Source organism: Sander lucioperca, chromosome 9 (assembly GCF_008315115.2).
Source record: "Sander lucioperca isolate FBNREF2018 chromosome 9, SLUC_FBN_1.2, whole genome shotgun sequence".
NCBI lineage: Eukaryota > Metazoa > Chordata > Actinopteri > Perciformes > Percidae > Sander > Sander lucioperca.
This window is the reverse complement of record NC_050181.1, coordinates 23,071,691-23,215,869: the sequence shown is the minus strand read 5'-3', so window position 1 is coordinate 23,215,869 and position 144,179 is coordinate 23,071,691. Positions and strand designations below refer to the sequence as shown.

At 40.9% G+C, this 144,179-nt stretch overlaps 8 protein-coding genes and 1 long non-coding RNA gene across 12 annotated transcripts; 3 read left to right on the top strand and 6 right to left on the bottom strand.

Moving 5' to 3' along the window:
* The first annotated feature begins 3,623 nt into the window (after window positions 1–3,623).
* cdc14aa (cell division cycle 14Aa) lies at window positions 3,624–20,099 on the top strand. The gene is made up of 14 exons (XM_031290966.2): window positions 3,624–4,096; window positions 5,079–5,169; window positions 9,409–9,484; window positions 9,928–10,020; window positions 10,131–10,210; window positions 10,370–10,436; window positions 10,762–10,824; window positions 12,598–12,685; window positions 12,887–13,117; window positions 13,929–14,067; window positions 15,885–16,113; window positions 16,577–16,668; window positions 18,236–18,376; window positions 19,808–20,099. Exons 1-14 carry the CDS (start codon window positions 4,051–4,053, stop codon window positions 19,854–19,856), a joined length of 1,485 nt encoding a protein of 494 aa, XP_031146826.1. The 5' UTR covers window positions 3,624–4,050; the 3' UTR covers window positions 19,857–20,099.
* A 3,360-nt stretch (window positions 20,100–23,459) lies between these two features.
* tmem70 (transmembrane protein 70) lies at window positions 23,460–28,635 on the bottom strand. Its single transcript, XM_031290967.2, has 3 exons — window positions 28,332–28,635; window positions 26,134–26,233; window positions 23,460–24,100 (listed from the first exon to the last, which is right to left on the bottom strand). Exons 1-3 carry the CDS (start codon window positions 28,512–28,514, stop codon window positions 23,661–23,663), a joined length of 723 nt encoding a protein of 240 aa, XP_031146827.1. The 5' UTR covers window positions 28,515–28,635; the 3' UTR covers window positions 23,460–23,660.
* Window positions 28,636–37,708: 9,073 nt separating this feature from the next.
* On the bottom strand, window positions 37,709–44,911 carry LOC116043932 (cytochrome P450 7A1). Its single transcript, XM_031290965.2, has 8 exons — window positions 44,525–44,911; window positions 42,824–43,064; window positions 42,477–42,686; window positions 41,832–42,026; window positions 41,468–41,667; window positions 40,180–40,310; window positions 39,477–39,655; window positions 37,709–39,246 (listed from the first exon to the last, which is right to left on the bottom strand). The coding sequence occupies exons 1-8, from the start codon at window positions 44,605–44,607 to the stop codon at window positions 38,944–38,946; spliced, it is 1,542 nt and encodes a 513-aa protein (XP_031146825.1). The 5' UTR covers window positions 44,608–44,911; the 3' UTR covers window positions 37,709–38,943.
* Window positions 44,912–58,759: 13,848 nt separating this feature from the next.
* Window positions 58,760–89,764, bottom strand: cntnap2b (contactin associated protein 2b). Its single transcript, XM_031291007.2, has 25 exons — window positions 89,312–89,764; window positions 81,985–82,095; window positions 79,398–79,591; window positions 78,078–78,225; window positions 76,949–77,152; window positions 76,613–76,797; window positions 75,534–75,677; window positions 74,843–75,101; window positions 74,154–74,303; window positions 73,510–73,672; window positions 71,913–72,019; window positions 70,893–71,012; window positions 70,402–70,517; window positions 69,016–69,100; window positions 68,072–68,228; window positions 67,552–67,679; window positions 67,207–67,377; window positions 66,455–66,673; window positions 64,949–65,185; window positions 64,571–64,804; window positions 64,234–64,367; window positions 63,855–63,948; window positions 62,342–62,572; window positions 62,152–62,226; window positions 58,760–60,863 (listed from the first exon to the last, which is right to left on the bottom strand). Exons 1-25 carry the CDS (start codon window positions 89,391–89,393, stop codon window positions 60,664–60,666), a joined length of 3,948 nt encoding a protein of 1,315 aa, XP_031146867.1. The 5' UTR covers window positions 89,394–89,764; the 3' UTR covers window positions 58,760–60,663.
* Window positions 89,765–93,778: 4,014 nt separating this feature from the next.
* Window positions 93,779–99,657, bottom strand: ccr12a (chemokine (C-C motif) receptor 12a). 2 transcript variants are annotated; one of them, XM_031291054.2, is made up of 3 exons: window positions 99,404–99,657; window positions 96,843–96,912; window positions 93,779–94,994 (listed from the first exon to the last, which is right to left on the bottom strand). In XM_031291054.2, the coding sequence occupies exons 2-3, from the start codon at window positions 96,853–96,855 to the stop codon at window positions 93,898–93,900; spliced, it is 1,110 nt and encodes a 369-aa protein (XP_031146914.1). In that variant the 5' UTR covers window positions 96,856–96,912; window positions 99,404–99,657; the 3' UTR covers window positions 93,779–93,897. The 2 variants fall into 2 exon arrangements, with proteins under 2 accessions (XP_031146914.1, XP_031146916.1); XM_031291056.2 differs by lacking the exon at window positions 96,843–96,912.
* A 3,199-nt stretch (window positions 99,658–102,856) lies between these two features.
* On the bottom strand, window positions 102,857–110,499 carry LOC116043928 (cytochrome c oxidase assembly factor 1 homolog). Its single transcript, XM_031290959.2, has 5 exons — window positions 110,280–110,499; window positions 108,127–108,234; window positions 107,021–107,172; window positions 105,923–105,999; window positions 102,857–103,243 (listed from the first exon to the last, which is right to left on the bottom strand). Exons 1-5 carry the CDS (start codon window positions 110,374–110,376, stop codon window positions 103,108–103,110), a joined length of 570 nt encoding a protein of 189 aa, XP_031146819.1. The 5' UTR covers window positions 110,377–110,499; the 3' UTR covers window positions 102,857–103,107.
* Window positions 110,500–116,021: 5,522 nt separating this feature from the next.
* blvra (biliverdin reductase A) lies at window positions 116,022–131,557 on the top strand. 2 transcript variants are annotated; one of them, XM_031290957.2, is made up of 7 exons: window positions 116,022–116,225; window positions 124,147–124,270; window positions 125,981–126,100; window positions 127,358–127,455; window positions 129,084–129,191; window positions 130,465–130,633; window positions 131,108–131,557. In XM_031290957.2, the coding sequence occupies exons 1-7, from the start codon at window positions 116,072–116,074 to the stop codon at window positions 131,361–131,363; spliced, it is 1,029 nt and encodes a 342-aa protein (XP_031146817.1). In that variant the 5' UTR covers window positions 116,022–116,071; the 3' UTR covers window positions 131,364–131,557. The 2 variants fall into 2 exon arrangements, with proteins under 2 accessions (XP_031146817.1, XP_031146818.1); XM_031290958.2 differs by lacking the exon at window positions 116,022–116,225 and adding an exon at window positions 120,626–120,750 and having other exon boundaries at window positions 131,108–131,555.
* A 1,168-nt stretch (window positions 131,558–132,725) lies between these two features.
* On the top strand, window positions 132,726–133,034 carry LOC116043929. Its single transcript, XR_004103577.1, has 2 exons — window positions 132,726–132,920; window positions 132,961–133,034. It is a non-coding gene; the product is annotated as an uncharacterized LOC116043929 (long non-coding RNA).
* Window positions 133,035–135,275: 2,241 nt separating this feature from the next.
* LOC116043926 lies at window positions 135,276–143,867 on the bottom strand. 2 transcript variants are annotated; one of them, XM_031290955.2, is made up of 6 exons: window positions 143,569–143,860; window positions 141,793–142,793; window positions 139,024–139,179; window positions 138,737–138,835; window positions 136,102–136,589; window positions 135,284–135,482 (listed from the first exon to the last, which is right to left on the bottom strand). In XM_031290955.2, the coding sequence occupies exons 1-5, from the start codon at window positions 143,741–143,743 to the stop codon at window positions 136,290–136,292; spliced, it is 1,731 nt and encodes a 576-aa protein (XP_031146815.1). In that variant the 5' UTR covers window positions 143,744–143,860; the 3' UTR covers window positions 135,284–135,482; window positions 136,102–136,289. The 2 variants fall into 2 exon arrangements, with proteins under 2 accessions (XP_031146816.1, XP_031146815.1); XM_031290956.2 differs by lacking the exons at window positions 138,737–138,835; window positions 139,024–139,179 and having other exon boundaries at window positions 135,276–135,482; window positions 143,569–143,867.
* Between the last annotated feature and the right edge of the window lie 312 nt (window positions 143,868–144,179).

Below are 144,179 nucleotides of genomic sequence, written 5' to 3'. Positions count from 1 at the left end.
AAGTTCAATGACACTTCAATGTACCATCACTTCTCTGATGTGTCACCAAACACATCCATCAAATGGAGGCTGGAGCAGCAATTCTGACCACATGCATTTTCTCTCTCATTCCTTCTCACTCTAAGAAAGAATACACTGATCGCTGGGCTATTTTTCTGCAGAAAATTACACTAAGTTGTCATTTTGATACAGTACATTTAATACTCCTTTACTTTTACATACAGTAATTAGGATTTTAAATACATGACTTTACTTGTACCAGAGTATTTCAACATTGTTGAATTGGTACTTTTTCTTAAAAGTATAATATGCAGGATTTTTATTAACAGTAAAAACAATGGACAGGGCTCCCAGAACCGTTGCCTTGGAGAGAATATTTGTGATAACATTATTAGACCATGAAATATTAAGAAAAAATAATTAACATGTGAATAGTGCTGGACTTCATATCTAATTTGCAAACAGCATCTAGCAGTTACAGCAGATGTAATTATGTACATGAACATTAGAGGGCAGTCTTTCATTCGTGGAATGACAAAACATGAGAAGCACCAATCTTTATATTATCACAACATCTCTTCTAATTATGCTAATTCCAACAGAAGTGTGACTATCAACAGCGTTACATTTCACATATACATTTTAAAATAAATAAATGATAGGCTAAATATCACCCAGGTGAAAAAATACGTTTTGAGACATTACATTGTCCATATATTGTTTCACTCATTAAGTGTTGATTATAAACCGTCATCAGAATCATCAGGTGCTCTGTTTCATCTTGTACTTCAGTTTGTGTTCATGGTGCAGGTGTCCTCGGTCATGACCCTGCTCGCTCCCTTCCTTCTGTTAATCTGATGTCTAATTGGCTAAATAGAGCAGATGAAGCTAAGACCAGGAATAGGACTACATCCCACACACACACAGACATGTGTGTGGGGGTGTCCAAGTTAAAGGTTTGACAAAGTGTAAGGTTAGTACATCATGACCGAGTTAAGGAAATATTATATTATATTACATAGCCTGTAGTGGCAGTCTGACCACAAAAAATGCCACTGGAGGGAATCTGAAACCATTGCCAACGCTTGCTGCTGCAAATAATGAGGTCCGCCATCGTCTTAAGGTTTAATCCTTTATTTTATAAATGCATTTCAAAACACCTACAAAAAGACTGACTGTGAAAGATTAACGACGAGCAGACGAGATCTAAAAACATCACTCGCACACAGCTGAGGTTGAAAAACTGTGTGGTTTCCCAGATCCTAATTCCTCAATCCCCTTCTCACCTGTGATTCCCTTTCTAACCTCTGATAAGCACACATACAAACAGGTGCGCAGGTGACGTAGCGTACAAACCATTCACACAAACATACCACACACACACACACACACACACACACACACACACACACACACACACATATAAACGTTTTAGACAATCAGTGTCAATTTAAATGACAAAAACATAATTTCCAGTACACTGGCAACTTTTATTTTTGTGTGAAAGAGACTTATAAGTCCTTACAAAACATACATCTCATCTTACTTGCATTGCCTTACAGCCTAAATTTGCTGTGTAGCTCAACTTAAAAACCATAGGAATCTCTCAGGTGACAATGAGAGAGAAATCATATCTTAAGACCTACAATTAAATGTATGAAAGCTGTATAAGGGTGGGTTTCTGTTTATAGAAGCTCTCTAAATGTCTATTGGCCCTTTGTTCTGCCATTTAAATGTTACAGTGATCGACCAAATGAGGTGTTGTAATTGAACACATCTAAGAATACTAACCCGACAGCCATGATATCACCTCTGTGAGGCTGTACTGATGCACAGTGATGCTTTGAGCTAAATGCTAACACCAAAATGCTAACATTCTCACATACTAACATGTTGTTGTTAAGTAGGTATACTGTTCACAAAGTTGGCCATCATTATTGTGTTAACATGCTGAATAATTTGTAGCAGTACACCAAAGTTAATTTTGACCTGATGATGGCATTAGATGACAAGTCAGAGATTACCAAAGTGATTACATTTTTTCCTGAGGGGAACATGAATGTCTGTACTTAATTTCATTGCAATTCATCAAATAGTTTAGATCAGAGATCTTCAACAGGGTGTCCGGGAGTCACTGCAGGGGGGGCCTCCAAATTTTTGTAAAGTTTTTTCATAAATTAAAATGTCAGCATAATTCTAATATATTATGGATGTTAAGGATTCACAGTGCCACATGTATGTTTAAAATTAAAACATGATTATTAAAATCATGCCAACAATTACTATTAAGCTATTTTAATAGGTCAGTATTCTATGCAAAAAGTGTATGTATAAACCTTTAGGCCACCCTGGATGTTATTGTAGGCCCAGTTTAATATGCAACATAATTTTATACAATATATGTAGTAGGGGGTCCCTGCTCTATCCCTCTTTCAGTTATGGGGTCCTTGGCTTAAAAAACATTGAAGGCTCCTGGTTTAGATAGTTCACTTAAAGACACAAATGTCACCCTCATGGTGAGAGAAAAAGTCAGGGGATCACCAAAGTCATTAGGATTCATCCTCTGAGGACCAGGAATGCCTGTACCGAATGTTGTGCCAATCCAATCTGTAAATGTTATTTTTTATAATTCATAGAATAAGTGAAACGTTAACCTGATGGTGCTGCTACAGAAAACGTTAGGGCATCGTCATCTCCTTAGAATTCATCTTCTGTGCACCATGAATGCCTGTACGACATGTAATTTTCTTGTAGGTTGTTAGTTATATTGTATAATACATGTTTCCTTTTTTTATCCAAACAGTATGATAGTATCTATAATGTGTATTATTGTTTGTCAGAGCCCCTTTACACAAGCTATAAATTGATTACCAGGGTGTCCCATTGCACATATCTGCATTATGTCTCACGACTGTTCTTTTAACTTCCGTGAATAAATTGAACTGAATGGTACTTTTCCAAATGTAATGGTAATCCATGTAATAGCTGTTGTAGATTGTAGTTGTAGGAGGATAAGCCATTCTACAAACAAGTGAGTTTTTATTCAACATCTACTGTACCATCGCCATCTCAAACACTTGTCCAACTGTGTGATGTAAGTACCCATTTAGTTGGCCCCATGTGAAACTCACAGCTCAGCCGGGAAATCAGGGAGCTCAGACATTTGGCACCTGGGCTTTGGCTCCGCACCCTTGGGTGACAGGAGCAAACTACATTCCTCAGGCCAGGCAAGTCATTCTGCAGTGTTTGCTGTTAGAAATAAGTTATTATAATGTGACTTTATTTACACTGTAGAACACGTCTACAGTTTAGTAGGCCTGAATCTAAATTGAAAATATAAAACATCATAAAATATGATGTGAGTTCAACAGGCAGACTGGAGGGAATAAACATAATTACAATATGGAAATAAAATACTGTTTATGTAAATTGACATTGCAGTTAATCAGGAATTACAACAATATAGCCTCATCCATGGATGAGTCAGCCTTTACCAGGCTTTCACAACGCGCTTATGACTTGTGCTTGTGTGTGTGTATGTGTGTGTGTGTGTGTGTGTGTGTGTGTGTGTGTGTGTGTGTGTGTGTGTGTGTGTGTGACCGAGCATGTTCAGAGCAGCAGGGAGATTAGCACTCACTCTGACTCTGAACAGCTTGGTGCGTGTCCTCAGCTTTTCTGACCGTTTGCTCGAATATTCCCGGAAAAACATTGAAATTAAGACATGGAGGGGCTTACCAATTCATGTGGGGGAAACTATTCAATTCAAACAAAGTCAAAAGGCATCTGACGAGCAGGAGGAGAGGAATGGTCGGGGTTTTTTTATTCAACTTTGGAGGCTTTTTTACACGTGTGGATGAAGTAATGACAGGTTCATTGAAGCTGAATAAGGGACCTGCTATTGTGATATTTACAGAACTCGTGATTTTCTGGACACATCTCAAGCAGCCTTATAACAGATAACCCAGAAAAAAAAAACATTATAGACTGGAACAGAAGACTTTTTATATTTGACAGTCATCCAAAAACGGAGATTAGGAATCACAGAGTCAGATGGCAGAGGAATATGAACAGTCTGGGGCGTCAGAATTCATTAAAGGTAAGTAACATATGATTTGATGGCATTTTATAATAAGTACTAGTCATATATAATTAACTGTAAACCTCATTGTTCACAAATATCACTGATATACCTACATCAATCCTGTGAGGTTAGGATGATGTTAGGTGTAATTGGGTAGCTATAATGAATAGAGCTGCATTGATTCAAAGTTCAAAATTCAAAATCCTTTATTAATCCCACAATGGGGAAATTCACACTGTTGCAGCAGCAAGGGATGGGGGGGGGGAAGCTCGACAGAAAAAATCATCGCCAACTATTTTGATAACCGATTAATCGTTAAAGTAATTTCTCACAAGAAAAATGGCAGGACATCCTGTTTTTAGCCTCTCAAATATGGAGGTTTCACAAGGTGCTATTCATCACCTCAATTAAATTAAAACATTCTCACTTTCGGTTGATGATATTATATGTAATATTTAGCATCAAAATGTTAAAATCAACTATACCTATGTTATATTATTTTGTTAGGGTTAGGTCATTTTAATCAACGATACGGAGCGTGTCATTTGGTCGCCTGTCTGTGGCGACATGTGACCTTTGACCCCCTCTAGGCAAAACACAGGAAACGCCTGGGAACGCATGTTCAATCTCAATCTGGCGTGCACCGTTTTGCTACGGTTTCCTGGTTGAAGGACGTGTTTCCTCGGAACAGCGTGAAACGGTGTGCATCTGCTTTGACATATGTTTTTCTCTCGCTTATTGGCTGTGTCCTCACAGGTGATACCCAATCAGCAGAGGCATGTCTGTAAACTCGTGGTAATAAAAAGGGCAAAGTGCTTGCACACACAACAGGGTGTTCAATACACCCGTTTTAAGGGTTCCTAAACTGTCAGTGCGCCATGACAGAGACCAATGAGCTGCCGAACGCCCCCCACTGTAGGACTAACTGTCTGTCTGTCTGTCTGTCTGTCTGTCTGTCTGTCTGTCCGTCTGTCTGTCTGTGTGCTGTACACAACAGACCGGCTGTACTTTACCACTCTGCGTGTCAAACCAAAGAATACAGCCAACACACACTACTTCAGCGTGGATGAGGAATTCATATATGAGAGGTAAGGCAGTGAAACAGAAATACATTTTTTGCTTTTGGCAGGTGCTCTTAATCAGGTCTGGTGACACAGCAGTGCACCAAAACAGTAAAGAATTTATGATAAATCAACACTTTATTTAGAGATGCCTGATAGAGGATCAGCAGGTATCATCCAAGCGCTCTGGAATATTCTGATAACTAAGTATTTTGGAAATCAAATCATGTTGTATGGTCTGTATTCCCTGTGTCGTGTGCAAATTCATATCAGCTGTCATTTGGGTGTGAGCAGTGCTGTTATTTTTATCAATGACGTTGAGTTCATGTAAATTAGTCTCGCATTGCCAGACCTATCTCCGTATGGAGGAAATATTTATTCATAATTCAAATTGAAAGTCCAAAGAGAAAACGAAGCGAGATCAAATTAAAAATATTATTATTTTTTTTAATTTTCCATTTGGCTTTTCCATTTGGATTAAATATTTGGCTTTTGAATTTCAATTTAACATTGGCTTTTAATTTTGATTTTTCGATTTCAATTTAACATTGGATTTTAATTTTGATTTTTCGATTTCAATTTAACATTGGATTTTCATTTGGATTTAATATTTGGCTTTTGAATTTACATTTAACATTGGCTTTTCATTTGGACTTGACACATGTCAATGTAAATGAGGAGGCATGGCCCAAAGGCTGGTGGGAGGGTCTGAAACGAAAGGGGTGCAGAGGCACCTTATGGACAGCAGGGGGAGCTGACTGCTGGGGAGCACACTGTTAAGGAGCATCTGTCTGCAGCTTGGCCACCAGGCTGGCTTATCCTCTTATTTCACATGATAGAAACTGATGATGTAGGCTAAACACAAACCACATTTCATGCAACAACAGTGAAGTTTTCATGTAGTTACTATAATTGGGCCCGTGTTAGTGAGGACTAGATTAGGACTGTATTTAAAGCTGATTCTGGTTTCCAACTTCGCCCCAGGTGTGTCTGTTTAAAACACGGACGGAGACAACTTCTCTCTTCTGATGTTTTATTTAATTAAGCAACAGTACAAACATGGGTGTGGGTAGCTCTGCTACGTGTGTTTGTGTGTGGTCAGATCTCGAGGACACACACACACACACACACACACACACACACACACACACACACACACACACACACACACAATCTCAACCGGGTAGTCATCGTCCGAACTGCGACCTCTCCTTTTTCTTTCTCTCACTTTTTTCTCCGGGTGGTGCGTCAGTGTGAGGTGCGTGTCCGTGCTATTCTCCGACACGTACTCACAACAATCACTCCTGATTGACGGCCTTTTGTACAGCCTGTGTACTTTTTCGTTCATTTGATTTCCGATTTTGAAACGATATCCAAATTTGAAAAATGGGTCATTTCAAACCTTGTTAATATTGATGACAATTTGTTCAAACGGAAAACGTGTGTGAAACAGCAGATGGAAATTATAAAAAAGCAATCGATTCTATAATCTAAATCGGGAGTTTGCCGTAGCAGCAGCAGCAAACAACTGGAAACTTTTTACAATTTTTGTCTGCTATTTCACCACTAAATTCACTATTGAGACTTTTTTATGCGAGCAATTAACTGTGTAGAGTTTGAATATGGGCAGTTTTACAAACATTGATGGCCAACTGCACATTTTCTCCAATGTTGTCAGAAGCTTCAGTCTGACGGGACAGCCAGCTGGTGGCGGCCGGGATCGCCTCTCTGCTGGCCGGCCAGTGATGCTCACAGACACCGCTGTCAGCTGGAAGTCTCTCAATAGAATCATGGACAAGTTTATTTCCTGAAATATGGCTCGTTTTATGTTTGAACACATTGTCATCAATATTAACAAGGTTTAAAATGACCCATTTTTCAAATTTGGATATCGTTCAAAAGCCAAATATTAAATCCAAATGGAAAAGCCAAATAATAATATTTTTAATTTGATCAATGGAAAATTAAAAAAAATAATAATATTTTTAATGTGATCTTGCTTCGTTTTCTCTTTGGACTTTCAATTTCTCTTTGGACTTTCAATTTGAATTATGAATAAATATTTCCTCCATACACAGCAATCCCATCAATCTCTCCCAAAACGTCCCAGTTAGAGAGTAAATGCCGTAAACATGTTCTTTGCAAATCTTTATTTTTAAATTATTCCCCAAAAGAACCAAGCAGGCCTGCCTTGTTGCACCATCCAAATGTTTTTCAAAACTTGCTATTTTCAGCGTGTAGCTTGCTAGCTCGAAGGCTGTTGTTTCCCATAGTTAAGGGATTTTGAGAATGACAACACACAGAGTGGAAGGTGATGTCAGGCTTTATCCTGAAAATATCCTGCCATGAAGATGTGAAATGACGGGATGAAGAGCTTACAGGTTATTTATTATTCAGAGGAGTTGACCATCTGCAAAACAGGTTGTTGCAATAATCTAATCTGGCAATGATGATAATCATAACTCCTCGATGATGATTGAAGCTGTCAGTCTCTTTAGTGTCCTAGACGTGATATTTAACAGACTATTGCTAATTAGCATCTCTGCCGTATCCAAAAATCGGTTAGAATTGCCTTGCTTGCAAAAAGATTAAAAAAAACACTCATTCACTCCTGACACATTCAAGTACACTGGGCCAAGATGGAAGTCTTAATTCATTCAATTTAATTTACTTAATCACACCCCTGTCATCCTTTCCCTCTTTCCTTCTTGCCTTCCTTTATGATTGGCCCAAATAATGCATTTAATAGGAAAATCTTTTCAGTTAGAAAAAAAGAAATAAAAAATCCTGTATGCAGGGCCGGGGTTAGAAGGGGGGCACAGGTTGGCACCGTACCGCCCCTGAAATATGATTGCTTCCTCCCCTATGGTGCCCCACTGCACCCCAATCCATTGGGCTAGAGTGCTGTCAATCTGACAATTGTGATTTCCATTGGATCAGAGTACTGTCAATTGGCTGCATGTTCTGCCAATTTTCCCAGTCCTTGTCACATGACAATAAGCCTAAAACATGTGTATTGTATTCAGATATACAATTTGTTTAGAATGAAAACAAGTGAAAAATAATAATGAATGTGATGTTTTATTTAGCATAATAATGATGTCCTATCCTATCCAATATTTCCTCTATTTCTAATCAGATTTTCTATGCTGTCATCTGATAAAATTGATGAGGAAATACTCATTCAGCCGCTTGAATTCCAGTCTGTAACTGCAGCCCGTGCATTCCCTTATATGTTCAGCCAGTGGTTTTGATCCCAGTGTAAGATATAGGTCAAGATGAGATCAGTGGTTGTGCCCTCGTGATGGAAAGAGATTTAGGACAAACACTGGATGACGCCATTCAAACTGGATTCGCAGTCATTCCAATCTACCATTTTTACCATTTTTTTTTTACACTTGATGAACACAGTAAACAGTGTTTGACACTCCACGTTCCCCAGAATATTACAGAGGTGAACTCAGTGTGAGCCTGATTGCTTTTGTTGTTGACCCTTTCCCTGTTCTTGGAGTGACATTAAAATGCAGAAAACCAAAAATAATTTGCCATTCATGAAAAGAATAGGAAACAAGGAAGAGTTTGTTTTGTCACTGGTGCATATTACGTATTACTCGACTTCCTATATTAAAAAGAGATTATTATGTCTGAGGGCAGTAATAGCTCCAGAGTTTTTATGTTTTTAAATATATATGTTAAAAAAATAAAAAAAATTAAAATAATTTTTTTCTTGTCATCACCACCATAGACAAAAATTAAGACAAGATGAAATAATAACTATACTATTCAATGCAATACAATAAAATGATAACAAAATGGACACCTGTAAACCAAATAAACATATTATATAAATGACAAAACAATAAGCACATAAAATAGGCCTCTCCACAGTATGTGGCTTCTTAGGAGCCCTTCAGCAAGCTCAAGTAGATCTGACATTTTTTCAAGCGCTGCCGCTCTAGCTATCTCACAAGCCCACTCTCGGATTGAAGGCTCCCCTTCATTCCTCCATCCTCTTAGAAAGCATCTGTCTAAAGTTTTATTTTGTGAAGTTTAATTAAACACACATAACCAAGGAGCCACGTCTGATAAGCTTTTCTTTACACATATGGACATTAGGGAATTTAGGATAGGGTCTATACTTAGAAAAGCAAATATTTCAATGTGCAGGGCTTTCATACATTGAAATTGTATACATCTTTTTTATATTTGATTATATTTAAAGTACAGTGTATCACACACATTCATCTGTTTCTCTCTGTTTTGCAGTTTCTATGCAGACTTTGGGCCCCTCAACCTGGCCATGCTGTACAGATACTGCTGCAAAGTCAATATGAAGCTGAAGGTAACAGATGCAGAGCTCTGCACTAAATATACAGGGCAGTACTCATCAGACCTTTGTTTTTTTTTTTTACAGTTTTCAGCGAGATCCAGAATGAAAATCTACGGAATTTGTTGAATTTGTTTGGACTGTTTTTCTTCTTAAGAGTGGAGATGTTTTAACATTCTGAGTTGTATATATATATATATATATATATTTTTTTTTTTTTTTTAATTTGCTTAAAATCTGCGGAAATCTGCAACTGCTGATTCAGTGTGGCCCTGCTCATCACATACCTGCTATAGAAGATCTAAGGCGACGGAGACTTAACCCACTTTCTTAGGCTGACATAAAGCTCTGTGGTGTAAATTCATATTGTGTGGACAACATTAGGCAGTTAAATCATGTGTGCTGTTGTGTAGTTGGTATGGATTTTCCATTGATTTGGACTTTTTTTGTCCCTTCAGTCCTTCACACTGTCTAGAAAGAGACTGGTCCACTACACCAGTCATGACCAGAAGAAGAAAGCAAATGGTGCTCTTCTCATCGGTGCCTACGCTGTAAATATCTCTTTAATTGTCCTTCTATGCTTTTATTCATCCTGGTAATGTATCTGCCGGTCCTTCTGTCCATTATGTATAATACAGTATTAATATAATCTTCCCTATAGGTAATCTATTTGAAAAGAAGCCCAGAAGAAGCCTACAGGACTCTGATCTCAGGAAACAACACAGGCTACTTGCCGTTCAGGTAACACACACACACACACACGCACACACACACACACACACACACACACACACACACACACACACACACACACACACACACACACACACACACACACACACACACTATGGCGGCTATTGTGGCTATTTAGCATTGTGTGTGTGTGTGTGTGTCCCACAGGGATGCAGCAGTGGGAGAGTGCTCCTTCAACCTCACCGTCCTCGACTGCTTACAAGGAATACGCAAGGTAAACAACAACACAAAGCCACAGGGATTTAAAGTAGAGTGAGTCGTCTTCCTGCAGCTCTCCCTCTCCCCTCTTTGTCGCACAGGCAGAACAGCCAATAGGAAAGCTCTCTGTCTCTGACATGACCTGTGATTGGCCGATAACTCGTGACAGCTAGATTATCTAAAGCCTGAAAACAGAGCCAAGAGGAGGTCAACTAGGCCTACTTTTCTATTTTAAAAGAGACAAAAACAAGGGTCATGAGGAGAGAAATTACATCACAGTGTCATACTTTATTTAATAAATAAATGCCCTGAATCCGCTGTCCTCTTTGTCTCTCATCTAGGCATTACAGCATGGTTTCTTTGACTTTGAAAACTTCGATGTGGAGGAATATGAACATTATGAGGTGAGGAGGGTACACAGTCACTACACACACAGACCCACTGGCATGACAGTTAAAATACACAATTAAAAAACATCCAAGTCATTGCATGTAACAATAAAAGACTACAGATTTATGTGAAAGACGAGGAGTATTGAATGTGTTGAGACGGTGTAGCTGTAGCTCAGGGCGGGGCTAACATCAACTTTGTTTTTATTTATTTAACCTTTATTTAACCAGGTAGGCCGTTGAGAACAGGTTCTCATTTGCAACGGCGGCCTGGCCAAGAAAAGCATGAGCGTGCAAGACAACATACAGTTTCACATTCAATACAATACAAGAATACAGAATACAATATGCTACATAAAGTGCAGATGAAGTAGGCATTACAAAGTGAGGTGTAAGTAAGACGATAGATATGCGAAAGTTATATGGTAATAACACAATATACATGAATAGACAGTGTATATCACTGCTGAGATGTAGTAAAGAGTCAAAATACAGTTAGTGCAAGTTGTGGTTTAGTTAGTGATGTAGATCAGTAATAACACAGTAAACATGAATAGACAGTCTATATAAATGCTGAAGGTAGTAAAGAGTCAATATACAGTTAGTGCAAATAGTGGTCTAGGTAGTGATGTAGATCAGTAATAACACAATATGCATGAATAGACAGTCTAAATGCTGAGATGTAGTAAAGAGTCAGTGTACAGTTAGTGTAAAGTGTGGTCTACATAGTAATGTAAATAGAAAAGTACAAGTAAAGTTGTAATTGGTTTTGCTCGGATCTATCAAGACAGCTGACCTGCTTTGGGATTGCACTAATCTCGCATTGCCAGACCTTCCTCCACAGCGCTTTAGAGGAGGGTCTGGCTAGTCCACACAGCATTCTGGAATGGGAGAAAAACGTGCTCTGGTTTATTGGCATTTCTTTAAACCAATCAGAATTGTCTTGGGCGGCGCTAAGCGCCGGACGGAGTCACGGTGCCTCTGCAAAATAGCCTCGGGAAGGAACTTGTTTTGGTGGAACGTGTACGTTCAAAGGTTGTTTTAGTTGTGCAACAGAAAACTCAGACTGGACAGAGAGTCTAGCTAGCTGTCTGGATTTACCCTGCAGAGATCTGAGGAGCAGTTAACCACCGGGACGGAGCAATCCCGGATGTGAAACGTTGTGAATATAGACTAGGACTGCACTAGTCTCATGGTCAGAAAAGCTTAACTCCAAGTCTCTAGAGTCGTGGCCAAAGCCAATTGGAAAGACCGCTGTTCGCCAGCAGCAGCAGCCATCTTCTTTGCTTTCAAGTAGCAGGAAATTCACGCGGAACCGTCACAACTCTGCCGTCATTATGTTAAGACCACCCACCGACTCTATACACAATGTGATTGGCCTGACTAGAGTTTGGTTTTTCCAGCTCTCAAGCCAACGGAGAGTTGCTAGACTGACCCTGGCTGCAAATTACATTTGCTGCCGACAGGGTGCGTCTAGATTTCTAGGCTAACAACTGACAGCAGCAGAGAGAAGAAGAGATTTAAAGCAGGGATGCCATGCTGTGATTGGCTCGTGGAATTCATGGCCCGGAAGTGAACGCCCCGAAACAGCTAAACAGTTTAGGAAGCGAGAGAGGTGGATGATATTTAGAAGTCTTCCTGAAAGAATTTACGCTGAGCTTCTTTTCTGAGCAAAGTCGTGTTACGTTCGTTACGTTTGTTACGTTTGTTACGTTACCTGTTATGTTACACATATGGGAGTGCCTCAGTCACGCACTGCATCTCCTTCTTTTCTCTCTGTGTTTTTAGCGAGTAGAAAACGGGGATATGAACTGGATCGTTCCAGGGAAGATTCTGGCATTCAGCAGTCCTCACGCTCACAGTAAGATAGAGAACGGTGAGTCAGATTCCATCTAAAACCTTTTCTCCAAACCAGTGGATTAAAAATGTTTCCCCCAAGGGCCCACCCCAGAAAAAGTTAAGATTTGATTAAATTAAGCCATGGGAAACATTTTCATTATTTGAATGGAAATGTTTCATGTTATTATGTATAACTACTTTTCCTCAGTGCTAAGAAATCGAATTGACTGTTTTCCAGGTTATCCTCTCCACGCACCAGAGGCGTATTTTCCATACTTTTGCCAAAATGGCATCACAGCCGTGGTCCGTTTAAACAGGAAGTTGTATGACAGCAGGCAGTTTGAGGATGCAGGTTTTGAGCACCATGACCTCTTCTTCCTGGATGGGACCACGCCCTCTGACCTCATCATCAGGCGCTTCCTGCACGTGTGCGAAAGTACTGAAGGAGCTGTGGCTGTGCACTGTAAAGGTACGAGTGGATTTGTGTGTATTGATTTTTTTGGTAGTCTGGATCAACGGAAGTAGCCTGGTCACTACCGTACATTTCATTTGTACAGAGAGTCTGGCCACTCTCCATTGACAAGTGTTAACTTCCTTGAAGGCGGGTACTCTGTTGAAATTTAAAACTATTGGATCTGCCCAGAGCCACTCTGGATCTGCCATAACCAATCGCTAACGTTTGGTCGTGACGTATGTCAACAACAACTATTGGCTTAGCATCGCTAGCGTTCGCCTTAGCCAACTCCTTCACCACTAACGGAGCGAGCTGGAAAATCAAACTGTTTCCGAACCCCGTGGGGAGGAGGGCCACAACATCATGACCACCAACACAACTCAGCAAAGATTGTTCTTGCTCGGACTTTAACTTCTGGATATTCGGCAGCGTTGCCACAACGGACCGAATGGCTTCGCTCGCATCTTTCTCCGCCGCCATTATGGAACTACAACTCAAACTAGCGCACAACCTCAACGTCATCGTTCTCAGCCACTCCCTCTGTTCGCTGATTGGACCGGGAAAGATTTGGCTGGAGAAAACCCAAGGAAACATGTTCCACTAAAACAAGTTACTTCCCGAGAGTATTTTACAGAAACACCGTTGCTGCGTCCGGAGCTTAGCGCTGCCCATGACGATTGTGACAGTCAAAAGGCAGATGAAGAAAATAACACAATGTTTAGAGAGAAGTGTATTGCAAGTCTAGGTCTTTTCTTTTCTTTCTCTTCATTTGTTTCAAACTTGTAACTACGAACCTTCTCTTTTGAAACATTTCATCCAATCACAGCTGGCCTTGGCCGTACAGGCACTCTGATTGCCTGCTACCTGATGAAGCACTTCCGGTTCACTGCAGCTGAGGCCATTGCGTGGAACAGAATTTGCCGGCCTGGATCCATCATTGGTCCCCAGCAGAACTTCTTAGAGGAGTGAGTTTCAGTCTCAGTTGTGGCACCGCAATATAAACAGCCATCGCTTGTTTTCACCTTGGTTAGATGGCTCTGAGGATAATTATAGAGAATTCTGGACTAGTCATTTTGGTTCAGAGTGAAATGCATCGACAGCTGTTTGATGGATTACCATGGGATTTTGAGAGGATGAATCCTAATGACTTGACATTACTTTTTTCTTTTTTACAGCGGTACCAACTGGTCTAAATTTCCATTTTATGAGAGTAGACATTAAAATGTAATTCCTGTCAGCCTCAACTATAGTTTAAGATTAAAAGATACAGCTGTTTTTTTATACTGTTAATCCGTACCGGAAATGCGACTATCTTGACCCTAACCATTCGAGGTCAATGCCTAACCTCAACTATCACACATGCGTAGAACGGACCGGGTTTCCGGTAGGGCTGCAACTATCAATTTTTTTCATTGTTGATTATTTTCTCGATTAATGGATTAGTTGAATGTCAGTAATGTCTATAAAATGTCAGTAAAAGGTGAGAAATGTCAATCAGTGTTTCCAAAAGAACAAGATGATGTCCGCAAATGTCGTGGTTTGTCCAGCTTGGTAAAGAAATTTGAAACTATTCATGTTTAAGAAGCTGGAATCAGAGAGTTGTTACTTTTTTTCAAACTGATTAATCACTTATCAAATAGTTGGCGATTAGTTTAAAGCATTAGTGCGTAACCTTTTTTACATTAATTAACATCCGTTTCATTCAAGCAATAGCCAAATGAGATGCTACAAAGCTAATTAAGACTATCAGCTCCACAAAACTCTTGACTTTCGCGCGCAGAAAATCGAGCAAAGATAATTTCTTCTGAAAAGTCCATCATGTTTTTTTAATCCTCCGTGTCCTCCTTGGTTACGAGCAACTGCGTGGAGGAGGGGTGGGGGCGGTGCGCGATCAGGGAAGGCTTGTATCGTGTGGATGCGCTGACAGTGTTGTTGTCATTACTTAGAATTCCTCATGAAGGAGACAAAAACTACGCACTTTAACTTTAGTAGTTGACAACTAATCGATTCATCTTTGCAGCTCTAGTTACAGGTGTGGATTGTGCAGCCACAACCATGAACACACACACACACACACACACACACAGTCATTTATTTGGACTCAATCTAACATACACCGTCCTGCTGCATTGTCATCATGAGCATGGTATCTCACAGCTTTGCAGAGCCGCTAACATGGCTGTAGACTCTAAGTCCTGTTCGGTGTCAAAGCTTGTTTAGCCAATTACAAATGACGCAAGTGTGTAGTTAGATATTCACTTATTTCCATAAGAATTTCCTTTAGTCAGGTGATTTGTGCTGGTCCTGCTAAAATGATGTAGGAGACGATTCTGCGTTTCATTTTTGTCATCAATTATTGCATGCAAAAAATACTTTCGACCAACAATCACTCTCAAGAATGTGACAGGTCAATGTACAGTGTGTGTGTGTGTGTGTGTGTGTGTGTGTTACCTGAACAGCAGTTAATTTGTGTTGTTTCCTGAGATCAGAGTCCTGTAGGCTTCTTCTGGGCTTCTTTTCAAATAGATTACCTATAGGGAAGATTATATTAATACTGTATTATTAATAATTAATAATAATAATTATTAAGAAGGACAGCCAGATACATTACCAGGATGAATGGAAGGATAAAAGGACAATTAAAAATATATTTACAGCGTAGGCACCGATGAGAAGAGCAACACATTTGCTCTCTTCTTCTGGTCATCACCTTTCCAGACGGTGTGAAAGACTGAAGTGACAAATAGTGTGTGTGTGTGTGTGTGTGTGTGTGTGTGTATAGGAAACAGCACAGTTTGTGGGTCCAGGGTGACGTCCATCGCTCCAAACAGAAGCTCCTCCAGCAGAGGCTGAGTCGCCGGCAGCAGCTACAGCAGCTGCGCCAGCAGCAGCAGCAGCTTCACAGCGCCGACTCCGAGGGAGGGAAACAGGAAGCCATGTCCCACCTACTCTCCAGCATGGACGACCTGTCAATCAACACCACCCTTTATAAATCATACAGCTTGGATGAGGTGAGGGGGCGGAACTTTCTGGCATCTTCATCTTTGTTTTTGTGATAAATGTGTTATTGATGTATACATAAATGATATAGAGTGGGGTTACACATTGATGGATCGCTAATAAAGTATGTTCACAGATGTACATGCAAGCAAATGTACAGTATATGCATATAAAACTAGCGATCAACGACACAAGAGAACAATTAAACAAAAGACGTAGCAGAATACATTTGAACAAAAAAAGTAATAAAATAGATAAATAAAATAACTTTCTGGCCTCTTTATTATTGCTCCCCTGTAAATGAGGATTGCAGAACCTAAAACTATAAACAGACAAGTGGTTTATATTTGAAATATGTTCATTTTAAGACTTCACATTTTCTTGAAAGTTCAACTTGAAAAATGTTTTCTTATCGTATTGATATTACTCTCTCTCTCTCTCAATCTTCCCTTGTGTGTGTGTGTGTGTGTGTAGAATTACAGTGTTGAAGGCAGTCTGTCTCAGGGAGACAAACTGAAAGCACTGAAGGGAAAACGACCACCTAGATCGGCCTCCTCCTCTTCGAGGTACAACTCAATCATAACTTGGTTGTTGTTTAACATTAGCGTTATTGTTGCGGCTGTAAGCGGTCCAACAAAGTGCTGTCGCGAGGGACTAAACACTGAGAGATGACGCATAAACACACTGTGACGCGCTCGAGAATGTATTGCAATGATTTATTCCTCCACACGTAAAATACAACTAGCACTGCAGTTACCAAATGTAAAGTTATTTTGTGAGTCGAAATAAGTGCGTTAGTGCGGCGGTCAATAGAAAGTGTTCGCTCCCGGGCTCACCCCCTCTCTGTCAAAGCCCAAAAAAAACCCCCAGGTGAACTAGACTGGGTAAACCCAGCCAGATCTGCTGGCGATTTGATTTCCCCCTGCAGCTCAGGCTGGAAACCTGTACATTTTTCTATCCTGCTTCCGTCACAAATCTGCGGGGACCAATCACAAACTGGCTTATCCACCTGGCGCGCTATTGGCGGGTTTAATACGATGACGATAGAGAAGCGACCGCAAGCAGCTTTTTGTTTACATTCAACATGGCGGCTACCGAAGCGCAGCAACCCGTTGATGCCGCTGTCGCTGCTACGTCACCCGGATCGTTGGTCTGATTGGTTGAAGGACTATCCAATTGCGTACAGAGTCATTTGAACTATGCCCGTTGATCACGCCTCTTGTGCAGTAGAAAATACAGAGCAGACTCCCCAGACTAATGTTCAATCTTAAAAGACTGAGCTTGGTCTGGTGATAGCCAGACTACAGGTGAACAGGTGAAGCAAACAAATATGTTATCACTTCCGCTCAAACCGCGATGAAAACGCCCACCACCTACAATATAAGTGCACAATATAAAAATCAATAAATAATATCAATGAGACCATAAACAACATACGATATGTGGCTCCTACAGTTATACTGTAGTTGGGGTTAGGCGCGTAGTCGTTATGGTGAAAGGAAGTTTGCCAGTTTGAGAATTACACTTTCTTTCTGAGAGTTTAGATGACACGCTCGTGTCTGTAAGTGAAAGGGAAGCATTCACCACCTATTATGTGGATGTCCAATCAGTGTTGATAGTCATTTATAGTAAATTCCTTTTTACCTCATATGATTTTTGCTTTTAGATGTTTCATCATAATCACCAAAATAGTCATACATTCTGTCATTGTGTTACTTATAGATGGAATTATAGTGAAAATAAACGATTCCCCATTTTGCTGAGAAATACCGTGGAACCCCCTCAAGGACCCCTGGGGGTCCCCGGACCCCACTTTGAAAACCACTGACCCAGAATATGTGAAAACACCTGTGGGTGTGCAGGGCTTTTAACGATTACATCTTTAACCTTTCAAATATTTAGTTATGACACATATATATACAGTTCAGTCATGTTTTGTATGCGCAGCATAAAGTTATACTTGTGTTTTCATTAGTCAATTGGTGTGATTTTTTTCTCTTTTACTCATCCTGCATACATGCTGTCATTCCTGTTAGTTCACATTGTTACATTATGCTGGTAAGATGGTTAGCATTCTATTTAAATGGTTTGGAAAATATAAAAAAAAATGTTCTCATTTGTTTTTTTATTCAGGTTAAACCTGTCCAAGACCTCTCATTGCTCCATTCTCCCACCCCCAAAGTCCCCCAGAGTCCCCCTGTCCTTGCCCTCCTCTTCCTCCTCTTCTAAGAAGCTGGTGCGAAGCTCGTCTACCTTCGCCACACAGATCAAAAGGTGAGTGTCCATTTCTTGTTCCATTTAAAATTAGGGCTGCACAATTAATGGCGATTTTTATCAAAATCACCATATGGACTAATGTAATATCCAAGTCTCACGGGGGGCGCAATATTTGTTAAAGGCAAAATATGTGTCAAACATTTCTGAATGTATTGTGGTGTTGCAGAGATGTCCCGGCCTACAAATCCGATCCTACAGACTAAAGAACAAAAATCTTTGTTTGGTACACATCCTCGCAAAAATCACACTATAATCATTTACATTTTTTTAAATAAAAAAAAAAAATGAGAACGGACTGTTCACACCTCACCGTTGTCCATTAATACCTGACAATGGACACCTCGTCGGGCATTAACCCTTACATAAATGATCATTCCTTCTAAATATTGTGAATCATATCGCAATATCAGTCAAAATAATCACTAGATGTTTTCCTCATATTGTGCAGCCCTATTTAAAATGCACTTTTGAAATGCAGTGGATCAAAACAATACAGCACTAACAGGTAAATAAGCTGAAACATTTAAAGGAACACGCCGACTTATTGGGACTTTAGCTTATTCACCATATCCCCCAGAGTTAGATAAGTCCATACATAACCTTCTCATCTCTGTGCGTGTTGTAACTCTGTCTGACGCACCCACCGCTAGCCTAGCTTAGCACAGATCCTGGAGGTAACCGGCTCCATTTAGCCTACTGCTCCCAGTAAGTGACAAAATAACGCCAACATTTTCCTATTTACATGTTGTGATTTGTATAGTCACAGCGTGTACAAATAACAAGGTCACATGACACACGGCCATCTTCTAACCGTATATAAACTGGGAACTATATTCTCAGAAGGCGAAGCACTGCTACTTGGGCGGAGTGATATTACTCCAACTCTGAGCGAACCCTCTGCTCCTCACCACGGGGCTTCTCAGGTGCTGTGAGCAAATCACTCCGCCGAAGTAGCAGAAGTAGCAGTGCTTCACCTTCTGAGAATATAGTTCCCAGTTTATATACGGTTAGAAGATGGCTGTGTCTCATGTGACCTTGTTATTTGTACACGCTGTGACTATACAAATCACAACATGTAAATAGGAAAATGTTGGCGTTATTTTGTCACTTATTGGGAGCAGTAGGCTAGATGGAGCTGGTTACCTCCAGGATCTGTGCTAAGCTAGGCTAGCGGTGGGTGTGTCAGACAGAGTTACAACACGCACGGAGATGAGAAGGGTATGTATGGACTTATCTAACTCTGGGGGATACGGTAAATAAGACAAAGTCTCAATAAGTCAGCGTGTTCCTTTTAACTGACCATTGTACAGAAATGTGTATTATTTCTCATGTCATCCTCCATATTAAATATACAGAAGAGAAGCCTCGATCAATAAAATGCAAAATTCTAAAGCAAATTCCTCTCTCTCTCTCTTACTCTCTCCCCAGTCCCTTCTGCCTCAATCTGTTCCACAGCAGGCACCCTGCCACTCACTGACTCCACGGTTTGTCGAGTCGACTGATGATGAAGTCATAAACCGGACTACCAACATGCTGTGGTTGTCTAGGCCTTAAACATTTTATCAACCCGTGACTAATGTTTTGATTATTTGTAACTGCAGGGATTCACAGAATCGAGAGTTTTGTAGAGTCAACTTAAAGTGAAAGTGGAATTATTATGCTTTTCCGTATTTCCTGTCATATATATAATGTCATAATGTTGGATTTTCATAAACGTGGCCAAAACACTATATAAATAATGAGGTAAACGTATTTCAGAGAAATCCCCGTGAGCTAAAACGTTCCGATTTCCGACTGTTCTGAATGCTCCGGTTTCAACAGTTTTTTCTACTCTCGGCTCGGTGTCATCTGCTACCGTAAACATTATAGCATGTAGCTGCATGCTATTGGCAGTAAAAGATGTAATCTTGGCTGCCAGTGTTAAATTCTCTCCAATTCCGGGTCACATTACTCCTGAGGGGGTGTGCGATCACGGAAGGCTTGTATCATGTGGACGCGCCGACAGTTTTATTGTCATTACTTAGAATTCCTCATGGGGGCGCACTATAGCTTTCATTCATTAAATGTTTTTGACAAAAACATTAGCAAATGTTTGTCTTGAAACAAGCAAGGAACGCTGAGTATGAGCAGTTATATGCATATACTGTAGGTCAGTACAAATCAAATGGATCAACCAAAACAAGGCAGAGAAACATTGGACTTTTTTTAGTTGCCAACAATACTTATGGCAGCCTAATGGCGCTTTTCCATTACATGGTACCAGCTCGACTCGCCTCGACTCTACTCGCCTTTTTTGGTTTTCCATTACGAAAAAAAGGTACCTGGTACCTGCTAACAATTACCTTTTTTAGTACCTTCTCAGTCGAGGTTCCAAGCAAGCTGAGGCGAGCCGAAAAGGTGACGTGAAAGCGACAGACGGGGGTGTCCTGAACAAACCCGCTATTTTTAAACAGTTTAGCCAGCTGTGTTTATTTTTGCTGCCTCCAGCTTAATTTAAAACAAAATGTGTCTTCTGGCAACACACACCTTCCACGTTCTGTGTGTGTGTGTCGTCACGGCAGTTTACTGCGGCGGCACTTGTTTACAGTTCTGCGGAGGCTCCGGCAGAGCTTTCGCCGTAGCCTAACTACACACACACATGGCCGGCTTGACGCACACACCAGTGCACAAGTATAAACATCAGGCCACTTTTACATAGGCTACACAGGCTACGGCGAAAGCTCTGCGTGGAGCCTCCACAGAACTGTAAAACAAACTCAAGTGGCCTGATGTTTATACGAGCCGGCATACGACCAGCCACACTGAGGCAGTACTAAAATCTGCAATGGAAAATGGACGCACAGTGTGTCGAGTCGAGGCGAGTCGAGCAGGTACCATGTAATGGAAAAACGCCATAAAAGGTCATTCATCCAAGTCATTTATAAAGGGAAAATGCATGTATTGAAAATATTTGTTTTATTTATTTTTAACGCTAATGTGCTACGCAAATGCTGTTTAGTTTTCGAAACTGAAAGCCGTTACAATTACGAAATGTATTAATCTGGTCATGGATTATGTTTGACCATTGCTGCTGATGTTTTAGGAATGTTTCGTCGAATCACGGGTTGATTCAAAAGAAAGAAAAATAGTCACTTGAGGTATTCAATTGAATAAGATGGCTAGTCTTGAGTAATGCTGCAGAGATTGTTATTTTTTTAAATGAAGAATAAAGGTTGCTGATGATGAAAGAAATGATTCACATGACCCTTGGTTATGCATACAGAATGGGGGAAATTCATGATTACATCAAGTATAGTATAGTAAGATTTAGTGATTAAAGTGTTGATTTTTAAAGAAGTTGGACAGTGGTAGTACCTCATTCATTTTTGCATTTTGTTATCAAAAAGTAAGATGTGTAGGAAGAAACACAACAGAAGTTAGGGAATGAAACCCTCCATGCAGCCAGTGTTGTCCTGGTAACTGGTGACACCTACCATAGAAGTATACAGTAGATACTGAATATGCAGAAAAGTATGTAATATGTAATTTAGTAGGGGACACATTCTCTGAAAACAAATTTCAAATGTCAATCATGTCTTTGGACCCATTGATATAAATTGAGTGACCATCACATCTCTGAACATAAAGCTGCACTAATCAATATTACTTACGTAACCAATAAATTAAATTAGCATTTTAGCATAGGCCTACTTCAGCAGTTTGTAATGTGTGTGTGACGGATGTGTAAGTTAGCATCTGTTTACCAGAACGTTTGCCCTAACAACTTTTTAAGGTCAATGTTAAAACAATTAATGGTGCTTTAATGCCTCAATTTGAAATTTTCTTTTACTTTGGAATTTTTTATATTAATGAACGTCCATCACATTCAAACCATTGCCAAATGAGTTGCTACAAATCTAATTAAGACTATCAGCTCCACACAACTCTCTCTGTGTTTCTCAGTATGACTATGCTCAGAAGATTGTATCGTCCGGCGACATTCGCACGTAGAAGCTTGAGTGAAGACAGTGTTGTTGTCATTACTTAGAATTCCTCATGGGAATACACATTGACGTAGGTGATGACAGCACATAGGCATGTCATGTATTGCTCTTTAGCTTAAATAATTGCAATTCAAAACCCAAACTAAACAGATCAAATGTAAACAATGTAACAAAAACGCAAAACCTAAATCAGAGTTCTTGATTGGAATCAAAAGTGCCCATTTGAGACTGTATTGTATTTCTGCAAAGTTCTTGTATGGCTGCTTGTGTTTAAAAAATTGTGAAATTAGGCTAATTTTGTAATATGGAAAAAGGGTTTTGTGGATGAAAACGCTATGTTATGTTCTTCAAAGTAAGACATTGTAGCCTTAAGCAGTATCCTAACTCAGCACTTGTACTAAAACACTAATGTTTGTTTGCCATCCATAAATAAACCAGTTACATGATTCCCCTTTAAAAACAACATAAAGACTCTGTACTCTTCATCTTTTCAGTAACACCAGGCGTATTTAGTAGTGTAGCCATCTCCACTGCAATATCCAGCCCAACTGAGACAGCAGTATGAAATAATTTCATGTTTGAAAACAGATGATAATAATGAATGAATGAAATTTGGTTGATGTCCTGAAAGTCAGAAAGGGACTGCATTTTTCCTTTAAGGAAACCAAAACCCAAAGTATAGAATGAAATATTACACTGACTCACTTACTGTTTTCCAGATGTTTGATATCAGGACTATGAGCTGACAAGTTGAACGTTGTCCAATTAGAACGGACCCACCGTGGTGACGTTTTTGGTGGAACGGTTCGTTTAATCGTCGACTAAACTCCATCAACACAACAGTATGCGGAGTTAAACTGGACGGGCCCAATAACCTCTGAATAGTTCTACTTGTTGTTAAATTGCAATGTGAGCGGCAGCCAGAAGGGAGGGGGGTGCATTATACAGGATAATTTAAAAGGCAACCGCGACTATATTGTGCGTCTGCCCTATTTCTGATACCGTGGCGGCAGAAATGTTGCCATGGCGGGCTGCCACTACAAAATCAACATAGAGGAAACACTGCACAGTTGCATAGATCAATAAAAGGAAACAGGTCATGATAATGACGTTATAATTTATTAACATGAAACATCCATCAAAATATTGACAGAAAAAAACATCCGGAAATCTAGTTGAGAGTTATTAATAAAGTCCCCTGTGGATATTCCACCCTAGTTGAAATGTTTGTGTATGTACTGTGCAGTTTGGAGTAGCGGATGTAATTCAAATACTAAAACCACAATCAACCCAGTGGTTCAGCTCTTATCAGGTCTATCTATGTCGTCTGTGTCGAAGCTGAAGGGCTTATCGTAGCCCATCAGGTGGTTGTAGTCATGTGGAACGGGGAACATGTCCGGGTTTACCAGCAGCCCCATTTCGCCAGCGTACAAGGTGGTGAACATCTTGCTGACGGCTGGGATCCTGACCTGCCTCTGGTGAAACACGCTCCTTTTCTCAGTGAGCAGCACGCTGTAGGTGATGGCCGTGTAGGTGTCTGTGTCGCGGTTGTGGTACAGGCGCACCACGTAGCCCTTGGTGATGAGGTGGAGGAGGACGGGGGTGAGGAAGGTGAAGAATCCAATGACTCCACAGAACGCGGCCTTCATGACGAAGCCCTGGACTCCGGTCTTCAGGAGGATGTGGGGCATGAGGAAGAGGCTGGCCCCGCTGGTGCTGTAAGAAAACATCTTCACCCCTGGCAAAAGAGAAGATTCAGAGAACCCAGGTTACAGAAGCCATGGTTACACTTTTCCTAGACCCAGCATTCAAGGATGGGAAAAAAACGTGCTCTGGTTTATTGGCATTTCTTTAAACCAATCACAATCGTCTTGGGCGGGGCTAGGTGCCGGACACAATGGCGATGCCGCTGCAAAATAGTCTCGGGAAGGAACTTGTTTTGGTGGAACGTGTGAACGTTCAAAAGTTGTTTTAGTCGTGCAACAGAAAACTCAGATTGGACAGATAGTCTAGCTAGCTGTCTGGATTTACCCTGCAGAGATCTGAGGAGCAGTTAACCATAGTCCTCAGAAATCCACCGGAGTTTCAACATGACATCATGACTTTGCGTAAACATACACGCCACTTTCTGTTATCTGTACGCATTTTGAGCTATCCGCGTGTATGTCTACGCTCTATACAGCGGACGGCAGTCTGCAACGTCACAGCGTAAATGTACACGCCACGTGGCACTTTCTGAAGCCACGTGGCGTGTTTTCGCGAGGCTATGGTTTAGGAAAAGAAGAATGGGGTTGGGTTTAGGAAAACAAAAAAACTTGGAAAGGAAACACCACACGCGGGACACGAAGTCACATGCGGGACGCGATCGCTGCTCTCCTGGGTGAAAGTCCTGTGTTTTACCCATCCTCCACCCCGACCAACCTCCCTACGCCGATTTCCACCCTTACATACTACTCGCTACGGCATCAATTCACACACAATGGCAAGGTAATGCAAGTCTATGGAGGCCAAACAGCATTGATAAACACGCTAAAAAGCGAGTATGCGTCTTGATAACACGCCAATAATGGCATACAAATTGGCGTGTCATACATACGCCTCTTCATGAGATCAGTCTGGGGAGTTTAGAATGCCAACACAAAGAAAGCAGAAGGTAACAGACATCCGGCCGAAATGAGGGACATTCGGCGGAATTTCCGGCGGCACCTGAACAATCCCGGAAGTGGAACATCATCGATGTAGACTTTACTTTTCAATACACTGCATATATATCCATATATATATCCAAGTTTATTATATATATTTTTTTCAAGTATTGTACAGTATACATGTCCTTCGGCATGCCCCAATTGGTGGGGATTGCTGTGGAATACCACGTGACCGGTGACGTACGATGCTTCAAACGTCACTGGTCCTTCATTCGCCCATCACTAGTGACAGTGGTGACTGTTTGTTTAGTAGCACTTGGTTCAAAGCTAGGGAGTAGCGGGAACATTTGGTAAACAGAATGCACCATTTTGTTTGTGTTTGCCATTATTCTGGAAAATGCCAATTCTACTTCTAAGTAGTGCAGTGCCCCCTTGGAGCATGTGCCTGTCCGCTACGGGCCAACTGCTTGGTTGCGGCTCATCTAGAGATCCGACGTGTCCCTTTTTATTTTTCATCTAGCCATCACCCATCCAGGTAGCGATGTGGCCCGGGCGGGGGAAGGATGAAGCCGGGCTCAGCCTGCTGGTGAAGCCGCTCTTAAACAGCGTGCAGAACGGCCGGAGAAATGTACGTAACCGCCGTCAACAAAACAACGTGCTGGAGAGCCCAAGAGCCTGGGCGTTCATCTAACACGAGTCTATGTATGATTGCTTTTGCATGTAGGGTTACACAGCAATCAGTTTTTGGAGGATGAACACTTTTTGGCATATGACACTGGTAGCCAGTGAAGAGCAACCAATGAGCCTTCTAGTTCTAGGGATGCAGCAACTCCCCGCCCCTGCTGCTGTACTGCACATGCGGACACATACACACACACACGGACACACACACACACACACACAGTCCTCAAATTTATAGATAGATGTTCATGGCTATGTGAAAATGATTTTCCCATTGAAATTAAGGTTTAAATACTTAGTCTTAGATTCTCATTTGACTTTTACTTGTCATCTGGGAGGTTTTCCATCTCATGTGTTAAGTTAATCTGCATTATTATGGATGGAAGTGTGTCCTGGATTTACTGTGAGGTGAAAAAAACTAAAAGAAGGTGAAAGTCACTACCTCGAACAGCAGCGCCCAGGCTGCCAGTGTAAATGAGGTTCCCATCCTCAGAGTGGGTCGCCGCAGAGAGACAACGGCTGGACGGACAGCGGGACTGCACCTAATCAAAGAAACAGAAGAGAGAAACACACCATTAAAGCTGGCTTTGGCAGGGTTTAGCTACTCTGTTAGTCTTGACAAAAGTCTGTTGTGATGACTGTAAAGCTGCAGACACACCGACCAGACGGCCGACCTTCGGCAGAAAAGGCAGTTGGACTGATCAGTGTCCCCGAAGTTGGTCAAAAAAGTGCCTCGGAACACACCAAAGCGACGTGACGTAATACGTCTCCATAACAGCAGGCGGCGCTAATCTGTATTGTCACCAAAAAATGAAAACTGGCAGCTGATTGGACGAACGCGGTCTTGGTTTCTCCAGAAATTCAAAGCCAGACTGTCATGGCGGCTTGTTCAGAATACGATCTCATATTGTACTAAAATAGTTCACCGAAACGTGTTTCTGAAAACATTTTAAGCGAGAAATAGGCCATGCAGTTGAATCCGTCTTCATTTCAGATCGACAAAGGTCAGTTTAAAAGATTTTCGTCAGATTTTTTGAGACTATCTCAAATCGGCCAAAATGAAGGCCGACGGCCCCTCGGACGGACGAAGGCACGGAACGCACCGAACAGACTCGAGTCACTGACCTCGCCAGACTGTCCGACAGCCGATTATCGGCTTGGTGTGTCAGGGCCTTAAGGCACAATATCATTCCAAATGGCTTCCCATCTATGCTTTGTATTTATATAAAAAAATAAAAAAAAACATGAAGCGCTCAACACACTTTATACCCGACTCCTATCTGGTCGCAGACACAGGACACTTAGATGATAAAAGGAATTTCATAGCTGCCAAGAACGCACTAGTCTTTTTTTCTTTTTGGGCCGCATGTACTGTATGTTGTGTGTTAGTGAAGTAATGGCTTTTTTTTTTTCAGGTGAGACTCTGTACTGTTCTCGCACACACTTGTCACCTCTGCAATGGTTTATTGTAGGGTTGTTGAAATTAATGATTGCATCGATGCCTCGCAATGCAGATAATGATGATTCTGCACCAATGCAGTAACAGACCATAATTCATTATTATTATTATTATTATTATTATTATTATTATTATTAGACCTTTTGTCTGTTGTCTGCATTGTGTTAAAACTCTGCTACATTCAGGTAGTGTCTTTTTTAAGAGCAGATACAATAAAAGGGGAGTTCATAATACATCTGACTGCTTGAATTTGTTGATGAAAACCACGTGTCGCGATAAATAATAATATTGAGGAGGTGACGCATCGGAATATCGATTCAGATCGAATCGTTGACAGGACAATCGTAATCGAATCGTGAGACCAGTGAGTATTCACACCCCTAGTTTATTGGTCGTTGGAGCTTTCTCGAGATACGTAGTAGTAAAGTGACACAGTGCTTAAATACAAATCATGATCACAGGATGATCCGCAGCTGTGTTGGAGGTGTGTCCCTAATCACACGCAGGGAGAAACGTACAATACCATATCCCCTCGGACAAAAGCAAAAACGCGGTTTAAAGTCAACGGTACATACACAAGACGTATTTCAGGTACAATACATAATACACTACTGCGTCTCTCACCTCACCTTTCTCCTAATTCTATCTATATTTTTAATAAACACGCACAATACATCAGTGGGCTCCACAATCAGATTGTGGAAAGAAAGAAGTAGGGCTGGGCAATATATTGATTTTATATCAATGTCGTGATATGTGACTAGATATCGTCTTAGATTTTGGATATTGTAATATCGTGATATGACATAAGTGATGTACTGCAGTTGTAAAATGAAGTTTGGAAACGGCACAGGTATAGACTTTTCAATGGAATTCCATTGCTAGGCAACAGCCTGGCTCCTTGTTAACTTCCTGTCAGTTGATGCCACTCACATACACTGCAACAGGAAATCAACTTGAGTCCATTTAGAATGTTTATGTTTACGTCTGTGAAAAGGTCTATAGTCTTTGTAGGAGGAATGAATGTGAGATTACAGTTATTTTAGCGGCTAACGCTAATGAAGCTAACGTTAATCTCTAGCTAGTTATGTTTAACGTTACATTAGTCATGTTAAGTATTAGCTTGCCGACTGCGCTATGTATCCGTCAAGAAAACACAATGTCAAATCGGAGTTAAATACCTTGTTGTTTATGTTGAGGAACGACCTTCTGTTAGCATGTGACGTTAGCTGGTTCCCTCTCACTCCTCGGAAACAAGACACGTTGAACGGCGCGCCGTATCGCGCGGCCGTAGTGTGGATGTTACTGAAGGACTGAGCAACAACACAGGGTCTTAGTCTACGCACAATATTCACAGAAAACATTGTTATTTTGCTAGTGACCCTGACTGATTCAGTGAATTTTACACACGCTGGAAGCTATACATCCATGGTTCTGCTTCCGCTTCTACTTCTTCTTCGTTTAATATTGGGCAACAAACTAGCATGAAAGGTACATGCCGCCACCTCGTGTATCGGAGGCGAGTATTACCAGAGAATGTCTAATAAGGGGATAACCATAGATGTCGGTACACGATCCGTTCTGCCTGCACGATCCGTTCTGCACATGCGCAAGATAATACTGTTTTACCGAGGATACGACCTGCACGATCTGTTCCACGCATAGACTGTATACAGTCTATGGTTCCACGCTAGCCTATGGCTAGCCTCCACCGGGAAGCTAACGTTAGTTTAGCTAACAGCTAATTCGACTAACCGCTAGCTGACAGCTAGATTCAGTCTAAAATAACGTTAACTCAAACGTAATGGGAAAAGCAGGCTACAGCTAAATTAAGACTTCACAGTAATAACAATACAGACAAGTATTGAGTGATTGTATTTTAAATGAGCACAAGTAAAGTAGAACTGATGTAACAGCTGTTATATATGTTAGGTGTTTGTTATATATGTCAACGTTTATTTTCAAGTTTTATTTTGAGGGTCTTTTAAAGTTATTACATGCTGTCTCAGCTAGCAGTTAGCCGAATTAGCTGTTAGCTAAACTAACGTTAGCTTGCCTGTGGAGGCTAACGGCAGACCGCTACAATCAGCTAGCGGTTAGCCGAATGAGCCGTTAGCTAAACTAACGTTAGCTTGCCTGTGGAGGCTAACGGCAGACCGCTACAATCAGCTAGCGGTTATCCAAATTAGCTGTTAGCTAAACTAACGTTAGCTTGGCTGTCGACCGGAAGCGTGGAACAGATCGTGTAGTATCGTAAATCCTCGTACAACCGCGCATGCGCGAACATTTTGCGCATGTGCAGAACGGACCGTGCAGGCAGAACGGATCGTCTACCGACAGCAGACATTGTATAATGGACCAACAGATCCCGTTGCTCTGGACGCAGACCAGTGCTCCAATAGAAGCACTTTTCCGGTAATGGCTGAGCGTTACTGCGCAGCCTCCAACTGAAAGAGACGACGTAAATGTGACGTGAGCAACCTGTCTGAAAGTTGGAAGTCTTCTGGTAGCTGTGCCAAGAGAAATCTCAATCATTCCCAATCTTGCAGAGACGGAGAGCGTAGGTATATGTAAGGAGATAACATGGACACAGGCTAATTATTGCTAACTAAAATGCTAGTTAACATTAGTAATTAAACTTAAACAGCTAATGTAAGTCGAAACTGTCTGTGAGCGTCTCCTGTACTATACGGTAATTCCTCTACTATGCGACAGTAAGTTGCGTGGTTATGACACAATCGTTAGCCTATTTTTACAAAAACATCTGCTACAGAGCCATAACGTGAGGTACAAGGTAATGGAGCCTTTTATACATTGTCGTGTTTCTTTAGAAATAAACAATGGACAAATAAAGTCTTTAAAGCTTCAGATGTAAAGTTATTCGCTGTCAAAATAAATGGCAGTCAATGGAATGCTAACGGGAGGTGATGGCTTGGTAGCATCAAAATGGCGCCATAGGAGCTACCATAGACTGTATGTAAGAATGGACCAACAGATCCCGTTGCTCTGGGCGGAGACCAGTGAAGGCCAATAGAAGCACTTTTCTGGTGATGGCTGAGCGTTACTGCGCAGCCTCCAACTGAGAGAGACGACGTAAATGTGACGTGAGCAACCTGTCTGAAAGTTGTAAGTCTTCTGGTAGCTGTGCCAAGAGAAATCTCAATCATTCCCATTCTTGCAGAGACGGAGAGCGTAGGTATATATGTAAGGAGATGACATGGACACAGGCTAATTATTGCTAACTAAAATGCTAGTTAACATTAGTAATTACACTTAAACAGCTAACGTGAGACGAAACTGCCTGCGCGCTGCTCCTGTACTATACGGTAATTCCTCTATGCGACAGTAAGTTGCGTTAGCCTATTTTTACAAAAACGTCTGCTACAGAGCCATAACATGAGATACAAGGTAATGGAGCCTTTTATACATTGTCGTGTTTATTTAGAAATAAACAAGAGACAAATAGAGTCTTTAAACGCTTCAGATGTAAAGTTATTCGCTGTCAAAGTGGTCCCAAAATGAATGGCTGTCAATGGAATACTAACAGGAGATGATGGCTTGGTAGCATCAAAATGGCGCCATAGGAGCTACGCGTTCCGGGGAGAGGCTTACCCCCTTGGGTATTACCAGAGGCGAAGTCCCTCCTCTTCCGGTAGACCCAATTTCGGATTTTTTTTTGTATGGCTAAATACTACCACCTAGTGACATAAAATAGCATAACAGGACGTGTGGAGCAATTAGACAATGATGTGATAAGACTACTGTAATACAGATGCTTTTTTAATTAGCCTACTGTTTGGCAAATAGCTTAAAATTCATTACAATTGTTATTTTTATTATATCATCATCATTTGTTATTTGCGTGTTCACCACTATTTTTGATCTACCCATAGCGCCTAGACAAACTTACCTTTTGGTGGAAGTAATCAGTAATATAATTACTTTTTTAATGAGGTAGCCTAACTATTAACTAATTACTATTTCTCAGTAAACAGCATGGCACTGGTTACAAGCCACATTGTTTGCCAGGTGCAATCCAGAGATGATATCACGTGTGCAAGGGCAGACAGATTAATTAACTCCGCTAAGGAGGTTATTCCATAAAATGTGTTTGGTATCCTTCAGCAGCCCAGAAGGCTACGGGTCCAAACATTAGAGATTTAGAAATGTGGTCAACTTTATGATTCTTTAGAAAGTGTAGCAAAGAAAGGAATCAGACAGGAGAAATTCAGTGGTGGAAGGTGTAAAATTATGAGCAGGAGCATCTAACCCTAACGGTACAGATCCATTTGACCGTGCAACGTTTCAGTCGCACTCTCTTCCTATGGGTGACGTCAAGCGACTTCAACGTGCACGCAAAGCATTCCGGGAAGGCGGCGCTGCATTTGAAAAAATGCTGCGCGTCAAAAAGCTGGCCGATGCTCATCATTATGCAAATGAATCCATTGAACGTGACGCAACTATCCAGTAGAAGTAGACGAAAATCTTTCAAACTAACCTTTGTCGATCTGAAATGAAGACAGATTCAGCAACTGTATGGCCTATTTCTCACTTAAAATGTTTTCAGAAACACGTTTCGGTGAACTATTTTAGTACAATACTAGATCGAATTCTCAAGGAGCCGCCATGACACTCTGTTGAAATTCTCGAGAAGCCAGACCCATGTCACGCGTTCGTCCAATCAGCTGCCGGTCAAGGGCATGGAGCATCAACCATGGATGTATGATGTCGCAACACCACGCTTCAGTCGTGTCGGACAAATGGATCTGTACCGTAACCCTAACCCGCTGGCTATGACAATATCCTTCAGTCTGGTGGGCTAGCGATAGTTTCTGTAATTTTCTAATGCACAACTAAAGCCAAACCCTGTTAAAGCTCGTAGACCAATACCGATGACATATACACATAACGACTGTAGTAAGTTTCCCCAGGGTTGTGGTTATGCCGTGAGGATGTGACATCTACAATAGTAATTATTTCTGATAACTGAAAGTTGTGTGTAAGCGCTCACGGCACCCTAAATACATATTAGGCATTTACCACCTCATTATGAGCTTAGGCTTTATCTGGAGAAAGCGTGAACACCCAAAATGCAGTTTGATATCAGAGGTAAAGTGGATCTGGAAGACCTTTTGTAGGGTGTATGGCTTCCCTTTCCCCTGTATTTGACCTGAAGGAACCTGTCTGTGAAGAGACTTAGGTTCAGGGTCACCTGTGGAGGCTTTTCCAGGTCATCCAGATGAGTGAAGGGGAACATTTACTGCCACATGTCCATCTGTCTCATATACAAACACATACACATGACCTGCGGCACGAGACAAAAGTTAAATGCGTCATCCTGTTGATAGGAAACCTATTACCCCACCGACACGTTAACTTAATGACCCAATATCATGTGTTCAATACACGACTGATACATTTATTTATTAAGATAAAGCTCTTCCATGAACACTATCCGTCTGCTGGACTGACACATGTATTTACCATTTTAGGGGAGTCAGGTGTTGATCACATAATGACTGAACACAAATCAAAGCCTCACTGTTTTATGGACGTCAAGTGTAATCATATCTACAAACATATCTATTAATAAAAAAATACGTATTTCATGGTTTCACCTGCAGTAACCTCTCCTCAAGTAACCTCAGGTCAGGGCCTACATGTCATCAGAGTTTATGCCTGTCCTCAGAGGGCCTTTGTTTTCTGTTAGCAGCCCAAAGATTGGCCAATTATAACAACTAGTGCAGTGCCCGTTTGGAGCACATGCCTGTTTGAAACGGGCCGATGGTTTTGTTCACAGTATTATTATTATTTTTTACAACTTTATCTAAAGATAATAGCGGTTCAATCAGACGCGGCTCGGCTGCGGCTCATCTAGAGATTCGCCGTGTCCCCTTTTTTCCATCTAGCCGTCGCGGTGTTTGGTGTTTTAAGCCCCCAACGTCGACTTCCAGGCAGCGCTGCCTGGAAGGCACTAGGATTAGGCAATGGTTAGGGTTAGGGTTAGGGTTAGGTGCCTTGAAGTCGACGGTCGCAGCGCTGCCTTGAAGTCGACATTGGGGGCTTAAAACACCATCGAGCAGCCGTCATACATCCAGGTAGCAATGTGGCCTGGGCGGAGCAAGCAGGGAGCCCGGCCCAGCCTGCTGAGGAAGCCTCTACGGCGTGAAGAACGGCCGGAGAAAAGTTTTGGGCGGATGATCACTTTTTGGCACGACACAGGTAGCCCACTGCGAAGACATGCTTGGGCTCTCCATTGGTAGCAAAGCCGGTGAACCGCAACCAATGAGCCCTCTGGGGATGTAGCAACTCCCCGCCCCGCTGCTGTACTGCTGATGTGTGAGACACACACACATTAGAGGGTGACACAGGAATCAGTTGTCGCTCCCATCCCATCCCGAGCCCACAAAAATACTCCCGTCATATCCCGATCACATGACTGCCCCCCCAAAAAAATCCTGTTAGATTCCAGAGAGAAAGACTCCCAAATCCCGTCCCGCTCCCGTTTCGTTCCCTATGTTGTCTAAAGTTATCAGACTCTGTAGCAGACTCTGTAGCAGACTCTGTAGCAGACTCTGTAGCGGACTCTGTCACGGACACACGCTTCACACTGCGAGCAGGCTGGCGCTCCACCCGGCGGAAAACAGAGAAAGAAAAAGAGACGTTGTCCGTCGCTGTCTGGAGGATAACTAGCCAGTTGATATTGCGTGTGTGCGTTTGGTTAATCATGGTCAAATCACTGAGGTTGCCTCGGAAATTTAGGTTACACTATACATGCATTACCTGCAGGCCTAGGCGATTTAATTTCTTAATTCCTAACATAGATCTTCTCACACTCAAAACACCCATTTCTCCGTCCCGTTGATTTCTATGCTCTATTCCGTCCCTATCACGTTACCAACAGTGAAATTGACTCCCGTACCGCAGGACTCCCGTGGGAATACCGTGACCCACGGGAGTCCCGAAAAATTGTCACCCTCTAACACACATACACACACACACGCACAGATGTTCCTTGATTTATAGTTAGATGAACTGTGGTGAACTGCATGCACATAAGCTACTGATATCATTACGTTCAGACATTACTGGACACAGGTAAATAAAAGTTTTAGTCTATTACTGCTAATAGTAATATTGAAAAATGTTCAATACAGAACCCATAGCAATAAAATAGATGGTAAAAAACAATTCAATCGCTATTGATTTATTTGTGGTAAACAGGTGGTAATGCCAAAAGAATAAACTGAAAGTAAACAGGAATGTAGTAAATGCATATGCATAATTAGAAGTAACAAATATACAGGAGGTACAACAAAAAAGTAAAATATGTAAGATATAAGATTGTTCAGGTGCCGCCAGAAATTCCGCTGAATGTCCCTCATTTCGGTTGGATGTCCGTTACCTTCCGCTTTCTTTGTGTTGGCGTTCTAAACTCCGGTGGATTTAGTCTTTAGCTAGACTATCTGTCCAATCTGAGTTTTTTTTTACACGACTAAAACAACTTTTGAACGTACACGTTCCACCAAAACAAGTTCCTTCCTGAGGCTATTTTGGAGAGGCACCGTTGTTCGTTCCCTTAGCGCCGCCCAAGACGATTGTGATTGATTTAAAGAAATGCCAATAAACCAGAGCACGTTTTTCTCCCATCCCGGAATGCTGTGTGGACTAGCCAGACCCTCCTTCGCAGCACTGTGGAGGAAGGTCTGGCAATGCCAGACTAGGTGGAGCGGGAAAGGATGCTACGGTACCGTCTGCCGGACGGCAATAGACTGAACAGTTTGTCGATGGGGTGATTTGGGTCCCTGATAAACCTGTTGTATTACTTGTATTATTTGTATCATTCATTTCCTTGAGGCTTACCGTAATAGCAGCCACAAACCTAACCTTAACCTAACCCTCACCGTAACATTAAACCTAAAACCAAGTGAAATAAATGATCAGACTTGTGGGGACTGGCTTTTCAGTCTGCACAAGAGGTGAGTCATCACAGTGTGACATAACATGCTCCACAGTGTAATGAATACCATGCACACACGTGTCTGAGCAGCTGGCCTTGACTTGTGTGTTTGTTATCAGCACCTATGACTTGGTTTGGTGCATTACTCTTGTCCACACTGGAGTCTGGACTGCAGAGGTAATTCCAGGCTAATGGGGTTATTGAAGGTTGCTGCATACTGACCCCAATTCGTTCAGCTCTAATGGCCTAATGCTGGCTAAATATTGTTAAATTAGCCTTTAAACTATTAAATAGTTTTTATTAAAAACATAATTTAGGATATTTGCTTCCGATGAGAAAATGTATTAAACCCGCTACTCTATAGTGAGGTGGCACAGTTATATAAGTTACATTTTGGATCCCTGCTAGGATTTGTTAGGCAGTGAAAAACACAAATAGTTTTGGAAATTTGCTTATTTGCACAGTCCCATAGCCAAAACTTCTTGGACATGCATCTGATTTCCATTGACAAGCCTTTTTTTCCCCCAGGGATCATCAATCAATTTTTCTGGCTTAACTGATATAGGATGCTGTGATAAAGCCTGACATCTGACGCATGATTCCAGGCCCCTTTGGCCATGATTCTCCGCTATGATTTTGCAAGGGCACCATCGCTACATGCGGGGGCTAAGCACAGCCCAAGGCGATTTTGATTGATTTAAAGAAATACAAACAACCCAGAGCGTTTCTTTCCCTTTTTCCAGATTGATAAGCCGGTGTAGCCAGACTATGTTACCACACTGACACAGCGCTGTGGAGTTAAGTCTGGCTATGACTCGGAAGAAGTAGCAGTGTCGTGTCAAAGCACAGCGTCATTTCGCGCTTTGCAGTTTTGCAGGTTTTGCACATTCACTGTGTTTACCTTAATTACATTGCCTAAAAATGACACCAGGCTGCTACAGTATAACCACACAGACCTCTACACACTACGACTGCTCGGTTATAACACGACTCAGCCAGACATTTCTCCTTTTTTTCAGCTGAAATGGACAGCATAGCGCTGCAGTGTTTCACTGTTAAAGTGCCCATATTATGCTCAATTTCAGGTTTAATAATTATATTTAGAGGTTATATCAGAATAGGTTTACATGGTTTAATTTTCAAAAAAACACCATATTTTTGTTGTACTGCACATTGCTGCAGATCCTCTTTTCACCCTGTGTGTTGAGCTCTCTGTTTTAGCTACAGAGTGAGACCTCTCACTTCTGTTCCATCTTTGTGTCACACATGCTCAGTAGCTAGGTAAGGACTACTAGCCAGTCAGAAGCAGAGTATGAGGGCGTGCCATGCTAGCAGCTAGGTGAGCATTATAACGTGTGTTACAAAGTGACCACTGAAGTAAAGTCTGGACTACAATAGAGCTGTTTGGAGCAGTTTGTGAACAGTGTTTTCTGTTGGAGACGGTAAGTCCCTTTGGGGTGGACTTTGGGCTTTTTCACTTTGTAAACCTATAACATGCACAAAAAGATATATAACACAATAAAGCAAAGGGAAAAAGCCAAAAAGCATAATATGAGTACTTTAAGCAAAAAAAGACACAAGATTTCCCCCCAGGAAACGGATGTTCGTGTCCTGGAAGACTACTAAGGGAACCGGTGATTTAATCCCAAACCACAATCAAGGAAGCATTTCTGCAATGACCTCTGTGGGTTAAAAGGTGGTCAGGCGTGTCGTACCTATGAACACGCCCAGCTGTGTGTACCGATCTGAAGCATTGCACAATGCATTGTGAAAACTGAACTCAGTAGGGTGTGAAAAGAGCATGCAGCAAGCGTTCAGGGGAATTTCAGCCTAAGTTTAGTCATGCCTGAATGTGTAGCTCAGCAGTTGCATCAGACTTACTCGTCCTGTCATTTTAATGTTCTTTCATTTTTTAATGATAATGAGACATATTTACAGTAATAGCATTTCATTTTCAGTTTTTATATACAGAACAAACTTATAGATTGTGCATAAGGGCATGGAGAGAAAAGATGAACAGAGACAGCAACCATGTAATGCATCGCTGCTGTTGACTTGGTCTCAGTTCAGGTGGTCTTGACTACAACACTGGAATAATGAGTTTGAGACATGATACCTACAGTAAGCACTAAACATTGTTAAAAAAGAATACTTTTAAACCGTTACTATGACAAACTAAATACATTAACCCAAGATCCGTTCAGAGTTCAGAGAGCTTCATTGTCCCTCGAGGGGAAATTTGATCTTCAGTTGGCGGTACAAAAGACAACAAAACGATAAAAAAAAACAGTATAAAACATTGTGGCAGCACACAACCAACATATTAATTAAGAGCAATTGCATCACTTAAAAGTAGACAGTGTCAAATTAAAATTATTGAGTGTCAAAAAAACAAGGAGTGTTCCACATACTGGAGCTTTTAGCTTTTATCTGTTACCTACAGTATTACATGATACATATATAATATATAAATCATAGGTGTGTGTATATAATGTATATGTATAGAGAGAGAGAGGTAGAGAGGAGGGCGAGGAAATGTTTCTGCTGCATTTGCAGTTTAACAGGTAGAGACATCAGAACATGGCACACAGACAAGTGTACAAATGTATTGATTTATTATCTGTTTGTACAGTGTGCACACGTCAACACATGCATGTGGGTTGCACTTTTGTTCGGTGAAAAACCTTCAGATTGTCAGTGAATGAACGTAAAACAGCTGTGCATGTTAACAATGGTGTTCTGACCTGGCTTCATCACATCACTTTACCCTATTCACAGAACATGTAAACTAATACTGTGGCAGATAAATGCTTATAAATCTTGATGTGCAGTTTGGTTTTCATGTGATAACAGGAATATCAATAACTGAATTACCTTCTCAATGAAATGAGAGTATGGCTGAACCGGACAATTGCAAATACATGTTGATGTCCATCTTCTGTCAGCTGTATTTACTTTCACGTGTAATTGTCATGTATTTCACAGTATGTAAAAGTCACGAGAGCTGTTTGAAAACTGGACATACCTGTTATTCACAAACACCTTTATTAAACAAACTGTACAGTCATATATGCAGCAGAAATGTCACACTGACTTGTGCAAATGAGCGTTCATGAGCCTTAGTTAAGAATTGTATTTCCTATTAAGTTTCTAGTTCTGTGCACACTGTCCTATCCCTCATGACTTTGGCTGTTGCCAGTTTTCAGCCAGCTGAACTGCTTGAGAAATGTAGCATTCAAATGTACTCCGCACTTAACTTATCTTATATCTATAAGACTTTCATTCTTTAAAATATTCTCTTGTCTTGTCTCAACCTATGGCAATTGCAGATTGATTTAAGAAGTTTACTATGTATAACCATGATACAGTAATGTGGCATAATGGAATCTATTCAAAACAACGACTGTCTGCAAGGTACAAAAAACCTGCCACCTGATTTTGAAGAAAAAAAACAGTTTGTAGTAATTCTCAAGATTTTGAGTAAATGGGCCAAACATGCAAAAAAAAAAACATTTATTTTATAAATGTTTATGGCTCTAGGTCTGTCCACAGGAATTGTATATGCTACTCAGCTCTTTTACTCTGAGATGCCAGATGTCTGGTCCAACAGAGACAGGAAATGTTACAACACTACCAGATACGCTGAAGGGTTTGAACAGTTTGTAAGTGCAGAATACATGTTCATCAGCAGCAAATTACAGCAACAAAAAAATATTCATATATTCATACATTCAATAATTCAGTCTATTCACATATACTGCAAGACATCTTCATTAACACCTCATATACACTATTTACAATATGTACTTCAATCACTGTGTTTGACAAAGTGCTCAGTAGTTCGATTTCAGTTTGTACTTGAAGTCCACATCATAAGTAGGCTGGAGGACTCCCAGACCAACGCGGGATTGGTCAAGAGGCGGGGCTTTGATAGCAGGGTCCAATAGTTCCATTTCAAAGTAGGACAGCACTAGAGTCAGAAACTGCTTGATCTCGTACATAGCAAAAAATCTGCCAGGGCATTTGGTGACGCCAGAGCCGAAGGGCATGTTAAAGTAACGCAGCCGCCGGCCGTTGCGGTAGAAGGTGGTTTTCTCCTGACCCTTCTCATCCAGGAAACGGTCAAACTTGTACTCCTGCGGGATGAAGAGGAAGAGAGGGAGAGAGGAAGATGAGTTTTCAGTAGGGCAACACAAAGTGAAGGGGTTTTCTGGAGTTTTCTCACTAAGTAGCAGGGTTCCTGCCACCGCTAAACAGTTTTTAAGAAAATTAAAAGTGCAAAAAAACAAACACAAAAGGGTCATTTCTTGCAACCCTGAGTAGAAATAAATAAATGTTTTGAATTGAATTGACATAGGGCTCTTACATAAGGATCCTCAAAGATTTCTGGATCGTAGTGCAGCATGGGTGGATACAGGGCAATGACATCATCCTTCCTAATACGGTAAGCTTCATTGTTGTCCATGTGAAGCAGGAAGTCCTCCTTGGCAACACGTACGTTCATGGAAGCACTGGAAAGACGCATGGCTTCTTTAATGATGCTGTCTATAGACAGAAAGACAGAAAGAAAGAAGTTAGGTTCATAACTCACCTTCACTTACATTTTTTATCTCAAGGTTTTATATCTTATTTTTTTGTTGCTGTAATAAATATTCATTCTCCATCTTTGTCTTTGTGAGCTAGCTAGATGTTAACCCAATGTGAATTTTTTTTTTTTTATTCTTAGGTTTTCTTGTTATTTAGTTTTTATACTTGTTAGAGTTTGTTATGTTTCTTTTCTTTTGCTGTATGTGTCATGAAATGTTTTCATATTGTCAGGTTTAATGTTGTTTTGGACCCCCCCCAGGAAGACTAGCTGGTCGTCTAGGCGTCAGCTAATGGGGATCCTGTAATGAACCAAGAAACTAATAACATTTCTTTACTGCATTTAATAAAACATGCCCAAATTCTGTACATAAACCACATTTGTTTATTGTATACCATATATAGGCAATGCCAGACATCAATTTAGCAATCTTAGTTGACGTACAAGTTACTTCTATTTTCTAGTAATGTATTGGTAATCTTACCCAGAACAGGCATGTTGTCCAGCTGTTCCCTGGTCAGGTTCAGTGTGGGGTCGCTAGGGTCCACCGTCAGACCTGAATCCTCCAGAATTTTCTGCAATTCCTGTCGGGCTCCTTTCATAGCATCGGGACTCCTGAGTACAGATACAGGAGCAGTTAGTCACGTTACTGTCACTGCTTACATTGGATAACTTTGTTTTCAACCTATGCAGGAACAAATACTTTCATTTCATTTAAACAGCCCCATGTGTCTAGTTTCCTACAGTGGAATGAAATGGTAGCTGTGATGCGTGGTGCAAATATATAGTCTAAAAAACACTGGTTCATCGTAGTGCTACCTATAGCACACTCCTTTCAGGAAGTTCACAATAATAGTATGCTCAGACTGGCCAGGAATATTTCAAATGACTCCTCACATGTTTTGCACAGAGAATATCAGCTTCTGCCTTCAAACAGACGCTATAGAGTTCATTCTTTCAATCGCAACAGACTTAAAAACTCTTGCATATATCAATCTATCCTATCGTTAAACCAGCTACATTAACTCCAGTGCAATATTTATTCAGGGTTACAAGTCTCCAAGACCGTGTCTGTGGATAGGTTTATATCATTTTCTGTTGTTATACATGTATGCTTTGTTTCCTTACTTGTGTGTTTATCTCATAATGTTTCATGTATGTTCTTTGGTGTTATTCATCTTATGTATGTCTGTATGTATGTCTATGTCCTCTTTTTTATATGAGCTACCCAGGGATGCAAAAAGAATTTCAGCTCTGGCTGATAATAAAAGTTGTATCATGTATCGTGTATCGTGTATCGTGTATCGTGTATCGTGTATCGTGTAGTGCTAATATTTATAATAGATGAACAGTGCAGGAACACACCCTTGGATACTGTATGTTGCACTGGTCTACTGGTGTTAGACCAGCCCTTTAGAAAGGCAGTTACGTTAGTCACCCTAGCCCCAGGCTATTTGCAAGCAAAGCGATGTGTTTTTGTGAAATCAAATCACACCTGACAGATAACTGACAGCTTAATTCTTTTGATTTATTAACAACGATAAAGAGCCGTTAGAGACTAGAAATATTTTGTGTCACTCATCACTGTATTTTCCTTAAGTTCTTTTACAACTTAAAAATCGTTTTTTGCAGTGAAGTAGCTTGATGCTATAGGTCCATCTTCCTTTAGTTTGAAAAACCTTGATTTACTCAACTGCAATCCGTTTGTGGCTGCCTTCTGATTTATTTCCAGAGAGCCCACACAATAAAGAAAAAGAGAACTATCAGCATACCTGATCATATAAAAGAGACTCCAGAAAGTAGCAGGCAGGGTGTTAGCCTGTGAAGCCCAGAGCAGAGCGACGTGGGTCCTGGCCTTGCTCACGTCATTGAAGGTAGATAAGGAATCATTCAGGATCATCCTCATAGAGATCAGATCAGACATGTTCTCTCTCTTGGACAACTTTTCAGCGTGCATGGTCTTTGCTAGGTTCTAGACATTTGAAAAGAATAAAAAGACAATCAAATACTGGAGTTTCTATTATGTTAACCTAATACTGCTAAAAAAAAGAAGAAGAAGGAATAGCAGCACAGAGGCATTGTGGCATCAGATCAAGGCAGCTTATAATTGTATTATCGTAGGAAAAGCCCACTAACCTCTCTGGCACTGTGAGCACTCTTGAAGACATGGATGGGCAGGCCAGCCACCAACGCAGGGAAGATCTTGTCAAACTCTTTGAAGTTCTCCAAAGCGTTGAGCACCAAGGCTTTCTGAGCCGCCTGCTGGGCCTGACACTTGTCTTCACCGAGCTCTTTACCAAACAGAGTCAGGTAGCCGGACTCAAACATCACCTGGAGGACAGCAGGACAAAAGGAAACCTGTTAGGACTGTTGGGATGGTTGTATTCAAGTCAAAATGTAGGGCATGGGGGCTATGGAAATGCAAAGAGAATACAGTGTCCAAACTTGACTAATTACTTATTATTAATGGGTACTTTTGTTGTTGTTTTTTTTTTTTGATCAAGTTGTAGCCATGACAATTTAGTCTATCACCAGACCAAGCTCAATCTTTTAAGATTGAACATATCAAATCGCTGGCAGATCGGGCTGGGTTTACCCAGTCTAATGACAATTGACTTCGTTGGACATAATTTAGAAGTCAATTTTGTGAGTCAGTCTAATCCAGACTGTATCCACTATAAAATGTAGAGCCCTAGGCCTGATAGCAGACTACCTCTTGCAGTTTCTTTGATAAATACATTTTGTATGCTTCCAGTCGAAAGTCTGGACCAAATGACTGACCTTGTAGCAGAAAGCAAAGATGCCATCCACCTCCCAGTGGTCCTTGCTGGGGCTGAGTTTGCCCGACCTCAGCATGACGTCCTGGAGGTGGCCCATCATGGTCTCTATCAGGGAGGGCAGAGCCTCACCCTGCAGCGTCTTCAGAAAGGTTTGGTGAAGGTTCTCTGTGGTGTGGCCATGGCGAGGGTCAAAGCTGTCGTGGCCGAACGCCTGGTGAGAGTAGGAAGAAGAAGTTTAGGAACCATTGAAGGACTCACTGGTAGCATGAAAATGTCCTCCATGGAAGACGAAAAATATCCTTACCAAATGTGCTATGAATAATAAAAGATCAAATCAAATATATTTACCTTGACAGATGTTGCAAAGTGGAACTTCCTCCAATCCAGGTGTCTCCCCTGTCGGATGACTGAATGGTAAGAGAAGGGGTCACACAGGAAGTGGATGTACTGGCCTGCGATCTTGCAGGTGAAAATATGGCCGTACTTCTTCTGGCGGCTGCGGAGGAACTGAAGTGGGTTGGCTCCGAACTGCAGAGCACAACCCAGGTAGGGGATGAAGCCATTCTCAATTGCAGGTTCACCAGGTTGCCTATTGACAAGAAAGAGATAGCAGACAATATTCAATAAAGGCCAAAACAAATATACAGTGATGGAAGGTCAAAGTGTTTTCTTGTGTTGTTGGGGCATTTTAGGCCTTTAGGTCAGCTTAGACATAAAAGGGGAGAGAGGGGGAATGGCATGCAGCAAAGGGCTGCAGGTCAGTATTGAACTGACCTGCAGATTGAATTGCCACTGTGGCGAGGGCTTAGCCTTTGTACATGGGGCACACGCTCTATCAGTTGAGCTATCCATATTTCGAGGCTCAGTTGTTTGTCCAGACAGATAAGGGATACTGTACGAGGATGAGTTATGCTCATTTTGCTTCTTACTATAACTGACGCATATTCAGCAATAGTGATTCAACCTAAAGCCAGGGAAGTCATCATGGAATTTTTTTCTTTTTGTCCAATAGAAACCATATTATAACCATAAATATTTCATGTAATCAGAAAAAAACAGCCTTGTCTAAGAGATGGGTGACTTATCTGAAGCCACAAAATAGAATTTGTAATATTCAGGTAATCTGAAGACCTTAAACAACCAAATATGGTATGCCATAGTTTGCACTAAACAGTAGACAAAAGTATCATTCATTCATTGATTAATTACTTAGTTAAGTAAGATTGGGAAACCAATGGTTTAGTGGGCCTTTTTTACATTCCTGCAACAAAAGTCCAAACCTTTTGCAAACCAGGGGCGTTGCATTTCACGGTCAGCGCCTTAACCCCTCGGCTACCGGTGGTCGATGGTTTTAGGGTGTTGACCATGTAATTGCATGCAAATCTCCCATGTTTTCTTCACCACCCCACTATTGACTGTCAAATAAAAGCATAAAATGCCTACCAAAATACTATAATGATAAATAAGTCCTATACTGTGCCCTTTTTCCATTGACAATGGCAGTTGAAGCCCATATTCATTAATTAAAACACATCCAGACCTTGTCAATGAGCCAAGTTTCCTTAAAGTTCAACAATGACCCTCCCAACAACCACAACATTTCCAAAACATTACAAACCAGTTACCAATGCTGCTATACCAGCCAGCCTGAATGTCATTATGACGCTCTTGTAAACAAAACTCTTTGTAACATGTATTTTTAAATTAGAAACTCTTCTCTGATTTAGTCAATCTGACTACAGTTTGACCACAGCAGCTGAGCAATGACACATTTGTGAATCAACAGCATACCAAAAAAACCCTGCATCTGTATAAAAGCTTTTGTTTGATTAGCACACACTGCATGCATACGTATGTCATTCACAGTGGCTACATAACAATGGTTACATAAGTGTCCACATGCATCATGTATAGTGTGCTGTTTGCCTGGGAAAAAAATTATAATTAATGTTAAATTAATGTTAAATGTTTCAGACACACTGTGTATGTAAATTACAGGAGAAGAATGCCTAATATATTGCATCCTACGTGTCCTATGTGTAGTCTTACCTGCGTCGTATCCCCACAGCGAGCCATAGAAGGCAGAGGAATCCCACCACTACTGCCCAGATCAGAGCGATGCTAATGGTCATGATGTTGTTGATGATGAAGATGAGAGGAAGATCACTCACCTCAGGAGGCTCACTAAATGCTACTGAAGGTCCACACAGATCACACTGACAGGAACTGTGATTAACTAACTGTTGCCTGCTTCATTTAAGTCAACAGCCCTAGGGAAAAAAAAAAGATTATTAAAGATGTAATAAAGATGCTACCCTTGGTTCTTGGAATTTTCCAACCCAAAGACTATGAATGCACTGCTTGTCGCTGCAAATTGTGCAAGCAGCCTGTGTGAGGAATGCTGGTTCAACCTCATGTGATGACAGGCAGTGTGTATCAGGTTTTTATACCTGCCCCTGTACAAAGGGCGGATTCAGATGATCGGCATGCTATCATCACTGGAGTCAGAACGAAAAGGTTCAGTTTATCTTCAATAGTTATGCAACAAAATGAGCAATGATTTTCTGTGAGATAACCCTGCACGTATACTCAAAAAGAGGATATTTCTTTTCTGCATTTATCAGCTAAAAACAATCATACAGTCGTGAAAAAATTAGGACACCCATGCTAAAGTTGACTAAAAAGAGGAATAAAAAAATAATCTTTTGGAAATTGATCTTAATGCCTTAATTAAAAAAATGAGGAAAAATCCAATCTTTAAGGACACCAATTTTGTTTGTGAATGAATAGTGGTGGTTTTATTTCAGTTAGCATAATAGCTGGTTTGATTTGCATTGAGAGATGATCTTATGGAAAGTACCCCATGCCAATCTCTAGGTATGGTGAAGGGTAGGTGATGATGTGGGGCTATTTTAATTCCAAAGGCCAAGGGAACTTTATCAGGATGCATAGTATCCTGGATCCATGAAATAACTGGCCTTTAAAAATAAAAATCTGCCTGCCTCTATGGGAATTTAACATAGGGGTGTACTGACTTATGCCCATTGTATTTTAAGGAAGAACATTTATTTATTTACGATACATTATTCATTCCCAAAGAAAATTAGTGTCCTTAAAGATTGGATTTTTCCTAATTTTTTTAATTAAGGCATTAAGATCAATTTGCAAAAGATGATTTTTTTATTCCTCTTTTTAACAACTTTAGCATGGGTGTCCTAATTTTTTCACATGACTGTAACTACATGTCCCAATGGTGATTGATGTTCAAAACCTGCAGCTAGGATTGTGAAATCTGATCAGTTAAAAAAAATAAAATAAATCAAGTATTCAAATAATTTAACATCAACAAATCCATGTTTTTTTTCACTTTGCATAAACAGAATAGTCTCTTTTACTGTAAAAGCCTAATAGAAAGACTTATCTCAATTACAAATGTTATATATATTTTTTTTGTAGTATAAAAAAATCAAAAGGTTTTCCTATCGGAAATGTCCTTTGAAATAGTATCAAGTAAAATTGATCTAGCAGGTTATCTTACTTGTATTTCTCTAGGAAATCGGATTCCATGCATCCTGCGTGTGTGTGTGTGTGTGTGTGTGTGTGATGGCCTTGACCGGAGTCCATGGACAGAGTTACCTGAAGGCTGTGATAGTGCATCTGGGTTGGTAAATATATTCAAGGTCTGTGCCTGCTGGGCTCCTGTATGTGTATGTGTGTGTGTGTGTGTGTGTGTGTGTGTGTGTGTGTGTGTGTGTGTGCAGGCACGTTCATTATGTAATCATTTCAACCTGTTAAGACTTGCCATTATGCCAGTGGAGATGAGAAAGACATCATAAAAAAATAACAAACGCATTAAAGAGAACCGCTTAAAGTGACAAAAGGTCATCCATCAACATGGAGACACTAATAATTCTCTAAGAGTAAAGCATGTGAAGATATGGAATACCTGCATGATAACAGGGATGGAGGTGCAGGTATAAGTGAAACTCTAGTTCAATTTTAAGCCCAAAGCATTTCTCAAGTTTAAGCCAATTATTTGTGAAGGTAAATATAGTGCAAAATGTGAGAGCTTGTAAACTTGATGTGAGCACTTGTAGAATATGATGTGAGAATATCATCTGAACTTGTATGTTAACATTTTCACTTGTAAAAAAAATATGTCACAGAAAAAGGTCACAGAAAGAAAAAAAATCACATGAGAGAAAAATCTGAAAATTTTCTTTGTGTTAGCATTCTAAACTCCGGTGGATTTCTGAGGACTATGGTTAACTGCTCCTCAGATCTCTGCAGGGTAAATCCAGACAGCTAGCTAGACTATCTGTCCAATCTGAGTTTTCTGTTGCACGACTAAAACATCTTTTGAACGTACACGTTCCACCAAAACAAGTTCCTTCCAGAGGCTATTTTCCAGCGGCACCGGGGCTCCGTGCAGCGCTTAGCTTAGCCATGACGATTTTGATTGGTTTAAAGAAATGCCAATAAACCTGAGCACGTTTTTTTTCCCATCCCAGAATGCTGTGTGGACTAGCCAGACCTTTCTCTGCAGTGCTGTGGAGGGAGGTCTGGGAGAGCGAGACTAGCTTTTTAGTAATGGTCATATGATGTACTTTCTCTGATGCCGACTTGGGAAGAGGTCATCCGGTGTTAGCCAGCATGTATTTGTCCAAGTCTGGGGTACACACACAGGGTAATCTATAACGACGACATTTCATTTCCAGGATTGTTCCGGTGCCGCCGGAAATTCCGCCAGATGTCCCTCATTACGATGTCCGTTACCTTCCGCTTTGTAGACTAGCAATGATACTGACAGCAGCAGACGGCCTGCTAACTAAGCAGGTTTTTGAGTGCATGGTTTCCATTCCATGGCCCCATATGTGACTATACGTAGCTCCTGCAGCTGTGGATGAAAAACACTTCCTCGTCTGGCAATGCGAGACTACACGCAGGGGAAACACCCATAAAAGTGTTTTTCGTCCACAGCTGCAGGAGCTATAGTCACATGTGTGGCCAGGAATGGAAGCCATGCACTCAAAAACCTGCTTAACTCGAGTTAGCAGGCCGTCTGCTTCTGTCAGTATCATTTCTCTTTGTTGGAGTTGCCGAGAGAGATCGCTGAACTCTGTGAGCGCATCATATGTCAGTCCCAGATCGCTGGAAAGTTCTACAGATGTGAGCACATCATCGAGCCGTTTATATTTGGTATCCGGTCTCTGGAATCTCTGCTCATGTCATTTGCTGCTTTTGAAAAGTGATCATGAAGGACTGTAATTTTCACTTGATGCCACCCAGCGGATGGTAGTATAGGCGCTGTCCAACTTCCTGTGCACACTGCCCTAACTCCCACTGATTTTGGGGGGAAGCGTAGTACATGGAGGTTAGGGGCATTCTCTCAATAAGTAAGCGGCTTTGTGTAATTTCTAACACCCTTATAATATTTCAAATATTCCTATGATGTTCCTCTGTAATCTGTATCGTATTTACATGGTCGAATATTCATGATCGACACACACTTGCTTCTGCTGTGAGACTTGAGGTCTTAGTTAAAACATGATTGCATCCAATACAACTGTAGTATCCCCAGTCACAGTCATCTCAGGCTGACAGACATTATTTAGATAGCTGGCTGAAAATCTGACATGCTGGTTAGGTCAGACAAGTTACATAACTCAGTGTATTCAAACAAACATCTGCAGTGCACAGAACGGTCCGATTGCTTGGCTTTGTGGTATTAAGCTTTCTTAAAGTGCTCATATTATGCTCATTTTCAGATTCATAATTGTATTTAGAAGTTGTACCAAAATAGGTTTATGTGGTTTATTTTCAAAAAAACACCATATATTTGTTGTACTGCACATTGCTGCAGCTCCTCTTTTCACCCTGTGTGTTGAGCTCGTAGTTTTGCCGACCGGATACGGCAAAAGTTTAATCTATCAACTAGCTCCACTACCTTCTTCGTTGCTCTGGTTGGTTGTAGCGTGCAGAGGGAATTTGAAAGACAACCGTTTATCCCACCCCTGGGATTGAGCCCTGCCAATGGTGAGTTTGGCTTGTCAGGCTAGGCGTGCCACGCTAGCAGCTAGGTGAGCATTATAACGTGTGTTCCAAAGTGACCACGTTTGTCTCTGAAGTAAAGGCTGGACTACAATAGAGCTGTTTGGAGCAGTTTGTGAACAGTGTTTTCTGTTGGAGATGGTAAGTCCCTTTGGGGTGGACTTTGGGCTTTTTCACTTTGTAAACCTATAACATGCACAAAAAGATATATAACACAATAAAGGAAAGGGGAAAAGCATAAAATGAGCACTTTAAGAAAACAAAAAAAACAACTTCACACTCGACACTGCGCTTCTTTGGGTCCTAAGCAATACACCTGCCATGACATAGTTGCGCCACACACTCACGTTGCGATTACTCACGGTCAGAAACACAGATGAAATACACTCCGGCTCACAGGAAAAAACACCAAGAGCACACTTGAACATTAGGCAAGGTAGACAACCACCTAAACAGGGCCCCAAACAGCTATAGATTTATTATGTTTAAATATGAAAAATATTGAATATGTTTCTATTTGTACCCCAGAATACCTTACAGAAGGCCCCCCAAACCACTTAAAGGTCCAGTGTGTAACGTGTTTAGTTGTTCATTATCAAAATCTGTGTTGCCCGTTCACAGACTTGTCCTTTTTCATAAATATTTACCACCACCATCAATTCCAAATATTCCTATTGGCTTGAACTTTTACATTTGCATTTGCATGAACTGGGGTAGACGCTCCATATTCACGTGCCATCTTGAAATACGTTAGCCGGTAAGGGACATACAGGACATACTGCTCCACCTTTCGCGTTTTCGCTGTCACATGATAAACTCACAGGTGCCACTAATGCTGCTAATGGGTATCGTAGCCTCTCGGCCCCGGCAAGTTTGAAGAAGGAAACATGGAGGACCACACGTATTCAAAATCAAAATTTCAGGAACAGGAGTCTTCTTCTTCGCCCAGAAAAAGAAAAACGTGAAGCGTGAAGGCTACTGTAGCTGTAATACGTACTTTGAACTGCATGGTGCAAGAGAGTTGATTGCGATATATGATCTCAACGCTAGATGGGAGAAATTCCCACACATTGGACCTTTAAAAAAACATTGTACTTCTACATTTACCAGACAGAGACATGTTACTGGTCACAGATGTAGAAGCAGATTTCACTCACAAAATATCACAATTAAAATGGGATGCATTATTATTCCTTAAATTATCCAGCATAATATTACAGTTGGAGCTCCACCTTGCTGATAAATGCTGATAAAGAGTGACATGTATTATCTTGGACAGATGCGGCTAACTGGCTGTGTCAAGGTTAAGGTTTAGGGTGACAGAGAAGCTGTTGTATTTGTCAGTATAGCCATTTGTCAGTTTTGTTATCTGGTAATCATATAGTAGTTTAACCTTTGCACCCATGTCAGAAATCAACTGCGTACGAACATTGAATTATTGGGCAGACAGTAGAAGAACAACAGGGTTTCCAAGCAAAAATGTCTCATTGACAACTTTGATTAAGTTCTGTCTAATGTTAGTTTGTGTAGCGACATTTCTGAGTGGGATGCGAGTCACACTGTCATCTCCAAACACACAACCCCCTCAGGGCTCTTTCTTTCTGATGCAAGTCGACGCTAACCATCCACCTTCTTGTAACTGACTAAGTTTTCCTTCCCAGTCTGTATGTGTCACAGCTATTATCCCAACAAGATACAGCTCCTCTTTTCTCATTGACTGGCTGGAATTACTTGAATTACCCCTCTCTTTTAGTTTCAAATCCTCCATTTCCATCCCCTCTCTCTCTCTCTCTCTCTCTCTCTCTCTCTCTCTCTCTCTCTCCAACTGGTCGAGGCAGTTGGCCGAGAGCCATGTTCTGTTCCAGTATTTCAGTCTGTTGCACCAAATGCTTGCTCTTGGGTAAATTGTTGGGTGTCTGTAAATTCTACAGTGTGATCTAGACCTACTTTATCTGTAAAGGGTCCTGAGATAACTTCTGTTATGATTTGACGCTTTAAATCAAATTGAATTGATTTGATAGTGTGTCCTTGTCCCTTTATTTCCCCAGACCTGCCATTTTCCATTTGTTTTTTTCCGGATGTCCCTGACTTTCTTCCTCGATGGCTTTTCTGCAGGGGTTGGACTAGGTGCTATGATGCGTGCATGAGTACACATGCATGATTTACTTTTGGCCCATTTTAAAGGTTATGTAATGACTGTTCCTATGGTTGTAAGTTCACATACATTTGTCAACTCTAACTGACCACAGGATCAAATGTTAGACAAACTTTGTGAATAGTTTCATCATGTTGAGTATATTCACTGCAGTCAGCTAAACATATAGCTAAGTAGTATGAGGCGATTCTATGGATTGGCCTGCTGGGAGAAGTTCAAAGACTGGCTTCTTTTGTCATCTCAACTGGCCAATCACTGGGGGAAGTGGGTGTTAATGTTGGATTGTCGGTTTCGGTAATTTACGGGAAAAGAATCCCTAGGCCAAAATCAGAGAGCTGTGGGGAGAGGGGGGTTTCCGAAGCTATTTGACCATCCGACAAGCAGTTCTGATGAAGTTTACTCCCAGCTTATCTTTGCTTGTTTAAAAATAATATCTAAATCGTTATTTTTTTTAATGTTTTCTACTCTCCCTTTATTCGCTGCCATTTCTGACATCAGAAGGTGCTTTTTCATCTTTTCTTTTAAAATGAGAGAACATTTGATGAAGAGAACAGCATAACAACAGTAGGTAAGATAAAATAGGGTAAACAACACAAGGCCTACTGAAACTCCTTATATGGCCATTCATTATCTTGTCATCCATCTTTTAAAAGCAAGAAAAAAAAGTTGAATTTCATCGCTCTAACACTCGTCTGAGGAGAAGAGATAAGTGGGCTTGTGGCAGCATAAATAGTGGAGGAAACGTTGCCTCTTTCGACAGTGGAATCGTCGTCTTTCCGAAACATACTGGGCAAAATAGAGGTTATGAAGAGCGGACGGCTGCTAGTACTTCAGCCTTGTTTTTGACAAATTTTGGGTGGATGTTCACAACTTTGTTGTCAGCTTTATTGTATTAAAGAGCATAAAAGAGAGATCTTGTGTATGTCCATATTTTAATAAGGGTTTGTGTTGATCTGGGCATATGATGTTTACATTTATATTGTTATTTGGCAAGTAAGTTATGGTGCATCTCAGGTGAGTAGTGTAACTAGTAGTGTAAATAATTATTTTCACCAGTGAGTAATTAAAGCTATGGTGCGTAGTTTCTGCTGCCCCCATGAAGAATTCTAAGTAATGACAACAACATTGTCGGGGCGTCCACATGATACAAGCCTTCCGTGATCACGCTTCATCCCCACCCCTCCTCCACACAGTTGCTAGTAGCCAAGGAGGACACGGAGGATTAAAAAACATGATGGACTCTTCAGAAGAGGTAATTATCTTCACTCGAGTTTCTGCCCGGGAAAGTCACCAGATGCCACAATCTTCTGAACATAGCCATACTGAGAAACACAGAAAGAGTTGTGTGGAGCTGATAGTCTTAATTAGCTTTGTAGCAATTCTTTTGGCAATGGCTTGAATGTTAACGGATGCACTAAAGCTAAAGCTCTAAGTAAAGCTTTACTTAAAATAAGTAACTAGTAATGTGTAACCCATTACTTTTTTTGACTAACTACCCTAACACTGGCCATGTGTGCTTACTGCCCCTCCTTTAATGTGCTGCACCTGTGTCGGGTTGTCTCCCCTGTTTCTGTGTATATAGACCTGTCCCTTTCCCCAGTCTTGTGCCAGTTCGTCTTGTACCGTTCCAGGCTGTTTTCTCCGTGTGCCTCAAGTAAGTTTGAGAGTTTGTTTGATTAAGTTGCCGCTCACCGTCTTTCTCCGTGCTGTCTCCTCTTGTGCCCAGTCTCACACACCTGGCTAATAAAAAGCCCCGCCTCCTAGACAGTGCACCCCTCACTGCTCTGATGCCCCGAGTGGACAGGTGTTACTCATTAGATGTGTGCAGCTAATCAGTAGGCACAGACGCTCAACCCACACAATTATTTATTAGGTTATAAATCAGGTAATAAAACCAAATACTGATATCAACTACTGGCTGGCATGTGGAAATGGTCTTCCCAGATTTGATCCACCCCTGTGTTGGCCAGTATCAGCAGGCTGGTATGGCCTTAACCTGGAATTAACTGTGAGAGGTGTAGATGAAGGCCAGCAGAGCGTCAGAGATAGACCGAGGAAGAGAGATAAAAAGGTCAAATGAGCAAAAAAAACTGAATGATAATCACTAAGCTGCAATAAACAAACACTGATAATCGACTGTCTGTACAACCTTGAAACTCCTGATAAACTGCAGTAACTCTAGTAATGCAATGAATACCTGCATGCTCCAAAAAAGTTGATAAAATCATTTTATTTATTAGGCTATAATGGTTTTGCTTACAGTAGTTTAGCTATTTAAGGTAGTAGAAAAATAATAAAGAGCTGCATATTGCATCAGGGGACAACTGGAGACCGTATCTCCAGGATCATTTGGCAAGCTTTTTTATAATGAATATCTGTCATTGGCTGATTCATTTTGGGAAATGCCAACTTCCATAGTATCCTTAAAAAAAAAAGAACCTGTAAGATGAGAAAGCACATCGGGGAAGAAGTTAGTCACAGTTACCACACAAGAACATTAATGACGATTCTTCAAATCCCCGGATTTTCTTCAATGCCAAGATTTTTTATGTCCAACGCCACTGTTCTTTTAAAATTCATACTTTCTACAATATCTGCACATGGAAACTACATTAACTTTAAGGAATGATTGTGGCATTTATGGCAAATGTTTAGGTTAGGGTTAATGTTTGGCAATCGAAACACGTGCAAAAGTTCAGGAAAGCTCTTGAACTCCTAAATAAAAGTCAGATGCGCTATAGGCCCATCCACCACCTTGACCTCCAAATTTTCTGCATTGCTACATAAAGGAATTGTAGTTCCTACACTGGCACTGAGCATTGGCAGTGTACGTAAGTTAAGTCTAATATGGACATAATTCCTATGGATACTGGGCTGTCATTTTGGATCAGAGCCAAAAGGGACCTAAGGAAAACCTACCTTCATCCAATGTGCAGAAATTAATTTCAATAAAAAAGATACCATATCTAGAACATGATGTCTTACTGGATCAAGTGGGACTGACACAAACCTCATTCAACAGAGTACAGTACATATTGCTGACCTTGAAACTTGTGTACTTTCCAACGCTATCCTGCCTTATCTGTATTCTGATAATACAGTCACAATTCAATACAGTGTACTATTTTATGTGTTGTCCTCGAGTCCTACAGCAATAAATGCCAAATGGAGCAGACAATAGAATAAAAGTAGCATTGATAACTGTTCCTTAAATTCACAAAACTGTATGAGCTCACTGGAAAATGAAAGCTTTTTCAACTAGCAAATTTGTTTCAATTTACGCCAAACGGAGATTGGCATGAACAGCGTAAGGTATAGGTGAGTTTCAATTGCATGCAGTTCAAAAGTGGCTCTGGACTCTGATGTGTCTGCCCACCCTATACTTTACTAGTTTATTCTGTATTCTGCTTTTTTACCGTTTTCCCACTCAGAAATGTCACTACACAAACTAACATTAGTCAATCAAAGATTGAAATAACTTTACACTAACCATGAATCATTGACGATTTTAGACCCTTTTTAGGGGGGCTCAAGTTAGAGTTTGCAAACTTGTCTGTTAGTGACGGAAGACAAAAAATGGCTTGAGGTTAGTATCTGTATAACACATAGCCATACTATGTTTGTATACATTTGGTCCAATATGTGCTGTAGAAAATGCTACATGGTTTAATGGAAAATCAATAAAAAAATGTTAAATAAAAAACAAAGGGCTTGAAACAGGTTTAATATCTTGTGTCGCTGTAGCCGATGCTATGCACTTGTAACCCAGTCAAGGAAAGGGTTAACAGAAACGTAGTGTTGGCCAATCGGAGGTGGTTGTGCCAGACTCCCGCCTTTGGCTGAGTCTCTATCTAATCTGTCAGAGGGCGAGCAGGGGTGCGGTTGTGAAGTTTAACGTTGGTAGTGATTTCATGTCGCAGATTAGAACCCAAGTTGAAACGTAAGCAACTAAAATTGCTGAATGTTAGAACATTGTGTCAAATTGGTCATTATTACAGTGACTTATGAAGTGTCAGGTTTAGTTCCATCATAATGTTAGTAGTGTCAAAAAATGTTAGCTGACGTTGTTGTTCAGTAGCTAGCTCAGAGGTTATCGGCTAATTAAATTACTGATTTAGTTCTTAACTCTGGTCGAAAAAAGCAAAAGTGATTTTGACCGCTGGTCGGTCTTACCGCTCTCCCTCGTGGGCCGGGTGAATTTGATTAAGATGGTTGTCCTCCCCAAATTCCTTTATCTTTTCCAGCACATCCCTGTATTTATTGTTAAATCTTTCTTTGACAAGCTGGACAGGGCAATATCTAAATTTCTGTGGGGCAGCAAACCTGCTAGGATCTGAAACGCGATATTACAGTCCCCGAAGACTGAGGGGGGCCTGGCGCTCCCTAACTTCAGACAATACTAATGGACAGCTAATCTGCAGAAACTCCTATACTGGATGAGCCTCACTACCTGTCTTGGTACATTTGGAAAGGGCGAGTTCACACCTTCCACAAGATATGGAGTCAGGTTAGGAAAAACTTTGGCTTACAGGGCCCTTCCGTCTTGACTCCACTGCTTAAAAACCATGTCTTTACACCTTCAAGTTCAGACCTGGCATTCAGGGCCTGGCACAGTAATGGTGTCGTTAGTGTCAAAGACCTATACAAGGATGGCATATTTGCGTCCTTCACAGAGCTCTCTTCCCTTTATGACTTGCCTAAATCACACCTCTTTCGCTTTTTCCAGATTAGGGACTTTGTCAAGAAGATTCCCCCACTTTCCAAACCGCCCCCCTCCGAAACCCTAACTGATTCCCTCCTGGCGATAGATCCCAACTGAAAGAAATGCATTTCTGTTTTGTATGATTTGCTGTGCTCGGCCTCCGCGAACCCTCGTACTTTGACTAAAGCTGCATGGGAGGGCGATCTGAACATGACTATTACGGACCAGCAATGGGACTGTGCTCTGGCTATGGTTCATTCTTCATCCATATGTGCTCGTCATAGCTTAATGCAATGCAAGGTCCTTCAGAAAGTCCACTACACAAACGCCAAATTGTCTAAAATATACCCCACTGCCCGGGACGCCTGTAACAGGTGTAACCAGTCTCCTGCCAACTATACTCATATGTTCTGGTCTTGTCCTAAATTAACAAATTTCTGGATGAGCATTTTTGACACAATGAGCAGAGCCTATGATCACATTATCCCCCCTAACCCTTTGTCAGCCATTTTTGGCATTTTCCCTGACGCTGACCTCCCTGTTGCACTGAGGTGGACCCTGGCGTTTACATCTCTGCTAGCCCGGAGACTGATCTTGCTCAACTGGAGGCTCCCTCGCCCCCCTACACACGACCGTTGGATTAAAGAAGTGCTCGACAACTTGAAGCTTGAGAAGCTCAGATCACCTCTGAAAGGCTCTATTTAGATATTCCTAGAGACGTGGAACCCTTTCCTAGAATTAGTTGACTCCCTCATCTTATTTCCTGACTTGGAGGACTGAATCCCTCCTAGACCGCTCCACTCAATGTCAGCAGTCCCTGATCTGATCTGGGTTGGGTTGCGGGTGGGTGGGGATTTGGGGGGGAATTGACATGCTGTTTCACGTATCCTTCCTTCACCTTTGCCTGTTTAACGGATGTCATGTATTTGAAAAAGTTCTGAAACTGCTGCTCTTTCGTTTGGTGTGCCTCAGGGTTCTGTCTTAGGTCCTATATTATTTGCATTGTATATTTCATATTATTAGCAAACCAAAAAGTATATTATGTCATTGTTAGGCTGATGATATCTCTTTTAAGCCTGATGAGACTGACAAACTGACAGTTTTGACAATTGACTGACAATTGTCTTGCTGCCATTAATGACTGGAGGGCTACTAACTTTCTTACAGCTAAACCCAGATAAGACTGTTGTCCTTATCATAGCTTTAGATAGCGTAGCTTCCGAGGTCGCTCAGTACATTGGGCCCTTTTCTTCAGCTGTCCATTGTTAATCTTAGAAATCTCTGTATTATATTAGGTCATGGACTTTGATCAACATATCACATCATTGACCTGTACATGTTTCTTTCGTTTTAGAAGCATTGCTATACTCAGGTCTATTATATCACAATCTGAGCTAGACACTTTTATATCTTCCTGGCTAGAGTACTGCAATTCCCTTTTCACCTGCCTCAGCAAGTCATCCCTGGACTGTCTGCAAATGGCCCAGAGTGCTGCTGCAAGGCTGTTGACCAGGTCCAGAAGGACCATTCACATCATACCCATCCTATCTTCTTTACAGTGGCTTCCCATCAACTTCAGGATTTATTTTAAGGTTATTGTTTTCATAAAAAGAGCCCTAACCTAATTACCCTAACCCCCTATCCCTAACCCAGGCACATCTCTGACCTGCTCCATCCTTTCACCAGTATCACACTGGTATCAGAAGGTCCTCTGACGAGGGCTTACTGGGTGTCCCTCATGCTCGACTAAAAACAAAAGGTGGCCTCTGTTGAAACCTTTAAAAAGCAGCTGGCCTTTGTCTCATGTTGTAATTTTGTGTATTTTGAAATTTTATTGTTTTATTGCTTGTTTCTTTTTACCGTTTTACGGCCTTATTTTTAACAATTTTACTCTTGTGAAGCACTTTGTGACTTTGTTCTGTTAAAGGTGCTATACTACATAAACACACAAATAAATACATTCCATTCTATCCCTACTGAATTTAAACTAACAGTCATCAGCTTTCTCACCCATTTGAGGATGAGCAACAAGTGGAGACTTCAATGACACGCAAAGTCAAGACAACAGTATAATAGTATAATATAGTATAACCAACAGTGCAAGTACAGCATTTTCGCCTCAGGCAGAATAACAAACAAGGACAAAAGCTTAGACAGCTGCATTCCTTCAGTTAGGGGCTGTAGCAACTCAAATTCAGCCAGAACAAACCTGTGAGCCGGGGGTCACAGAGGGCTGGTGGCCAGCAGCAGGCTTGGTCTATCAAAACATAGTCTCTCTCGTATTGCCAGGACAAATACATGCTGGCTAACACCAGAAAAGTGCATCACATGACCATTACCAAAAAGCTAGTTTCGCTTTCCCAGACCTTCCTCCACAGCGCTGCGGAGGAGGATCTGGCTAGTCCACACAGCTTTTGCCGCTGCAAAATAGCCTCGGGAAGGAACTTGTTTTGGTGGAACATGTGTACGTTCAAAAGTTGTTTTAGTCGTGCAACAGAAAACTCAGATTGGACAGATAGTCTAGCTAGCTGTCTGGATTTACCCTGCAGAGATCTGAGGAGCAGTTAACCATAGTCCTCAGAAATCGAATGCCAACACAAAGAAAGCGGAAGGTGACGGACATCCGGCTGAAAATTAGAGACAACCGGCAGAATTTTTGGCGGCACCTGAACAATCCCAGGAATGAAACGATAGTCAACGATAATCAAAACAATAGCAACAGAAAGTTTGTTGATCCGGCGGTCCCATGGATAAAAATACTAACGTTGATGGTGCTGAATGATGAAGTATCTCATAGTCCCTGGTAAAAGATGCATGTGTGTGTGTGTGTGTGTGTTTTGGTATGACACACAGTGGAAAAAGCCTGAATTCAGCTAATTTAAACATTTAAGTCAAAGCCATTTCATACAGATAACGTAGAGGTGACATGACCGAGCTAATGAAAACCTCAAGGTGATCACTTTTCATGGTCCGATCATGGTATCATACTGCACCCTAGTGGACTCTCAGAGTATTGCCGTGCTTACAGAAACTGTGTGGACTGGTAGCTGGAGAGGTGCCAGGGTGGAAACATTGAATTTCCCCATGAGGGATTCATAAATGAATCCTTATCAACTTAAATCAAATGTTTGAATTTGATGTTTTCTGACCTACTGTTAGCAATTGTTTTCATTTCTTCATCTTGTAGTGTATCATGGGTAGACCATATGATAACTAACCTCTTATTCTTTCTATTTTTGTGAAAATCATGTTTTGTAACAGACACTAACTTTCTGTCTAAAGCTGGGGGCAATCATCAGGTTAGTTCCCTTCCAGATGTCAATTGCCTGGATCCCGCTGTGTTTGGTAAACAAAAATGAATATTAGCCATTCTAAGTCAGATTTGTATTCATATTTTACTGGTCTTTCCAAATAGGGAGCATCAAATCATTCAAGACAATGAGAAAAGCACAAAGTGAGAAATCAGCTATAAAAAGAACAGTTGAGCAAAGTTTTATACATATAACATGAAGAAAAAGCAATGTGATGCTATAGTGGCTTATCAAACAGAAATATGTGTGTCATTCAGTGTCTAACAGCATGCCATTACACTGCATTTAAGTCAAAGGAATGCAAATGCAATACAATCAAATGTCAGGATGTATGCCAGTTTTGTCTGTGGGTAACAAACATTCTTTTCCAGAAATGACCTCCTACTTCATACAAATCAAAGACCCTGAACTAAGAGTCCTTTCAGTCCATCAGAAGAGTTAGCCAAGAGCTGATATAGTAGCTGTCCCACTACAGGAAGAGGCTGGCCTCAGTCCTTAACATGGCCACACATACTACCTTAACCCCAAATTCACTAAGCATCATTAACACTGGCGAATCGTTCAAAAATACTATGTTAAATGGAAATAAGAATGACTCTTTTCAGCTGAGGGAATTGTAACTCCTAACATGCTGCCATTAGAGGCTGATAACTTAAAGAAAAGAGAAAGTAGCATTTTGGCAAGTTACTTGTTTTGCTATTACTTGCCATCTTAGACGAGATTATCAGAATTGGTTTCATCTCTCATTGCATCATCACTCATCCAGCACAGAGATAGCACAACGACTGGTTGAAGGAAACTCCTAGTCTAGGCCCATCACAAGTGAATAAAACACAGACACTTATAGACAAGCATGTTTGCATTATTATGTACTGGCATTGCTTACAATAGAAAACCCATGCCTCAGAAATCTCAAAAAAAAAAGAAGAAAAAAAAGTGAGTCGGGTTGTTGTGGACTTACAGGACTCAGTTCATTCTTTAAAAGCTGAACCCCTGAACTCATTTGGCAGCAGAAACAGTAAAATAACATATGCAATAATTTGGAGTTTCAACAATCAATGCTTTAAAGTCATTAAGAGACACTTGTCTGTTAAGTAGATGCAAAAATAAAGAGAAGTGTGACATTCCGTTATTAGTCCAAACGATGCGAACAAAGTCATGGCTACATCTCCTTTACAGACAAGTCAGTCAGTGCACGCACGCATGCACGCACGCACACACACACACACACACACACACACACACACACACACACACACACACACACACACACACACAAGGTTTCAGTCTTAAGGCTAAAATTAAACTTTACTGAAATAAATTAAAAATAAGGCAAATGATTAAACATGCGATTTAACATTTTAAAAAAACCCTGGAATTTATGAGAATTGCTACAGTTGTGGAGGAGTATTGGGATTAATGGATCAATGATCATTACCATTAATATTATAATTCTCTGAAATACCAGCACATCACACAAAGGCATTAAGGTATGAATCTATAAAAATAAATAAACCTTAACAAAGTAAGAACTTTTATGAAAAAATATATGACTTAAATATGGATAGATAAATAAATAAATAACATACATTTAACTGAAATCAAATAAAAAATGATATAAATACATAGTAAATTAAAGCTAGGGAACACACTCATTCATGCAAGGCCTGTAACTTCTTGGCGCCGTCCCTCTACACCATCTGAAGGCTGTCCTGTCACATTGTCCATTGTAAATGAAATAAAACCGCTCCACATCTGGACACAGGGCTCGGCCAGGCACCACTGTGCCCTGTGCTTTAATACACACTGCTGCTGTAACGCCATGGTGTCCATTGTCCATAAAGTTCTTTTTTAAATAAACCACTCGGCACATCCTCGAGGTTCCATGGGTGGTGACCTCACTACTACTCCCTATGCTTAGAAAACTACATACATCCTAACGTCATGTGTCCGTGTTGTTGAAAGGGGCTCAGATGAACCACTCCTTCTTGCTCTCGTCAATGGTTTCGGTGAAGGCGGGGTCATTGACGATGATCGCTGCGTCAGCGCAGTCTGCTGAGTCCGCTCCCTTGGCTTCGTTGGTGTGGTAGGAGCCTTTGTGACGGAACATATGACGGATCACAAACACCATGATGCACAGGACAGTGAAGATCACCATGGAGATGATGCCTGGAAACAAAACAAATGAGCACTTAATTTATAACGGAGACGGTTTAGAACCGAGACGCCCCAACTCAGAGTAACTTCCTGTATCTGTGTCACGTTGGGTTTCGCCACTGCCACGCCTCTTTAGGAGACTGGCGGCAGGTCCTGACTGTATTGATTCCAACGGGAGAAGTGAACGTGAACACAGACTAGGACAGATTATTTCACCCCATAGTCACCAAAGTAAATACTGGACCCATTTTACACAAGCCACATATCTCGCAAACATTCGGTCACTAAAATGGCATTTTTTCAGACAGACAAATCAGGAGGAAATTAACTTTGTTTGAGACCTGTTTCTGTCTCAGGAACAAACTCTCGCGAGATCTGGCAACACAGAGAAGCTAACGTCAGCTATCGTTCGTGAACGCCCTACAAAACTAATCTCCGTGATGCTCAATATGCCTTTTAGGCAAATGTGTAAATGTCTGATGTGAGCAAAAAAAAATATGAATAAATTATACAACTATAACGTTTCATTCATCCACAGGACGTTCACCAATTAAGAGACAGTAGGTCTGTAACATTTCATACCAATGGCGCAGCGTGTAATCTCAAGTTATAGAGAATCTGTGGTTATAACAACAGACTAGAAGGATTAGATGAAAAGGGCGCTTAAAGCATCAAACAGTAGTACTCCTTATGATAAATGACCGTGTGTCAAATCAATCGAGTGACCAAGAGCCATTGCTGCAGCTACAAGTCTTTTCTCTGTTGCCACAGGTCCTTAGGAGTCCAAAATGATTGACCCCATCTGAAACAGATCTGTGAAAAACCTTCCAAGACCCGTTGTGCATAAATTCCCAATGTTGAAATGACACCTACGCACTTGGGTATGTGGTCTCTGTAGTAGAGCTGCAACGATTAAGCCATTATTTGTCAACTATTACATTTATTGCCAGCTATTTTGACAATTGATTAATCGGTTTGAGTCATTTTTTTATAAAAATTCTTTGATTCCAGCTTCTAAAATGTGAATATTTTCTAGTTTCTTTACTCTGGGACAGTAAACTGAATCTCTGAGTCGTGGACAAATCAAGACATTGGCGGACATCATCTTGGGCTTTGGAAAACTGATTGACTATTTTGTAGACACACAACTAATCAATGAATGGAGAAAAATAATCAACAGATCAATCCGCAACTAATAAAATCGTTAGCTGCGTCCCTACTTATTAGGTTTCAACAGTTTTAAGGACGGTTCCCAGCTGCAGCTCTCACACATGGTAGTTGGAACTGAAATGAGATTTACCTCCAATTATGGCAGAGTTGCGATCCACTCCATCACCACTGGCCTGGTCCTCATTTAAGGGAAAAACAGCTCCAGCTGTGGACAAACATTTGTTATCTGTTTGAATCCATCCTTCAAGTTGTTGACTTTGGTCTAATGAAATGGTTTAATGCTCCTTAAAACGGTATGATCTGTCTGTCTGTGTCTCTACCTGCTTCTACGTGCCAGGGGTCCATAGCTGAGGCCATGGGGGAGATGGTCAGGGGTGAGGCTCCACAGTTGGATGGGACCAAAATCCCATGGGTGCTGACGGGTGCCGCCAGTCCCGAGCGCAGCGCCGCTTTCAACGGCGCCACGCTGTTCCACTGAACTCTTGACAGACAGCCCACAAAGCCCGGCGTGTTGTAGCGCTCGATTAGGATGGGGTCAATCTGTCCAGTTTCTACAAGAAAGACACAACAAAGGCTTTATCTTGTTTAACACTTTTAAACTGTTACAAAACTAACCAAGCAACTGAAACCCTTTCCTAACTCTATGCCCAATGTTACCTTTTAACTACGGAAGTGTATTGATGCCACACCAGAAAAAGAAAAACGGATCAGTATCATGTCATAATGTTTAATTACATTGTTATAACTCAATGTTTTACACAAGATATTTTCATGTTATCACGACATATAAACTTATCTTGTCATAACGTGAAACGTTCTGTTAAAACGTGATAACTTATTGTTATAACATTAAACGGTAACTTAAAGGTCCAATGTGTGGGAATTTCTCCCATCTAGCGTTGAGATCATATATCGCAATCAACTCTCTCGCGCCACGCAGTTCAAAGTACGTATTAGAGCTACGGTAGCCTTCACGCTTCAAAAAGCCAAGATACCCATTAGCAGCACCTGTGAGTTTATCATGTGACAGCGAAAACGCGAAAGACAGAGCAGTATGTCCTGTATGTCTCTTACCGGCTAACGTATTTCAAGATGGCGCATGAATATGGAGCGTCTACCCCAGTTCATGCGAATGCAAATGTAAAATTTCAAGGCAATAGGAATACTTGGAATTGATGGTGGTGGTAAATATTCATGAAAAAGGACAAGTTTGTGAACGGGCAACACCGATTTTGATAACGAACAACTAAAAACGTTACACACTGGACCTTTAACTTAATATTCAGGAAGCCAGTTTTAACCATTGCCAAATTACAGTAAGGGGTTCTGTAATAGACAAGAACATTCTGTGGCTAAATCATGTGATCAGTGGGCATCCAGTTCTCACTTTAAAATACAAGCTGTAAATGATGGATGGACCAAGGCGCAGACTGAGAAAAACCCATCAGCTATCAGTCTGACAAAGATTTAGCCTCTGGGGGCAACGGCCCAAACTTCTGGGGTTCCGGTGGTGCCAGAAGATATCCAGATAACAGATAAAGGATATCCGGGCCAAGACTTCCTCTTCCGTGCGCCGGGTCCAATAAGCAACTCGAGACGCGAGAATGGAGTTGCAATTGGAAGATGTCTCTATAAACAGATATCTGTATATGCATACAGATAAATACATTTAAAAAAGCTAACAAAAAGCTTAATTGTCTTCAGATGATATCGAATGGGTTCCGAGATTGCATTTCGGCCGATGCGTTCAGTCTCTTTTGCGCTCCACACGGACTGTTTACCAAACTACAAACGGAAACCAGAACAAACACTTCTACTTATCTTCACACTTACCAAAGACCTTTCCAAGAAAGATACTTTTGACCAAGTTGAACTGGGTGTCGGAGGCCTCAGGTAGGGTGTATGTGGACACTGGGTAGTGGTCCAGCTGCAGAATATGGGCGGAGGAAAGGAACACTTACAAGTCTGCTCTGTTGTCATTACCACCAACAACTGTTCATCTTTCAGTATGGGCTTTAAAAGGCAAGTTAATAAAATACAATTCTTAGTTCCCTCTAGTGGTATGTATTGAAATCCGTCTAAACATCTTACTCTCAGAAAAAAAGCAAATGGAACCGGCACTTTAATGCAATCTGACACACTTTTTTCTACTTTTTGCAGCACAAAGTATTTGGTATAACAGTGTCAGGTACTAATGTCAGGAAGCACTAACCTGTAGTCGTATCTCCCTTAAGTACCTAGTTATGTTGACAGAGTGTGGCTGTCCGTTGGCCATGTTACGGTGGTCAACATCTATGGTGTAAGGTTCTGTTAGCCCCCCAAGACTGTAGCGGATCTGGAGGGTGCCTGAACACACACACACACACACACACACACACACACACACACACACACACACACACACACACACACACACACACACACACACACACACACACACACACACACAGTATGTTTTAACACAGGATAATAATGTAACAGCAGTTGATCAAATCTATATTTTCTTTTATATAAATGAATTAACAAAAATAACAAGTTGATGAGCCCACCGTTGTGCCTGAGCACCACAGCGAGGTAGTCCTGAGTTCTGGAGCTGATGTAGACCAGGATGCTGGGAGCGCTGGAGGTGCTGAAGCTGAACACCAGCTCCTCCTGAGTCAGGTTGGCCTCACTCGGAACACCAACACCTGATACGCTCTTCACTTCCTGCAACGCAGAAGCGCTCGCCTCTGGCAGGAAGTCGTAACGCACCAGGGTTCCCGTCTCAAAGTAGCCGCCTACATCTAGCACACACAGACGAAGGAAGGGTCATTAAAACATCTTGAAAGTGACGATCGCTCATTGCTGCATCAAACTGAATCGGATTACATCATCTAATCTACAATGGTGTCATCTACTCTTATCCCATTCAGTGTTGGAGGCTGTACCATCGGTGCAGAAGGGTCCATCATACGCAGTGAGGGAGCAGTCACATGCGTATCCATTGTACTGCTCCACACACTTCCCTCCGTTCCTGCAGTGCATCCTGTAGCTGCTGCAGTGGCCCTGGCAGCCTGGATTCACCCCTGGAGTTACCCTCGCCCTCTCCTCCAGGTCAAAGGTCACACCATTTATCTTCAGAGCCCGCATGCAGCCCAGGAATCCCCTCTGACCACTCGAGGCACCTTGGACATAAGACATGAAGCATAGCAGTAGTTTAAGCAGAGCACTGAAGCTGTTTCACAGCTACACTGTGAAACTACAATGTCTCTGAAAGTTACAGAGACATTGTAGTTATACAGACATACATGCAGTAGTTATCAGTAACTGGTACGCAGTTTGTTGATCATGTTTTGAAGTAAAAACATTAGAGGGGCCACCGTGATCATTCCGCAAGTATCCCAGTGGGACTCCCTGATGTGGTTGTGGAACATCTAGTCAGCCTTTACGTCACAGGGAGTTACATTATTCAACACTTTAAGATCTCTGCTGATACAACCTAAAGACAGGCCCAAAACGAAGACAGGAGGAATACTTCACTGAAAGACAATTTAAAACTTGCTCTGTGTCATGGCACTGTGGGCAGTGTGTGCAGACGAGCGGTGTTTGGGTTCCCTCCACGGCAGAGATCTCCAGGCAGCGGTCCGCCGAATGACACGGTTTGCGCCATCCGGCAGATCTCGGCCGAGCTCCAATGTTTCGAGCTGCTTGCGCTGCGGCCACAGGGGGACGGCAAAAATCGTTCATGTGCACACACTGCCCACACTACCATGACACAGAGCTGGATTTAAATCAGCAAATTATCTCTTTTAAGTAAAAGTAGTAATACCACAGTGTGAAAAAAAAAGAAATTTTAATACCTTACTTAAGTCAAAGTATGTAAGTATTTGCAGCAAAATGTAATTAAAGTATCAAAAGTAAGTACCCAGTGTGCAGTAAAATGTCCCCTGTCAGTGTGTTCCTCGTCTATCTGATGTTTCTAGATTAATATTACTGTTGCATTAATGTGTGTGTTGCATTTTACTGCTGTAGATGTTTAAGGATGTGCTCATTTTAACTCCTTTATATACTGTTCGGTAGTTTAATCTACAGCAATGCATCATATTCTATAAGGTCATCATATGTTTGTAGCGTCGCTGTCCTGTGAGAATCACGTATTTCCCAAAAACCTTTCATGGCGTCAGAAAAACAGCCCTGTTTTCAGCTTTGTGACGATGCATTTTCCAGCTGATCCAAGAGGCTTTATAACGACTTAAGAAGTAGGATAATTTTCTCAACACAAAGGAATACTTCATCCTTCAGTTTATCACAAAGGAAGGGGATGAAAAACTGTCATCTGAAAAGTAACTAAAGCTGTCAGACAAATGTAGTGGAGTAAAAAGTAGAATAGAGTTATAAAGTAGCATAAAATGCTACTTGGTTACATTCCACCACTGGGTGTATGTGTGTCTTACCAACATATAGGTCACTGTAGAACTCCAGTTTTGTGTGTCCCTGTGGGGGCATGGGTCTGATCTCTCTGTACTGTCCATTAAGCTGCAGAACCGCCTCCTTGATGTTCTTCTCAGCCTCCACGCGATGCCATTGGTCGTCATTCAGAGGCACCGCCGAGTGGACGCTGAGCTCCACCCGCTCTCTGCCAACGTCAAAAGAGAAGAGGACCGTAGAGCCTCCTGGGAGCAATGGGATCAACATCAAATATTAGTAACATTTTAGGACTTTTACTAAAATAAAATAAAAGATTTTCACTGATTTCTCATTTGTTTGGAATTACTGAAAGCAAAATCTATTAAAAACATGAACATGGCAACTGAGGGTATTTGCATTTTCTTACTGTAAATATTTCAGTCAACATGCCCTTTTCATTATTTATATCATCATTATGATGACGATGATTATTATTATTAGTTGTTTCTCTCTTTGTCTTTATTTACTGTAAAGCACTTTGTGACTTTATAATAAATTGTTCTGAATTTTTCTGTGAATTAGTGGCTGCCATACCACGTGAAAACAATTTATTACATTTACACTTACATCACTCCTTTCATCAGTAAGCAATAATAACAATGAGATAACTAACCTGCTTACATGTCTTATTCATTGAACACAGTTACATATTTTGACTTAACTCGTATCTCAACTAGCAGTGTTTTAATTATCCTCAAGCAATTCTAAAATCTTGTGCAGGTTACACAAACAGACATACCTCTGAGTTCAATGTGAAGGAAGTGGGTGGTTCCCAGGTTCTCAAGAAAGACTCCATGAGTGGACGAAGTCTTAAAGTAAAAGGAGATGTCGGTACTGGTTTCTCCTCTGAAGGAAGGGAAGTGGAGGTAGGAGGCAGGGCTGGTGAAGGACGCTGCGTTCCAGAAGTTCCCTTCAGAAAACAACAGCAGGACATGGATAACAATACTAACATTTCTCTGATGGTATGAAGTATCTCATAGTCCCTGGTAAAAGATGAGTGTGTGTGTGTGTGTGTGTGTGTGTGTGTGTGTGTGTGTGTGTGTGTGTGTGTGTGTGTGTGTGTGAAAAAGAGAGAGCCACTCACGGTCCCCATGGCATTTGAGTGGCCCTATAGTCAGTTTGGCCTCAGATCCAGCTCTGCTTGTATCACCAACCACAACCTGATTGACTGGCAAATGGTCTTTATACACCAACAGGCCTGCATCCTCCCTCCTGCGCGCGCACACACACACACACACACACACACACACACACACACACACACACACACACACACACACACACACACACACACACACAGATTTGGGCATGCAGCAACACCAGTAGACAGCTTTATAGTAGAGTCCAGTAGGGCAGCAACACAACTAGCCAATCACACATATTTTATAAATAAACTAAAATTGTCTACTGCATCATTAAACTATGCATACAAAGAACTATTTTAAGTAAATACATCAAGACATTTTTTGTGTGCATATATTAGAATTTGCTTTCCATCCTAATTGTCCTGCAGAGAGTGCTGATTGCGTTTTCATAGCACTTAGAGTAACTAGGTAAAATATAAGAAGCTGCCCAGCTGAGCTGCTGAGCAGTGGTCCACTCACCAATTGCGCAGGTCAGCATCACAGTTGCAGTAGTGTTTGGCGTCAGTACAGTTGTGTTCGATACCACAGGAACACTTCTGTATCCCTGGTCCTGAACCCCCCCAGTAAGAATGCCTCTCATTGGCTCTTCCTACCCACCAGGTAAACGGGACGCCATCTGGGAGTCAAGCCAACAGCGTGAAGTCATTATACTTTCACTTTCATTAGATCAATTCTGAAGTCACACTTGAGGCTTTAATTTGAAAATAGTAGTACTATGATATACTGTACAACTGGATCACATCAAAACCATATGTGGCCTTGAAATGCTTGTATGTGCCACAAGAGAATAAATAGTCAGAACTGTAAATCATGTGCACTGTAGTAGCAATCTAGCTACAAAGAAAACAAGCTTGTACCTAGAGAAATACAAAAATACTCAACAATACAGGACCCAAACCATACAGACCATCACACACACACAGCTACAGTTGAAAATCTGTGTGGCTTCCCAGATCCTAATTCCCTACGCCGCTCACTTGTGACTCCCCCTATCTCACCTCCATCATTGTGAAGCTACCTAGCATAATTTCGGGAGCAGGGTCACACCACCTAACCCTCTCCTCTCATTTGCTCTCGAATTCCGCGCCCCTCCCTCCCACCCTGTTTCTTTTTTCCTTTCTTTTCTCGTCTCCTTTAGGTCCGAAGAGGGCCTGTCGTGCCCGGATGCTACAGCAGATTCCCTCCTGAAACTTCCTCACAATGCAATAAGCCAAACAGATGACTACAAGTGACTTCACGCCTCGCATACCAGCGCTTTCACTCCTCACATACCAATTATCTTTCATTACTAAATTGTTCAAACGGATGTGGTTGATGGTGTGGTCCTTGCTAGTGAAATTATTCATTTTCATACATAAATAAGCAAGGTCTTAGATTAGTGACTGAGAGGAGGGACACTTTACCAGGAGTGTTGAGCAGACGAGACATTCGGCAGGCGTAGGCTACGTACTGGTCACAGTACGTTGCACTGCTGGTGACTGACAACACCTGGACGGACACACACACACACACACACACACACACACACACACACATACACACACACACACACACACACACACACACACACACACACACACACACACACACACACACAAACACACAGGAGGAGACAGGGACAGAACTTTTTTTATGTGTTCTTTTATAATATACAACAAATGTTTTTTTAGTGGCAATTATTTGGAGTTGATTACAATACAAAAAAAAAAGTGCTGATCAGCGTGAAGCGACTGGCGCAGGTGCGTTTAGGGCGTGTACAAATCCACTTTTTCTAGTTTAACGGTCAAAAAAAGGGTCCGAGCGCCAGGCGCACGGTTCAAAAGGGTTGTACTTAGTGTCTTCATTAATTCATAGGTGTGTTTTGGGCGTAACATGCAATAAACCAATCAGTGTGTCATCACCCATTCCCTTTAAAAGCCAGGCGCGTTTGGACCTTGGCGCATTGCTATTATGATGGAGGATTTGCTAAGCAGGAAGGAGAGATTTTCAGGAGAAGAAACTGATCTCCTTGTGCGTGAAGTGAAAGCGCGCGAGCAGATCATATCATAATACTATTTCACATTGTAATATTTTCATTTTTAATCTTCTGCATGTTGGTGTGCTGCTGCGCGTCCCTGTGTGTGTAACAAGCATAGCTGTGCACAAGGCCAGGGCCCATTTTACTAATGCGCTGTTAAAATAACAATGAAATGCTGCGTTATTGACTTCAGCCCAGGTTTTTGTTGGTCAATGGCGCGATCACTTTCCGCTGCCTCGAGATAGCAATACGCCAAGAATGCACCTGAACACACCTCGCTGTAAGACCAGCACGCACAGATGGGCACAGGTGCATTTGTTATTTAAACAACGTGGCCGCTGGACGGGACATTGACAACTGCGTCGGTCTTAAACTAGCAAAGACACTTGCGTCGGGCTTAGCGCTGCGCCAGGTGCAAGACAGGGCCACTAGTGTAGATGCACTAGCTTCACAGCAGTGTATTGCTAGATGGTGCAGTTGAGGTTTTTGAACAGATGTTGACAATGTTTTCCTTTGGTGACAGAATATCAAAGCACAATCATTTTGTATTGTGACATAAGTAACATGATAATATTGTATTGTGGGGCTTCTGGTGATTCCCACCCCTATACATTATTACCTAATATTTTCTAACACGGCTATATCCTATTACTAATAACACCAATGCGATACGCACAAAAAACTGATCTGAACTCCAAGTGCTCCACTCTGACCACAACCAAACAAAGTGTGCAGCAGGCGAACAGTGCCAGGTTGCGTAGTCATTGCGTACCTGTTCATCGGTCACGTTGTAAGTGATCTGCAGCACTGCCTTCCCCTCCTGGTCTGCACTGGTGACTGATGTCTGAGGAGATAGGTTGTTCTTCAGCACGGTCCAAACCTTTTCCTCTAAAAGAACAGAAAAAAAATACACTCAATCGTCTCCACACCTCCTGTGTGATTATGATTATGCATGTTAGCACATGCATAATAACTCGTACAATATATACAGAGGAAAACAGAATGACAGATGTTGTTTCCAGACCACAGTGTGACATTCACAAACACGTTGTTGACTGATTTACAAACAGACATAGACGACATTTTGTGGAGTGTAATAAGCATAGCTGCAAAAGACAAATGTTGGAAGTAGAACTAAAGTTTGTGCAAAATTCTGAAGCAAGCATTGACAAAAAAAAACTACTTTGCTGTCTTACCGAGAGTGGCACGAGAAAATGAAAGTTTTAGTTAATCCTACACCCTGTTCACACAGTGACATCTCACCTGTCATGTCACAGCTGACTCTAAAGGGGGTGATAGATCCACTGCCGTCTGGGTCAATCCAGTAGCTCCCGGAGCTCTTCCCCTGGTGCTTATACTCCTCACAGGACTGCTGAAACATCGCTACAGAGGAGACACACAGCTCAGCAGACACATCAGACATAAGACGGATCAGATCCTCAATGATCCTGCTCATCCTCTCCTTCGTGAAATTCAGAAGCAGTAGCAGGCCAAACGGTAGATTTCTGCAGCAGAAAATCAGAACTACGAGGTACAGCAAATCATTCGTGCCTACAGTTATTAGACTGCACAATCAAAAACTAAAACCGCCTTTGGTATTTTAACTTAGGGCTGTGCAATTAATCAAACTTTGATTTTGTCTCCTAACGATCACAAAAACAATGTAATCAAGAAAAACAATTATTTTGCACGCTACATTTTGCAAGTAAACTTTTATTGTCTCTTGTGTTCTAAAGGGGAATTCAAAAAGTTCAAACGGGGGAAAAGTATTAAGGGAAATGTTACAGTCCAAGGTGACTTCACTGTTAATTTGTTTACCCGTTTCACAGTTTTTTTTAAGTTCAATAAATGCGACATCTTTCCAAAAGTCATTGAGTGATCGTGTTAAATAACCACGATTTCAATAGTGACCAAAATAATTGTGATCATATATTTTTTTTCATTATCAAGCAGCCCTATTTGAACTGCATCATTGCACAATTACGCAACCCAATTGCACTTCAATTTAATTTTCATTGCTGCAAATTGGATATTATACAACTTTGGATATTATTTTTATTGTAGGTTTCTTCTGCTTGTCAGATCTTCTTATTGTCTTATGTATGTGTTCTATACACTGTATTGTCCGTACTGACCATATTTTAAAGTGTTGTGTTTTCTTTTTGTTTGAGACGTGTAAGACCACATGAATACTTTGACAAAGCAGTGTGTGTGTGTGTATGTGTGTGTGTGTGTGTGTGTGTGTGTGTGTGTGTGTGTGTGTGTGTGTGTGTGTGCACTTACATGTATGGCAGGTAGCTCCAGTGTATCCAGTGCCGCTACAGTTGCAGCTGAATGTATCCCACGTCTGAGAACAGCGGCCACCGTGCTCACAGTAATTAGGAACACACCTGACATCACACACACATGGACAGTGGAAGGAAACTCAGGTGAACACAGGCAGACCAGTTTCTAGCTCACAACATATTCTGTGAAGCACCTGAACTGCCCACAGAGCCTGCGCTTTCTCTTATTTCATTTTATTGTATCCATTTTTTATTTAGTCAATTTATTGAAATACAAAACACAAAGTAAAACTTATAAGCAATGCAAAACGAAAAAACAAACGGGATCCTCAGCAACGTACAAGCAACAAATTGATCAAAAGGAGTAGGAAGAAACTGATCACAGAATAATCTGAATGGATGAACAAAAACACCATTAAAGAGTCAACAAACAAAACATAACCAAACGAGAACAGCACTGATCAAGCTCATAGCATTTTAATATTTTGTTTCTGAATATTTCTTTTAGTTTGGATATAAACTCAGCAAAAAAAGAAACGTCCTCTCACTTTCAACTGCTTTTATTTTCAGCCAACTTAACATGCGTAAAACTTTGCATGAACATAACAAAATTCAACTACTAAGAACTAAACTGTGGGTGGTGATGGCTCAGTGGATATGACCCATGCCTTTGGTGTGGGAGACCCGGGTTCGAATCCCACTGCGATACATCAACCAATGTGTCCCTGAGCAAGACACTTAACCCCTAGTTGCTCCAGAGGAGTGTGACCTCTGATATATGTAGCAATTGTAAGTCGCTTTGGATAAAAGCGTCAGCTAAATGACATGTAATGTAATGTAAACTGAACAATGTTTCACAGACATGTGACTAACAAATGGAAAAATGTGTCCCTGAACAAAGGATGGTCTAAATCAAATCAAAAGTCACAGTCAGTATCTGGTGTGGCCACCAGCTGCATTAAGTACTTCCTACATCTCCTCCTCATGGACTGCACTAGGTTTGCAAGTTCTTGCTGTGAGATGTTACCCCACTCTTCCACCAAGGAACCTGCAAGTTCCCGGACATTTCTGGGGGCCATGGTTACCCTCTGATCCAACAGGTCCCAGACGTGCTCAATGGGAATGAGATCCGGGCTCTTCGCTGGCCATGGCAGAACACTAACATTCCCGTCTTGCAGGAAATCGCACACAGAACGAGCGGTATGGCTGGTGGCATTATCATGCTGGAGGGTCATGTCAGGATGGGACTGCAGGAAGGGTACCACATGAGGGAGGAGGATGTCTTCCCTGTAACGTTCGGCAACTTTTGATTTTGACCATCCTTTGTTCAGGGACACATTTTTCCATTTCTGTTAGTCACATGTCTGTGAAACGTTGTTCAGTTTAGTTCTTAGTAGTTGAATTTTGTTATGTTCATGCAAAGTTTTACGCATGTTAAGTTGGCTGAAAATAAAAGCAGTTAAAAGGGAGAGGACGTTTCTTTTTTTGCTGAGTATATATATATTTTTTTTATTTTTTAGCTTGTTCTCACAGTTACTCTGTTATACAGTATGTATGACTGATCTTAAGTTTATAATTGTGACTGACTTGTATACCTGTCTATAATGGCGCACATATCCAGGCTGACATTTTCAAAGGTTCCAATGAGGCCCTGCTCCACAGCCCTGAGGTCGGCCAGATGGTCGTCTATGTGGATCATCTGCATGCAGCCCTGGAAGGAGCGCTGAAGTGAACGGGTGTTGGTGGGCACAAAGTTGCCTGGAGAAAAAAAGCAGAGGAGGTCAAAGGCCATTATTACAACCACTGGAGAAGAGCTGATAGGATGTTTTTCTATCATTGCTGTTCTAGATGGTTCTGTGTAAAAAAAAGAACATCTGCGCCGTCAGGTTAGATAGATCGATATTTATTAAACCATGCGGGAGATTTCTTTTCAGTGTGTGTTGTTAGTCACCCCCATGGTCTTACTAGAATTTTAGAAATACTGAGATCCCCAGAAAAAGTTAGCCACCAGACACACAAAAAAAGGATTCCCACAGTCAATCACAAGCCTCCCTGTAATGCCCAATTGTTGTTGTTGGTCTACAGTAACTGTTTTTTTATTTTACACTGCCAATGCTGCTTCTACAGACAGTGTGTTTGTATTGCTTTCATTGTAAAAGAAAAAGATATCCTTCACTGCCACCTCTTTACGAAACATATACGTTACTATGGATGGTTGGTTATCTTTTTGAGGAATTACCTCCAAAGTAGTAGCTTCCTCCAGTCAGGATCTGGATGGGGATGGCCGTTCTGACTGTGGATGCCTCGTCTCCATCGACTGTCAGCATAGCATAGTTCTCCAATGCGTTCAGATGCACACTGTGCCACTGGCCATCATTCAGACCTGAACCTGCAGGCAAAAACACACATCAGTCAATAAACTTAAAGATTAAAATGGCAACAACAATAACTGACGAAAGCAGCAAGATACAAATGGAGCTAAAAGTCACAATTAATTAAACCAGGAGCGTCAAACTCAATTTGACTCAGGGCCACATAGGAAAATGAGAATCACATCAAGAGCCAGACATTCATAGTTTATTGAAATGCTTTTATTAAATCAAAAAAGTCAAATATCTTTGACTGTAGTATTACATGTCTAATATATAGTCTTCTCACTTACAGTCTGGTCGACATAAAGCCCTAAAAAAGTCAGGAAAAAAGTTCCTCATCCATAAAAGAATTTAAAAAAGCCCAAAAGGTCGGAAAAAGGGACAAATATGTTGGAAAAGTGACAAAAACGTTGAAAAAAAACGACAAAAACTTTGGAAAAAGTGAAGAAAGAAAATTCTTGTGAACCTAAATTGATATGCGGGCCGGATCAAAATCTGTGAGGGGCCGGATTTGGCTCCTGAACGTCCATTCTGAGGACCAATGAGGCGAGCTCACCTGATGAGATGTCAATGCGTGTGTTCTTCTTCTGTGTCACATTCATGAAGACGGTGACCTTGCCCTCCGTCAGTCCCACCTCCACCCAGCCGTCAGCCAGCGCCGTGAACATCAGCAGCCCGTTGGGGTTCCACGTCCTGAAAGACAGACTGACTGACAGAGTGTCGCTGTCACTCTGACCCGGCAGCCGCAGGAAGGACGTGGAGTTGAAGAAGACGGAGAAGGAGTTGGACTCAGCACACGAAAATGTCAGGTTACGCTACAGTGGGAGAGAGAGGGAGAGAGAGAGAGAGAAAACAGATTTGACGGAAACACTATTTTACCAGAGCCTTAATTATTAGCAGTAAGCTTGTCTAGTCTTGCACGTCTGGTATAGGCTACAATTACCACACCCACTATCCTGTCTCTTTCTATCGGAGAGAGCCGAGAGGAGAACGATCGCTTTGTGACCGGCGCGGAGAAATACGCGTCCGGTATGAATGGCCAGGAGCACGATCGGGAACGTATCTACACTTCGCTGGCTATACGTGACGCTGGCACGCCCAATGTGTTTTCACTGTTACTCTGTGAATCCATTATTCTACTCTGAAGACAGACTAAGACAGATAAATAAAAACAACATAAGCCAGGTCTCTTTTTTTAACACACACACACTCACACACACACTCAGAGCCAGAGAGAGTTGTCTTACGAAGCTGGAGGTGTCCAACTTCTTCCTGCGGACCAGATTAGTGATGTTGTCTCCGTTGTAGGTGATCCCCTCCATGCATCCCACAAAGTTATCTCTGCCTCCGGAGCTTGGCTTCGCCGATACAGGCAGTCCTCCGAAACTGATCTGAGGACACAGAGGAGCACAACGACATGGAGGGAATGACATCGATCCTACTGTACTGTTGTGTTAATTGTTCTACGGTGACCAACACACACACACACACACACACACACACACACTTACTGTCAGGAACTCAACGTCATCAGATAATTAGCTTTTAATCCAGAAAATGCAACATTAAAACAAAATAAGCACTGATTGAAAATGTAACTGTAACTGATATATTATTGTATTGCCTCAGCCAGACTTCAGACTTTTAAATGTGGTACTTGTGTTCTTTCAGAATGCTGCACTGGAGGTACAACGTTTTCATCTGTAAACCTGCCGTGAATATCAGTCACAACAACTTCTTCAGTTAAAGATAAAGACTTCCAAAGTAGAGGTTGTACACTCCAAACCATTTTGTGTGCACTCCACTAGCCCTTATGGCAGGATATCCTCTGAAATAAGAGTTAAGGCTACAGTCTATCATAAAACACTTTAGGGTTAAAGATCATCCAGCCAGCAACTTTGATTGTCAAACGTTGATGGTTAAAAGATAAAATGTGGTCAAACTATATCTGCTGTTGCATCACCCTCCTACAGCATCATCTATCAGTCAACGATCAGATCAGAGGATGCACGCACACACACACACACACACACACACACACACACACACACACACAGGGAAGAGGGTTTTCTCACCCAAAAACTGAGCTTTTAGAGAAAAGTCTCAAGTGGATAAATTTGAAAATGCCAGCAGTAACAGGTTTAGTTGTTTCATTGTTTAAGTGTGGATCAAGATCTTTACAAAGACTACCTACACACTATGTACATACACAGTTTTCACGTTAGTTTAGGATCTCTATAACTCAAAGGGAGCAGAGTCCCAGGGGCGTGACATGAGGCTGAGATGATGAAAATGCCTTACAGCGTGAACCACATGGAGCCTTTACCTCATAGTCCAGGTCCAGGTGGTCAAACTCTCCATTGGTCCTGAACTGCTGAGTGTGATGGTCCAGGGTGAAGTTGACGTTCCTGCGGTAACGCTCTATGACAACTGAGTGCCAGTGGTCATCATCCAGTAAGCTCCCACTGGTCACAGAGGTGTGCCCCTGAATGGATCCGTACTGGTTACTGCCTGGAGAAAAGCAAGCAGATCACATAGACAGGAACAGGTTGTAAATGTTTACCATGTCCCTTCTGCCAGCAGTAGATAATACAGTCCTTAGAATTCCAATAGAAGAGAATGGGCTGTCTCTAGGGAACACACAGACTTTGTAGAAGGCTACCTAAGTTGAGGCTGAGCTGCAGTCTTGCCCTGCTGAGCTCCAGGGAAATGTAGTCTCCCTGCTGTCCCTCTCCGTGGAGCAGGACCCCGTCTGCCGCCGTGGTTCTGAACTTAAGAGAGATGACGTCCTTCGCAATCTTGATCTTCTTACTCCTGAAGCGGTAGGGGATGACACCATGGCCTTCAAAACTGATCACATCGGCCCCTGGAAGAAAATATAAAATTAGGTCTTTGAAAAGTTCCGAAAATTCTATTCTCTGCCAACAGATCTGGGATCTAGAAACCGTCAAATGTGGTGGCTGTGCCTGCTTCCTGGACCCTGTGAAGTGAGCTGTGTCCTAAATCTGTTTTCATGACATCAAAGTCATGTGTAAATGAATTGCACCAAAGTTAGTGTTAGCATAAAAAAAGCTAACACCAAAAAATAAAATGCTGCAGACATTTATTATACCCAGATGAACCCCTTGAGACGTATAATCTCATTTTCAAGGGGGTCCCAAAATAAAAAACACAGGAAGCAACTCATCGTTCACCTTCATCATTCTTTCTTTTTTAAGATTTCTTGGGGGCATTTTAGGCCTTTGTTTTGACAGAACAGCTGAAGCTATGAAAGGGGAGAGAGAAGGGGAAAGACACGCAGTAAAGGACCGCAGGTCGGAATCAAACCCGTGGCCGCTGCAGCAAGGACTGAGCCTCTGTACATGGGGCGCACGCTCAACCAGGTGAGCCTCCCAGGCGCCCCACCTTTATCATTCTGATTAGTGCAAGGGCTGTGTCTAAATCTAATCATTGTCTACTGTACTTACAGTACTATTGTACTACCCTTCATTTTATGTAAGAGTTTGAATTTGAAAATTCTGTCTAAAAATGTGCCTGTGATAAGACAAAATGTTATATGGTCTCATATATATACAGAACCAAAAGAAGAGTGGGTGGGAAGCACGTGCCCTGGTTTATCACAGACACAGACAGACAACCATTCATATCCACACCACAGGCCACTTAGATTATCTACCTCACGCAGCGGAAACTATATATTATAACTATATAGACACATGATCAAACATAGTGGACAACAGAATAGCTGGCCGGCAGCATCAGGTTTCCCTCTCTTGTTCATTTGTACTCACAATATGAGCAGCCGTAGAGCTCCAGGCGTACTCCGATGCGTCCCTCCCTGCTCCAGTCCACTGGGATGAAGCGGATGTAGCGAGCCAGGATGGCGTGCTGCAGCTCGAAGCGAACAACTCCCTCACTGTTCACGTTCCCCTCAAACGTCTGAAACACACCGAAACAAACACGCTACAATAATCTGGCAGGAAGGTCTCCAATCATCCTTATGTAATTAACTGTAATCAGCTTGATTTTAGATATAAAAAAATCAAAAGGAAATTGGAACATTTCATTCAAATGTCTAAAGTTTTACATTAGCCAACTACTGGAGGCTGGTCAGGGGTGTCCCTACCATTAGAAGGCTTAGGCTCAAACACACAAGCTGTTTTGGGCATCACCTCAGCCGAATGTAACTACAAGATTTTTCCTAGTAGACTTCTTAAGCAAGTTTTGTCTTTAAACTTTTAAACCCTTGTGTTGACTTCGGGTCACATTGACCCGTTTTCAATTTTTGTTTCATATCAGAAAAAAATGGGACGTAGAAATAAGCGCTGAAAATGTGTAGAAGAAAAATGTAACAATTTAAAGCGTTGGAAAAAGCAAAAACAAACTGTGAAAAAAAGGCGTCAAAAACGTTGTTTTCGAAGGGAAGACAACACAAGGGTTAAGTGGTATTTATGTATTATCTACTCTAAGCTTTTTGTTTCGTATGTTTCAGATACATATATGGCAATAAAAAGGGTCCAAAATGATGTGAAATTGCATTGTTTTTAAATTTAAAAAAATTAACATTTTCTTAATGAGGAGGACCGCTCAACCATCTGACAAATACGTGCAGCTAAGTCTTCCACAAACCCAGGGAAAACACTACTGGTTAGTTGATAGTTTGAGAGCTGAACTGTATATGATATTTTTCTCATGTAAATGTAACTGTATATATATATTTATATAGTGACTACTCAAAGCGCTTTAACCTATTACAGGAACCATTCTCCATTCACACACATTAGTACACTGTGGCCAAGGCTGCCGTACAAGGCGCCACCTGCTCGTCAGGTAAACATTCACACACATTTACACTCCGATGGCGCAGCATCGGGAGCAATTCTGGGGTTCGGTGTCTTGCCCAAGGACACTTTGACATGGAGCCAGGGATTGAACCACCGACCGCTCTACATCTGAGCCAGTGCCGCCCCATATTGGCTAGGACTTCTCAGTAAATACTTGCAGGTGCAACCAAAACCGCTAAATTGCTTCAAATTGTTTCAAAGGTTTAAAAGGAAAGTTTAGATGAGATGAGCTGACATTACAACACATGACATAAGGTCCTTGCTCACCCAGATGTTTCCATCCTGTAGATACGGCCTCCAGTTTTTCTGCGTGTCGCTGTAAAGCAGCCGATACTTGCTGGTCCAATCAGAGCTACTGTAGCGACCCTGTGTAGCTATGGCAACTACCTGCTTCCTAGAACCCAGGTCCACCTGCAACCACTGGTAACGATCTGTATCCAAGGGCGACCATCCTCCAGCACCTGGTTTGGTGGGCGTTGTCGGTGGTCAGGGTGAAAGATTGCAGGAAGGGAAAAAGAAGAAGAGAAAAATGGCTCTAAAACATTCGGAACAAAGATATCTTAAGTGTCCTGTCTTCAGCTTAAAGGTCCCATATGGTGACACTTGTACTTATATATGTATTGTCTATATGTGTCTATTAAACATTTATGTTATAGTGTTACAAAAAAAAAGAGTTGATTTGATTTTCCCACCCTTTTCTGAGAGCCTTTTTTACTCCCCTCCCACACATGCTCGGATTCGCTGTTAGATGGAATGTTCAGCCCACTACTAATTAATATTCATGAGCAAAACGCTCTGAGTGGCTAAGCAGAGATCAACACACAAGGCGGCCTGTTGTGTATGTACGGTTTCTTTATGATGGATGATGTCATTGCAAGGAGTTTAGCGAGTACAGTCAGTCTAGGCAGCGTAACCCGCAATTTCCACCAACTGCGGAATGGCTGCGTGTCGGCTCCGTGCTCCGCCGTCCTTCAATACCCACCAGGTCTGGATTTGTTGCGTAACGGCTGCGGCCATGACTGACAGCTGAAGTCACGAGGACCCACGAGATCTCGCGAATTCACGTATGATCGCGCGATATAACAGGATGTAGTTTCTATAAACAGAACCACAAACTTGACTTCAGGACTGTCTCCGCCCATTATGACGTTTTCAAGGTGTAGTGCATGGAAATATGATCCGCCGTGAGCACAGTGTATTTTATTTTGAAAATTAACCTATGTTTTATTTTGTTTCTGTGCTCGACTTCCTGTCCCGCACAATCTGCCGTGTGCTGAATTGCTGCGGAGCTCTCCGGCGTCCGGCAAAAATAGCAGCTCTGCGTATCTGCTCCAGAGGGCTGCGGATCGCCGGAGCTGGGACGGAGTCGGAACGCAGCCGTGCCACAGTCAGTGGAAATACACACATTGACTTTAATGGAAACCTATTGACTCCGCCGCCGTTCAGGAGCGGATCCGCAGCCATTCCGCAGTTAGTGGATATCGCGGGTAACTGCATGGTTGGCAAGCTTTGTTCTTTTCATCACCATCGGAAAACTGTAGTCGCTGTAGTCATGTAGAGAGTCGTGTAAAGTAAAACCTACTTTATGTTAATGTTAATGGCTGCTTCTCATCAGCCACAACCAACCTGTGCTTCACATACCCTGTTTGCCCTCCACTCAGCGCAGACTAAACGTTCACAGTTGGTCTCAGCCAATTTTTCTAGGTAATTCTCCTTCTATGTTTTCTACCTCTAATCCTGTTTCTTGTGCCATCGGCTTGCCATTTGGACTTGACTCCTGCCACCACTCCACTCCTGCCAGACACAGACCAAGGACCCGTATTGGACTCCCTCGAGACCTGAAATCCCTTCACTGGATCCCGCCACGAGCCTGCTCTGCCCCGCTCCTTCTCGGATTACTTCAGATCTGCCCCCCCTGGAAATCTGGACTTTGCCACACTTGAGTACATTCAAATAAATATTATCATTTCTCTCCTGGCTCTGAGTACTGTCTGCGTTTGGGTTCTAATTATCATTCCCCCTAACAAATAATCCTGTATTTTGATTGAGATTAATAAATTCCGTTTATGCTTTCATACAGTTAATTATATAAAAGAAAAAATCGTATTCATTTAAGCTATTAACCATTGTTCTGTGATGTTTACATGAGAAGTTATTAAGCATTAAAATAGAGGTCGGCGTTTAAATAAGCCTGTCGCAATAATTTGAGCTGACCGCGATCATTTTTGCATATTCATTAGATTCCACAATCCAGCTGGGTTGCGGAAAACAAACTGTCTCCCTTAGCACAAGGTTCCAATGAGCTTGCCTGTCTAGACCTTACTCCTATTGGACCGGTTCATCTGTTTCAGTTCATATGAGACCATATTTCTTGCTTCCGAAGCAAGATGATGACAAGAGAGGTGCAACTAATGGGTGTCTTGATTTATGAGTCTATAGCAAGAGTCTCCCCTAGGGATGCAGCAGGGCAGTTCTGAGGAAAGTAATGCTGGAGATCATTTACATACAGTCTTTAGCTGCTTAATTAATTGAAAAGAGCGTAATTAGCGATAACTGCTCAGGACTTAAGACTGAAGACCAAGTGTGAGCTGGCCTTTTCTGTTAGGGCCCCATCTAATAGAGCTTTTAACTGATCCACATGAATGGACAAGGTCCAATTTGGGAAAGAGGAAAGGAGGGTATGAACGAATGCTGGCAAACAGTGAACCTTCGCCCAGAAGATGGGTTGTAACTGCTAATAGTATGCAATGATAAATGCATCATCAGTATACCAACCAACCAAATTTAGAATAGGATTCCCATGTGCATACACAATAGCAGAAACAACACAGTATGTCCCATTACAAAGGCGTACCTTGTTTCCGATTGAGTTTGGCGTAACCAGCTCCACATCCTCGTGCGTACACAGATGAACTGGTGAAGGAGCTGTAGGGGAGAGGAGTGGCCAAGCTGTCCTCACATTTCCCTGAACCAGAAAAGACACACAAAAATAGACAAAGTTCAGCTCATCGTCAGCAATAAAGTCAGTTCTGCAGAAGCCCGCTGACTTTGGTGAGCCGTTGACTTTTCCTCTAGCACCACAAGCAGGTAGAAGTTTTAAGTCCAATATTTTGGTTGAATAAGAGTACCATAAATTAGTCTTTAATTCCTCTTAGCAAACCTTAAGTAACTTTGATTTGGTTTTGATCAAAGCTGAGCAGCAGTTTGGTGGTTAACAGATAAAATGGCTTTTTTATCTTGTAATTGGACATATTCTTAGCATAAGGCTGTGTGTGTCTGTCTTTGTTCTCAACACATTCATCAGAGTTGATATGAGGTTGTGATTTGGGCGGGGGAGGGTCACAGCTGTGTGTGTGTGTGTGTGTGTGTGTGTGTGTGTGTGTGTGTGTGTGTGTGTGTGTGTGTGTGTGTGTGTGTGTGTGTACGTGTGTGTGTGTGTGTGACAGGTGCGGCGTATGGTAATGAGCTTCCTCATATGCATTACAAAACAACAACCCCGGCATGTATCAAGCAGAAAAGAATAGAAAATAACCTTAACACGCACTCATCTTTGTGAGGAAAATACTTGTTCTTATTTGGCAATTTGAACACTATTGTCCATCTTGTGCCTCCTGCTGTTAGTATCGGACTTTTCTGAAAAACCCATATTACATTAAATGACAATGTTTTGTTTTTGTAAATAATTTATTTCTGTTATAGATAAAGTTTTATCAATTTAAAATAATATGAATTATATGTTTCTAAGTATGGTCTTTTTTCCTTTTTCGTAATTAACTTCAAAATATGATTAAGAATGGGCTGATGCCGGAGTTCTACTGTAAAGTGTACTAGTTTGCAAGTTTTACAGGCCATGAAGACTGTGACTGAAGCAACAATTATATTTTGTTTTGTGTTTGCAACACACAGAGCACACACATAAGTGAAGACGTGGATTCTGCTGGGATGGTTTGAGAGGGGTCTTATCTTTGGATGTCCGGGTACTTCTTTTCCACTATGAGAACTCGTCACTATTAAAATCCATTGTAACCGACCTAAATTCAAGCTGACCGCAGCCCTCTGTGTTCCACGATGGAGCAAACTATAGGGCGTTGACAGCCATCTTTCAGATGTACAAGGTGTGATGTAAGTCATTAATGTCAGCGATGAAAACACGTGTGGTGAAAAAAAGAGAAAGCTTCCCGAAGTCGAAATAAAGGATGCGAAAGCATATCACATAACATCATATACATCATATAACCATGTAGCGAAGGCCTAAGTGATTAATATATGGTACAGTAAATCTCAGGCAGGTGATTGGCAAATGACAAAAAGGTTGAAAAAAAACATTTTAGTTATATATTTCATTTTTTTATGGAATTATTTTATATGTACCTGTATAATAAATATTTATTGTTCAATCTATATATCTATATATAGATATATAGATATATAGATATATATATATATCTATATATATAGATATATATATATTAGGGGTGTACGATTCAGAAAATGTCACGATTCGATTCCGATCTTTAGGCTCACGATTCAATTTAATATCGATTTTCGATTCAAAAACCATTTGAATTTTCACAGTATGTAAATGTAGTAACTTTTCCCATGTATGTATGTATATATATATAAAATACATCCCTTAGTACATCCATATGGATTTTTTATTTAGTTTATTTAGTATCTTTTATTGTCCATATTATTCATGTGGATTTGTTTGTTATTTGTTATTTTAACATCCTGTTATGATGTATGTGAATGTTGTGTGTGATGTCTGTAAGCTACTGGGACCTTGAATTTCCCCTTGGGGATCAATAAAGTGTATATCAATCTATCATGTGATTGCAGTAGACATACAATACAATAAAAAACGTGAAAAAAAAATGTCAAAAAAGAATTAAAAAAGAAAAAAAAAAAATTCAAATATGAATCGATTTTTGGAATTCTATGAATCGATTTTGAATCGATAACGCTTGAATCGCGATGTTTTTTTGCACACCCCGAACGGTACATGTATTCATATTGAACCGAAACGGCGTCTCAGTTCGGTACATGAATTTACATGAAGAATACACGGTATAAGAATAAATAAAACCAGTGTGCAAATTAATTAATGTAATGCGGAACTACTGTTAGATACACGTTTCTTTAGGGACACCTAATCTGTATGTAAATAGCACTTTCATAAATAAGAGATGCTGTATTTTCAGTTTTATAGCTGATGGTCTTATTTTGTTTACAAGTTCCATTATGGAGTGTGGAGATGATGTGGGGTACTTACATCTTACTTTACATACTTCAGGCTGTTGCAGCTAGCTCAGGGGAGAGACTGTATGACACTAGGTGGTACAGCCTGAGACATCCACAATAAAAAAATGCCTTCTGCATTTTTGTTTTGCTTTTCCCTCCATTGTACCGAACCGAACCGTGATGTCTGAACTGAGGTATGAACAGAACCGTGATGTCTGAACCGAGGTATGAACCGTGACTTCTGTGTACCGTTCCACCCCTAATATGAATACGTCAATGTCAAGCTGAATGAATGAAGTGAAACAATCCAGTGTGATTATCAGGCTACTTTGTCAGTGTGTATGGTCTGCTGTGTATGATCATAAGTTTGAATTCTTCCCTCATTTATTGGTAATGTTGCTTAACTTACTAATTTAGAAACTGCTGAAAAGGAAGTAGTCATGTGCAAAAGTACTGTATATTTATCCTCTACTGCCAGTGACCATACTGCAATGTGACACATTCAAATTCACACATTCACATTCAAACCTATGAACTTCTATATAGTCACATTTTGCTACAGCACGAAACATGAAATGGGAGCCCTTGAGAGAGAGAGACAGACAGACAGACAGACAGACAGACAAACAGACAGACAGAGACAGACAGACAAACAGACAGACAGAGACAGACAGACTCATTCGAGATCAAAAGTGGCTGAACTGCACCATCATGTTTTGGTATAGGCCTGATAAAGATTAACAATGGTTGATACTACAAATTCAAAAGGGATTGTCAAACCAAAGAATCATCATAGCATATCAACTTTTCATACCACACCGTCTGTTTTAATGCAGATGGCATTGCATAAAGTCCTAATGTCGGTAGTGAGTCATTTCAATCCTTTGCAAAAGAGGATCTTAGTACCAAGTCGAAATCAAAGTTGTCAGTTTCCAACTATGTTTCCCCATAATGTTTCCGGCTGTTTAGTCTTTCCCAGTCTACAGCTACCACTCTGATGCCACCCTCTGCAGACTTTAAGCTTCACGCCATTACCAAAAATATTTTTGTGAGACATTTGTGAGAAACTTCTACATGTCTACCTGGAAAAAAATCTATAGTTTTTTTTTGTTTGTTAGGGCAATACCCATGGGAGAAAAGCAAAAAAAAATTACAAAATAAATAAAATATTTGTGGCTACAGTACTGCACATTGCTGCAGCTCCTCTTTTCACCCTGTGTGTTGAGCTCTCTGTTTTAGCTACAGAGTGAGACCTCTCACTTCTGTTCCATCTTTGTTGGGAGTCACACATGCACAGTAGCTAGGTAAGGACTACTAGCCAGTCAGAAGCAGAGTATGAGCTAGCAGCTAGGCGAGCATTATAACGTGTGTTACAAAGTGACGAGCGTTCGTCACGGAAGTAAAGGCTGGACTACAATAGAGCTGTTTGGAGCAGTTTGTGAACAGTGTTTTCTGTTGGAGATGGTAAGTCCCTTTGGGGGGGACTTTGGGCTTTTTCACTTTGTAAACCTATAACGTGCACAAAAAGATATATAACACGATAAAGGAAAGGGAAAAAGCCAAAAAGCATAATATGAGCACTTTAAAGGCAAATAATAGAACAGTTAGAACACTAAATTCACAAATTACATCACTTTACTGTAATACAGCCTTTAAAACCAGGCGAAGACTAAACTTAAGCCATATTACGATATCCAAAATCTAAGACGATATCTAGTCTCATATCCCGGTATCGATATAACATCGATATATTGCCCAGCTACGAGAGGCAGCATCATGTTGAAAGCTGTGCTGTTCCAGGATAAAGGGATAGGATGATAGTTTAAAGGCTGGAAGCAAAAGCTCTTGGTATATAATCAAGACCTGCAAGGGTTGCACCTTGATAGGTAGTAAACACCTTCAGCTGTCCGGTCAAATAAATGCCTAAAATGTCCCAAAAAAGGAAACTTGTTTTGGTGGAACATTTGCACCCTGCAAAAGAACTTTATCTAAATTCTCAGTTTTTTATTAAGTTGAGTTCTTAAAGCTATAGTGCATAGTTTCTGTCGCCCCCATGAGGAATTCTAAGAAATGACAACAAAACTGTCGGCACGTCCACGTGATACAAGCCCTCCGTGACCGCGCACGCGGTTGCTAGTAGCCAAGGAGGACACGGAGGATTAAAAAAACACGTTGGACTCTTCAGAAGAGGTAATTATCTTCACTTGAGTTTCTGCGCGGGAAAGTCGCCGGACGCCACAATCTTCTGAACATAGCCATACTGAGAAACACAGAGAGAGTTGTGTGGAGCTGATAGTCTTAATTAGCTTTGTAGCAACTCATTTGGAAATGGCTTGAATGTAACAGACGTTTATTAATATCTAAAAGTTACGCACTAAAGCTTCAAATCAGCTAAAGTAATTATTAGGGGGGGTAGAAAGTAGGGAGGGGGCATGTCCCCCCACCCGAGTTTACGACCCTGGCGTGATCTCATCGTAAGATGGTCTCTAGTTCTACATGTATCAGGTACAGAAGTGTAAATAATACAACTGTGAAGTTGTTGTAAAGTATTTATGTTTACTTTTGACCGAACTGGGCAAATAGTGCTTGCTTCCAGTGTATGTGAGTAAAGCATGCCTAAACACATCCGGAGCCTGAGAGATTAAATTCAACCTTCCTATCTGTAACTTTTAATACCAATTTGTCGAGGGTGGGACCACAGTCTCTTATTTTCATCCACCATCAATTTCGTTGGCTAAAATGGATCTCTATCATGACTATGTGTACCTTTCTCATAATAAAAAGTTGCGCAGTAGTCGTAAAGTTACATTTAAAAGCTTCTGTGCTGGACCATCGGCTGCCCTGGGACCTCTCTCTCTCTCTCTCTCTCTCTCTCTCTCTCTCTCTATCTATCTCCTGGCTGTCAGTATCTCATTCCGCATGTTGGATCTGGATCTCTTTCCTCCAGGGAGATTCAGCCTATCCCTGTCTCTCTTTCTCCTATCTGTGCGTTTGTTTCTTTCTCCTATGTGTGTGAATGTTGTGCTTTTAGTTTTGCCCTCTTTCCAGGTTACATGGTGGAGAGAGGAGCTTGTGTAACTCATGATCTGTTTAACAACACCTGAAAGCTGCTTGTCATCCTCCTGGATCCATCTTTTTCAAATTTCTTCACAGTCTGTGTATAATTTGCTATATGGAGTGTCTATATTGTAATTGTATTATGTTGGTCTGTTCTGTACACATGACATTTAGGCTATTGCACTTTATGTCTGATCCATCATCAGTTGCTGTTCCTGAGGATTCTTCCATTTTTTCCCTGTTAAAAAGGTGTTTTGGGGGGAGTTTTTCTTCATCCAAAGCGAGGGTCAAAAGGACAGAGCTGCTGTCATATGCTGTACAGATTGTATAGCCCCAGGAGGCAAATTTGTGATCTGTGATATTGGGCTCTATACATAAAATTGACTTGACTTCAAAGCATATAATTGGGCCTCGATGATTCAGGGTATATTTGGAAAGGATCCTGCAATCCCTATAATGCAACTCAAGAGGATCTTTTATTAGACCTGTAGAAAGGGCGACGTCAGGTTACAATTTAAATTCAGATTAATTAGAGTACAGGATCATCTTAAATCAAGACGATTAGCCAAATTCAAACTGGCAATGCTTAGTTTTTCTGTTAGTTTTGGAGGGAAGGGGGATTGTTCCCATAATGTAAAATATACAGTATTTATAGTAAGTAAGCCCTACATAATATACTTAATATATTTCTAGTGCTTCTATGGTCATGGTTACTCACATCCATACTCAAGTAGCCTACTGTAGGCTACTAAAGTGAAAATGTGAGGTACTTGTAAGATAGCTAAACCTTTACTGATCCCCAGAGAGAAAGTTCAGTTGTTACAGCAGCACATAAATAGAGAAGTAAAAGAATAAATAAGAGTGGTGTATAAAAACTAAAATAAGAAGGTAAGAAGGGTAGTTTTTCTAACACATGCTCACACGATAGGTTTTAGGCGGGTGGGGGGTAAAATTTTCACCCAATAAGAGGTAAAACTCCTATTTTTGGTTATTTATGGTGCACCTATGAATGAAATGGTCAGTATGGGCGGTTGTTCTTATTTTCTATTCTGTACAACTGATATTAATATGTTATTGATACACTTGCTGCACACATGTTCTAGTTCAACATTTGCTTTACTCTATGCACTCTATGCCTCATAAATACTATACATACAGAGCAGCCTATATGGCTGATTCCATTTCTGCTCTAAAAACATGTTTTCCTCTTCAGTGACAATGAATTCATGATGGGGACTTTTCTTAAATACAATGATAACCTGACTGTGTGTATATTGTAATTATTAGCCAACAATACTGTATGATCCCCAGCAGCCCTTCTGTTTTTATGCTGCTGATGGTCTGGCTTCATGCTGAGTCCTGGCTGTAGTCCATATCCCTGACTGCACAGACTGCCCCAACAGGAGCAAGCTACCAAATTAGCCGTGTGTGTGTGTGTGTGTGTGTGTGTGTGTGTGTGTGTGTGTGTGTGTGTGTGTGTGGTTGTTTTACTATATTCGTGGGATCCAAAAAGCGGGGAATACAGTATACTTGTGGGGTCTGCACAGCCTTGTGGGGCCCAAAATGCTGGACCCCACAAGGTTAAAGGGCTGTTTGAGGGTTAAGACTTGGTTTTAGGATTAGGGTTAGAATTAGCTTATGGTTAGGGTGAGGGTAAGGGTTAAGGTTAGGCATTTAGTTGTGATGGTTAAGGTTAGGGTAAGGGGCTAGGGAATGCATTATGTCAATGACGGGTCCCCACAAAGATAGTGAAACAAACATGTATGTGTGTGTGTGTGTGTGTGTGTGTGTGTGTGTGTGTGTGTGTGTGTGTGTGTGTGTGTGTGTGTGTGTGTGTGTGTGTGTGTGTGTGTGTGTGTGTGTGTGTGTATTAGCCTACTTACGGGATACTGAGGATGCAGCGCTGGAGGTGCTGATGATGCTACACAGGGCTGGCAGCAACAACAGCGCGGCCAGATAAGCCATCTTCACACAGAAATCCACACAGTCAAAAAAAGACAATAAAGCGGGTCCAGGCGGGTCTCAGTGCGGTGTTCCCTCCGCCGCCGGGCTGTCTGTTGTTCTGGTGAAACACGGCTGAGACGCTGCTTTCTTTATTAGCAGCGAAGGAGAAAAGCAATGGCTGTCCGCCCGCTTCGTATTGTCTTCTTTCTCTGCTCTTGTCAACCTGCCCAGCGGCACTCCAGCGGGGTTTGACCGAGAACCAGCTAGTTTAGGAACAGAACGCGGTTGTGCTGCGGGCCTGGCCTCGCGCGCTCCAGGTGCATGATTTCAGACAGACAGACACACAGGAGCTGTCCAACGGCTGAGCACACGGACCAATCAATACACCCCCACTCTCTGCCGCACTTGGTACGGCCTGGTATGTACAACAATACAGGGCTCCCTGAAATGAGGAGGGGACAGAGGGGAGCAGGAGGGTCTGCACGAGCCCCCAGGAGGTACATGGATGTCTGATATAATATATATATATATATATATATATATATATATACACACACACATATACACCTGCCCATTGCACATTACACACATTACTTCAGCCTCCTTTTTCTTATGTTAAGGTCATACAACCTTTTTTACATTCAAGTGACCTCACTGCAGCACAAATATTCTAATAGCCCAGTTTTTCCTGAAAAAAATGATGTTCATAAATTGACTGTAGACAACAGGGTTGATGTTTTACAAGCTTTTATAGAAAATAAAACCAGACGGACAATGAACTGTAAAAATGACCTTAGGTTTCTGAGGGTTAAACAGCTATTTTGTATACATTTGTTTCTGTATTTATTGTTTATTTCATATTGATGTTCAACATGTTTATTTGGTTATGTATGCACCAACCACCAAGGCAAATTCCTTGTAAGTGTAACTTACTTTGGCAATAAACCCTTTTCTGATTTCTGAACAGAATAGAATTCTAACTGGAATGTATTGCACACAGCAGTGACCCGAGAGCAGCAGGTAGGCCTATACACCGCTAAGGCATGGATTCAAAATCAATTTCAAGAAATCAATAATGGACCTTTAGTCCGGGTTCTTGGCACCACCTCAAGGACACACATACAATAAGAAACCTTTGTCTGAATTAAATTTGTTCAAAATTAGAGAGGTTTTCACATTTGAATCAACAAATTTCACATATAACAAGTAAACAAGCCAACAATCTGCAGGCAATCTCCAAGCACCTGCTTTAGTATAATATACCTACTTAATCATTTTTAATGCTCATCACAGTCTATCTAGTATATCTCCACCATAATTCTATTCCTGGCAGTGTGAAGAAGGTTCTGAAACTAAACAAAATATGAAATATAACAACTTACTGTATAATCAAATGTAAAAAGAAAAGTTAATTCTAAATAATAATTCTAAAATCCTGACCATGGCCTTCCCTCATCTGCATGTAGTTTGTTACTGTTCTTAAATCAAGGTTTCGAAAGCTGACAAAAACAGACTTTCAACCAAACTGTGATAAAGCAGCTCTCCAATTCTGCTTGACACTGCAATTTCGTGCAAAACTATATTTAACATTTACTGTAACGCTTACAGTCACAAAGGGTGACGGAGAACTATGTGTTAACTCCCTTTTATTATTTATAATAATATATTTTATTATTATAATGACCATTGTTAGAAACAAATACACTCACGTTGTGTTTGTGTGCCACAAAATCGCATTTGGAATAATGGAATAAAGAATAAGTAAAAAAAATTAATATATGTTTATTGGATTTTCATTTCATTTCAGCACCAGGAGCTGTCCACAGAAGTTAGAAGTAGAGTATTTGTAATGTTTGTGGTTCTCTTTACACAATTCTCATTGTGTCAGCTCATTCACTGAGTGGAAATGGGGATACTGGTTTTTTTTTTTACACTTTCCAAAATAAAAGGTATATTCCAAAATACATTTTCCAAACCTTTGAATAGTTATTTCTTATGTTCTCCCTTCATTCTTCTAAAAAGAATCAATTTTCCTCAGACAAATATCCACCCAAGTTGAGTTCAGTCTCATCCATGGTGATGGCATACATTACAGAACAATATGACCAGAAATACTACCAATCACCAGATTAAATATTCAGTCTTAAATCAATGAATGAAAGCCCAGCTACCAGCAGGGGGATCTTTTCCCCTACAGCTGTCACCCTGATGAACTCTGTATCTCAAAAATAGCCCTCCAGCACCATCACTGGCAAAGACATCCATCCCAATGCCCAGACACGAACGCACGCACCCAAACACACACACACACACACACACACACACACACACACGCACGCACGCACACACACACACACACACAGAGACAAAAACTATTACCTCAGGACTTTTAATTGTCTGTTTATCTCAGACTCTTCACTTTTGCCATTTTGAACAATCACTGCCGCTGCTGCAGGGCTTATTGACATCTATATTTTCACTTCCCCTCTCTGGCCGAACAACGACTGCTGGTTGATGGAAAACACATAAATAATTGCGATAAATGTGATTTTTTTTTTTTTCAGGAATGTTGCTACAGACAGTTCATAATATTGCAAATGCAGGGGCTTTCATCAAGCTATCGTAAAGCTTTTTTTTCCCCTCCAAATAACACTGTTTAAACATATTACCCCTACAGTATTGTATGTCTGTACACGTATGTCATGTTGTTTCCTCAGACCTATAACAACACTGATTCATCAGAGGAATATGCTGAGCTGACAGGAAACTGCTCCAGATGTTCACATACAAAAGGAAATTATGTAATCGTTCATCCAATCCCACCACAACAACAGAGCAAAAAGTTAGAAAAACTAATAGTTGCCATAAAACAGCAGATGTCACAGGGGATTGAGTGTCATGTTTTATGGAGGGTTTGGACACAGCTTATTGTAAAGTACTTGGACAAGATGTATCAAATACACCACACTTGTAGAAAACATACACTTTAACATTGAATCAACAAGACTGGAACACACTCAGTATAAGGTCCAGGCCAAGAGCAGGTCTGAAGTAGACGCATAAAATCGTTTAGCCACACAAATAAACAGAGAGAAAAAGAAATAATCTTTAACAATGACTTTGCACACAATTCTGTCTATATGTCACTGGGCTATTGGTGGTCTGCCTAGAATCTCATGTGACATTTAAAGTTGGTGGACACAACCAGGTAGGAGTCAAGTATTTAAATAACGATTGCCAAAAATTACAGTGCCCAGTGGTTTATAGTACTTTAAAGCCTTTAAAACATTTTTTATTTGTGAGTTGATTTCAAAGATGTATGGTTGAGACTGAGGGCCACTGTTAGGGTACGAAAAGTATAAAGAGACTAAAACATTGTTGGTTTTGGTATTTTCGTGAGATTTGTTGACACGAAGAAAAATATGGAATAACACTAGGTTTAGTCTTTAAGGTCCTTATCATATCAGATAAGGGTCTTAAAGAACTTCAATTTTCAATTAAATTAGCACAAACCAGTTTCCTGCCAGCTTTGCACGGCTAGTAAACCAGTCTTGACTTGACATAACCATAATCACATTATATCTACATATGATCAACAGCAGAATCACCTTGCAGCTATATACAGTAACTATTGCTTTCCTACGGAGAGAGCTGCGACGTTGGGTGTTGCATACAACTCAAATATTTAAACCCCACTGATCAGCCACCTGAAGACAGATACTGATTTAAAATTCATGCTTTCGTTACACCTTGGACACAGAAGATGAGAAAACAATATTTCTTTTGTTACATTTTATTTCTTGAATTTTTATGTAATGGCAATGGCAATTTAATTATGTATAACACCTTCATTACATGTAAGCCCATAGCGCTTTACATTAAGAACAGCATAAACATTCAAACAAAGCAGGAATAGAAATAAACATGTCATAAGTAAAAGTAAACAGTAGCAGGAGTCTCATATGACATACAGTATGTATAAAAAGACATGTACGCCTTCATCATGAAACCTTTTTAAAATAAAATTTCACACAAATACAATACATCATACATAATTCAAGCATGAAAAAAAGCAATTACAATGTGAAAAGTAGATGTTAAGCAGTCTGCAGTTGAGCAGTCTTGAAACTATACTATACTATACTATACAAAAATACTATTTGACCGTTTCAAACGTAAAGAAATAAAGAAATGTTACAGTGTAGAGTCTGGCAGGAAGTAGAGTAAGGGAGTGAAATTTGGTGTGTGTGTGTGTGTGTGTGTGTGTGTGTGTGTGTGTGTGTGTGTTACTTAGGCTACCTTTGGGAACACATTTTCAGACTGTACAATTGGGGACAGTCTGAAAATGTGTCTCTGTGTGTGTGTGTGTGTGTGTGTGTGTGTGTGTGTTTGTGTGTGTGTGTGTGTGCGTGTGTTACTTAGGATACCTTTGGGAACACATTTTCAGACTGTACAATTGGGGTGTGTCTGTGTGTGCGTGCGTGCGTGCGTGTGTGTGCATGCGTGCGTGCATGTGCGTCTAGTACTAATAAGTAGAGTGTGGTGTCCTCTGTGACGTGCTTCTGGTGCTCTGGCTGCTGAGGCTCATGTGTCTCTTCAGACAAGGGATCCTCTTGGCCAACAGCCTTCTGAAGTGGCTCTGGAACTTCTTGCCCACAAATGTGTAAAACACAGGACTAATGCAACAATACAAATAGGCTACGTTCCGGGTCACATACAGGGCATAGTCCAAGCTCTCTATGTCAGAACACGACTTTTCACCCTCACTGGAGATGTTAATAGCTCGAAGGAGGATGACAATATTGTAGGGCGTCCAGCAGGCGAAGAAGGTGAAGATGATAATAAATATGAGCTTGATGGCGCGGCACTTCTCCTTCATGCGGGTGGACATGATGCGGACAGTGATGCTGATGTAGCAGTACATCACCATGAACAGCGGGAGGAGGAAGAAGACCAGGAATTGTTGGTAATAAGTGACCAGACGCCAGTGCTCCATAGTGCTCTCAGGGTATCCTGACTCCTCACATACGAGTCCATTTAATGGAGTCTGCCGCACATTTTGGAGAACCAGCTCTTTCACACTCGCTACAATACTGATGCACCAAACTGCCACTGACGCAGCAATAGCATACGCCTTCTTCCTGCTTTTAGCAGCTGCCACTGCATGCACCACCGCGAGGTATCGGTCAAATGTCATGAGCGTGAGGAAGAGGATGGAGCTGTAAAAGCCGATGAAGTAGGCACTGCTGACCAGCTTACACAGAGCCATGCCAAAAATCCACTCAGACAGATGGTAAGTCGCCCAGAAGGGGAGACTGGAGGCAAAGAGAAGGTTGGAGATGACCAAATTCAGGAGGAAGATGTTTGTCACTGTACTGAGCTTCTCATACTTGTAGATGATGAAGAGGACGAGCCCATTGCCAAGGAAACTCAAGATGAAGTTGGAGAAGTAGAACAATGGGATGAATGTTGAGCCAAACTTGTTGACTTGTTCCTTAGTACAGAGCCGGACAGTTTCGCTGACCACATAACTTGGGTCAGTCGTGTCATTGGCTTCATAGAGATCGGATAGTTCCTTGAAGAGCAGATATGAGTCGTCATAGCTCATGGCTGGGGTTTGATCTGTGAGACATTAAAGATCTGTGTTAGTATATTTGCTGTTAGTTGAAGAAATTGCTCATACAACTGTGTATGATACAAACAGGGGCGTAGCACAAAATTCTGGGCCCTGTAGAAAGGCATTTTCTATGAGCCCCTCCCCACATCACAGCTATTCATTCTAGTATATTTTTGGGCCCTCCTCACATGAGGGCCCTGGGTACTCAGTTCCCTATTTCCCCCCAGTCCAACACTCCTGGATACAAATGTTCCGATACCGATTCCTATACCTGAACTTGCGTACCGGCCGATCCGATACCAGTGTGTTAAAAAAATACATATATTTTATGTTTTAACAGCTGTAAACTACTATCCCTGTATGGATGTGATATGATTGCTATCATTGCATTGTTGTACAGCCTAGCTCAGGTTAAACTCTTTGTGAAATAGGAACAAACTTTTTTAAAATCCAGTTTGTAATCAGTATGCACACATGCACTGACTTCACAGTCTTACCACCAACCCCCGGACTTTCTTCTACCCACCTACTGTGCAATATTTAATATTTAATACTTTTGATAACACTGATAATTCTGTGCAATTTCATTACTGTGCAATATTTAATATTTAATACTTTTGATAACACTGATAATTCTGTGCAATTTCATTACTGTGCAATAGGGCTTTGACTCCAAACTTCGATATTCGAATATAATTCGAATATAAAAAAAAATATTGATATTCGAACGAATATTAGGCAGCCCTTAATATTCGAATTTCGAACCTGTTATGGGCATTATTTTTTTGTTAATGTGTTTGCTTGTAAACCTTGTTTTCAAATTCAGTTTCCGAGGCTTTTTCACGCATTTCAAAATGTAAACACGTCACGGCTACGCACCCGCGGCTTGGTAGCGCATTTCCCCCGACTCATTCCCTGGTTCTCCTTCTCCATAGAGGGTTAACTTCTCCTGCTCCGGATGTCTCACCGTGGTCAGAAAGCACAGGGGAGACGATTTGTTTCTCTCTCTATGACTCTAGAGTCGCTACTCGCTCTGAAGCTACCGGTAATCACCGTCACTCTCTCACAACCCCCACACACACACACACACACACACACACACACACACACACACACACACACACACACACACACACACACACACACACACACACACACACACACACACACACACACACACACACACACACACACACACACACACCAGCGCAAAAGTATAAACATCAGACCACTTACGTAGGCCACGGTGAAATATCCGACCTTCCTGTTTATGTTTAATCCAGGGTCTGGGGTCTGACTTTTAATAAAAAAAAACAGTGGTGGCAGTGTGTTCTGACAACATCATTGCACGCCTACTGACTGATACACTGCCCCCTGGTGGACAGAACATATATGAAGTTTGATACCAATATAAGCCTTACTGAAGGCATTTAATGGTCAAAATACTATTAATAAATATTCGAATATTAATATTAATAAACAAACGAACTTCGAATATGATTTTTGGGCAAAGGTCAAAGCCCTACTGTGCAATATCATTATTTCACACTGCGTATCACACTGTATACAAACCATATTTATCTTTCTATTTTTATATATGTATATAGTGTCTCAGAACTGTGCACCTTAGGCAAAGCAAGGCAAGTTTATTTGTATAGGCCTAGCACAGTTCATACACAATGGCAATTCAAAGTGCTTTACAATTGAGCAGAAGTGTAAGAGTAGTGCGTATTTATTAAAACAAATACATATAATTATGGGTAAAAATAATGAAAAGAATTAGTTACAAAATTGTAAAGGAGAGAAGTATGAAATATTAAATTAGAACGGACGAAAACGGTATAACTACTTACTTTGCGCAAACATGTCAGCGCTCAATTGTGCGTAAGAGTGCTCTTGAGTGTGCGTAGATTCTGTTCCTACCTAAGAACAAATCCCAAATAAGAAAACATTGGTGAATGCCAGAATCTTCGTGAAAACTGCATAAGTGGGGTTTAAGAACACATTTGTTCTGAAGAACGTTTGGTGAATGAGGCCCATTGTGTTAGAGACTTAAAACACTGATGAAGACCAGAATGCTGTTTTGTTGTTGTGTTTTATGACCTTTAATATATATATTTTTTAATCTGTTGGTACATACGTTCCTTTTCAGATTATATCGTTCAAACAACAATTCAATTTAGGCTGCTCTATAAACTCAAACCTGTGTGTCTTTATACCACAAATTTGAGGTACTTTCAAGCCACTTACTACTTCTACTCCTCAGAATCTCAGAGGGAAATATTGTACTTTTTACTCTAGTACATTAATCTGACAGCTTTAGTTACTAGTTACTTTTTAACTAAGATGTTTGCACACAAAACACGTTATAAAATACGGTTTTTACTATAGTGCATAGATTCTGTCGCCCCCATGAGGAATTCTAAGTAATGACAACAAAACTGTCGGCGCGTCCACATGATACAAACCTTCCGTGACCGCGCATCGCGCATTTTTGGATGTCTTGTCAAACAAACAATGGGGTGTTACAGTAAGTAACCCTTTGGTCTTCCAACTTCATGGACTCAATTTTCCTGCAGGCACAAAGCCAGCGCTAAGGTAAATGTAGCTTTTATGCAATTATTTTGGATTTATTTGCGTCTTCTACGGTGGCCGAGACGGTTCAACACAAACACAAAAGCTACAACACAAACGCAAAAGCATTTGTCACTTACTTCCGTTGTCGCTTATGTATTTGTGTTGTGGCTTTTGCGTGTGTGTTGTAGCTTTTGCGTTTGTGTTGAACCGTCTCGGCCACCGTAGGTCTGCGCATGTTTGGTAACATCATAACAGCAACAAACACCTTTGCACAAATGTGGGAGCAGAGTTTGAGGTTGTGTTTATGCTGACGATGTGGCACATTGAGACAGGAAGGAAATGAAGATATTCGGAAGAGCAACTGTTACTATGTGTTGAACACTAATGAGTATCCAAGCAACAACATTCCCGAGACTAACTGCATTTAAAGACAGAAGTACAGGCTAGTGTTATAAAATAACTTGCAGTTAAACCAATGACTCACGCCAGGTCTGTCAACTTGTGTTGATACTTTTTTGTTACGTTCTCAAAAAAGAAGAACAGAAACTGCAGACTGAGCAGGAAAAAAAAGTCCTGACTCTCTCAACTGGTGTGAAATACTTGTTCCCAGAAATGAGTCAATGTCAGCTAAACGATTGGGGTTTAAATGGTTTAACTCAGAACTAGAGTAGAATTTCAAAGAAATTTTGTCAAGCAGCATGGGTGTTATGTCCTGTGTATTTCTGTGAAAGTTAATTAAAGGAGTGGCTCATTTCCTGACTCAAAGGTCATGACTAGTTGCATCATCATCAATGTTCATCTTCTGTTTTGAAATGTTTAAATAACAGCATAGCTGTGGGCATTTAGCAATAATGCAGTTATTGATGTTGATAATCCAACAATACATTTGGTTTTCTCTTTATAATAAGTGTATTGCTTATCATCTGTAGTAATGCTATTTGTGTATTTTCTAAGATCTAATAAACTGTATCAGGCCCTTCTCTAATTCAAAAGATAAAAAAAAGTTTATTTTTCTATTATTAAAAAGTGTAGTTAATGATTTTTCTGATGCTGTCCTAAATTTAAACAAATGAATTGTGTCCATTCATCCTGTAAAACTTAACTATCTGTCTTTCATATCATATCATCAGTAGCGAATATGCACACAATGGCATTTGCAATCAGATTTGTTAAGATTTTAAATAAAATACCTCAAAATATATATATATATATATATATATATATATATAATATCATTTTTGTATGTGTGGTTTGTGTGGCTTGATAAGGCTTTTCCGTTATTACTACTCAGCAGTTTTATCTTTATGTCACAGGGTCAATGCGGTTTTTATAGTTATTCATAATTGACCTACAGTAGTATAGATGTAAGTGTTCCTGTTAGTTGTTTTTTTTCATCAAAGTAGAAATCTGAATTTCTGCAGCTTCACATCAGCTGATAAGACTGTGAAGTTGAATCACGTTATTGCTTGTCACTGCGACGAACTATAATGGATTAGTTTCATGTCATGAGTCATTTCAGTATTTTGTATGAAGTTGAAAGTCTAGCCCTTAACTACTAGTGCTCTGTTTGAGCTGATGTAATCTAACATTTAAAGAGACACCTCATCCTCACCGTGTAGTTGATACTATATAACCATTAATATGCCAGTTTTAGAATTAACCAGCAAAATATGCATATATATGTACATTTCATAGAGAAGCATAGTGCTAAATACAGATTACTGTAAATAATGAAATACTTTATTAATACCTCAATGGGGAAATTCAATTCAAATCAAGCAAACAAACAAAAAAAAAGACTCTTGATGGCACTGCCGTAAAGGCTGATTGAACTCACCAGTGCAGATTTGCAGGAGCGCGGTGAGAGGAGGAGAATGAGGAGCACAAGGAAGCCCCGAGACTCTAGAGTGATCAACGCAGCTCACTGAGCTCAAGAGTTTAGGTGACAAAGAGGCATCTGCTAAAGGGGCTGTCCTACAACACACTAACGTATTGTTGTTGTTGTAGTGTGTGTGAGTTTGTGTGTGTGTGTTTCTGACTTAGGCTACTTTCTGGGACACATTTCAGACTAAAGACCAGTTAATGGGGGACAGCCAGGGGTGCAACTACCCAGTGTCAGAGGGGTATGCAGCAACAATTTGTTGAAAAGTGTGCCAGACATCATCATGTATGGGCTTTAAATAATAAAGGTTTATTTTAAAGTATATCAGCAACATGCCCAGTTTGTGACAATTTTTGGCATCCTAATCATCACCCCTGGTTGATGTGATTTGAGTGGTGAGTGACTTTCCATCTCTGTCTGCACTATTTTCCCCAAAAAAGACACAGTGAATAGGTTGGTCAACAGAACTTCAAACCATACAGGGGCGCCGGAAGTAGGGGTGCTGGAGGTGCTGCAGCACCCCCTGTTGGTGCTGCAGCACCCCCTGTTAGCAAACTGCGACGACAATAAAATGATCGCATATAAATATCTCTGGTTGTTGTTTCTGTTCCACGACGTTTTGTATGTCATGTTTGGGGTGTGGGATGAAGAGATGGATGATTTTAGTACCTGCTCACTCAGCGCTCACGGTGCCCCCCCCCCCCCCTTCTATGTCAACATTCTATGATGGAATTTTATGAGACAGGGCGTCTACTCTATCCTGTTAGTCCTCTAAAATGTTATATAATAACATTGAGGAAATGCTGAAATGATTTAGAAACGCACAACAGCAGCTACATATAGAAAATATTATTTATTTATTTTTTGTTATTATTTTTTACCATCGCTTTGGCGCCCCCCATGGTGCTGCGGCCGCATATAGCGCATACCCACTTTTTGCGCCACTGGGGACAGCTTGTCCAATTGGGGACAAAAAGCTGTGTCCCCAATTGGGAAAAAGTAGATTTTTGGATTGTCATGGTTAGGGTAGGTCTCCAGGAAATGTGTGCGTGCGTGCGTGCGTGCCTGACTTAGGCTACTTTAGGACACATTTCAGACTAAAGACCAGTTAATGGAGCAGGTTATGGTTAGGGTAGGTCTCCAGGGAATATGTGTATGTGTGTGTGTGTGTGTGTGTGTGTGTGTGTGTGTGTGTGTGTGTGCGTGCGCGCGCATGCGTGTGAGTGTGTGTGTTTTACGTGGAAATCAGATAATATTGCTTGTCAGTCAGCAGCCATTTAGGCTTTAGCTGGAACTGTATCTCATGTGTGGTAAACACTAAAATAAGATTGAATTTGCTTCTTTACTATTTGAAGTGCCTTCCTGTTCATGTTTAAATGCTGTCTTCTGTGTAATAACGCAGATGACACTGCAAAAATAATTATCCATATAGGGAACAAGGTCAGAGCTCACTTGGCTATTGTTCCTTCCTTTTCAGGTTTTACACCAATTTTAGAAAAGTATACATTTTCTCCAGACGGATTTGAAGTTTAAGAAAGATTTAAGAGAAGAATCATCAAAATGTTTGACCTGTTCAGTAACAACGGCTTATTGTATTCCACTGATTGTGAACAAATGTATTTCTGGAAGACTCTTTAAATGAGGAAATATGTACTAGTTACACAGTAGCCACTTCCTAAACCCCTTTTGTATCTTTGGCGATGTATCAGAATTGCTCCATTAACCCCCAAGCCTCCGAGTGGGCATGTCACTGTATGTGTTTTGTTGATAGCTGATCTGGCAGACCACAATGTAAAGAAACTGTAACTGTGGCTTACAAGCTGAAAACAGACAGGCGTTTATTGACAGGACAGCTGAAGACACGAAAGGGGAGATAGAGGGGGAATGACATGCAGCAAAGGGCCACAGGTTGGAGTCGAACCCGGGCCCGCTGCGTTGAGGAGTAAGCCTCCATATATGGGCGGCCGCTCCACCAACTGAGCTATCCGGGCGCCCTACAGCCAACTTTTTAAGCTGTTCAAAACAGGACATGTGATATGATGTAATTTCAGTTGGACTTACATTGATGTGTTAAAATGCTCATATTATGTTTTTTGGCATTTTTCCTTTGCCTTATTATATTGTGTATGTTATAGGTTTACAAAGTGAAAAAGCCCAAAGTCCACCCCAAAGGGACTTACCATCTCCAACAAAAAACACTGTTCACAAACTGCTCCAAACAGCTCTATTGTAGTCCAGCCTTTACTTCAGAGACAAACGTGCGTCACTTTGTAACACACGTTATAATGCTCGCCTAGCTGCTAGCGTAGCACGCCCTCATACTCTGCTTCTGACTGGCTAGTAGTCCTTACCTAGGTACTGCACATGTGCGACTCCCAACAAAGATGGAACAGAAGTGAGATGTCTCACTCTGTAGCTAAAACAGAGAGCTCAACACACAGGGTGAAAAGAGGAGCTGCAGCAATGTGAAGTACAACAAAAATATGGTGTTTTTTGAAAATTAAACCATGTAAACCTATTCTGATATAACCTCTAAATACAATGATGAACCTGAAAATGAGCATAATATGAGCACTTTAAACGACTTTTAGTTTCACACAGGACACCAACCCCTGTCTCCTGAGTAAAAGTCCTGCGTTTGTTGGAGCCATCCACCATACCATCCTTCCTCCTTACGCCTTTTCACCGCCTAACAAGAATACAATAAACGTTATTGTCGGTTGTTAGAATCAACCCATGCGGTTGGACTGTGTGCATGTCTTACACTGTGCTCTTACACAATTTAAAAATAACTCGGCAGACGCCTTCTTATAACGTAGCTCAGAAGACGAGAAGTGATAGAATGTGGAAGAAGTGCAAGAAAATCTGCCACTGTTTCATTAGGACTTCCTCTTTGCCCACATCTGTGTATTGTACCTAAGTTCTCTTTACTCCTCATCTGAAATTGTCAAGATTGAGGGTAAAATGGGTAGTGGATAGGGCTAGTGGATTTAAAAAAAGAAAAAAAGAAATCCACCTGCCACGGTGGCTGGTGGCCAAAAGTGAACTTAAGGCTCTGATTATTAGTTAAAAAGAAAATGCACCCAACCAAACCTGTTTTGCTTAAACAAAATGCTTCCTATGTGGTTGTGTATCTACATCTGCAAAGGAAGCAGGAAGTTGCGGTCAATAAAGTCAGTGAAACCATAGGTTTATGTCATGCTGTATGCAGGGCAGTCTGTATATAGAAACATGTATTAATGCATGGCTAGAGGGTAATTCATTATATATATTCAACGCTGATCTGATTATTATTCACCTGGTCGTGCATGTCTGGACCCGAGGCACATCATACTGTGAAAGCATTAATTCATAAAAAAAAAAAAAAAGAGAAAAGTCTAGCAATGGCTTTACAGAGCACTACAACAGTCAGGGCAACAACAGGCCTGTATTAAATCAAAGCCAAACCTGGAGGACAAACACAACAATCCAGAGCAGTCTGTTAGAAGCCCAGCGACACTCACTGTGTGTCACGCGTAATTGCTGTCCCTTCAAAAATGACACTGGAGTTGAGGATTTGGTAAATATATACTTCCATGTTGTTTTGCTTAATTAGACTCAACACCAGTGGGAGCAGGACGACTTCCACTTTCATTGTTCTCATTAGTGCATGGAGTTGGTCAGTGCCAGTGGTCCATGTCTTCCCCCTGTGTGTGCTCCGTTGCCTGGGTTTGTGCTGCAGCAGGCGGAGGAGGATTCAGCAGGTCGATGATCTGCCCTTCCTTCAGCTTCAGAACGGCCTGTTTCAGACTCCACCTGCAGGGAACGGCAAACACGGGTCAGGAACGGTGCATACAAAGCACTTGGAATGCTACATTGACAATATGGGTGGTTGGGGGATCGATTCACATCTGTATAGGGATCTTTTTTGGCGACGATTTTTTAAAATCAATTCTTTTCCCCAAGATCAATATTTTTTTACCAATGATTCACCTAAATGTTTTCTGTTTATACGGTACCGCTGACGGTGACTACGTCATACTGTATCTGTTTCTAGCAAAACAGACCGAAAGCAGAAAATGCAGAATATCCATGTTATGTTATTCTTTACAAATGAAATAAATGTCAGACTGACTGACTGACATGTGATGCGCATTCTTTTTAGAAAACAATTAGTCTTTAGAAACGTCTCGGCGATGTGGAACCCATTCATTTCCTACTTCTCTTCTATCAATGCCACTGGGATCACTCCCATTCTGCCATCACTGTCTTCATTTGTTCCCAGCTGACACTCTGGAGACAAACCCCTCCTTATTTATTCATGTTAGTTTAATTGTTATTTTAATCTTTTTTTTTTTTTCGCTCCTCATGCTTGTTGTGACAGTAACATTAAAGTTTTCTTTTCCAATCGAATACCTACAATTGCCATAGAGGATATTATTGTTGTTCGTTATGCAGTTTGGTGCTATCTGTATGTCTGTCATACGTTGTCCAGTAACAAAAATGAAAATGAAGTTACATAAAGAGATCGGTGATGCTGTTTTGCCCTCACTGCTCTCCCTGAAGTTTGCTGGAAGTAATGTAGCCCCAGGGTGTTTTATGTGGAGCGAGCACTGCACCAGACTCAGTTTAAAAAGGAGAATTCCGGTCGATTTCAACACGTAGCTCTGTCATTTGGAAATTTGGAGTGCTGTCAGTAGCAAGAAAAACGAAAACAATCGGTGCTGCCTACACCGTGTTATCCCCCTGCTAGAGTTAGCCAGTCCCTCCAGAAAAACGTGATTATGCGATCGCATAATTCAATGCATAATCAGCCAAAATCCGCATATTTATACGGGGGCCGCATTTTTTCAAATACGCCGCACTTTCGCCGCATAAATTGCCGATTTCCGTGCAAAATATGCGGGGCTTGCATGATTTCATATTCCCCACATTTTCGTTGCAAAAAAGTCACATATATCTTAGCAGAAAGTTGAAAAATGTTGCGTTTACTTCACACAAGAGCAGCCATTTACTTCACACAAGAGCAGCCACGTTATGAAGGGACGTAATTACGCGCCGTGAACATCATCGAAAAGCTGCAAACCCCGCGATGAAGCCATGATGAAACCGTAGTTTTTGCAAGTTCCCGCAATTTCATCGCATACAACTGCATAAATATCCCGCATATTCCATCGCATTTTTTAAGAAAACGTGCCGCATAATCAAGGATTACTGCCCGCAACAATCACAAAAACACTCCGCATTTTTCTGGAAGGACTGGTTAGCACCCAACAGGCTTAAACAGGGCAAGTTTTAAACGTGTTTTTAGCCTCTAAACATGTTCGAAATATCGTTACAAGTGCCTACCCATGTGCAGCAATTCCTTCCGAGGGAACACAGCGAATCTGACTGCAGTAGATGTGACAAAAAGGCATAAAAGTTGTATTAATCAATACCTAAGTTTATTTCCTGTTTTCCGGTGAAGTCCACACTAGTCGATTGTCGAATTCATACAATCCAATATTCCAAAACATATCTTTTCCACAAAAAAAAACAAAAAAAAACGATTTGCCGTTGTTATGTCCTTAGTAATGACAGGCTGTAACCTGACACCACAGTGGAGCCAGCAGAGCTGCAGTTCAAGAGTTCAAGAGCTAGGGTACTAAGCAACAGTGGGCTCTTGAACTTTTGACCTGGTGTCAGGTTACAGCCTGTTTAGAGGCTAAAAACACGTTTAAAATGTGCCCTGTTTAAGCCTGTTGGGTGCTAACTCTAGCAGGAGGATAACATGGTGCAGGCAACACCGACAGCACTCCAAATTTACAAACAACAGAGCTACGTGTTGAAATCGACCGGATTTCTCCTTTAAGAAATAGCCTTTTACGTGCTAATTTGCTACGCTGCTGGAAAAGCAACGGGTCATACAGTAGGCTAGATTAGGAGGCAACTTGGCCTCCTAATCTAGGCCGTGTGGTCTGATTTATTTGGCATGCAGTGAACACACACCACTCATAATTTTTGTTTTAATGAAAACTCAACTCCTGACATCTGCTCCTGCTGTTCTTCACCACTGTTTTGGAGGAAGGAAATAACAGGAGTAACAGGCGAACCTGCTTTGAAAGTGGCAGATGTGTCTCTCCAAATAAATGTGATGTGTAGGTGGTTATTTGTTTCTGTATTTATGTTTGTTTATTTTGTACCTCGCAATAAATCTTTTTTCTGATTTGGATTATTATCTGATTCTTTTCTTTTGTATTTTAGAATACCACGAATGCTTCCTATGTGGTTGTGTGTCTACATCTGCAAAGGATGCAGGAAGTTGTGGTAAACAAAGTCACTGAAACCACAGGTTTGTGTCATGCAGTATGCAGGGCAGTCTGTATGGTGATGCATGGCTAGTGGGTTATTTTCGAAAAGTAACTGATAAACAGGCTATTTAAAAAAATCTTTTTAAAGAAACTTAAATTTGAGGTCAGAATGAGGTGATAGAATGTGTTACCAGAATGTACTCACCTGTTGGTGTCAGGGTCTCTGATTGAAGACGTATACAGATAACCTCCGGTTTCTGAACCAGTCACAGGGATCTTTATCTACAACACAATGCAAATTTCAATTAATCTAGTGTGTAGTGTAGTGTAGTCTAAGTGTGGAGAGATATCAGAGCTCATCGCAACACCGATGCTCCCCCCATGCACAACGACGAAAGATACAGCTCACAGAGGACAACATATGAAAGACATACTGCCTCACAACATCAGTAAAGGCTCTGACACACCAACCCGACGGCCGACCGTCGGCAGAAAAGTGAAAAGGCAGTCGGACTGATCAGTCTCCCCGAGTTGGTCAAAAAAGTGCCTCGGAACACACCAAAGCGACACCGACTTGAGCGTGCGTTCTGCGTGTGCGCGCGATGTAATACGTCTCCATAACAGCAGGCGGCGCTAATCTGTATTGTCGCCCAAAAAATTAAAACCGGCAGCTGATTGGACGAACGCGTCACGTGGGTCTGGCTTCTTCCCGACCATAATGGCGGCTCGTTCGGAATACGATCTCGTATTTTATGAAAATAGTTCACCGAAACGTGTTTCTGAAAACATTTTAAGCGAGAAATAGGCCTTGCAGTTGCTGAATCTGTCTTCTTTTCAGATCGACAAAGGTCAGTTTAAAAGATTTTCGTCAGATTTTGAGAGGCGTTCGTCACAATCAACCCCGATAGTCATTTCCGGTAATTGGTCATTGAGTCCGACTGCCCACTGGCCGATTCAACAAGTCAAATCGGCCCAAGTGAAGGCTGAGGGCTCCTCCGACTGACGGCGGCACGGAACACACCGAACACACTCGAGTCACCAACCTCGCCAGACTGTCCGACGGACGATAATCGGGTTGGTGTGTCAGGGCCTTAACACCAACACATATTGCCAAGAGGATATTAGTGGAGGCCTGGCAACTAAATTAAAAACAATAAGAGGAGTTACTGAGTCCAAACATCGTGACCTGTGAAGTTTAGGACAATTACAAGGACAAGATAGCCAAAACAAACATTTGCACAGTGACGCCCAGGTGACTGAGTCGCCACTACGGGTGCAGTGACCGTTGACTGAAACACAGTACCTGTGCAGTGCGCTGACCTACGCGGTTGTTTCTGTCACTCAGATGGATGTTGTGGACTTTTAAAGGCGGGGCGCCCAGGCTTTCCATGGCAACTGGACATGCCTCCAGTTTCTGCAGAGCCAGTCTGTGGTAGTCTGACTCAGCAAACTTCTCTGATTGGATGGTAGACAGAGAGGTACAGAAAAGTAGAAGAGGGTTATAAAATAATAAGTGAAAAGTGCTAACAAAAACTGCTGAAATGTTGAAGTGTAATGACTGTGAGCAGTTTCACTTCTCATTCAAAAACTATTAGATGAAAGCAGTGCACCGGTCAGTTAAGGACAAAAAAAAAAAAAGAGAGCAGTTGAACAGTTAGTTGACATGTAGCAACTCTGACAGAAGTTGAAGGCTGCATTCATTCATTCACACACACACACACACACACACACACACACACACACACACACACACAGCGCCGGTCCTCCTGCGGCGAAAAGTTGAGACTGATTCAACATTTGGAGATACGCAACCCAACGTCGTCCTGCGGGGGCCACTCACGTAACCAGCAATCAGACTTGTCAGTCCATTTTCAGGCGGAGAGTCCCTTATAGTAAAACAGGAAACGCCACTGCCTCTATCACTGCCACAAGAAAGTTTTAAAACACTAAGGAGGGTAAAAAAAAATGAAACACAAGCACTTAACTTCTCAGGAGTTTGTGTAACAGCTGACTGTTCTCTTCGGACAATCGCACATCACCCCAGTCATCCCCTCTACCCCTTTTTCACAGATACAGGTCCTTGGCCCGGAGACAGGTCCGCTACAGTAGCCTAAGAGTTTTGTACCTTCTGCCATATCATCCCTAAATGCAGCTCCCCAGCGGTGACTGTAATGTGTGTGTGTGTTACTTATATATAAAGTCTACTTGTTCCAGATTTGGGGAATAAATAACACATACAACAGTCATACAAATGGGCCATTTAAGTGACACTCCCACCGCCGCACAACCCTGTGGCGAATCGTCGTTTCCCTTTCTATGGTCTGTACATGCCCTAAACCCCTTTTCTCACATACAAACTCAAACACTAGAGGCACACCAGGCTGTCCTTCACACCCCAGTTGTACTCACTCTGTTGCAGATAGTACATGGTGCCGATCCCACCCCCGGTTAGCACGGTTGTGAAGATGGCGAGCTGCTGGAGATGACTGGTGGACACCCTCATCTTTGCTTCCTTCCCTATAAGGCCACACGGACGGTCAGTTTACTGGGAATAATGCATACTGGGAACACTTTCCTGATTGTTTTTGCAATGAAATATATCGTAAGTAACTGAGAATAAATTCTTTATCAGTGGAGAGTGAATAGAATAGAATAGAATGCCTTTTATTGTCACTATACACATGTGCAATGAGATTAAAAGCAACTCCTTTTTCAGTGCCAACATGTACGTAAAATAAATATAACATGGAACACAAAAAGTAGTGCAAAAAAAAAAGGGGGATAAGGTGCACAGTTCTGAGATATACATATATAAAAAAATAAATATGGTTTTATATACAGTGTGATATGCAGTGTTGGTTATTGCACATAATTTGAATTTTGCCCAATAGTAGCGATCATATTCAATGAGGAATAGATATTGGACAATGAAAGTAATGATATTGCACATAATGAATTGTAGTTCCTTTATACAGAGTTTGGGGCACTGAAAAAGCAACTTAGCAGTAGCTGAAAATCTTTCCTATGCTGACCCCCGGTGGTTGAAGGTCTTGCCTTGGAACGTACTGTAGAGTAGTAGTCACGTCAAACAATTAGTGGAGAATAAACCATGTCCTATAAGCATCATACAGGGTTCAAAATTAACTTTTTCGTTCACCAGCCAAATTGCTAGTGAATGTTTAAATTTGACTAGCCACTCAATGGATTAACATTGTTTTTATGGCTGGTGAGTAAAGCAAATCTACCAGCCCCTTGCATATTTTACCAGCATTTGGCTTGTGGTAATTTTGAAGCCTGGTGTCATACCACATAATTATTCTAGGTCAGTCTTGTCTATGGTATATATACACTCACTGTATCTCCAATTATACTGTTCAACAAACCAAAACAGAAAAGCCAGATGACACATGACACATCCCTTTGGTGTGGGAGACCGGGGTTCGATTCCCACTGCGATACATCAACCAATGTGTCCCTGAGCAAGACACTTAACTAGTTGCTCCAGAGGTGTGCGACCTCTGATATACATATAGCAATTGTAAGTCGCTTTGAATAAAAGCGTCAGCTAAATGACATGTAATGTAATGGTATGGTTATTCATACGGCCATATGTCATGGCAAGGGCGTAGGTTTGGTTCAAACATTTGTGGAGAGACATTATAACCAGGGGGCTCTGGGGGTCCTCCCCCATAAAAGTTTGAGCAATCCAACACTTAATTTCCAGCACTGTGGTGAATTTTGATGCAACAATTTGTGCCTTTTCTGCATCAAATTAATATATTTAATTACATTTAGGAAATTATTTTCATTAATTATTCTCCTGTATTGTACACTTGATTGTTGTATTGAACGGTTATGTTTTACCTCTTTAGGGGTAGACTTTCATATTTTTTTAGGCGGACAGATCTACCTCTCACACACACACACACACACACACACACACACTAACCTTAACCATCACAACTAAATGCCTAACCTTAACCATTACCCTCACCCTAACCATAACCTAATTCTAACCCTAAAACCAAGTCTTAACCCTCAAATAGACGTTTAACCTTGTGGGGTCCAGCATTTTGGCCCCACAAAGCTGTCCGGACCCCACAAGTATACTGGACTCCCGGTTTTTGGACCCCACGAATTTAGTTAAACAAGAACACACACACACACACACACACACACACACACACACACACACACACACACACACACACACACACACACACACACACAGGACTATTAACGCTCCGTGTGCATTCATTCATATTGAGACTGATCTGCACACAAATAGTTGAGATTCACAAACATTTCTATTGCCTCACACACACACACACACACACACACACACACACACACACACACACACACACACACACACACACACACACACACACACACACACACACACACACACGTTACTAGTGGTAAATTAGAGTCACCAATACCGATTTAACGTTACAGATAACGTTACAAACCACTGCGTGCATTACGAGCTACTTTAACGCCATCAGTATTGTGCGTACATTTTCAGCTCACTTGAAACAACATTTTTAAAACATTCTCACCTTGCATGCACAGCGGTAGGACATTGACATACTCTGCTCTGTTTACATCCGTACACGTCACACAGATTGTCGCCAATTGGATGTGGGTGCGCTGCATTAATAGTCAGGCATGTCCCGCCATGTTTTAGCAGGGAAGCGGCGTCCGTGTATCACTGTTGTTTTGATTTCATCCTTTGAAGTTGAGACACTGGTTGGGACAATGGATGTATTAAGGTGGTTGGGACAGGTTAGCCTTGCAGCATAGGTTACCATGGTGATTTAGCCCGGTTACCAAGGTGACCCAGCTTCGTGATACAAGCTCAAAGACAGCTGGTTCAGCCACTAATCTCTCTTTGTGATATACAGACCCCAAAAGAGGGTAATTCCCTGAGCTAGGTCCAAAGGACATAATGTCAATAATGCTGATCCTAAGTGACACAGGTTTTTACTTACTTACTCTCAAACATGTTTAATGCTCTGACCCTATGTAGTAAGACCATTGGTATCTGTCGGTACACGATCCGTTCTGCCTGCACGATCCGTTCTGCACATGCGCAAGATAATACTGTTTTACCGAGGATACGACCTGCACGATCTGTTCCACGCATAGACTGTATACAGTCTATGGTTCCACGCTAGCCTATGGCTAGCCTCCACCGGGAAGCTAACGTTAGTTTAGCTAACAGCTAATTCGGCTAACCGCTAGCAGACAGCTAGATTCTGTCTAAAATAACGTTAACTCAAACGTAATGGGAAAAGCAGGCTACAGCTAAATTAAGACTTCACAGTAATAACAATAAAGACAAGTATTGAGTGATTGTATTTTAAATGAGCACAAGTAAAGTAGAACTGATGTAACAGCTGTTATATATGTTAGGTGTTTGTTATATATGTCAACGTTTATTTTCAAGTTTTATTTTGAGGGTCTTTTAAAGTTATTACATGCTGTCTCAGCTAGCAGTTAGCCGAATTAGCTGTTAGCTAAACTAACGTTAGCTTGCCTGTGGAAGCTAACGGCAGACCGCTACAATCAGCTAGCGGTTAGCCGAATTAGCTGTTAGCTAAACTAACGTTAGCTTGGCTATCGACCGGAAGCGTGGAACAGATCGTGCAGTGTCGTAAATCCTCGTACAACCGCGCATGCGCGAACATTTTGCGCATGTGCAGAACGGATCGTGCAGGCAGAACGGATCGTGTACCGACAGATACTGTCGGTACACGATCCGTTCTGCACATGCGCAAAATGTTCGCGCATGCGTGGTTGTACGAGGATTTACGACACTGCACGATCTGTTCCACGCTTCCGGTCGACAGCCAAGCTAACGTTAGTTTAGCTAACAGCTAATTCGGCTAACTGCTAGCTGAGACAGCATGTAATAACTTTAAAAGACCCTCAAAATAAAACTTGAAAATAAACGTTGACATATATAACAAACACCTAACATATATAACAGCTGTTACGTCAGTTCTACTTTACTTGTGCTCATTTAAAATACAATCACTCAATACTTGTCTTTATTGTTATTACTGTGAAGTCTTAATTTAGCTGTAGCCTGCTTTTCCCATTACGTTTGAGTTAACGTTATTTTAGACTGAATCTAGCTGTCAGCTAGCGGTTAGCCGAATTAGCTGTTAGCTAAACTAACGTTAGCTTCCCGGTGGAGGCTAGCCAGAGGCTAGCGTGGAACAGATCGTGCAGGTCGTATGGATACGTAAAACAGTATTATCTTGCGCATGTGCAGAACGGATCGTGCAGGCAGAACGGATCGTGTACCGACAGTATCTATGAGTAAGACATAGGGCTGTTTTATGCTTCTGCGTCAACTCCACGCCGTAGCTACGCCGTCGCTCCTACGACATTCTGCGTCGGGGTTGATTTGCATCGCGGTGCATTTCACCGCCATAACGCCAGGGGGTGTCGCCTGTGTCTGTGTGACACTACTAGAATGGCAAACCCCATAAACTGTCGTTCTAAAATATTAATCTTTGTTTGGCCTTTTCTTGCTTAGATTTTGTAAAAAGTATCAAGAAATAGACACATTAAAATCCATTGACCTAGTTACTGTAACGAGAAAATAAGTCTGAGGTTATTTGCGAGGTGTCTGCCAGCCAGTTTATGTTATGTTAGCAAGCAAACTTTAGTACAACTGCCCACAAAGTACTGCTTGCTGGCGAAGTGCTAATTTCAAAACGTTACTGACATATAGACACTTTACAAACGGATAACCCCGTCACTGTAACCAAAATATATCTTGAGTTTATTTGCAACGCTTATGTTAGTGAACTAGCATGTTGCTACTCCCCACCAGGGTGCCAACTACCCCGGGCTCCCCTGACAACGTGATTTGTGAAATTTGGGTGGGGTCTCTAAAAATATGAACAGTGTGTCATTTTGACATGCAATTTAATTTTTTTGTAATGTGATAATTGTGGATTATTATGTGTAAAATTGCAAACATATCATTCATTCATGCATGACGGCGATTTAAACCTAATTCACTTCAATAAAGATATATGCTATTCTTATCATAAGCATAAAGGCATGGCTGCGCTGCGGTGCAAATTCAACTCATGTTTAATACATGTTAACTCAAAGATTCGTAGAAAAAATATAAACGTTGGAGTAGAGCTGGGCGATATGGAGAAAATCAGATATCACGATATTCCTGACCAAATACCTCGATGTCGATATTGCGATGATATTGTAGGCTTGACAATTGTTGCTTTAACAAAATGTTTTCACAATTAGATTTTAGATAAATAATCATCAATAATGTGGATATAATGACAAAGTGGGTAAAGGCAAATAATAAAACAGCTAGAACAGTCTGGAAAGTGAAGAAAATTACATTAATTTACTGTAATGCAGCCTTTAAATCCAGAAAAAGACAACCCTTATGCCATATCCCGATATTATGATTTTCAAAATCTAAGACAATATCTAGTCTCATATCTCGATATCGATATAATATTGATATATTGCCCAGCCCTACATTGGAGGCCATTTATCAGCGCGCTAAGTCCTTGAAATCCATTCTGCAGTTAGCATCATATAGCCATGGCAAAAAGAAAACAAGGCAGTTTAATTCATTTTGGTTTTACTAAGAAATTGTGTAGCGATGACGTTAATAGCACGACCGATTCACCTGCTGCAAGCCCTGTTAGCACACCTCCCACCGGGGTGACAACACAACAAGAAGAAGCTGAAGAAATAATGTCCTCTCTGGCTGAAGATAGTAGTGGTAACAGCTCGTCAGAGGCCGGTCACCATCCTAACCCCTCTTGCTCCTCTCTCCCGTTAAATTGGAACAGCCAGCAGTGGAGAGACTGGAAGAGCCCATGTACATGGCTGTTTGTTAACCCTTGTGTCGTCTTTAACCCTCGAGAGAGAGTATCTATTGATTGATGGAATAGCTGACAGTATAACGCCTTTGCATCTTGAGCAAACTCACACTTGGCCATTGGCCGCATCCTTTGGATTTATTCAGAATAGATGCAAGCAACAGCTGCATGTTTTTCACTTCATCTTTTCACATTTTAATAGCAAAGTTCTTGTTGTTTATTTTCAGGCTGGAGGCAATTCCAGGTGCAACTCCCAATATACTTTTGTTTGCAGAGTAAGTTGAAGCTCAAACGGAACATGTTAGAGGCCGTTTCCCCTGCAGGGAGGTCACAAACTAAAACCTAAGTGTTGCTCCTCCAAGAGGCCTCAGGCAATACTGTAACTACAGTCTGCACACACTGTGGACACACTGCACTTTGTTCAAATGCTAACAGCTGCTGGCCAAACAATTAAGGATGGAAGCTTGGGGTGCGTCGCTTAGGCCTAAATGAACGGAGGAAATATGGTATTCTTCGGTAGCCTGAGTAACTTTAACCGTTGTTCATGTGAAATCTCAAAGACAGCCTGATGCTTTGTTTATAGACTATTTGTGGGTGGCTGTTTGCTGTTTGACCTATCAATTCCTGTCGATAAAGTATAATAGGGTAAATCCTGCATAGTGCATACACTTGTAGCTCTTATGTAGCTTTGTAAGTCGCAAGCGCACAATGTGCACGTCGAGCTACGGCGGAGGGCTCGGAGGAGGGTTCGCGACGACGCAGAGGGGTCTGCCTGCGGGGTACGCCGTCGATTCGACGCAGAAGCATAAAACAGCCTTTAGGCTTATGTATTCCAAGATGTTGGGCGGAGTGAATATTATATCTATTGTGACTAGAGTTTTGCAGACATTCCTTTTTTAACCCCTCATTTATTAGTTCTTAGCTTTGGGTTGAATCAGTTAGCCTACATGAAGCCCCAATTCTATTCTACGTCCAACTTTAGCAACGTGATTCCAAATTTCACCCATCTACTCAGGACTACTTGGTCCTTTCAACCACGTCACAGTTCATACTGCATACACACATTAGGCCTATGCATTTCAACATGTTTTTATAAAATATAATCAGCTCTTCTCACTAAAGGTTTAATCAACATTACACTATTATGTGTCTTAAAGCTTTAGTGTGTAACTTTTGGATATTATTGAAAGATCGTTACACTCAAGCCATTGCCAAATGAGTTGCTACAAAGCTAATTAAGACTATCAGCTCCACACAACTCTCTCTGTGTTTCTCAGTATGGCTATGTTCAGAAATTGGTGTCGTCCGGCGACTTTTGTGCGCAGAAACTCAGGTGAAGATAGGTGAAGAAGGCTAATTACCTCCTCTGAAGAGTCTATCATGTTTTTGTAATCCTCCGTGTCCTCCTTGGCTACTAGCAACTGCGTGGAGGAGGGGTGGGGGCGCGTGCACGATCATGGAAGGCTTGTATCATGTAGACGCGCCGACAATGTTGTCATTACTTAGAATTCCTCATGGGGGCGACAGAAACTACGCACTATAGCTTTAACTACTATTTTTTCTAAAGTTAACATAACTCCATTGCACATTATGAGTGTAAACTGATTACATTGACTATTACAGAACAGCTGTTCCAAAAAAAAACTTTTTACCCCTCCACTTGTGATATGTTATGCTGTTGCAATTGTCTTCACTGACTTCATCACTGACTAAATATGTCAGAATGGGCAACTTACAAACTAAAAGAAAAAACTCCAGCCTTGTTGAAAAAACAAGAGTGGGCAGTTTGTATCCATCTTATCTATAGTTCCCAGCCCATAAAACTCAATGGGTGTATCTCTAACTGATTCTGAGTTCATGAGGTAAGCCTACTGAACTGGACATGGACTTTGCCCAAGCAATACCATGTGTTGATGTGGCTTTCCTTAACATGTTGTTTCTGGTAAATCAATCAATCAAAAAAGGATTTGTGAATAGCTTGAATGACAAAACTTTCATGGGCCAGGAGGCTGAAACAGCTGAGAATTGACTTTGTGTCATGCAGAAAATGTACACAAGAACAGAAAGAAATGGTGACACAATGAGAGAAAATAGGGCGAGTAGAGCAAAATGTTAAAAGTATATTAGAGTGTGGAGACAGCGGCCAAGGAAGGAGCCCTTAAATTAATGTATTTACTTGAGACGCAAGTTCATTTGCCATAGCTCCTTTTCTTTCTTTTTTCTTTTGTTTTTGTATTTCTTTTGAATTATATGTATCTGCTCTTAGGTTTTGTTGTTTCTATGCTCGACCCGAGGCAAAAGCTCTATTTTTGAAGTAAATTTCTTAATGTACCTTATTTGTTTGCATATCTGTATTCCAGTGGTGGTCCCCATTAACTTAGTCTGAAATGTGTCCCAGAAAGTAGCCTAAGTCAGGAAACACACACACACACACACACACACAAACTCACACACACTACAACAACAACAATATGTTAGTGTGTTGTAGGACAGCCCCTTTAGCAGATGCCTCTTTGTCACCTAAACTCTTGAGCTCAGTGAGCTGCGTTGATCACTCTAGAGTCTCGGGGCTTCCTTGTGCTCCTCATTCTCCTCCTCTCACCGCGCTCCTGCAAATCTGCACTGGTGAGTTCAATCAGCCTTTACGGCAGTGCCATCAAGAGTCTTTTTTTTTGTTTGTTTGCTTGATTTGAATTGAATTTCCCCATTGAGGTATTAATAAAGTATTTCATAATTTACAGTAATCTGTATTTAGCACTATGCTTCTCTATGAAATGTACATATATATGCATATTTTGCTGGTTAATTCTAAAACTGGCATATTAATGGTTATATAGTATCAACTACACGGTGAGGATGAGGTGTCTCTTTAAATGTTAGATTACATCAGCTCAAACAGAGCACTAGTAGTTAAGGGCTAGACTTTCAACTTCATACAAAATACTGAAATGACTCATGACATGAAACTAATCCATTATAGTTTGTCGCAGCGACAAGCAATAACGTGATTCAACTTCACAGTCTTATCAGCTGATGTGAAGCTGCAGAAATTCAGATTTCTACTTTGATGAAAAAAAACAACTAACAGGAACACTTACATCTATACTACTGTAGGTCAATTATGAATAACTATAAAAACCGCATTGACCCTGTGACATAAAGATAAAACTGCTGAGTAGTAATAACGGAAAAGCCTTATCAAGCCACACAAACCACACATACAAAAATGATATTATATATATATATATATATATATATATATATATATATATTGAGGTATTTTATTTAAAATCTTAACAAATCTTCTGATTGCAAATGCCATTGTGTGCATATTCGCTACTGATGATATGATATGAAAGACAGATAGTTAAGTTTTACAGGATGAATGGACACAATTCATTTGTTTAAATTTAGGACAGCATCAGAAAAATCATAAACTAACTACACTTTTTAATAATAGAAAAATAAACTTTTTTTATCTTTTGAATTAGAGAAGGGCCTGATACAGTTTATTAGATCTTAGAAAATACACAAATAGCATTACTACAGATGATAAGCAATACACTTATTATAAAGAGAAAACCAAATTTATTGTTGGATTATCAACATCAATAACTGCATTATTGCTAAATGCCCACAGCTATGCTGTTATTTAAACATTTCAAAACAGAAGATGAACATTGATGATGATGATGCAACTAGTCATGACCTTTGAGTCAGGAAATGAGCCACTCCTTTAATTAACTTTCACAGAAATACACAGGACATAACACCCATGCTGCTCGACAAAACTTTGAAATTCTACTCTAGTTCTGAGTTAAACCATTTAAACCCCAATCGTTTAGCTCAGTGGTTCCCAACCTTTTTTCCTTGACGCCCCCCCCCCCCACTTATGTCTAAGAAAAGCTGAGCCCCCTCCTCCGAAACCGTTGTTGAGGTAACTCTCAAGATAGAGCCTTACTTTCTTTTTTGATACAGAGGAGTTATCAGCGCTTTTACGTTTACTCCTACAATTTTAAGCGAGAACAAAAATATATAGTTTTTATACAGACTTTTGTATACATTATATATTCTAGTGTATTATCATAATTTGTTTAACATCAACCTCAAACCAGATAAAGACTTGCACACCCCCTGTGATCTTTGCCGCCCCCCTGAGGGGTCCCCGGACCCCAGCTTGGGAACCACTGGTTTAGCTGACATTAGTATTTCACACCAGTTGAGAGAGTCAGGACTTTTTTTCCTGTTCAGTCTGCAGTTTCTGTTCTTCTTTTTTGAGAACGTAACAAAAAGTATCAACACAAGTTGACAGACCTGGCGTGAGTCATTGGTTTAACTGCAAGTTATTTTATAACACTAGCCTGTACTTCTGTCTTTAAATGCAGTTAGTCTCGGGAATGTTGTTGCTTGGATACTCATTAGTGTTCAACATAGTAACAGTTGCTCTTCCGAATATCTTCATTTCCTTCCTGTCTCAATGTGCCACATAGTCAGCATAAACACAACCTCAAACTCTGCTCCTACCTTTGTGCAAACTTATTCCTTTGCTGTCATGATGTTACCAAACATGCGCAGACCTACGGTGGCCGAGACGGTTCAACACAAACACAAAAGCTACAACACAAATACAAAAGCTACAACACACATGCAAAAGCTATAACACACACACAAAAGCTACAACACAAACACAAAAGCTACAACACAAACACAAAAGCTACAACACAAACACAAAAGCTACAACACACATGCAAAAGCTACAACACACATGCAAAAGCTACAACAAACACAAAAGCTACAACACAAACACAAAAGCTACAACACACATGCAAAAGCTACAACACAAATACAAAAGCTACAACAAACACAAAAGCTACAACACAAACACAAAAGCTACAACACACATGCAAAAGCTACAACACAAATACAAAAGCTACAACACACATGCAAAAGCTACAACAAACACAAAAGCTACAACACACACGCAAAAGCTACAACACACACGCAAAAGCTACAACAAACACAAAAGCTACAACACAAACACAAAAGCTACAACACACACGCAAAAGCTACAACACACATGCAAAAGCTACAACAAACACAAAAGCTACAACACAAACACAAAAGCTACAACACACATGCAAAAGCTGCAACACAAACGCAAAAGCTGCAACACACACGCAAAAGCTGCAACACACACGCAAAAGCTACAACACACAGGCAAAAGCTACAACACAAACACAAAAGCTACAACACACACGCAAAAGCTACAACACACAGGCAAAAGCTACAACACACAGGCAAAAGCTACAACACAAATGCAAAAGCCACAACAACAACCAGAGATATTTATAAGCGATCATTTTATTGTCATCGCAGTTTGCTAACGGGGTGCTGCAGCACCTCCAGCACCCCTACTTCCCGCGCCCCTGTTTGAAGTTCTGTTAACCAAGACAGACAGAGATGGAAAGCCACTCACCACTCAAATCACATCAGCCAGGGGTGACGATTAGGTTGTGTTAGAATATATTTTGTGAAAGTGTTAAGAAAAGGTTTTAGAGTTCATGGTGCTGACCTCAGTGCCTCTGTTTCCCTGGGTTATGAGAGACCATCTAGTTTTACAGTGATTAGACATTACATTTATTTAGACACATAAGGGAGTGTGAGAAAGATCCTCTCTGATCGGGGGAGGGAACGAGGCAAACAATGGTCAGCACTTTGCAAGCGCGGGATTTGTGACACTGTATGGAAATGACCTGGCTCTCATGAAAACTCCTTAAAGTTTGCTGGAGATTAAAACACAGGTGTTCAAAATCCAACAATAGCGGCTTGCTTCTTCCGAGCTGAGAATTGGAAGTCAAGGTCATGTTCTTATACAGTGTTACAAATTAGTTAGGAGCCGGCTGGAGCCAGAAGATCTGGACTGGATCCAAACTGATGAGGGCACCACCAGGGATGGGACAGAAATGGATAAATAGACAGTATCTTAACTTACCACCTGATGCCAGGGGAAACGCTGTCGGTCCGTTAGGAGATAGACTTTGCCTTGTATCAGATCCATGTACATGTACTTGTATTCTGCAATATCTTTCACTAAACTTGTTATTAACTTTAACTGGACGAATCTTGGTCTTGATTTGATTCCTGAGTTTTATTTCTCTGATCTACCAGTAAACGAACACAAAATAGTGACCAAAGAATTGGAGTCAGATTAGGTCTGGCCTTTTTAGGGCCAGACCGGTCAAATCGGTCACATTTTTAAAATAAAATCCTACAGTTGCCAAAAATTGTCACAAACCGGGCATGTCGCTGATATATTTTAAAATAAACCTTTATTATTTAAAGCCCATACATGATGTCTGGCACACTTACCAAAATTGTTGCTGCACTTCTGACACTAGTTGCGCCCCTGGGAAGAAGTATTTAGATCCTTTACTCAAGTAAAGTACTAACACCACACTGTAAAAAATACTCTGTTACAAGTAAAAGTTCTGCATTGAAAATGTTATTTAAGTAAAAGTATGTAAGTATCATCAGGAACATGTACAAGTACTACTAAGTACAAGTACAAGTACTACTAAGTAATACAGAGTTGGTCTAATCATAATTCCAGCTGGACTTGTAGGCCGTTATATTGTTGGGTAGTTTCATTTATAATAAACATTGTATTTTATAAACTTTACATGTGTTTTGTGTGCGGAAATAACTTAATCTGTAAAGTAACTAGTATTTAAAGCTGTCAGATTAATGTAGTGGTGTAAAAAGTACAATATTTCTCTCTGAAATGTAGCGGAGTAAAAGTAGAAAGTGGCATGAAAAGAAAAGACTCAGGTCAAATACAAGTACCTCAAATTTGTACTTAAGTACACTACTTGAGTACATGTACTTAGTTATATTCCACCACTGTTGTAGTATTCTCAATAAAGAAGTGAAAAAAGCGGTCAAGGAAGGAAATGATTCCGTTTTTTAAGAGCGAGGAGGAGTAAAACCAGAAGGGGGCAGTAATGCGACATTATGGATGCCAACTGGCGTGGAACGTCAAAGAAGAAGACACGCGCTGTCACGTATTACGTTATCTCTAGCGAGGGGACTTCTACTTAAAGGAACAGTAACAGCTAGGTTTCTTCGTCACAAAGGAGCTACATAAAAGCAGGTAAGGGTACAGCAAAAATATGTCCTTTCTTTCCTGCCAGTAACTCTGCACTGTGTCCTGCTGAATATCGATGAACAAATAGCTTCTAAAAGCTACAGACATTCTTCTGCATAATGTTAAAAGTTCAAGTTACAACCAGGGTTCAAAATTAACTTTTTGGTCCACCAGCCGAATGGCTAGTGAATGTTTACATTTGACCAGCCACTCTATAGATTACCATTGCTTTTTTTGGCTGGTGAGTGAAGCAAATCTACCAGCCACTTGCGTACTTTACCAGCATTTGGCTGGTAGATGGTGCTAATTCTGAACCCTGGTTACAACCATAGACTGTAAAACAGTCATTGGTTACATCACTGTCCCCATTCACATTGGCATTAGCTATCATGCGTGGACTCTGCTGTAGATACGGCTGTTAGAAGGAGATGAGCACCATTCTGTACTCGATTTTACATTGATATCCACATTTTGATACCACAAATGACTATCGTAGAATTATGTACAGGGTTACATTACACAGGTGCAAGCTCTGGCTTACTCGTTAAAAGCCTTTTTTACCCACCCTTTTTGATTTTTACTCTTTCATGGGACATTTTTACAGCTTCATCACAACTTTCGGTGTAGAAATAAAGTAAAAATCAACATTTTAACCATTTAATTTTTAACATACTACTTACTCACGATAAGTAGTATGTAGTATTTAAAAAAACGTACAGCCTGCATACAAAATATCATATGTATGTATACATATAGCCTGCATACAAAATGCAATATGTATGTATACATATTTATATTTTGTATGCAGGCTGTACGGTTTTTTTTAAATACTCTGTATTGAGTACTTGTACTTTTAATACTTTAATACTTTAAGTACATGTTCTTGATGATACTTACATACTTTTACTTAAGTAACATTTTCAATGCAGAACTTTTACTTGTATGTTGAGTATATATGTATGTATACATATTTATATTTTGTATGCAGGCTGTACGTTTTTTTTTATTTTCTACTTACGTTGTACATTCTTTTCATTCCTCCTTATATATATATTTTTGAGTAGGTGTTTTTATTATTATTTATTATTTCTGCAGTGCGCCTTGTACCAATTGCTGCTGTAGCACAGACATTTCCCAGTTTAGGATCAATAAAGTCTATCAATCTTTCTATATAGCTTGGTTATTATTGTGCAATAGGTATTGTTGTAGCTGGGCTTTACCTTGACATAGCCTACATATCTGCCTGCTCAGCAAAATGTCTCTGAACAGAGAGAGCTAGAGGCTTTGCACAAACTGCATGTCCACAGAACTTGTGTGAACCTGCTGTAACCTGAATGCACTTTATAATTGAAGTTGGTTAAACATTAACAAAATGGGTTAACCGAACGTGGATACCAATACCTGTAACCTGAAGGGCACTTGATTAGAGAAACCACTTTCTTGTGTTATCTATAATCCAGCCAGTCTGAAGTGTGTCTAAAATGTGACACTTCAGGACTAAAAAAAAATAAGAAATATGCAACCAGGTTTTAAAAAAAAAATACCATACATTGGTGGATCAAGTAGAATCCTATAGATATCTAATGACAATTATTGACTCTAAATTAAATTTCCAGGAGAATTGTGAAGCTGTCTGTAAAAAAAGGACAACAGCGTCTATACTGCTTAAGAAAATTTTACCATTTTCATATAGACAAGACCATGACGACATTATTTTATCATGCCTTTATCGAATCCATCGTATCTTTCTCCTTAGTGTCATGGTTTGGGTGTGTTTCAGTTAAGCACAAGAATTGCCTAAAATCAAATTGTAAAATGGCCAAGTAAGCTGACTGATGAGTCACAGCTGCACCCCACATCCCTGTACGCTAAACAACTACAGTGGATAGCTATGGCTATCAAAGAAGATAGCCTACACCCTTTGAATAGGGAACTCCAGTATCTCCCCTCTGGATTGAGGCTAAAAGTCCCTGGTTGTAGAACTACAAGATTTAAAAAACGTTTTGTCCCAGCTGCAATCACTCTGTTAAACAAACTGTAGAATTACTTGCACACAATGCACAATTACTTTTGGTCATGTACTGTTTTCTATTCTTTTTTTCTCCATGTTCTACTGTCTGTTTTATATTTTTTAATGTTTTGTGTGTTGCATGTTATGTGGTGGTCTACAAAGTTTTAAGGATGTCCTGCCTCTTAGACTGTAAACCTAGTTTACCTACGAGTACCAATAAAGTAACCTGAACCTGAGCATTGTCATAGAAAGTTAAGATAAAGGTATTTGTTAATATATGGTATTGGTATTAATATTGTTAAAAATGAATTTTTATGAAGGTTTTTTTTTTCGGTTTGGTTTGTCCTTTGGGTTCTGTTTTGTGTTCATCACACTACTTCATACTACTGCAATACATGGTTTATCCTATTTTATAGTAATCTTTAATTTGGGTTAAATGCATTGGTTTTAATTTAATCCTTAACAATGTGTGGTCTCCCTTATTTTGCTGAACTATGAGCTAGTACTTGACTAAATGGGGGCTCGCCATTGCGTTTGAATTAGACTTTTGGTAATTGGTTTAATTGGTAGTAGGGCTGGGCGATATGGAGAAAATCAAATATCACAATATTTTTGACCAAATACCTCGATATCGATACTATAGTATTTTTGTATATTGTAGTGTTGACTATCGGTGCTTTCACAAAATATTTACACAAAGAGATTTTTCATAAATAATCATCAGTAATGTGGATATAATGAGTAAAGGCAAATAATAGAACAGTTACAACAGTCTGGTATGTTCAGAAAATGACATCACTTTACTGTAATGTAATAATGCCTTTAAAACCAGGAAAAAGACAACACTTATGCCATGTTACGATATCCAAAATCTAAGCCGATATCTAGTCTCATATCACGATATATCGATATAATATCGATATAATATCGATATATCGCCCAGCTCTAATTGGTAGTATTGTACCAGTTCTCTGTTCACAGTGATGAGTACTCCGACTGCCTCTTTGACTTGTTGTGACGGGTACAATTGTTTGGGAGATTTTAGTCGTTTGTTTAGAGAGCATTAACTGTCCCTGCTGGTTTCGTTAACTGGTTTGTAGAATCAATATTTTCCTAAACGGCGTAGATAGTCAAAGTTTAACCCTCCTGTTGTCCTCGGGTCAAATTTGACCCACTTTCAAAAAAGTTGCTATATCAGAAATGTGGGTTTCTTTCAACCAAATTGTCTAAAGAAATAACGTGGATGGTTCCGTACAACGCTCTTCACAAGTAAATGAAATGATCAGGCCAGCTCACTACTTTCATTGAATTTGGGTGTTTAGGTCAATTTTATAGCATTTGAAGAATAAAAAATCTTTTTTTCAAAATGTTTTTCTTTCTTTCTTTCTTAGTCAGCATGTTTGGAGCGGTGGTTGTTGGCGTTGGAACAGCCGGTCGGGTGAGGATTAGAGACATGTTAGCACCTCTACCTGGCAGTCCTGCAGAGAAACTCAATGTCAGAGGATTCATTTCCAGGTAACACACACACACATGATGCTTTGCATGCACGGATAAACACAAGCAATAATTGTCCTAGACATAGGTAACATGTGACATGGCCTGAAGCAGCACATGAGGAAGAGCGGCACAAGTTTTTTCTGTCCTGTCTTGTAAAAGCACAGAGTAATTATAAGTGTAGCCTAACTCAAGTCAACAAGCAAGTATAGAAAAGATAAAGAAAATGCTAAAAAGCTTTGGAGCACAGCTGAAGACAAATCCCATTTCTAGAGCAAGAGGAGTTGTTGGAGTGATTTGGCAGCGAGTTCCTATTTTAATTCAGGGCCAGACAAGGGCTGTTGCATCCACATAAAAGAATGAATACAGGTTATTTTAAAAGAGAGAAGGTAAGCGATCATATTCTCACTCAAATCAGTATTTGATCCTCGACTGAACTGTACAATTCACAATCATCTTACAATGAACAAAGACAATTAGCTTGCTTTAGCCTAAGGGCCCACCTCTTAAAGTGACACACAACCCTGTATGGTTATATTTACACTGCAGTGATTAACACATTTTATCATTATTATTTTAAAAGACAATGAAGTCAGACAAGGTGATTACATTGTCAGGCAAATTGATATTTAATCCTCTGAATCTGGAATATTGTAAATTATAATTCACAGAGACAACACAGATCTACAGCCTAACAATGCAGGCTTTTCATCAATTTTTTTTCAGTTTAGTTTATTTATGGAAGGGCACAGCGCAATTTAATAAAACACATGATTTCCCATGGGTTTAAAAAGCCAGAATTAGCCAAAAGGCTATTTTTCATCTGTATTCCCCTGCCTTAGATGTTAAATAAGGCTTTTTAAAATACAAAAAAAACCAAAAAAACAACACATGCAAAACAAAACTTAGCATAACACGTCACAGAGACAGAAAACAACAAAACAAAGTACAACACATAACTTGGCATAAAACAAGACACAACGGAAAAACAGAAAAATATACAACAAGGCAATACAACACGATATAAAGTGAGAAAAAAAACAATATGAATTAGAACAGACACAGCCTTTAAGAACAATAAAAACAGTATTAAACTAGGGGGAAACAATAAGTAAAATTCATATATGTTTACTCAAACTAACAGAATAATAAATAGTGTTAGAGCTGACATTTATATGTATTGACCATCCAGTGTTTTAGCTGCTTAGTTTTATATATATTATTATTTCTTACCTTTTATTTTTACAGGCAAGTTATTAAGAACAAGTTTGATGCATTGCCTAAGTCTGGCTTTACTCTTCACTGGTTGGTTCCTGGCTATGCAAAACAGAAGGAAGGGCTCCATAGCATGAGGGAAAATGCTGTAAAAAGCTGTGTTTCTGACAGGTTTTTTTTTTGATGGCAGAAAAAAAGAGCTTTGTGCTCTTGTCCTCTTTGTGCTGGGGAACCCCTGGAACCCCCTCGAGGACCCCTGGGGGACCCCGGACCCCACTTTGGGAACTGTTGCTCTAGATGGATTTCTCGTACCTAAGAGAAGAGCAAAAATAAGAAAACATTTGTGAATCCCAGAAATCAATGGCTACTCTCACAAAATATGAACAAAAAATCGTGGACGTGAACAAAAATAAGAGGAAATGTGTTGGTCTATCGCTTCCTGCATGAGCCTCATTGTCTTTGATCACAGCAGAATTCTCGTCATTGTTATCCTGACAGATGTTTTTTTGTCAACAGGAGAAGCCTGGACCCTCAGCAGGGAGTGAGTCAGATCTCAGTGGAAGAGGCTAAGAGCAGAGAAGACATTCATGCTGCGTTCATCTGCACTGAGAATGCGTTGCATGAAGACTACATCAGGTAATGTGCAAGACCTCAAAAAGTCTTGATCAGTGTTGCATAAAATAGGTCTGTTCAGGGAATGAATTAATGAATGAATACAAAATAAAAGACAAAAAACAACAGTATCTTAGAAAGGTGTTGGATTGCCATCTCTCATGACTCATTTCAGTCACTGAGGGACTTTCTTACACACCGTTCCAAAATATCTCATAGATGTTCAGTTTAGTATTTACCATAGTATATGATTAACATCATTATCATAATCATCAACCCATGAATGAGCCCTTGTGTACTTTGGATGTTTACTTACCCTGAGAGCACATTGATTCTGTTATTTTGTCACTCTTTTGTACGTCATTATACTTAACTTTATTGACAATTTTAGTCATTCAGGTCACATTGGAGACCACAGAGTTTGTTGTAGTCACATTGGAGCTAAAATCAAAGGCGTCTCCTCTATTTCTTGCGCGACCACAGACCACAGTGCAGCCGGATACTTTACAAAAATAAAACGCATAAAAAAACCCCCACCTAGGTCTTGACTTCTCACAGCGAGACACGTGATCAGGCACACGGAGAGAGAGAGGCCGACGGACGGACAGAGAGAGTGACACGCACAGACACACATACATATACACACACACACACACACACACACACATACATATGCACACACACACACAACCACACACACAGCCACACATATAGGCTACAATTACCACAGTTTTCCCCACTCATCCTGTCTCTTAACTAATTGACATACCAAAATATAGTTCACAAATGTACTTTTGATGCACACACAAACATTTGTTTTTAATGAATGTAATAGAAATCCACAAATGTATGTATTAAAGGTATATTAGTATTTTTCATCAAAAACATATTTGGATGTTGTTACATTTCTATACAAACTGTTGAACCCGCATGTGTCAACTTTACTGCATTTGTGTGTGGGTTTTTTGAGACTTCCCTGGCATGGTTGTATTTTCAACCGGGAATTATCTGTAGCCCATTTAGATGACTCCTTACCAAAGGTATTGGCTGAAACGGTAAGTGCCATCTGATTGGCTGACTGATTACTACAAGTCAACAGCACAAGTCCTCTCTCACTGGATTATTACACAAGACACTGTATACCTTTACATATTTGTTCACGAAACGTTTTTTTTTTTTTTTACAAATCTATTGAGAAACAGAATGCACAACTTAGAGTTTCCAATCAGAATTCAGTTTTTTTTTAACCAATTTAACCAAAACTCCCTCCTGTCTCATCAGATCTTTTCTGCAGGCAGGGAAACATGTCTGTGTGGAGTATCCCATGACCATGAGCTACAAGGCTGCTGCGGAGCTTTGGGATTTAGCCCAGGAAAAAGGTAATAATACTTTATAACAATGTGTACTCACATGCATGTTCCATGTACAGGTCAGGAGTAGGGCTTGGTATCATTTAAAAGTCTTCGATACTGATACCGTGACTTTAATACCGGTTCCTGATACCAATTTCATAAAAATCCATTTTAACAAAAATAAATTACTTTACCTGTCAAAATACAAAAAACACACATGGAGCCTTGTCTCTGTGCGTAACAGAGTTTCTACGCCAATTATCACCAGCATTATTCGATCTTGGTGGGAGCTTGCTGCATGCTTATTGGCTCACTGACGCTGATGAGATTTACTCCTTAGGCATTGAAATGACAAGGCTTTTTTAGCGACTTGATACTTTGGAGGCAATTTGGTCTGTGCCTAAGTATCAAAGTTCGGTACCCAGCAGTCTTTAGGAGGGAGGTTACATTACACTATCATGTAAGAACATCAACAAAATGCTAATCCATTTCAAGTGCTAAAATATTTTTTTTTTATTTCATTTTATGGGCCAAGGTGCAGTGTGATCAGATGGATCCCCCACCTAGAGCCCGGTTCTGTTCGAGGTTTCTTCCCGTTAAAGGAGAGTTTCTCTGACAAGGATGGGGGTACCTCAGACCAAAAAGTTTGGGAACTACTGGTCTAGACCAGCTCTATATAAAAAAAAGTGTCATAAGATACCTTCTGTTGTGATTTGGTGCTATATAAATTAAAATTGACTTGACTTGGGAGATCTTGGGTAGGTGGAAGACTAGTCTATATCCTTGACGTTCCTCTTCCGGGATTGCCCCGCTGCCGACGGAAAGTCCGCCGGATTTCACTCATTTAGGCCAGATGTCCGTTGCCTTGGGCTTCCTTTGTGTTGACATTCTAAACTCCGGTGGATTTCTGAGGACTATGGTTAACTGCTCCTCAGATCTCTGCAGGGTAAATCCAGACAGCTAGCTAGACTATCTGTCCAATCTGAGTTTTCAAAACAACCTTTGAACGTACACGTTCCACCAAAACAAGTTCCTTCCCGAGGCTATTTTGCAATGGCACCGTTGCTCCGTCCAGGCCTTAGCGCCGCTCATGGCGATTGTGATTGGTTTAAAGAAATGCCAATAAACCAGAGCACGTTTTTCTCCCATTTCCCCGACCTTGGTGTGTGTGTCAGTTTCTGTCTAGAAACTAGGAGACACCTCCCTGTGAGGAGAGAATACATAGACACAGACACAGGGAAAGATTAGATCGGAGCTCCCTTCAGAGGAGATCTTGGTGGACCGAGCCTCGACTTCATGTCTGTCGCTCGGGAAACTTAGACTCTGTTTAGATTTGACAGGCCTGTCTTTTGGACAGAATTCCCCTACACAGTGGAAGTCAATGCATCTGTTTCAGACATCATCATCATCAGTACTGTTGATGACATGTTTTTGGGTTAATGAACATCTTCCACTATGAGGGAAAAAGCATGGGGTGAAGATTTAGTCTTCCTGATTGCACTTCATAAATGTCTAATCCTCAGATCATTGTGTAGCATCTTTGGGTTCATTAACAATTTTTTTGCAACAACACACAGGCCCAACTATGTATATCTGTATATTTATACAAATCTCACTCCACTATCTCAGTAAACATTTGTGTTTGTGTGTGTCAGGAGTGATTCTCCATGAGGAACACATCGAGTTGCTGACAGAAGACTTCAAAGAACTGAAAAAAGAGGTAGAGGGAAAAATCCTGCAGGAAGGTACTCTTCAGTTTACTGGTAAGAGAGAGAAGTGTGCGTCCTTGTTGTTCTTTGACATTTCTGTAAGCTCTAACCAAAACGTTCATCTCCTCTTGAAAGTATTTTCTTGGTTTAGATTAGGAATATGGTGTACGTTGTTAAAAAACACTATAATTTTCTTAAAATCTTAAGATAAAATATATATATATATATATATATATATTTATTATTTTTATTTTTTTCCCCTGTATTTTTTAAATATCAACAAATACCCAAAACAGTTATTTACATGTCCATTGTACAATACCCCGTTTACATGTACATGGTTATTTTGAAAAACGGAGACCTTTCCCTTCGTTTGTGCCCTTCGTTGACACGCAATCTGAGAATTTGCCTCTGAAACCGATTCTTTCTAAAAAACTCCGGCCAGAGTGGAGATTTTGGAAAACTTTGTTTCCACGTTTGCATGTAAACTGAGACCAACGGAGGTTTAGGCAGACGAGGAAGTGAGGAAGAGAAGAGAGAGGAAGTGATTTGTTGCTGTTGTTGCTATTTTTGGGATTCTGATTGGCTAACCTGGGCTTGAGCTTCTCGTTACACTGCCACCTACAGGTTTGGCGTGCTCTTGACGGCATTGACGGCATATATACACGAGCACGTGTAAATGAACACTTTTCTGAAAACTGACACAGCTGTGCACGATGTTATTTTTGAAAACGGAGAGGTTGAAATGTCCGTTTATGAAAATAGCCGGCCACGTGTAAACGTAGCACAAGAACATGAAAAACCTTTAACTGTGAATTACCCCCCCAAAAAAATGGTTTTAAAGAAAGATAATGTTGAAATACTTTCGCAAATGTGTCAATTTCTTAATCTTTTATTTCATATATTAAACTGTTAAATTCAAGTTTAATACTGTAAATACCTTTTTAATACATTGGATAAACCTTTACAGGTGTAAATATCCTTCATCAATGATTTAAAAGCCAATAAATACACAAGATTTCATGTCAAATCAAAGCTTCAAAGCTTTTTTATTTATTGAAAAGGACTGCATTTTTGTAAGAAAAACAAATTCCGTTATTTTACAGTATTTTGTTGGCGCCCTAGCTGCCAGAATAATACAGGTTTTTTTGCAGTTTTTTTTCTTTACAGTGTAGGTTTTGGTGTTATTTTCCAGTTTATCAAATGTCATACAGTGTGATGAACACGCTCGGGAAAGTTGTCCTGAGAGACTGCAAAAAGAACCACAATTTAGGGTTGGAGCTCAGGCAATGCAGTAATAATGTGTGCGTATTGTTATTTGTTCAAGGTGGAGTTTTGAAGCCTGGATTTGGTTTCCAAGCTTTCAGTGGCATCGCTCGCCTCACCTGGTTGGTCGAGTTGTTCGGTGAGCTGTCAGTAACTGCAGCAACCATGGAGGAAGACTCTGGTACCAACTACAGCAAGTTGATCGCAAAGCTGCTAACTTCTGACAACAGGTGAGAGAGGGTGCATCTGTTTGCATTATGTCTACCACAGAGATGGAATAAATAGTCCAAAACTCCCATGAAAAGACAAGCCAACAATGTCTTAAGCTTGATTTATGGTCCTGCGGAGGCTCCATGATTTCATGTTGTTTATGGAGAAGGAGAACCAGGAAATGAGAAGGGGGAAATGCAACGCTACCCAGCCACGGCCGAGCGATGTGCGTCGCCGCCACGTGTTGGTTGTTAGATTTTTCGAGAGGTGCACGTCAGACTACGGTGTAGGGTCCGGCGTAGGTTTCTGTCTCTTCTTATTGTCGTTGTTGTTAACGGTTAATTATTAACATCCCTAGTTTAAAGGCTATGTTCCGTTCCCTTCTCTGGCCTTCCTTGGTTGTCATGACAGTTAATGAGAGCACCAATGTGGAGACAGCAAAATACAGATTTATGAATAATTCAAGCATAATCATTTTATTTGTGTCCTGCTAGACCTCTGACGTGGATTGAGGAACGGGGACCAGGCCTCCCCCGGGCCAAGAACATCAACTTTCACTTTGACTCCTGCACTCTGACCCAGATCCCTCCGGCACCCAGCGGGGCTGTGGGCATCTTCATGCAGGACATGATCCAATTCTCTGCCAAGCTGGCAGGCCAAGTGAGTCCAGAGGAGCTCCAGAGGGAGAAAACCAGGATCCTACACTGCTTGCAACTGGCAGAGAGGATACAACAACTTTGCCAAAGTTAAATGGGGACTCTAAAGTACTTCAATCTATCTTTATATTTCATCACCATGCCCTTAAGTTCTTGTATCATAGTATAAGTATCATTTAGTAGTATAGACCTTTTTCACGGCAGACGTGTTGACATGTCATAGTAGGAAGAGCACAGGTGTATTCAAATACCATTAATGATGGCTGCATTCCACTTAGGAGAGGTCCTGGTATTGTGCATGCTGACTCAGTGAAATAGCTTACTGGGACACTTGATGGAATTGAGCCATCGTTAAGGTGATCAATTTCAGCTGTGCTTTTCCTACTATGACAAGTGAAAATGTCTGCTGTGAAAAAGGTCCATTATGTCATCAAAACTGAGATTATTCATTAGTCGTTGAACACATTCTGCTATGATCGACACATATTTAGAGAGTTACATATGGTAAATGGACTGCATTTATATAGCGCTTTTCTAGTTTTAGTGACACATTCACATTCGGAAGCTGTTTGGGGTTCAGTATCTTGGCCGAAGACACTTCGACATGTAGATTGCATGGGCCGGGAATCAAACCACCGACCTTCTGATTGGTCGCCCTCCTGAGCCACAGCCGCCCCAGAACATATGGTGCCTGAAAGTAGAATATCGTGAGCACCAGTGGTGGAATGGTATATACTTCTACTCCGCTAGTAAGCAGTTACTTTACAAGTTAATATATTTGCACACTAAACATAGTTTAGTTATAAATTAAACTACATACATACTGCTACCCACATATATACAGGGCTACAAGTAAAGCTGAAATGATTAGACGATCAAACACAGAACAGTTTGGATCGTTTCCATCGTTTAGCTTCGCAAATAGAAGGATTTTTCTGCATCGAGTACTTTTAATACTTTAAGTACATTTTCCTGATGATACTTACATACGTTTATGCAGTAACATTTTTATTGAAGGACTTTTAGTTGTAACAGCATTTTTTACAGTGTGGTATAAAGTACTTTTACTTTACTTTAGTAAAGGATCTGAATACTTCTTCCACCACTGGAAATATCATATAGAGCAAGTGTCCAGAATACTCTAATTCTAATACCCAATTGTTAAACATAAGGCAGTTGTTTGGTAAAGGTAAATGTAAAATCAGTGGACGCACGCACGCACGCACGCACACACACGCACGCACAGGTTTCAATTTTGAGTTATTTGTACCATACTGTGTCAGGTGGCTTTGTGTCTCATGTACAATATTAAAGTTATTTGCAGTATATTTGTTTTAACAGTAAATAGCAATGTTGACTCTTTCATTTATTTATATATATATATATATATATATATATATATATATATATATATATATATATATATATATATATATATATATATATATATATTTTAACCTGTTTAATAAGAACATTGTGTTAAGGCATTGGCACATTTTTACAACAGGATCCACAACTGGAAAACATGTTTAATGTCAAACCAATATTGTCAAATTTAAAGTGGTCACCAAAGTTTTAAATGTTACACTTAAACATATCTGGGTGAATCCAATACTATTTCTAAATCAATTATGGCTGCTCATTGCTGTTTGTTTATGCATGACCTAAATAAAGTTTATATGCACATAAAGTTTTAGCATTGTTTTTCCAAAGTAAAGTTTTCGTCCTCTGTGTGGAGTCATCCTGATTTGATTCGCTATGAATACTCTGCCAAGTCAGCTTTAACGCATCGCCAGTGTTACAGACCATGCACAACACTTATTATTCACATACTCGTGTGTACACAAACTTTGTTTGTCCAGCTTTGCTGTCCATGTTATCAACTGTTATGTCTACTTCTGTACAAGTACACTGAGAGCAATGCAAATAAAAAAAAAAAAAAGGAAAAAAGAAAAATTCCTTGTATGTGCACACATCCAGTACTTGGACAATAAAGCTAATTGTGACATACGCGGAAAATGTCAGAAACCCACGGCAGAGTAGCTACAACAGAACCTTGTTACTATATAAATTAAAGGATCACTACAACTATTGCGTTGGATTACCACATTAAAGAGATCACCTAGAGTGCCCTCTTTCACCTACGCAACATAGCTTAAACTAAAACTTCCAACTAAAAGTATAGACTTTGGCTGACTCAAAAAACTTTTTGATCTGCTCAGGAGTGTTTCAGTATTTTTGGGTACAAATGGCACTGATTGATGAAGAGAATTAGGCTTTTAAAAGTTAATGCCACCCGGTGTTTCCCACTCTATCAACTACTCTGCAGCTCTGGAACTTTTGTTTTGAGGTTTCAATTATGAATAAAGCTTTAAGTCATGCATTCAAATAAACTGCATATTATCAAATTTGGTAAGATTAGAAAATGTTCTCATTTTTTTTCTTTCTTTTTGCAGTAAACCTGGCATCCCTTTCATCTGATTGTCAGGTGCTACTATCCAAATCACCACCTATTGGTTAATCCTACTGCCAGTGACACTCTGGGGCAAAGCTTCCATGTGACATCCAATAGCCTGTATTCACAAGTAATAACGTGATAATGATCTAGCCCAGGGACCCCCAGGGGGTCCTCAGAGTCAATGCAGGGGGGCCTCCAAATTATTAATTGTGTTAAGTTTTTTCAAAAATTAAGAAGTCTTAACATGAATCTAACATTATTAGCAAATACTGTATAACTCCCCTCTGATGACAGGCTTACTGGCGTATAGGTAATGTAGTCACTAAGGCCATCCACAGATACATTTAATCCTGAGGATTCACTGTGCCAAATATAGGTTTAACATTAAAACATGATTTATTAAATCACACCAACACTTACTGTATTTAGGCTATTTTAATAGCAAAAAATATATGCAAAAAAAGGTATGTATAAAGGCTTTAGGCTGCCCTACATGTTATTGTAGGCCCAGTTTAATATGCAACTTAATTTTATACAATACATGTAGTAGGGGGTCCCTGCTCTCTCTCTCTGTTAAAGGTGCAGTAGGTAACTTATAAAACTAACTTTGTCATATTTGCTGAAACTGACCCTATGTTCCAGTAGAACTACATGAAGCAGGTCATTTAAAAAAATAATCCAGCTCCTCTGCCACCACCTACAGCCTGTAGTGAGATTTGCAAAAATCCACAGCTCCCTGTTCAGATGCACCAATCAGGGCCAGGGGTGGGTGTCTAACTGTGTGTCAATCACTGCTCATGCACACGCATTCATTCTCCCTTGTGGGGGGAGGGGCTTAGGAGACCATTTTGGGCTTCAGCGGAAAGGGGGGAGGGACTGAGAAGTTGTCGATGTTGGCCTGGATCTTTGTAAGCTTAAAAAACGTTGAAGCCAATTCTAGCCAATTCATTTAATGCCGATTTATTTTATGTTCAAATATCAATGCTTTGATTCCAATCAAAGTGAAAAAAACTAAATATTGTAACTCCACAACCTGCAGACCCTATGGCATTTTTCTTAAATTTCCATAGAGTTTAGTGTGAGGACAGATTGCTAAACTGTGTAAACGGAATAATCATCCAATGCGCTTGATTTACCAGTCCAGGTGCACAGATCAATATACTGGGAGTGGAACAATTAGATGATTGAATCTGAAAATGAAGCTACTTATTTACATACAGTGTGGTAAACCAGCAGTGAACATTCTCTCCAGCCACCCCCTAAACTAAAATGTCTGTTTACAAAACGTATAAAAGCAGCAATATTTCTTTTAAAACAATATGCATTTCAGTATTTTCCCCCCTCAGAGATAATCATAAACTGATATAGCTAAATACAAAACTTGGATCTACAAGGCAGCTTTATTTGTATAGCACATTTCAGCAACAGGGCAATTAAAAAACATTAAAGAACAGTTAAAAACGATAAAAAATAAATAAATAATTAAAAAACAGTAGAACTTGTCTAAGTATAAAAAAAAAATAAAAAAAAAATACAGCTTACTTGCAAACTTCTTTCAGAGCATAACGACATGCATTCTCAGATCAACTGAGCATTTAGGTTCCTGAAAAACACGGTGAAATCTTTTTCTTTTTGTAATTTGGGTGAACTGACCTACCTGACAAAGGCAGGATGTGCACTGCCGTATTATAGAAGTTTACCTGGAACTGCTGTGAATATGTGCCCAATGTGTCTTTAGCAAGCTGTCAGTCTTAAAGGTCACACAAAAATGTCACTTTAGGAGGTTTTTTAACATTAATATGCGTTCCCCCAGCCTGCCTATGGTCCCTCAGTGGTTAGAAATGATGATAGGTGTAAACCGAGCCCTGGGTATCCTGCTCTGCCTTTGAGAAAATGAAAGCTCAGATGGGCCGATCTGGAATCTTCCCTTTATGACGTCATAAGGAGGAAGGTTACCTCCCCTTTCTCTGCTTTGCCCGCCCAGAGAATTTGGCCCACCCATGAGAGAGAGACATCATGGCTTGCAAACAAGCAAAGTGGCAGTTGGTCAAGGCCACACCCCCACCCCCAACCTTGCCCCCCCCTCTCTCCTCCTCAATAGCATTTAAAGCTACAGACACAGAAATGGCACATCCTAAGGAAAGCTCATTGTGGGACTGGCTCTAGTGGCTGTAATTCTGCACCAAGGCTGAATTTCGGGAAAGAGACTTCAGATACAGTATTAGGGGACCACTAAGGCCTATATAAAAGAGACTTCAGATACAGTATTAGGGGACCACTAAGGTCTATATAAAGAGACTTCAGATACAGTATTAGGGGACCACTAAGGTCTATATAAAAGCATCCAAAGAGCACCATGTCATGGGACCTTTAACTTCCTTCAAGCTCTGAAGTACAGCTCAATGTTTTAACCCCTTAAGTCGTTAACACAGGTCTTACAACATTCAATGCAATCCTCGCCATCAGATAACGGGACACCTTTACAGCTCCCAAATATAACACGGTTAACAAAACACAGCCTTGGAGGAGTTGATTCAGATCAAAAGAGCTCAGAGCAATTGTTTAGGCGAGGAGCTTGTTTTTCAGGCTGATATACTTTGACGTTGGTTTCGGCTGCAGCATATCGAGTCCCACAAATAGTCTTTGAAATACTTCAAAAGTTCTGGCGAGTTTGGGAGGATAATCCAGATTCAGGGCATAGGTGAGGCCGAGGAGAAGGCAGCAGGCTCTGGACACGTTACCCACACCGGTCAGCACCGGCGTTCCATCGATGACGATGCCCACTGCATCCGGCTTGTGGCAAACGTAGATCCTCATACTCTGTGCTCTAAGTTCCTGATGCACTTTATCCTCCGCTGTTCTCTAGAAAACATGCAAACTGTTGCCGTTACTGTTGTTCACATGCTTTGACTGAAGAAAAACCAAACACGTTTAATGTAATCTAGCTCAGATAATGTTTCATCAATCATTCAATCTTACTGGGGGGGGGGAGGGGAGAAAAAAAAAAAAAAACATTTGAAAGCTTTAATACAATTTTATTTCAAATCCAATGTGTTGAGAAGTCAAGAGCCAACACTATTCAAAAGGTATCACTATCTTACTACTGGTAGGCTGCACATTACATAAGGCTGAATGCTTTAGTGAAAATATCTAATTGTATTATTGTTAATGTAATGACTGCAACTACAGAGTCTATATAGCTTTTCCATCTGGGGTTATGTGCATAATGGTCACGTAAATCTAGGAGTTATACAAGGTCAGTTGTCTCTGGAATTCCAGTTGGAGGACTATTTAGTCTGGATCAACGACAGTTAATTTACTGGATAACTCCGTTTGTTTCGGGGAAACAACAACAAGCTTCGAGCTAGCAAGCTACACCCTGAAAAGGGCAAGTTTTGAAGAATATTTGGATGGTGCAACAGCATTGCTGTGGACGAAGTAACGTTACAAAAGGGCGATACGCTGGTAAGAGTACGTATCCAGTTAATTTAAATAGCTCACGTTACTTTACTATGTTAACAGTTATTTCATTTAATATTGTATGTGGCATTTTTCCTTTATCGGGGTGCAAATGTTCCACCAAAACGAGTTCCTTCCTAGCCCGTCTTGCATAGTTACTGTTGCTGCAACTGGAACTTAGTGGCGCCCAATAGGATTGTCTTTAGTTTAAAGAAATGCAAACAATCCAGAGTTTTTTTTCTCCTATCCTACAATGTATGTGTGGAGGAGCCAGACCTTACTCAGCAGTGCTGTGGAGTAAGGTCTGGTAATGCGAGACTAGGGACTATTAGGGTTTTCCATACACGTGCCGGCTTGGGTCGGCTTGGTTTGGCTCGGCACGTCAGCCCAAACCAGCACGCAATTCACCCTTCACCCTTCAATAGCATTCACACACTACTACTGGCCAGGCATCCATGCTTACATGTACAGGTCCTATCCCCTGACCAATCAGCTATCCTAACCTTAACCACTCGAGGTCAATGCCTAACCCCAACCAATCAGGCTGCTGTTGTAGGGCACCCAGCACGGCAGGGATTAGCATTTTCATAACAACAGGGCTACCTGCTTGAGTGGACTTTCAGGGCTATGGCTCTATGGTACCTCTGTGTATTTTGGCCATTTTCCTATTTTTAAAACAGTATTTTAAAAGAGTTTTTCTCATGTCACAAAACCAGAGAGTGAATCTTGTTTTTTTTTGGATTTTATTATCATACTGTCTGTGATGTGTAGGCGTTTTTGTTCCAGTGAGTTGACACCTGCCTGCTGCCTTGCTCTTATCCTCAGATCTGTGAAGCTCTCTGTGCCGCCGTGGCCTGGCAAAAAAGCAGAGGTCCGCTGGCAGACAATAACCTTGTTTTTGTTTTCGTAAAATGTACCTGAATTCACGAATATGTGGGATAATTCCTTCCCGAGGCTATTTTGCAGAGGCACCGCTATTGTGCTCAAAACGTTGTGATTAAGGTTGGGCATCGTTTGGATTTTAAAATTCTGATTCCGATTTTTCCTTTCGACTCCGGTTCTTATCGATTCCCGATTCCAATGCTTTGAGGGGTTGAGTTGAAACGGGTCACATGCTTATTTCACAGATGAGGACATTTTTTATTTTGATTCAACGGTGATTTACCGTTTTACCGGGCCTTTTCAACATCAAATAAATCCACACTTTAGAGCGCCGCTTACTGTGCTCCATGGCTGCAACACAACAAGCGCCTGGAAGTACGGTGGCTGCAACGTAAATCAAAACTTGCCCGATTCCACGCGATTCTAATAAAGAAACGACTCCATTGGAATCGTAATTTTTTAAACGATTCCAAGTTGAAAGCCGTTCTCGATGCCCAATCCTAACTGTGATTGGTTTAAAGAAATGCCAATAAACCAGAGCACGTTCAATCCCGGAATGCTGTGTGGACTAGTCAGACCCTCCTCTAAAGCGCTGTGGAGGAAGGTCTGGCAATGCAAGACTAATTACATGTAGAAACAACCAAGACAGAGCTGTAAAAACTACTTACATAGTAGTCGGAGACAAGCTCCTGCACACTCTCCCCCAGGTACTCGACGAGGCATCTCAGAGTCACGTCCCTCTTCTTCACCACTGAGGCACATGGGTCCTACAGTGAATCATTGGATCTTAAATCAAAACCCAATCTACACCTCTGTTGTCTACGTCACTTCTTCAATAAAAGCTTGTTCCACGCTCTTAGCTCTTATATTTCATGAGACGGCTATGAGCTGACCCACCCCACTGCTCCGGATGAGTTTATTATTTGATGTTAACTTTTGACTCCGTGGACCTCACCTGTATCAGTTCGGCAAACACACTCTTCATGCGCTGTCCAACAGCTCCTCCCTTTGAGCTGAATAATTCCAGGAGCTTTGGCGTGTACCTGTCCAGCTGCGAGAAAAACGTCGACTCCAGGGGAATAGTGTTGCACCTTCGGAACTCTTCGTTAATCTGAAAGACAGGATTTTGTCAACTACTTATACAGGAGACACACAGAAGGTGTATAAAGAGCCCAGAGACGCTTCGGAAGTGCTGCCAAAAGTCCAGCCGACTTTGAATTCCGCCGACTAAGGCTGGGCAATATATCGATATTATATCGACATCAATATATATGAAGCTAGATATCGGCTTACATTTTGGATATCGTAATATCGTGATATGACACACGTGTTGTCTTTTCCTGGTTGTGTTGTGATGTCATTTTCTGGACTTACTTACTGTTTTATTATTTGCCTTTACCTACCTAGTCATGGTATCCACATTATTGGTGATTATTTATCAAAACTCTCATTGTGTAAATATTTTGTGAAAGCACCAATAGTGAACCCTTCAATATCGCCATCGATGAATTTGGTGAAAAATATCGTGATATTTGATTTTCCCCATATCGCCCAGCTCTACCGCCGACTCTGAATGTTGTTACCGTGTTCCCATCAACACAGCCAACGTTCTTTAAATTAAATTATTGCTTTAACTTTTTATAGCACTGGCCTGATAAAGTAACTAGCTGATTGTATTTACTGGCCCGACGGAACTTTACTGGCCATCTTGCTGTTGGACAGATAATGCCTACCATATACTAGAATACTTAACATACTTTGGAAAGACTACAGTCTGACACCATCTCACATCTAAAGACAATCATTTCACATCTAACATTAAAGACAAGGGGACCCTGCAGGGTCACACATTGTCTAGTCTCGCATTCTTCCTCTCCAGCACCAAACAGGAAGCAGCAAAGGGCTACAGCTTAGCTATGCCGGCAGAACAGAAAATCGGCAAACTTCCCCTTAAGTTACCAGCTAACGCTAGACGTAGCTAGCTAGCTTGGTTACATTTTTCAAAACAAATCTAGTTGTGTTCTTACCATGTGTATTCTATATCCACGACGTTCCACTTCCAGGATTGTTCAGGTGCCGCCGGAAATTCCGCCGGATGCACCTCATTTCAGCCGGACGTCCGTTACCTTCCGCTTTCTTTGTGTTGGAATTTTAAACTCCGGTGGATTTCTGAGGACTGTGGTTAACTGCTCCTCAGATCTCTGCAGGGTAAATCCAGACAGCTAGCTAGACTATCTGTCCAATCTGAGTTTTCTGTTGCACGACTAAAACAACCTTTGAACGTACACATGTTATTAACGGCTATTTTGCAGTGGCACCGTTGCTCCGTCAGGCTTTAGTGCCGCTCACGACGACTGTGATTGGTTTAAAGAAATGCCAATAAACCAGAGCACGTTTTTCTCCCATCCAGGAATGCTGTGTGGACTAGCCAGACCCTCCTCCGCAGCACTGTGGAGGAAGAATGCGAGACTAGACAATGTGTGACCCTGCAGGGTCCCCTTGTCTTTAATGTTAGATGTGAAATGATTGTCTTTAGATGTGAGATGGTGTCAGACTGTAGTCTTTCCAAAGTATGTTAAGTATTCTAGTATATGGTAGGCATTATCTGTCCAACAGCAAGATTTAACTTCACTACCAAGACTTAAAACTCACGGTAATTACGCAAAATCGCAAAAAAATACCAGTACTACATGTTGCTTAAACTAATGTTGGGGTAGTCGTCGATAAATTTGGGGGTAATTTCAAAGACGTTACTTGCTAATTATCACCTACTTACCATGAAATTTGCAGACCTTTAAAATGAGGTGTTACCGGATATTTGTATTTAAAAACTGTAGTGCTTTCTGATGGTAACTGTGCTAACTTTTTGTGTTGTTGTGTATTTATTTCCCCATTAGAATCAATAAAATAAAATAAATAATAGTAATGATATTTTTCCAAATTAAAGCAAACATTTTAAAAGCATTAGGGTTTGATACTCAGTCCTAATCAAGAGCCAGTTTGGGCTTGAAAGGTTATAAGTTGTACTTAATAAATATAATTTAGAAATTTAACAGTAGTGCGTTACTCGAGATAGAGATAACGTTTGGACTCAGCATTGGACAAAGTAGATGTGCGCATTTTTTTTACACTGTTTCCCATTTAATAATTCCTTCCCAAGCCCTTCTAGGCCAGGGATCTTCAACGGGGGGTCCGGGGCCCCTAGGGGGTCCTCAGAGTTAATGCAAGGGGGCCTCCAAAATATTGTTCATTTTTAAAAAAAATTTCAAAAACTGAATGAATCCAACAAAATATTAGAAAAAAATAAATCCCCACTGATGATAGGCTACTGGTCTATAGGTAAGGTAGTCACTAAGGCAATCCACAGATAGTTATTCTTAACGATTCACGGTGCCACATGTATGTTTAACATTAAAACATGATTTATAAAATCATGCCAACAATTACTAGGCTATTTTAATGGCTTAGTTTTCTATGCAAAAAAGGTATGTATAAAGACTTTAGGCCGCCCTAAATGTTATTGTAGGCCCAGTTTAATATGCAACTTCATTTTATACAATACATGTAGTAGGGGGTCCCTGCTCCGTCTCTCTTTCAGTTAAGGGGTCCTTGGCTTAAAAAACGTTGAAGACCCCTGTTCTAGGCCTCTCCAGTTGAGAGCCACTGCACTGCAAGATCTGTATTTCCTGGTGTGTCATGAGGCTCATTTAATCAGTTTATTTACCTGTAATGGATCAAAGAGGGCAGGCCATCTCTCTTTGAATTCTGCCACCTGCATGGACTGGCCGACCACTTCCCGTCTCCTACAGCTGTATGTTCGGGACATCATGTCATTTATCATCAGACCATTGCCCTTTGTCTTGTTTGCAGCAATAAGCTCAAGTCTCATATTCTCCAGGCTGTCCTCTGTTTCACCGGCTGGATGTGGGGGGAGGTAGTTTACCTCCGATTTCCTCGGTTTCTTGATATTTTTGGCCGGTTTCCTGTCGCCGTCCTGCTTGTGTTTTAGTGTATTTATCAGCACTTCAGGGTTTCCGTGTGCTTTAAGTTTGTTCCGATAGTTTCCACATTTGTATTTTAGGCTTTGCTGCCACCCGTAACATCCGTTATGAGAGCCGGGCTCTCTCAAGCACGGATGCTTCTCTATTAGTGACTGTGCAACTGCAGCCCTCTGTGGATCATTGGGATAAGCCGTGTAGGAAAACATGGCCTCCGCCAGGCGCTCCAGAATGTCCGATTTGACACACGGCGACGTCAGCAGGGTTCCATCTTTTAGATACTTTTCATTGCCTTGCCTCAAAGCCATCTCGGTGTTGTAGGAGAAGGATGGGATGGGAAAGATGGCGGGCCACAGGCTCTGCCTCTCAGTGGCCGGGGGACTGGGGATCACAGTGTCTTGTGAATCCACAGAGAGCGGAACATCTGCAGACGACACGTCAGATGTGTCGGGGTTGCGTTCCTGAGGGACCGTGGTGATTACTATGCCTGGTGGCACATGCACAACTTTGAGCGTGTCTTTATCTTTCAGGTCTGTTGTAGTGGTTAGTGTGAAGAAGTCATCAAAGTCAGCATCCTTGTACTGAAGTCCTATGTCTGTGGTGATGGAAAAAGCCTGTTTCAACACTTTAATTAAGTCCTCCACAGATGAGGGGATGCCAGTTTGAAATGTTATCTTCCTGATATCATGATCGATGATGACTCGAAATCGCACTGCCTGTTGCATAGCTGCAAGTAAAAAAAAACAAAACAGGAACATTGATGGGGTTAAATTGTTTACCATTATTCTTATTTTCCTAGAAAAATATTAAAATAAAAAAAAAAATGTAAATGATTATAATGTGTATTTTTCAAGGATCTGTACAAAACAAAGATTTTTTTCCCTTAGTCTGTAGGATACCATTTGGGTATATGTGCAGTTTAGTGTCCCAAATTATTTTCCAAAAATGATGAGGATCTTATTCGAGACAGGTTAGGGTTAGGGTAGCACAGGTGGTTTAGCAGGTTCATAATTAATTAAGGACATTGTATGGGGAATTTGGGACACTAAACTGCACGTATACCCCCCCCCCCCCCCCCCCCTTGCAATTTCGATATTGAAGGAGTCCATATCGCGATTTCGATAAAATTGTGATTAATTGTGCAGCCCTAATCATTTATGTCCCAGTATTATTGCCATTTGATTTTTAATAATTGCTTTGCCCTCAGCTTTACTGAGTGGGATGTTCATGTCCACACAATCTGTGATTTGAGTTCCCATCTGTTTTTATTTTTCCGCTTTTACTTTGAAGGCCTTAAATCCTCAACTTCCGAACTTCATCTGGTTTGTATTGACGCAGCCGCGGGAAGCGAAATTACCTTTTCTCAAACACGGCAGAGCCACTGTTCGGTCTGTTCAGTCACCTAGCTAAGTTAAATGCAGTACCTTGAAAATAGCATAGACCACAAATGTGACTATAATAACAAGTAAGAGTCACCATAATGTAGAAAAACTTCTTCAAACCTGCTTTGCTGATCAGGAACTCGGACCTCTCGTCTTCCAGCATCTTGCGTTGCCGGTTAATCTCTTCTTCATAGTTGGTTATTGTCGTTTCCAGCAGCGCGGATATCTCGTCAACGGCCACAGCGAGCCGCTGATTGATAAAAGTTTTCAGCGACTGAAGTGTAACGTTAGACATTTTTCAGAGGAAAAATGCCATGTGGAAAAACGTGGTAAAGATATTCTTCTTTAGTTTTATTGGCAGGCTACAAACCGACGTTTAAGGTGCATGCCGCCACCTACTGGACTGGAGTGTAATGTATATCTTTACTCTAAACCATAGACTATATATTAGTCTATGCTGTCGGTACACGATCCGTTCTGCCTGCACGATCCATTCTGCACATGCGCAAAATGTTCGCGCATGCGCGGTTGTACGAGGATTTACGACACTGCACGATCTGTTCCACGCTTCCGGTCGACAGCCAAGCTAACGTTAGTTTAGCTAACAGCTAATTCGGCTAACTGCTAGCTGAGACAGCATGTAATAACTTTAAAAGACCCTCAAAATAAAACTTGAAAATAAACGTTGACATATATAACAGCTGTTACGTCAGTTCTACTTTACTTGTGCT

Excerpts from the sequence above, each read along its gene's own strand:
- LOC116043926 (XM_031290955.2), bottom strand. The coding sequence starts at position 143,743 with ATGTCTAACGTTACACTTCAGTCGCTGAAAACTTTTATCAATCAGCGG. Across the intron at positions 142,794-143,568 it reads GTTCCTGATCAGCAAAGCAG|CTATGCAACAGGCAGTGCGA; the intron begins GTTTGAAGAAGT and ends TTTTACTTGCAG. Across the intron at positions 139,180-141,792 it reads CCCTCTTTGATCCATTACAG|ATTAACGAAGAGTTCCGAAG; the intron begins GTAAATAAACTG and ends CCTGTCTTTCAG.
- cntnap2b (XM_031291007.2), bottom strand. The coding sequence starts at position 89,393 with ATGGCTTATCTGGCCGCGCTGTTGTTGCTGCCAGCCCTGTGTAGCATC. Across the intron at positions 71,013-71,912 it reads TGGAGCTACCTGCCATACAT|CGATGTTTCAGCAGTCCTGT; the intron begins GTAAGTGCACAC and ends TCTCCTCTGTAG. Across the intron at positions 63,949-64,233 it reads TAAGGGAGATACGACTACAG|CTGGACCACTACCCAGTGTC; the intron begins GTTAGTGCTTCC and ends CATATTCTGCAG.
- LOC116043928 (XM_031290959.2), bottom strand. The coding sequence starts at position 110,376 with ATGCAGCGCACCCACATCCAATTGGCGACAATCTGTGTGACGTGTACG. Across the intron at positions 107,173-108,126 it reads CATGTACTATCTGCAACAGA|AGAAGTTTGCTGAGTCAGAC; the intron begins GTGAGTACAACT and ends CCATCCAATCAG. Across the intron at positions 103,244-105,922 it reads AGAGACCCTGACACCAACAG|GTGGAGTCTGAAACAGGCCG; the intron begins GTGAGTACATTC and ends CGTTCCCTGCAG.
- tmem70 (XM_031290967.2), bottom strand. The coding sequence starts at position 28,514 with ATGTTTTCTGTGAATATTGTGCGTAGACTAAGACCCTGTGTTGTTGCT. Across the intron at positions 26,234-28,331 it reads TCCTCAACATAAACAACAAG|GTGCAGTCCCGCTGTCCGTC; the intron begins GTATTTAACTCC and ends TTCTTTGATTAG. Across the intron at positions 24,101-26,133 it reads CCTGGGCGCTGCTGTTCGAG|GGGTGAAGATGTTTTCTTAC; the intron begins GTAGTGACTTTC and ends CTCTTTTGCCAG.
- cdc14aa (XM_031290966.2), top strand. The coding sequence starts at position 4,051 with ATGGCAGAGGAATATGAACAGTCTGGGGCGTCAGAATTCATTAAAG. Across the intron at positions 16,669-18,235 it reads TCGGCCTCCTCCTCTTCGAG|GTTAAACCTGTCCAAGACCT; the intron begins GTACAACTCAAT and ends TTTTTTATTCAG. Across the intron at positions 18,377-19,807 it reads TTCGCCACACAGATCAAAAG|TCCCTTCTGCCTCAATCTGT; the intron begins GTGAGTGTCCAT and ends CTCTCTCCCCAG.
- blvra (XM_031290957.2), top strand. The coding sequence starts at position 116,072 with ATGTTAGTGTGTTGTAGGACAGCCCCTTTAGCAGATGCCTCTTTGTCA. Across the intron at positions 126,101-127,357 it reads TTGCATGAAGACTACATCAG|ATCTTTTCTGCAGGCAGGGA; the intron begins GTAATGTGCAAG and ends CTGTCTCATCAG. Across the intron at positions 129,192-130,464 it reads AGGTACTCTTCAGTTTACTG|GTGGAGTTTTGAAGCCTGGA; the intron begins GTAAGAGAGAGA and ends TATTTGTTCAAG.
- LOC116043932 (XM_031290965.2), bottom strand. The coding sequence starts at position 44,607 with ATGACCATTAGCATCGCTCTGATCTGGGCAGTAGTGGTGGGATTCCTC. Across the intron at positions 42,687-42,823 it reads ACTTTGCAACATCTGTCAAG|GCGTTCGGCCACGACAGCTT; the intron begins GTAAATATATTT and ends TACTCTCACCAG. Across the intron at positions 40,311-41,467 it reads AGTCTCTTTTATATGATCAG|GAGTCCCGATGCTATGAAAG; the intron begins GTATGCTGATAG and ends ATCTGTACTCAG.